The sequence below is a fragment of the Leopardus geoffroyi genome, chromosome X, assembly GCF_018350155.1.
Source record: "Leopardus geoffroyi isolate Oge1 chromosome X, O.geoffroyi_Oge1_pat1.0, whole genome shotgun sequence".
In the NCBI taxonomy this organism is placed as follows: Eukaryota; Metazoa; Chordata; class Mammalia; order Carnivora; family Felidae; genus Leopardus; species Leopardus geoffroyi.
This window is the reverse complement of record NC_059343.1, coordinates 84,016,584-84,160,762: the sequence shown is the minus strand read 5'-3', so window position 1 is coordinate 84,160,762 and position 144,179 is coordinate 84,016,584. Positions and strand designations below refer to the sequence as shown.

The 144,179-nt window shown below is 38.1% G+C and overlaps 1 protein-coding gene and 3 long non-coding RNA genes across 9 annotated transcripts in view; all 4 read right to left on the bottom strand.

Moving 5' to 3' along the window:
• Positions 1-29,124: 29,124 nt before the first annotated feature.
• LOC123594629 lies at positions 29,125-109,469 on the bottom strand. 3 transcript variants are annotated; one of them, XR_006710814.1, is made up of 7 exons: positions 108,971-109,469; positions 104,541-104,681; positions 77,546-77,684; positions 70,492-70,672; positions 51,360-51,499; positions 46,904-47,054; positions 29,125-29,171 (listed from the first exon to the last, which is right to left on the bottom strand). It is a non-coding gene; the product is annotated as an uncharacterized LOC123594629 (long non-coding RNA). The 3 variants fall into 3 exon arrangements; XR_006710813.1 differs by having other exon boundaries at positions 77,596-77,684; XR_006710815.1 differs by lacking the exon at positions 29,125-29,171 and adding an exon at positions 37,499-38,872 and having other exon boundaries at positions 77,596-77,684.
• A 3,445-nt stretch (positions 109,470-112,914) lies between these two features.
• Positions 112,915-121,491, bottom strand: LOC123594621. Its single transcript, XR_006710809.1, has 3 exons — positions 121,346-121,491; positions 115,028-115,142; positions 112,915-113,553 (listed from the first exon to the last, which is right to left on the bottom strand). It is a non-coding gene; the product is annotated as an uncharacterized LOC123594621 (long non-coding RNA).
• A 6,979-nt stretch (positions 121,492-128,470) lies between these two features.
• On the bottom strand, positions 128,471-130,042 carry BEX3 (brain expressed X-linked 3). Of its 2 annotated transcripts, none has more exons than XM_045471466.1 (3): positions 129,901-130,042; positions 129,429-129,513; positions 128,471-129,026 (listed from the first exon to the last, which is right to left on the bottom strand). In XM_045471466.1, the coding sequence occupies exon 3, from the start codon at positions 129,012-129,014 to the stop codon at positions 128,706-128,708; it is 309 nt and encodes a 102-aa protein (XP_045327422.1). In that variant the 5' UTR covers positions 129,015-129,026; positions 129,429-129,513; positions 129,901-130,042; the 3' UTR covers positions 128,471-128,705. The 2 variants fall into 2 exon arrangements, with proteins under 2 accessions (XP_045327422.1, XP_045327421.1); XM_045471465.1 differs by having other exon boundaries at positions 128,471-129,068; positions 129,901-130,041.
• Positions 130,043-139,299: 9,257 nt separating this feature from the next.
• The window catches only part of LOC123594498, a 13,311-nt gene continuing 8,431 nt past the window's right edge, over positions 139,300-144,179 (bottom strand). For 2 of the 3 annotated variants that reach the window (XR_006710758.1, XR_006710760.1), the window contains one exon: positions 142,889-142,936. This is a non-coding gene — a long non-coding RNA (uncharacterized LOC123594498). Of the gene's footprint in view, positions 139,987-142,888; positions 142,937-144,179 lie in introns of those variants that run through there. The other variant, XR_006710759.1, reaches the window with a different exon arrangement.

Here is a 144,179-nt window from a genome sequence, read left to right as displayed (position 1 = left end):
GAAGAGAGGCCCACGGAAGAGGGTAGGAAGGGCGGAGAGGCGGTGCGTGCTGCACGGACTGGTGGAAGGGAACCGGGCGGAGGGGCAGCCCACCGGCCAAGCAGAACCCCGAGTCTGGTTTGCAAAAGCGGAGGGGCCGGATGGAGTGTGTTCCGACAGTAAGCACGACTTAGCATCTGGGAGGTCATAAGTTAACAGCTCTGCTCGGAAAGCGGGAAGGCTGGAGGACAAAGGGAGGGAGAGCTGCTGAGCCCCAGGAAGACAGAGCTCAGTTTGTTGGGGAAAAAATGTGCTCACCAGCGCCATCTCCCTCACCCATCCCCCAGCCAAAATCCCAAAGGGAACCAGTTCCTGCCAGGGAACTTGCTTGCTCCACGTAAACACCCAACGCTGTGCTTCTGCAGAGCCAAACCTCAGGTAACGGCTCTGACTCCCTCCCGCTGCCACAGGGCCCCTCCTGAAGTGGATCACCTAAGGAGAAGCGAGCTAAGCCTGCCCCTCCTGCCCCCGTGCACCTTGTCTACCCACCCCAGCTAATACGCCAGATCCCCAGCACCACAAGCCTGGCAGTGTGCAAGTAGCCCAGATGGGCCACGCCACCCCACAGTGAATCCCGCCCCTAGGAGAGGGGAAAAGAAGGCACACACCAGTCGGACTGTGGCCCCATCGGTGGGCTGGGGGCAGACATCAGGTCTGACTGCGACTCCGCCCACCAACTCCATTTATACACCACAGCACAGGGGAAGTGCCCTGAAGGTCCGCACCACTCCAGGGACTATCCAAAATGACCAAACGGAAGAATTCCCCTCAAAAGAATCTCCTGGAAATAAGAAGAGCTAATGAACTGATCAAAAAGGATTTAAATAACATAACAGAAAGTGAATTTAGAATAATAGTCATAAAATTAATCGCCGGGCTTGAAAACAGTATAGAGGACAGCAGAGAATCTCTTGCTACAGCGATCAAGGGACTAAGGAACAGTCAGGAGGAGCTGAAAAAACGCTTTAAACGAAATGCAAAACAAAATGGAAATGACGACGGCTCGGATTGAAGAGGCAGAGGAGAGAATAGGAGAACTAGAAGATAAAGTTATGGAAGAATAGAAAGCTGAGAAAAAGAGAGATAAAAAAATCCAGGAGTATGAGGGGAAAATTAGAGAACTAAGTGGTACACAAAAAAGAAATAATATACGCATAATTGGTATCCCAGAGGAGGAAGAGAGAGGGAAAGGTGCTGAAGGGGTACTTGAAGAAATAATAGCTGAGAACTTCCCTGAACTGGGAAAGGAAAAAGGCATTGAAATCCAAGAGACACAGAGAACTCCCTTCAGACGTAACTTGACTCTATCTTCTACAAGACATATCATAGTGAAACTGGCAAAATACAAGGATAAAGAGAAAATTCTGAAAGCAGCGAGGGATAAATGTGCCCTATCATATGAAGGGAGACCTATAAGACTCGTGACTGATATCACTTCCGAAACTTGGCAGGCCAGAAAGGAATGGCAGGAGATCTTCAATATGATGAACAGAAAAAATATGCAGCCGAGAATCCTCTATCCAGCAAGTCTGTCATTTAGAATAGAAGGAGAGATAAAGCTCTTCCCAAACAAGCAAACCCTGAAGGAATTCGTCACCACTAAACCAGCCCTACAAGAGATCCTAAGGGGGATCCTGTGAGACAAAGTACCAGAGATCACTACAAGCATAAAACATACAGACATCACAATGACTCTAAACCCGTATCTTTCTATAATAACACTGAATGTAAATGGATTAAATGCGCCAACCAAAAGACATAGGGTATCAGAATGGATAAAAAACAAGACCCATCTATTTGCTGTCTACAAGAGACTCATTTTAGATCTGAGGACACCTTTAGATTGAGAGTGAGGGGATGGAGAAATATTTATCATGCTACTGGAAGCCAAAAGAAAACTGGAGTAGCCATACTTATATCAGACAAACTAGACTTTAAATTAAAGGCTGTAACAAGAGATGAAGAAGGGTATTATATAATAATTACAGGGTCTATCCACCAGGAAGAGCTAACAATTATAAATGTCTATGCGCCGAATACCGGAGCCCCCAAATATATAAAACAATTACTCATAAACATAAGCAATCTTATCTTATTGATAAGAATGTGGTAATTGCAGAGGACTTTAACACCCCACTTACAGAAATGGATAGATCATCAAGACACATGGTCAATAAAGAAACAAGGGCCCTGAATGAGACATTGGATCAGATGGACTTGACAGATATATTTAGAACTCTGCATCCCAAAGCAACAGAATATACTTTCTTCTCGAGTGCACATGGAACATTCTCCAAGATAGATCATATACTGGGTCACAAAACAGCCCTTCATAAGTTTACAAGAATTGAAATTATACCATGCATACTTTCAGACCACAATGCTATGAAGCTTGAAATCAACCACAGGAAAAAGTCTGGAAAACCTCCAAAAGCATGGAGGTTAAAGAAGACCCTACTAAAGAATGAGTGGGTCAACCAGGCAATTAGAAAAGAAATTTAAAATATATGGAAACAAACGAAAATGAAAATACAACAATCCAAATGCTTTGGGATGCAGTGAAGGCAGTCGTGAGAGGAAAATACATTGCAATCCAGGCCTATCTCAAGAAACAAGAAAAATCCCAAATACAAAATCTAACAGCACACCTAAAGGAAATAGAAGCAGAACAGCAAAGGCAGCCTAAACCAGCAGAAGAGAAATAATAAAGATCAGAGCAGAAGTAAACAATATAGAATCTAAAAAAACTGTAGAGCAGATCAACGAAACCAAGAGTTGTTTTTTTGAAAAAATAAACAAAATTGACAAACCTCTAGCCAGGCTTCTCAAAAAGAAAAGGGAGATGACCCAAATAGATGAAATCATGAATGGAAATGGAATTATTACAACCAATCCCTCAGAGATACAAACAATTATCAGGGAATACTACGAAAAATTATATACCAACAAATTGGACAACCTGGAAGAAATGGACAAATTCCTAAACACCGACACACTTCCAAAACTCAATCAGGAGGAAATAGAAAGCTTGAACAGACCCATAACCAGCGAAGAAATTGAATCGGTTATCAAAAATCTCCCAACAAATAAGAGTCCAGGACCAGATGGCTTCCCAGGGGAGTTCTACCAGACGTTTAAAGCAGAGATAATACCTATCCTTTTCAAGCTATTCCAAGAAATAGAAAGGGAAGGAAAACTTCCAGACTCATTCTAGGAAGCCAGTATTCCTTTGATTCCTAAACCAGACAGAGACCCAGCAAAAAAAGAGAACTACAGGCCAATATCCCTGATGAATATGGATGCAAAAATTCTCAATAAAATACTAGCAAGTCGAATTCAAAAGCATATAAAAAGAATGATTCACCATGATCAAGTGGGATTCATTCCTGGGATGCAGGGCTGGTTCAACATTCGCAAATCAATCAACGTGATACATCACATTAATAAAAGAAAAGAGAAGAACCATATGATCCTGTCATTCGATGCAGAAAAGGCCTTTGGCAAAATCCAGCACCCTTTCTTAATAAAAACCCTTGAGAAAGTCGGGATAGAAGGAACATACTTAAAGATCATAAAAGCCATTTATGAGAAGCCCAGAGCTAACATCATCTTCAATGGGGAAAAACTGAGAGCTTTTTCCCTGAGATCAGGAACGACAGGGATGCCCACTCTCACCACTGTTGTTTAACATAGTGCTGGAAGTTCTAGCATCAGCAATCAGACAACAAAAGGAAATCAAAGGCATCAAAATTGGCAAAGATGAAATCAAGCTTTCGCTTTTTGCAGATGACATGATATTATACATGGAAAATCTGACAGACTCCACCAAAAGTCTGCTAGAACTGATACATGAATTCAGCAAAGTTTCAGGATACAAAATCAATGTACAGAAATCAGTTGCATTCTTGTACACTAACAATGAAGCAACAGAAAGACAAATAAAGAAACTGATCCCATTCACAATTGCACCAAGAAGCATAAAATACCTAGGAATCAATCTAACCAAAGATGTAAAAGATCTATATGCTGAAAACTATAGAAAGCTTATGAAGGATATTGAAGAAGATATAAAGAAATGGAAAGACATTCCATGCTCATGGATTGGAAGAATAAATATTGTCAAAATGTCAATACTACCCAAAGCTATCTACACATTCAATGCAATCCGAACAAAAATTGCACCAGCATTCTTCTCGAAACTAGAACAAGCAATCCTAAAATTCATATGGAACCGCAAAAGGCCCCGAATAGCCAAAGGAATTTTGAAAAAGAAGACCAAAGCAGGAGGCATCACAATCCCAGACTTTAGCCTCTACTACAAAGCTGTCATCATCAAGACAGCATGGTATTGGCACAAAAACAGACACATAGACCAATGGAATAGAATAGAAACCCCAGAACTAGACCCACAAACGTATGGCCAACTCATCTTTGACAAAGCAGGAAAGAACATCCAATGGAAAAAAGACAGTCTCTTTAACAAATGCTGCTGGGAGAACTGGACAGCAACACGCCAAAGGTTGAAACTAGACCACTTTCTCACACCATTCACAAAAATAAACTCAAAATGGAGAAAGGACCTGAATGTGAGACAGGAAACCATGAAAACCCTAGAGGAGAAAGCAGGAAAAGACCTCTCTGACCTCAGCCTAGCAATTTCTTACTCGACACATCCCCAAAGGCAAGGGAATTAAAAGCAAAAATGAATTACTGGGACCTTATGAAGATAAAAAGCTTCTGCACAGCAAAGGAAACAACCAACAAAACTGAAACACAACCAATGGAATGGGAAAAGATATTTGCAAATGACATATCAGACAAAGGGTTAGTATCCAAAATCTATAAAGAGCTCACCAAACTCCACACCTGAAAAACAAATAACCCAGTGAAGAAATGGGCAGAAAACATGAATAGACACTTCTCTAAAGAAGACATCCGGATGGCCAACAGGCACATGAAAAGATGCTCAACGTCGCTCCTCATCAGGGAAATACAAATCAAAACCACACTCAGATATCATCTCACGCCAGTCAGAGTGGCCAAAATGAACAAATCAGGAGACTATAGATGCTGGAGAGGATGTGGAGAAACGGGAACCCTCTTGCACTGTTGGTGGGAATGCTAATTGGTGCAGCCACTCTGGAAAGCAGTGTGGAGGTTCCTCATAAAATTAAAAATAGACCTACCCTGTGACCCAGCAATAGCACTGCTAGGAATTTACCCAAGGTTTACAGGAGTACTGATGTATAGGGGCACTTGTACCCCAATGTTTATAGCAGCACTCTCAACAATAGCCAAATTGTGGAAAGAGCCTAAATGTCCATCAACTGATGAATGGGTAAAGAAATTGTGGTTTATATACACAATGGAGTACTACATGGCAATGAGAAAGCACGAAATATGGCCCTTTGTAGCAACGTGGATGGAACTGGAGAGTGTGATGCTAAGTGAAAGAAGCCATACAGAGAAAGACAGATACCATATATTTTCACTCTTATGTGGATCCTGAGAAACTTAACAGAAACCCATGGAGGAGGGGAAGGAAAAAAAAGAAAAAAAAAGAGGTTAGAGTGGGAGAGAACCAAAGCATAAGAGACTCTTAAAAACTGAGAACAAACTGCGGGTTGATGGGGGTGGGAGGGTGGTGAGGGTGGGTGATGGGTATTGAGGAGGGCACCTTTTGGGATGAGCACTGGGTGTTGTATGGAAACCAATTTGACAATAAATTTCATATATTAAAAAAAAATAAAAGAATAAAGAAGAGCTAATACATATTCTTCTCAAACTATTCTAAAAAATAGAAGAGGAAATAAAGATTCCAAATTCATTCCGTGAGGCCATCATTACCCTGACACTAAAAGCAGATAAAGACACTACAAAAATGGAGAACTACAGGTCAATATCTCTGATGAACATAGATGCAAAAATCATCAAGAAAATATTAGCAAACAGAATTCAATAATATATTTTAAAAGAACATTCACCACAATCAAGTGGGATTTATTCCTGGGATGCAAGAGTAATTCAGTATTTACAAATCAATCAGTGTGATACATAACATCAATAAGAGAAAGTATAAAAACTATGTGATCATTTCAATAGATGCAGAAAAAGCATTTGAGAAAGTAATGCATGCATTCATGATAAAATCCTCAACAAAGTAGATCTAGTGGGAACATACTATGGACCAATAAAGGCCATATGTGAGAAACCCACAGCAAACATCATACTTAATGGGGAAAACTAAGAGCTTTTCCTCTAAGATCAGGAACAAGACAAGGATGTCCAGTCTCACCACTTTTTAGTTCTTTTTTATTTTTATTTTTTTAATTTATTTTGAGAAATAGAGTGGGGGAGGGGCAGAGAGAGCAGAAGAGAATCCCAAGTAGGCTCAACACTGTCAGCACACAGTGTAATGCGGAGCTCAATCCCACAAACTGCAAGATCATGACCTGAGATGAAATCAAGAGTCAGATGCTCAATCAACTGAGCCACCCAGGGGCACCCACTCTCACCACTTTTATTCAATATCGGACTGGAATTCCTAGCCACAGAGATCAGGTAATCAAAGAAATAAAAGTCATACAAATTGGTAAGGAAGAAGTAAAATTTTCACTATTTGCAGATGACATGATACTATATATAGAAAACCCTAAAGACTCACCAAAAAACTACTAGAACTGATAAATGAGTTCAGTAACGTCATAGGGTACAAAATCAATATACAGAAATCTGTTACATTTGTATATACTAATGAATTTGAAGAAAAATAAATTAAGAAAATAATACCATTTAAAATTGCACTAAAAATAATAAAATTCCTAAAATAACCTTAAGCAAGAAGGTGAGAGTCCTATGCTATGAAAAGCATAAAACACTGATGAAATAAATTCAAGATAATACAAATGGAAAGATATTCCATGATCATGGGTTTGAAAAAAACATTGTGAAAATGTCCATACTACCAGAAGCAATGTACACAGTTAATGAAATATCTATCAAATTACCAACAGCATTTCTCATAGAACTAGAACAATCCTAAAATTTGTATGGAACCAAAAAAGACTCTTTTTTGGTCTTCAATCTTTTTCAAGATTGAAAAAGAAGAACAAAACTAGAGGTATCACAATCCCAGATTTCAAGATAAACTACAAAGCTGAAGTAATAATCAAAACAGTATGGTACTGGCAAGAAAAGAGACACATAGATCAATGGAACAGAATAGAGAGCCCAGAAATAAACCCAGGATTATATGGTCAAGTAATCTTTGATGAAGGATGCAATGGGAAAAAAAAATTCTTCAACAAATGGTATTGGGAAAACTGGACAGCTACATGCGAAATAATAAAACAGGACCACAGTCTTACACCATTCAAAAAATAAACTCAAAGCGGATTAAAGACCTAAATGTGAGACCTGAAACCATAAAAATCCTAGAAGAGATCACAGGCAGCTTTCTGTGACATCAGCTGTAGCAGCATTTTTCTAGATTTGTCTCCTGAGGCAAGGGAAACAAAAGCAAAATAAACTATTGGGGCTACATCAAAAAGCTTCTGCACAGCAAAGGAGACAATCAATAAAAAAGAAAAGGCAACCTATTGAATGGAAGAAGATATTCACAAATGATATAACTGATAAGGTGTTAATATCCAAAATATATAAAGAACTTCTACAACTCAACACTACAAACAAAACAAAACAAAACAAAAGAATCTAATTTAAATGGGCAGAGGACTTGAAAGGGCATTTTTCCAAAGAAGACATATAGATAGCCAACAGACACATGAAAAGATGTTCAGCATCACTAACCATCAGGAGAATGCAAATCAAAACCACAAACAGATATCATCTTACACCTGTCAGAATGGGTTGAATCAAAAATACAATAAATAACAAGTGTTGGCAAGGGTGTAGAGAAAAGGGAACGCTTGTGCCCTGTTGGTGAGAATGTAAATTGGTGCAGCCACGGTGGAAAATGGTATGGATATTGCTGAGAAAATTAAAAATACAAATACTTTATGATCTAGTAATTCTACTAGGGGTTATTTACCCAAAGAAAATGAAATCACTAATTCGAAAAGATATATGTCATTCTATGTTTACTTCAGCATCATTTACAATAGCCAAGGCATGGAAGCAACCCAAGGGTTAATCCATAGATGACTAGATAAGGAAGATGTGATACAGATAAAAATAGAATATTATTTAGCAATAAGAAACCAATGATATCTTTTGTGACAACATGGGTGGGCCTAGGTGGTATTATGCTAAGTGAAGTAAGTCAGAGAGAGAAAAATACCATCTGATTTTACTTATAAGTGGAATCTAAAAAAAAAATAAACAAAAAGTTAAAACAAAACCATAAATACAGAGAACAAACTGTTGCCAAAGGGGGACTGGAGGAAGGGCAAAATGGGTGAAGGGGAGCAGGAGACACAGACTTTTAGTTGTGGAATGAATAAGTCACAAGGATGAAAGGTACAGCATAGAGACTACAATGAATGATAGTATAACAGTGTTCTATGGTGACAAATAGCTACACTGTGGTGAGCATAGCATAATGTATACATTTGGGCCATCACCATGCTGTATACCTGAAACTAATATAATACTGTGTGTCAACTTTTTTTGATAAAATAATCAATACTCAGGAATCTCATAATCATTGAAATTAACATTGTGTACTTCCATTTTTTTCTTAATGAATGTATGCACATGTATTATATATGCATTACATATACAATTCATATAACTATTCTTATACCATATGTGCAGATTAGATCCTGTGTTTTTGTTGGTTTTGATTTTTCTTCTTTCTTAGCTTTTATCTAAAATACTAACAAGTAGATGAAGCCTCCTGATTAAGTGACAAGAATAAGATATGATTTAACTTTGCCTTTTAACAAACCCTTTACCAGCTAACCAATTCTTATTCTTTATCAATGCATCTGATTGGAAATGCCATACCTGTACCTTATGAAATAATGTTATATGTGTGGGTCTGTTCATGAACTTTCTATAGAACTCCCTTTATCTGTATGTCATCCTCTCTATCCACAATTTATAAAATTATAGGCTCATGGAACATTGTAATACCTGGCAATGTAGTCCTCACTCCTAAAGCTTATACTTTTTATGAGTGATATAAATACTATTATAATTAATATAGGTGATAAAAGATACCAAAGATTATAGGGAGCATAGCAATTAAATTGATTGTGCTAGATCATGCAACCTGCATGCTTCCCCGTGTCAAATCCTCATCCTTCTGACCCCAAAGCCCACACCCCTTGCCACTGTTTCTATTGTGAGTATTCTGTGCTAGGCTGAAGGCCAACAAAAAAAGGGGGGGAATCCATAAAGTTCTGTGGTCAGTTGAAGGTTCTGGCCACTGGGATATAGGTTTGAATACTACCATGTTATATATAGCTTACTCTTTATTATTCTTTGCTCTACTGAACTATTTCTTCTTCCTGAGGCTCAATAACAAATTTCTTCACCCATGTCAACCTACAAGGAAAGTAGGAGACAGAAACTATGTGGAATGAAGGGAATGATTAAATAGGACCAAACTTCACCTCTTGCTGATACATTTGTACATGCATTCTGTTTCAAATATTCTACTTTATGGGACAGAAATATTTTCTCTTAGAATCAGGAATCTCTGTTCTAACAATCTACCCTAAGGTATCCTGTAAAAAGAAAAGAAGTCATAAGCATAAAACCATTCCTAAGAGAACAAATCCTAACAGCAGACCAGAAATAAGATAGATGTCCAGCAATAAGGAACAGGTTGAATATTCTAAGGACATTTACATATTATATTACTACATACCTGCAAGAAGCAAGGAGGACTCCCTCCCTATATTACTATGGAGTTATCTCCAAGATATACTGTTCAGCTAAAAGCAAGGTACAGAAAAACGTGTAGCTGCTGTTGTCCAATACATAGGTACCAGACACACGTGGCTATTTATATTTATGTTAATTAAGTTTAGATGAAATTAAAAATTCAGTTCTTCAGTCCCACTCACCACATTTCAGGTGTTCCACAGCCACAGGTAGCTAGTGGCTATTGCATTGGACAATGAAGACTGACAAAACCAGAACAAAATCTTTAATCATTATGGGATGACTACAAAAGGTGTAACTTACATGTCATGGAAATTCTATAAAGGGAAGGAAGAAATAGAAGACATATTTGACACAACTGAGAATTTACCCAACTTAATGTCAGACAAAAACCACATACCCAAGAGGAGCAGAGAATACCAACCTGGATATATGTTCAAAAATTGTACGTTGGCACCTCATTTTCAAACTATGGAAAATCAAAGATAAAGTCCTTAAAGAAGCGGCGGGGGGGGGGTGTCCCTTACCTATAGAGGATCAAAGATAAGAATCATATCTGACTTCTCAAAAAACATGGAAGCAAGAAGATAATAGAATTAAATATTTAAATATTTAAAGTGTTAAGAGAAAAAATGCACCAACCTTGAATTCTATACCTGTCAAACTACCTTTTATAAGAGACAGAGATATAAAGATATTCTCAGACAAACAACAAAAGTGAGGAAATGTGTGGACAATTTGCATTGTAATAAGCTCTTTAGGGAATGAGTGAAAGTATTTTTTTCCTATTCTTTTAAAATCTAATTTATTGCCAAATTGGTTTCCATACAATACCCAGTGCTCATCCCAACAACGTTGCTGCAGATTGCCAAGTAGTATTCCATTGTATATATAAACCACATCTTTACCCATTCATCAGGATCAGATAACTGGAAAACTATGTTTTATATAATGGGCTTTCAAATGAAGGACACATTTTCTCTGATAGGCCTCATACTTTTTGCTTCACTGAAAATTATTCCTGGGCAACCCTTAACTATGTGTCTGCCAGCAACTGTCCTCTCTTCCTTCTCACATAGATATGTGACTCTCATACAGAAATGAGGTCTTTTTTTTTTTTCAAATGAGTATACATACACAGTACAGCACCATTGATTTTTCAATAATTTTGATATATTTTGAATACCAGATAAATACCTCACATTATTTAACCTGTCTTTCATGATCCTAAGGGCACTTGAGAACGTGGCAGTGTCTCACAGTCACTGATTGTCACTAGACAGTATTAACTGACATAGAAGTTTTGCTAAGTCTGTGCTGCTCTAAGTATTCACTCTGAAAAGGGTTTATTGAATACAGTTTTGACACATTTATTCTTATGTTATTCTGTAGGTTCAAAATGAACAACACAGGGAGCTTCACTTTGCTCATCTATAGTTGCTACATTTTCAGTAATGAAAATGCATTATTTGGGTAAAGGAGTTACAAAAACACTAATAAAAATTAAAGGTAAAAGACAGGGCATTTGGATCTCAAGAAAACAAGAGTTTACCATAGTTAAAAGTAAGGTTGACTGCACATAGAATTTATGAATAATTGATAATGCTTTTTCCATAAACTAAAATTTTTCTAAGTTCTGTATATTATTAAGCCCCCATTTTTCTGATTTTCATTACTAGAGTCACAAGAAGGAGAATTTAAACTATTTTTTTAAATAGCAATTTCAGGTAAGTTACTCTGCACATAGTCCTCATATTTTTTTTTTCTAGATTCAAACATAAAGGGAATCCCAGCTCAAACAATAACAATTGTTGATGCACACCCACCAAGTCATGCATCCTCCTTTTCATTCTGGGAGGCTCCATCTCACATGAAACCTAAAATGTTAAGCACTATTCTGAACCTAGGAATTCAATGAGGCGGGTGGATTTGTTTGGGAATAACAGAAAATTCCACAATTAAATTCTAACCACACCAAAAAAAGTTGAAAGCTACTGAACTAGTTCATTTTAGTGACTGATTTTATGAAGATAATGTATAACATTTTCTATGGGACATTGTATGGCTTGAGATTAGTACATTGTCAATCACATCTAACAGCTAATAGAGAAATTTAGGCAAATAAATATCGTGATGATGTTTCCACTTGGCAGGGACATAGTACTCAGACATTTGATCAAACACTATTCTGGATGTTTCTGTGAGAATGTTTTTCAATGATATGTACATTAAAATAGGTAGATTTTGGGTAAAGCAATTAGTCCTCCATAAGGTTGGTTGGCCACATCTAATCAAGTGAAGACATGCATAGAACAAGGAACCATTTCCTCTTAGTGAGAGGGAATTCTTCCAGGAGACTGCCTTTGACTTCACTACAACATCAGTACCTCAAGAAGACCACCAAGTGGCCTCTGCCATCAGATTTTGCCAAGGCTCCCCACTCTCATAAGTCAATTCCTTAAAATATTTGTCTATCCACATATCAACATCCTATTGGTTCTGTTCTTCTGGAGAACCCTGAATAACATAGGTGTTAAGTTTCAAGTATCTTTTCTCACTTAGAATAACTTGTGCTTTCACCAAAAAGAATCCCCTGCAATATTTGGCTACTGATAGTTCAGTAAAAACTGTAATAAAAATACAGCCATTGGGGCGCCTGGGTGGCGCAGTCGGTTAAGCGTCCGACTTCAGCCAGGTCACGATCTCGCGGTCCGTGAGTTCGAGCCCCGCGTCGGGCTCTGGGCTGATGGCCCAGAGCCTGGAGCCTGCTTCCGATTCTGTGTCTCCCTCTCTCTGACCCTCCCCCGTTCATGCTCTGTCTCTCTCTGTCTCAAAAATAAAAAAAAAAAAAAAAAAAAATACAGCCATTGACAATAGCAACAAAAAGTATGAACTATATACAGATAATATATGTAGCACATGTAGGTACACAGATGTGCAAGGCCTGTACTATTAACACTGCAAAACATTGCTGTGAGAAATTCTCACACATATATATGCCATATCTTTATTCATCCATCAGTCGATGGACATTTGGGCTCTTCCCATAATTTGGCTATTGTTGATAGCGCTGCTATAAACATTGGGTTGCATATGTCCCTTTGAAACAGCATACCTGTATCCCTTGGATAAATAAATACCTAGTAGTACAATTGCTGGGTCACAGGGTGGTTGTTGTTGTTTTTTTTTTTTTTTTTTTTTAATTTTTTGAGAAACCTCCATACTGTTTTCCAGAGTGGCTGCATCTGATCACATTCCCACCACCAGTGCAAAATGGTTCCTCTTTTTCTGCATCCTCGACAAATCTGTTGCTTCCTGAGTTGTTAATTTCAGCTATTCTGATAGGTGTGAGGTAGTATCTCATTGTAGTTTTGATTTGTATTTCCGTGATGATGAGTGACATTGAGAAGTTTTTCATGTGTCTGTTAGCCATCTGGATTTCGTCTTTGGAAAAGTGTCTATTCATGTATTCTGCCCATTTCTTAACTGGCTTGTTTGTTTTTTGGGAGTTGAGTTTGGGAGTTTTTGGGAGTTGAGTTTGGTTAAGTTATTTATAGATTTTGAATACTAACTCTTTATCTGATATGTCACTTGCAACTATCTTCTCCCATTCCATCAGTTGCACTTTAGTTCCGCTGATTGTTTCCATCGCTGTGTGGAAGCTTTTTTATATTTATGAGGTCCCAATAGTTCATTTTTGCTTTTATTTCCCTTGCCTCCAGAGACATTTCTAGGAAAAAGTTGCTGTGGCTGAGGTCAAAGAAGTTGCTGCCTGTTTTCTCCTGTAGGATTTTGATGTTTTCCTGTATTATATTTAGGTCTTTCATCCATTTTGAATTTATTTTTGTGTATGGTGTAAGAAAGTTGTCCAGTTTCATTCTTCTGCATATTGCTGTCCAGTTCTCCCAGCACCATTGGCTAAAGAGACTGTATTTTTCCATCGGATACTCTTTCCTGCTTTGTCAAAGATTAATTGCCCATACGTTTTTGGGTCCAATTCTGAGTTCTCTATTTTATTCCATTGGTCTATGTGTCTGTTTTTGTGCCAATATCATACTGTCTTGATGATTACAGCTTTGTAGTCCAGGTTAAAGTCTGAGATAGTGGTGCCCCAGCTTAGGTTTTCTTTTTCAACACTGTGGCTATTTAGGGCCTTTTGTGGTTCCATACAAATTTTAGAATTGTTTGTTCTAGCTTTGTGAGTAATGCTGGTGTTATTTTGAGAGGGATTGCTTTGAATGTATAGATTGGATACTATAGACATTTTAACAATTTTTGTCCTTCCAATCCATGAGCACGGAATGTTTTTCCCATTCTTTGTGTCTTATTCAGTTTCTTTCCTAAGCTTTCTATAGTTTTCAGCATACAGATCTTTTACCTCTTTGGTTAGGTTTATTCCTAGGTATCTTCTGGTTTCTCGTGCAATTGTAAATGGGATCAATTTCTTTATTTCTCTTTATGTTTCTTCATTATTGGTGTATAGAATTGCAACTGATTTCTGTACATTGATTTTATATCCTGTGATTTTGCTGAATTCATGTATTGGTTCTGTTTTAGTGGAGTCTTTTGATTTTTTCCACATTGAGTATCATGCTGTCTGTGAAGAGTGAAGGTTTTATGTTTTCCTTTATGTTTTCCTTTCCTTATGCTTTCTTTTCTTTTTGTTTTCTGATTGCTGATGCTAAGACTTCCAACACTATGTTGAACAACAGTGGTGAGAGTGGACATCCTTGTCATGTTCCTGACCTTAAGGGGAAAGCTCTCAGTTTTTCCCCATTGAGGATATTAGCTGTGTGTCTTTCATATATGGTCTTTATGATGTGTTGGTATGTTCCTTCTAACCCTACTTTTTTGAGGGTTTTTATCAAGAAAGGATGCTGTATTTTTTCAAATGCTTTTTCTGCATCTATTGAGGGAATCATGTGGTTCTTTTCCTTTTTTTAATTAATGTGATGTATCAAATTTGTTGATTTGCAGATACTGAATCAGTCCTCTAGCCCAGGAATAAATCCCACTTGATTGTGGTGAATAATTATTTAATGTATAGTTGGATTTGATTTGCTAGTATTTTGTTGAGAATTTTTGCATCCATGTTCATCAGGGAAATTGGTCTGTAATTCTCCTTTTTAGTGGGTATTTTGTCTGGTTTTGCAATCAAGGTAATGCTGGCATCCAAAATTGAGATTGGAAGTCTTCATTAAATTTCTATTTTTTGAAACAGCTTCAAAAAATGGGTATTAACTCTTCCTAAGCGTTTGGTAGAATTCCCCTGGGAAGTCATCCAGCCCTGGACTCTTGTTTGTTTGGTAGCTTTTTATGATTCAAATTATTTACTGGTTATTGGTCTGTTAAAATTTTCTACTTCTTTCTGTTTCAGTTTTGGTATTTTATGTTTCTAGGAATTTATCCTTTTCTTCCATATTGCCCAATTTATTGGCATATAATTACTCATAGTATTCTTTTATTATTGTTTGTATTTCTGCAGTGTTGGTTGTGATCTCTCCTCTGTCATTCGTGTTTTTATTTATTTGGGTCCTTTTTCATTTTGATAACTCTCACTAGGAGTTTATCAATTTTGTTAATTCTTTAAAACACTCAGCTCCCAGTTTCGTTGATCTATTGTGCTGTTGTTTTTTTTATATATATCTTTGATTTCTTCTCTAATCTTTATTATTTCTCTTCTTCTGCTGGTTTTTGGCTGTATTTCCTGTTCTTTTTCCACGGTCTTTAGGTGTAAGGTTAGGTTGTGTATTGGAGACATTCCTTCCTTTTTTAGGAAGGTATTGATAGCTATATACTTCACTCTTATGACCGCCTTCACTGCATTGCAAAAGTTTTGGACTGTCATATTTTCATTTTCCTTGGTTCCCAAGTAATCTTTAATTTCCTCTTTAATTCTTAGTTAGCTCATTCATTCTTTAGTAGGATGTTCTTTAATCTCCATGTATTTGTAGTCTTTCCAATTTTTTTCTCGTGGTTGTCATCAAGTTTCATAGCATTGCTGTCTGACATATGCATTGTATGATCTCAATCTTTTTGCACCTGTTGAGTGCTGATATAATCAATACTTTATCTATTCTGGAGAATGTTCCATGTATACTGGAGAACAATCTGTATTCTGCTGCTTTAGGATGAAATGTTCTGAATATATCTGTTAAGTCCATCTAGACCGCTGTGTCACTCAAAGCCATTGTTTCCTTGTTGATTTTCTGCTTAGATTATCTGTCTGTTGCTGTAAGTGTGGTGTTAAAGTCCTCTACTTTTATTGTATTATTATAAATGATATTCTTTATGCTTGATATTAATTGATTTATATATTTGGGTACTCTCATGTTGGGGGCATAAATATTTACAATTAGAGCTTCTTGATGGATAAACCCCTTAATTATGATATAACGCCTTTCTTCATCTTTTGTTACAGTCTTTGTTTTAAAATCTCATTTGTCTGACATATATGGCTACTCCGGCTTTCTTTTAATGTCCATTTGCATGATAGGTGGTTTTCCATCCCCTTACTTATAATTTGCAGGTGTCTTTAGGTCTAAAATGAGTGTCTTATAGGCAGCATATAGATGGGTCTTATTTTCTTATCCATTCTGATACCCTATGTCTTTTGATTGGAGCATTTAGTCCATTAACATTTGAAATGAGTACTGAAAGATATAAATTTGTGCCATTGTGTTGCCACTAGAGTTGGTGTTTCTGGTGATGTTCTCTGATCCTTCTTAATCTTTGTTGTTTTAGGTCAGTTTTGTTTTGTTTTGTTTCTACACTCAGAAAGTCCCCCTTAAAATTTCTACACTCAGAAAATTCCCCTTAAAATTTCTTGCAAGGCTGGTTTAATGGTCATGAACTCCTTTAGTTTTTGTTTGTATGGGGAAATCTTTATCTCTCCATCTATTCTGAATGACAGCCTTGGTGGATAAAGAACTTTTCTTGCATATTTTTCAATTCAGCATGTTGAATATGTCCTGCCACTCCTTTATGGCCTGCCAAGTTTCTGTGAACAGATCTGCTGTGAACCTGATCTTTCTTCCCTTGTAGGTTGGGACTTTTTTTTCCTTGCTGCTTTCATGATTCTTTCCTTGTCTGTGTATTTTTGTTTTTAAATTTGACTATGATATGCCTTGGTAATGGCTGGGTTCTGTTGAATCTAATGGGAGTTCTCTGTGCTTCTTGGCTTCTAATGGCTGTGTCCTTCCAAAGATTAGGGAAGTTTGCAGCTATAATTTGCTCACATAAACCTTCCCCTTTTTCTTTCTTTTCATCTTCTTGGACTTCTATGATACGAATGTTATTCATCTTTAATAAGCTGCTGAGTTCTTTAATTCTTGCATCATGATATTTTGCCTTTGTTTCCCTCTTCTTTCTGCTTCATTATTTTTCATAATTTTATCCTCTATATTACTGATTCACTGCTCTCTTTCATCCGTCTTTACTGTCATGGCATCTGTTCAGGATTGCATCTCAGTTACAGCACTCTTATTTTACATAATTAAAGTGACTCTCCGGTGTCTTTTTTTTCAACCCCAAATAATATTCTTATAATCATCGTTTTAAATTCTAGTTCAGACATCCTACTTATATCCATGTTGGCTGTCATTTCTTTCTGTTCTTTCTTTTGGGGTGAATTCCTCCATCTTGTCATTTTTCAAGGAAAAAAATTATAGAATAAAAAAATCAAATAAAAGAAGCAAGATCCTACGTAGGTTTCACTGTGCTACTTGAGAGAAACTGGAAGATGTCTCCCTGAAATTATAGAAATTGTTACATTAATCCTCACAGCAATTTCCCAGGTGTTCAAAATTGTTTAATGCTGATCTAGGTGTGTTTTAGGGACTAGACAATCTCACTGTTCTGTTACTACTTTGCCATCTTAACTCCCAGGAACGGGGCAACATATTTGAAAAAATACCACACCTAGGACACCTGGGTGGCTCAGTCAGTTAATCGTCCTACTCTTGATTTTAAATCAGGCAATTATCTCACAGTTTGTAGGATCAGGGCCTAAAATCAGTCTCTTTGCTGACAGTGCATAACCTGCTTGGGATTTTCTCTCTCTTTCTCTCTCTGCTCCTCCTCCACTCACAATCTTTCTATAAAAATAAATAAACTTAAGAAAATATACTACACCAAAATAGATATATACATGTTAAATAATCACATGAAAAGATGCATACTATCATTAGTCATTAAAGAAATGTAATCCCACTACACTCCTCTGAGAATAGCTAAAATAAAAACACTGACAATACCAAATCTGGTGGGGTTGTAGATAATGGAACTCTCATACACTCACTGTTGGTGGCAACATAAAATGGTGCAACCATTTTGGAAAAAGTTTGAGCACTTTCTTATAAGGTTAATTTTATAACTCTTCTGAGTATAAAGAATTCGAGAAAGAAACAATATGTCCAAGCAAAAACTTATACCTAAATGTTCATAGTAGCTTTATTTACAAGCTCCCCAAATTGGAAACAACCCAAATATCTATCACCAGGTGAATGGAAAAAATAAATTGTGGTATATCCACATAATGGAATATTAATCAATGATAAAAAAGGAAATATTCTTACATGTAACAAATGTATATATCTAGAAATAATTAGGTTGAACAAAAGAAGATGGACAAACAAGAACACATTGTAGGATTCCATTCACATAAAATTATAAGAAAACTTACTCATAGTGACAAAAGATCAGTGATTACCTAATAAGGAGGTAAGGTGACATAGACAGGTACATTAGAAAGAGGCAGATGGGGATATTATAAAGGGGTTGAAGAAGCTTTTTGAGGTGACTGATACATTCATTATCTTGATGGTAGTACTAAATTCATAGGTACATATATATATATACATATATGTATATGTACACATGCATATATAAACTTATTAAAGCATATATACTTTAAATATTTACAGTGTATTACATGTCAACCATATGGTATAAATTATTTGACATATATTTCTATATCCATAATTCTTTGATGGATTTAAATCAATTGTGTAAAACTTCACACAATTGTGTTCTATTAACAAACCCACACTACTTCCAATCAAACTGGTCCACACTACATATAACCAAAGTAGAAACATTCATTTGCAATGAAATTTATCCAAATTTTTGGAGAAAATTGATTCCCAATTCCTTCCGAAGTACTGAAATAATATTTATTAGGAAAATAAATCAACGATATTTAAGAGAACTGGATATTTTATGGAAACAGGTTGAATATCATTATACTAGAGCAAACTCTGGGGAAATAGGTTTTTTTTTTAATATTAAATTTCAAAAAGGCGTGGGAGGTATAGGCTCCCATTGATGGAATAAATGTCATGAGGATGAAAGAACATAGGGAATATGGTCCATGGTATTATAATAGGGTTGCATGGTGGCAGAAAGTAGCTATACTTGTGGTAAATATGGTATAACTTACAGACTTGTGGAAACCCTATGCTGTACATTTGAAACTAATGGAATATTGTTTGTTGACTACACCTCAATTAAAAATAAATTCTCATCACTGACATTTCAAACTAACATTTGGTAAATTATCTCGTTCTTTAAAAAACGTATCATATAATGGAAAAAACTGCACTGGGGAAGAATCTATGTTACAATGTCAAATTGCCAGGATGATCTAACAACTACACATGCACACTCATCTATGAGATATATGGAAATTGCTGATTATTATTTATACTGCAAGAACAATTTAGGTATATTTCTTGTAAATGAATATTAAAGACCAACTTCATTCACAATCTAGACAATTTATTGCTTTTCAGTACAAATAGGTATCTCTAAGATGGGGCATATGTTTTTCTTCGTATCTATGAACTCACTTGAGCCAGGATTCATATTCCACCAGGGATGTGAAATAGTGGTATCTCCTGAGGATTACTGTCATTGAATCTGGAATTCAGCAGCCATCAGGACACAGATCCTCAGAACCTCCTTCAGACACATGATATGAGCTCATCTACCAGCCTGAAGACCTTCACAGGCAGCGACAGATCCATGAATCACTATGCTTTCCTTACGCATATGTGCCTGGAACCATGCTAAGCACTCGGTTAGTAACAATGACAGTGGATACTATTGTGTCCTGGTTATAATGACATGTTACAATGGACTTCTCACAGGGATTTTTCTCCTCCTTACCTCTTTTATCCCTTGACAACAAGGAAAAGTTGTAAATAGCCTGAATTCATACAGACATTTATGATCCCACAGTAACCACAGGTTCATGGGCTTGCTCATGTGCATCACTGAATGTTCTGAGAGATCTTGTGGATGAAACATTCTCATCCTCATATTACTGAGGGGGAAGCTGGGGCTCAGAGTCGTTACCTGTCTTACCTCCTGCAAAGCTGCCTTTAGACAACAGCAGCTACAAGACACGCCCCTGGAGCAGGACCCATACTCACCAGGGCTGGGGGAGGGACCCCAATGGCTTTACCTATGAGACAGGTGGGGCACCAAACCGCAAATTAGGAAAGAGGTGACCTGGATCTGGATCCTTTGTCTCCTCAAACCCAGAATGGTTCAGCTCCCACCGCGGGGACGCACACCCTTAGGTGAGTTCCAAACACCTGAAAACGGGACCCTGCAATCCCCCCCAAGTCATCTGTGCCTCTGTGGATGGAACTCGAGAGTGTTATGCAAAGTGAAATAAGCCATACAGAGAAAGATACCGTATGTTTTCACTCTTATGTGGATCCTGAGAAACTTAACAGGAACCCATGGGGGAGGGGAAGGAAAAAAAAAAAGAGAGGTTAGAGTGGGAGAGAGCCAAAACATAAGAGACTCTTAAAAACTAAGAACAAACTGAGGGTTGATGGGGGGTGGGAGGGAGGGGAGGGCGGGTGATGGGTATTGAAGAGGGCATCTTTTGGGATGAGCACTGGGTGTTGTATGGAAACCAATTTGACAACATATTTCATATATTTAAAAAAAAAGTTGTCACAATCACCCTGTTAACCTCCGGTTTCTATGGCAACCGGGACGCTTAAGGTGGTCCTGTATCCTGGAAATGCCAGAGCATAGTCATCCACCCCCTGCCTTTCCCCTAAAAGCAAAACACCTTTGCTCTTTAGGCTACCCATGAGAAAGCATAGTTATTAGAGGTTCAAGACTCAAACCTGATAATTGATGGAATTCTGCTCTTGTTGATGGAACAATGTCCCAGTAGTCAGAAATTGTCTTTGCCTTAAAGAGACAGTATTAAGGGGATATAAACAGCATGAAGCTGCCTCGGAGCCTCCAACTAACCTAGTAGTCTAAACTTTAGCAAACATATTTAGCGCATGTGTGGTGATTAACCTTCCTTTGTGCATCTATAGATCATGCATTCTTTCCTAAAAAGAACAGAGCACTACTTCACATCAGGAAATAGGAACCCAACCCCCTTGCACAACTTCCTAGCACTGAGGATGCACCATTGAGTCTGCACATAATCAAGAAATGTTATGGGCCACAGGTTCCTGGGTGGCTCAGTTGGATAGGCCTCTGACTCTTGACATTGGCTCAGGTCATGCATGATCTCACCGTTTGTGGGTTCAAGACCCATATTGGGCTCTGCGCTGACAACATGGAACCTGCTTGGAATTCTCTCTCTCTTTCCCCCTCTCTCTCTGCTCCACCCCCCTCTTATGCTCTCTCTCTCTCAAAATAAATAAACATTAAAAAAAAAAAAAAAGAAATGTTATGGACCACTGTACTCCCCTTACTGATCAACTATTCTAAACTCCTTTAAAAATTATTGGGACAGACAGAAACTTCAGATTTGGACTTTGGACAAGAGTCTGCCTTTTCCCCAGGCAGCTAGCCTCCTGAATAAAGCTCATATCCTTTCCAATCAAAACTTGTCTCTTGAGTATTGGCTTTTCCAGTAATGGGTGGCAGAACTTGGGATTTTGTTACCAAGCACAAAGAGCCCCAGAGAGATATCCTAGGTTTCTTGGAGGTGAGCTAACCCTCCGAGGGTGAATATGTGACATCAAGACCATGTTAAGCAGTTAGCCATGTGTGGCAGAAAACAAAGATAATCATGTGACAAACATCTGGATATATACACATAAAATGTCATTTAAGACGTCTCAGAATTATTTCAGGGATGCAAGCCTAAACTATAGCCCTGGGTTCCAAGTATTTTTCAATATTCACAAATCAATCAACATACTACATCACATCAATAAGAGAAAGGATAAAAACCATATGATCATTTAAATAGATGCAGAAAAAGCATTTGACAAAGTACAACATCCATTCATGATAAAAACCTTTTGCAAAATAGGTCTGGGGGAACATACCTCAACACAATAAAAGCCTTATATGAAAAGCCCACAGCCATCATCATATTACATGGTAAAAAACTGAGAGCTTTTCCATAAGATCAGTAACAAGACAAGGATGTCTACTCTCACCACTTTTATTCAACATACTACTGTAAGTCCTAGCCACAGCAATTAGACAACATAAAAAAATAAAATACATCTAAATTCATAAAGAAAAAATAAAACTCTCACTATTTGCAGATTCCACATAGATAACCCTAAAGACTCCACCAAAAAACTACTAGAATTTATAAACAAATTCAGTGAAGTTGCAGGATACAAAATCAATGTACAGAAATCTGTTGTATCCTTATACACTAACAATGAACAGCAGAAATAAAAAAATTAAGAAACCAATGCCATTTACAATTGCACCAAAAATAATAAAATACATAGGAATAAGCCTAACCAAAAAGGTAAGAGACCTATACTCTGAAAACTATAAAACTCTGATAAAAGAAATTGAAGAGGACACAAACAAATGGAAAAACATTCCATGCTCATGGATTAGAAGAACAAATATTGTTAAAATGCCTATGCTACACAAAGCAATCCACACATTTAATGCAATTGTTATCAAAATGCCACCAGCATTTTTCACAGAACTAGAACAAATAATCCTAAAATCTGTATGGAACTGCAAAAGACCCCAAATAGCAAAAGCAACCTTGAAAAAGAAAACCAAAACTGGAGGCATCACAATTCCAGACCTCAAGTTATATTACAAAACCATTAAGTAATAAAATGGTATGCTACTAGAATAAAATAGACACATAGATCAACAGAATAAAATAGACAATCCCAGAATAAATCCATAACCATATGGTCAACCTTAAACAAAAGAGGAATGAATATACAATGGGAAAAATATGGTCTGTTCAACAAATAGTGTTGGGAAAACTGGACAACTACATGCAAAAGAATGAAAATGAGCCACTTTCTTACACCATACACAAAAATAAACTCAAATTGGATTAAAGACCTAAGTGTGAGACCTAAAACAATAAAAATCCTTGGAGAGAACACAGATAGTAATTTCCCTGGCATGGGCTCATGCCACATTTTTCTAGTTATATCTTCTGAGGCAAGGGAAATAAAAGTAAAAAATAAACAACTGGGACTACATCAAAATAAAAAGTTACCACACAGGGAAGGAAACAACCAACAAAACTAAAAGGCAACCTACTGAATGAGAGAAGATATTTGGAAATGATATATCTGATAATGGGTTAGTGTTTAAGTATATAAAAAACTGATACAACTCAACACCCAAAAAACAATCTAATTAAAAAATAGGCAGAATACATAAACAGACATTTCTCCAAAGAAGACATCCAGGTGGCCATCAGACATATGAAAAGATGGTCAACATCACTCATCATCAGGGAAAGGCAAATCAAAACTACAATGAGACATCACCTCACTCCTGTCAGAATGGCTAAAATCAGTAATACAAGAAATGACAAGTGTTGGGGAGGATGTGGACAGAAAGGAACACTCTTGCACTGCTAGTGGGAATGCAAACTGATGCAGCCACTATGGAAAGCAGTATGGAGGTTCCTCAATAAATTAAAAATAGAACGACCCTATGATCCAGTAATTGCACTACTATTTTTACCCAAAAAAACACAAAAGCACTAATTCAATGGGCTACATGCACCCTTAATGTTTATTGCATCATTATTTATAATACACAAACTTTGGAAAGAGCCCAAGTGTCGATCAATATATGAATGGATAAAGAAGATGTGGCATGTATATATAATACAATGGAATATTATTCAGTCAGAGAAAAATAATGAAATCTTGCCTTTTGCAATGATATGGATAGAGCTACAGAGTATAATGCTAAGCGAATTAAGTCAGTCAGAGACAGACAAATACCATATAATCTCACTTATATGTGGAATTTAAGAAACAAAACAAATAAACAAAGGAAAAAGAGAGAGAGAAACAACCCAAGAAACAGACTTTTAACTATAGACAACAAACTGATGGTGACCTGTTGGGGGATGGGTGAAATAGGTAATTGGGATTAAAGAGTAGAGTTATGATGAGAAAAATGAAAATAATATAATTTTTTATTTAAAGAAAATTGTTTAAACTTCTCTTTTTTCACTCGTATGATAGCCCCAGATATTTACTTGCAGCCCTTTATGTTTTTAATGTGACATATTTTTAAAAGTATAATTAGCATGTATATTGCTTGTTATATGACTTATCTTCCCATATCATTGACCATTTCTCTATTCATTAGTAGGTTCATTCCATACAAGGATATTAAGTAAGGTATTTAAAGATTAGTATAAAAGCACCAGTAGAACAAAACCACTACTATTCTAAATACTAAATAAAAAGACATGGGAAATGAAACACATTGTCTATTGTAATAGTTTATTATTTCATGAGTTTGTAAACAATGTGACAGAACTGAACACATATGATAAAACAAATTGATCAGGTCAGTAAGAGTAAATGTGCTTAACTCCCCTAGTAAAAGTGTTTCCAAATTGCCTATTATAGAAAAATCAAAAACTATACTTTTTTTCAGAAATATAACTAACATAAGGGCATTCAGCTAGGTTAAAAATTATATAATAAGGAAAGTTATACCAGGTAATTGCCAATAAGAAATGAGGGGTTATAATCTTACTATCAGAGACAGTTTAATTGAGATAAAAATGGATTTACAAAGACAAAAAAAAAGCAGTTTTTAAAGCTGAAGGCAAAAATTCACAAGGAATATGTGTGATATTAATACTTATACACCCAATCGCACACCAAAAATATTCACAGAACAAAACTACAGTAAGTTCAAGGGGAAAAAAAGAAGAAAATCACTAATAATAGATGATTCTAACACATTTCCCTTGATCCAAAAATGTTCAAGTAGAGACATATGTAGTTATTGTAAAGAAGACATAAAAAACAATCCCAAAAGTGATGTTATAAAGATATTCTGAATTGTAATTCTTAATAGACAAGACACTTATTTTTCAGGAGAATATGGAACATTCGTGACAATTGATTCTATCAGAAGCTGTTAAAAAAATCTTGAGCCCAAATGGAAATACAGATTAAAATTGCCAAATTTTATGAAGATAATGATAATGAAAACACAACATATCAGAATCTACCTAAAGCAACAATCAGAGGATATTTTGAAGCATTAAATATCTATACGAGGGGTGGGAAGTAGGCAAAATGGCTGAAGAGAGTCCAAAAGTACACATTTCCATTTGTAAAATAAATAATTCATAAGGATATAATGTTGAGAATAGTGACTAAAATCAATAATCCTGTGTTGCATATTGAAAGTTACTAAGAGAGTAGAGCTTAAAATTCTCATCACAAAACCAATTTTGTACCTATGTATGGTGACAGCTGTTAATTAGACATACTGTGGTGGCCATTTCACAAAATAAATATAGAATCATTATGGTGTCCACATGAAACCAACATACTATTAAATATCAATTATATCTCAATAAAGAAGAAAGAAATGGGTAGACGTGGTCAAAATTTATAAACTTCTAATTATAAGATAAATCAGTTCTGGAAATGTAACGTATAGCATGGTGACTATAGCTAACAATAGCGTATTGTGTATTTGAAAGTAGCTAAGAGAGTAGATCTTAAAAGTTCCTATCACAAGGAACAAAATAGTAACTATGTGAATTACTATGCTAATATTAGCAAAACTTTTGCTCTGTATATCAAATCATTATGTTGTGCTCCTTAAACTTTTACATTGTTACATGTCAATTATATCTTTTTTTTTTTTAATTTTTTTTCAATGTTTATTTATTTTTGGGACAGAGAGAGACAGAGCATGAACGGGGGAGGGGCAGAGAGAGAGGGAGACACAGAATCAGAAACAGGCTCCAGGCTCCGAGCCATCAGCCCAGAGCCTGACGCTGGGCTCGAACTCCCGGACCGCGAGATCGTGACCTGGCTGAAGTCGGACGCCTAACCGACTGCGCCACCCAGGCGCCCCATGTCAATTATATCTTAATAAAACTAGAAAAATAAATCAAAAAACATTTATAATTAGAAATGCAAATAAAGGAATTGAACATCCCATTAAAAAAGCATGATCAAATGAAGGAATTTAACATTCCATTAAACAAGCATGATAGTCACAAACTAAACTATAGTAAGGAGATGAAAATAATAAAGGTAAAAACAGAAATTATTGGATTAAGAAACAATATCCCTGTTAAATCTCCATTTATATAAAGAGCCCAGAGAGACCCCATTAATATGCAGTACCCAAGGAATCCCCCATTTCCATTCTGACCTCCAGAAAGCTCTATCTGGAGGGTTTGGTCACAGCCTCTCCCTCTGAGTTCCCTTCCTTGTGATATTCAAGCTGCAGTTCATGCTTTTTTCAAAAGCATGTCAACATACCACCATCATCAAACTTCTTTCCTAGGAAGTGTCAACAAGGCATGAAAACATAACAATAATCTCTCTCAAACAGAGGAATTGAACCTCTACAGAATGGTGCTAATTCTGTCTGAAAAACTTATAGGTATAAAAGAAGATTGTGAAATCACATACTCCAAGGCCAACACAAAAATCTGGTTGCAGTGGCCCACTTTGGCAGTCATTGGTGGGTTTGCAAAAGGCAGTGCAGGGCTGAACAGGGGGTAGGTTACTGGGAGAAAATGAGGCACACAGTGGGAGGGAGGTGAGAGAAGGTTTAAGTAGCCTATAAAAGGGTGGGGTAATGGAGGGTGAATGCCCTGTTCTCTAGTAGGGACTGTCTATACAATCCACACTGTACATTAGCTGACAGTGATGAGGGAAAAGATAAGTCAATGAACATAATGTAGTTTAAGGTCAACAAATAATGGATCTGCTTTAATATACATACGAATTTTCCAAGCAGAATTGGTACAAGAGTAAGCAAAGCTTTTCTTGATATTGTTTACCCTTTGCACAATGTCCTTTTCACTAAAAAAATTAACAAAATAAAAAATGGAGATAAATGTGATATCACCTGGAGGTTAAATCCAAGATGGCAGCTCTGAGAGTTTCAGACCAGTGGGCTCCACAAGAGGGAGAGAAGATGGAGGTTGGGAGCTTGACCTCATGGGATCAGCCAGCTTTCTGGATTTTCACTTAACTGGAGAAAATCTTTTGTATGCATCACTTTTCTAAGATATTAAAAAAACACATTTTCTGGGATATCTTAACCTGAGATTGGAAGTCCAGCGCGCCAGTCTCAAATGAAAGTGAAGGTATATCTATGATCACGTATTGGAGGTGGTAGAGCTGAAATGGACAGAGAAACACACACGCACACACGCACACACACACACACACACACATTAACACAACAAACACACATACACAGAGTAATCTCAGATTAAAAAAAAAAAGCAAATCAGGATGGTTTTATAGAGTCAAGTGTCTTTTCTTTCTTGATTACAGGAATCAATAGGAAAATTAGTATCAACCCTTGGTATAAAAACAGCACCCTACCACTTCCTTGGGACAGTTGATCCAGATGGAATTATTCCTGGTCATCCCTTAACTATGTGTCTGCCAATAATTGCCCTCTCTTATTCATAATAACTGGGAAATTGGTCATATAATTCAACTGAGAAGCCATATACAGTACAACACAACATTTTGCCAATGGATTTGATATATTCTGAACCCCAGATCATAAACTCACATGATTTAACCTGTCTTTGATGATCCCAAAGGCACCTGAGAATCTAGCGGTGTCTCAGAGTCACTGATTATTGCTAGACAATACTAGGAGATACAGCAGGTTTGGTAAGTCTATCCTGGATCTGGGTATTCACTCTGAAAATACTTTATTTGAATAAGACTTACAACATATTTGCTCTGCATGTCATTCTGCAAACACAAAATGAACAATACAGAGAGCTTCACTTTGTTCATCCATAGTTACTACATTTTTGATAATGAAAATGCATTATTTGTATAAATGAAGTTATAAAAACACTAACAAAAAATTAAAGGTAAAATTTAGGGTGTTTGTATCCAAAGAAAACAAGAGTTTACTGTGGTGAGAAATCAGCCAAACTGCCCATAATAGTGAGGAATAGTTAACATGTATAGCTCATGTATCCTCCTTTTTATTCTGAGAGGCTCCAGCTCACATGACAGCTACAGGGTTATGCAGTACTCCAAGTTTCTGACAAAGCTGATCCCTTTGGCCTTCAAAAAGTATAAGTCTGTAATTCCTTTCTGAATATGGCTTCAAAGTGGATGTCTTGGCCATGAGCTCCTCTTCAACATTATCTAGTGCCCACTGGTGATCCATAGATTCCCATTCCATCTTGAAAGCTTTGTTGGTGTCTGTGAACATGGCTATGGTGGCTCCACACTTCTGCTCCTGCAACATTCACTAACCATTCAGTCAGTGGCATTATCCTGGCCCAGAATCAGAGCAAATACTCTGAGGCCTGAAGACATTGAGGAAGTACCAGGATGAATAACTCACCTGGGATTCATCTAATGTGAATAAATTCTTTGCTGTAGCATAGGCTTAAAGACAGAAACAGTGGATCTTGTTTCTGATGAAGCCTGAAGTGACATGTTGATTCATTTACAAATAAGAAACATACAAAGCAGATGGGGTGTGTATGTGTGTGTGTGAGTGTGTGTGTGTGTGTAGAATATGGAATATTACTCAGCCATAAAAAATGAGATCTTATCATTGTGACAACATGGAGGGACCTAGGGGGTATAATGGTAATTGAAATATCTCAGACAGAAAGATGAATACCAGGGGCGCCTGGTTAAGCGTCCAACTTCGGCCCAGGTCATGACCTCGCAGTCCATGAGTTTGAGCCCCGCGTTGAGCTCCGTGCTGACGGCTTGGAGCCTGGAGCCTGCTTTGGGTTCTGAGTCTCCCTCTCTCTCTGCCTCTCCTGAGCTCATGCTCGCACTCTGTCTCTGTCAAAAATAAAGAAACTTAAACAAAATTAAAAAAAACAAAAGAAAGATGAATACCATATGATTTCAGTCACGTTTAGAATCTTAAAAATAAACAAAACAAAGGAACAAGCAAAAATCAGACTCAATATAGAGAAGAAACGGTGATTGCCAGAGGGGAAGTGGGTGGAGAAATGGGAAAAACAGATAAAAGGGATTAAGAGGAACAAGCTTCCAGTTATAAAAAAAAAAAATAGATCACAGAGATGGAAAACACAGCATAGGGAATATTGTCAATAATATTTCATTAATGTCATATGGTGGCTACACTTACCCTGGTGAACATTGAGTAATGCATAGAATTGTCAAATCAATATGTTGCACATATGAATGTAATATAACATTGTATGATAATTATATGTCAATTTAAAAATAAATAAATACATAAGAAAGAAAGAATCATAGAGAGGCTATCTGTAACATTACATTTCATCATGTCTGTGAGCATTGTGGGATGAGTCAGAGAAGAAGTAAGGTACTACATTCCTTTTAGATTTTTTTTGAAAAATCAACTTCCAGTTTGTTGAAGAAATATTTTCTGACTGGTTAAGTGGGAAAAATAATCACTGTACCTGTTATTTAGTTGTACTGCCAAAAGTACCTTCAAGTTTTAAACCCAGATACCTATGAATGAGGACTTGGAAAGAGGGTCTTTGAAGATGTAATCAGGTAAAGCAAAATGAGGTCATTAGTGCAGGCCTAATCCAATACAATTTATGGAATTATAAGGAACTGGAAATGCCATTGAAGACAAGAATATGTGGGCAGAACATGTGATGACAGAAGCAAAGTCTACAATGACATTGCTGCAAGCAAGGAACATCAGGGATTGATGGTCACCACCAGAAGCCAGGAAGAGGCACGGATTCTCCCTAGTGTACCAATGTGCAAGGCCCTACTGGCACCTCGATTTCAAACTTTTATCATCCAGAACTGTGAGAAACTCAATTTCTGTTTTGTTAAGCTACTAGCTTGTATATTTTATTGCACATGGAAACTAATAGAGAACCTTAGTTTTTGTTTCTTTTTTGGATTTGTTGCTTTGCTGTGATTAACAATAAGGCTCTATCTTATGACAGGAGCAGCAGTAGCAGTAGCATTTACTGGTTACATGCACTTACTAAGAAGCTACACAGCGTCAGTTCACATCTAAACTTTAAAACTTAGCAGTGCTATCAACAATAGCCAAATTATGGACAGGGCATAAATGTCCATAAGCTGATGAATGCATAAAGAAGACGTGGTTTTATATACAATGGAATTCAACTTGCTAATGAGAAAGAATGACATGATGCCATTTGCAGCAACACAGATAGAACTGGAAGGTATTATGCTAAGTGAAATAACTCAGCCATAGAAGGACATATATGTTTTCACTCATACGTGGAAGTTGAGAAACTTAGCAGAAGACCATGGAGGAAGGAGGGGTAAAAATAGTTACAGAGAGGGAGGGAGGCAAACCATAAGAGACCCTTAAATACAGAAAACAAACTGAGGGTTGATGAGGGGAAGGTAGGGGAGAGGGGAAAATGGGTGATGGGCATTGAGGAGGGCACTTGTTGGGATGAACACTGGGTGTTGTGTGTGACCAATGATTCACGGTAGTCTAACCCCGAAACCAGGAGTACACTGTACAGACTGTATGTTAGCCAACTTGACGATAAATTATATTATAAAAAAAGTAAAGCGAAAAAATAACTTGCCAGCCCTGCCTGTGCTGTACCTCAGTTCCAAGATTTTGAAAGTTGGCCAAAAAAAAAAAATAGTTGTTCCTCATAAATTGTTGTGAAGCTTAATGAGTAAGTATAGCTTTAGCACTAATGCCAGTTTTGGGCAAGGAAAAACCAACAATAAATGTAAATCATGCTATCATTAATACCACATCAGAATGGACAATTAAAGTTTTGACTGCCATTTTTATTATTGTGTGCATTTATGTTGTATGACATGGATTGACCTTCATAATATAACATTTATGATAAAAAATGTTTACAAGGCTGTAGGTAAGATATATGTATGTTCTTTTGCAGAACTTCTAACACGGTCACACCATTTTCTCACTTTACATGCTGTAGGAAGCACTCATATAATCAGCAGATACTATGTTCAGTCACTTTTTTATCATCTGTGTTCAGTCTTAGAGTTCCCAGGCTCCACCAACCCAAAACAGTGTTTCAGTGTTTCTTGACTATGAAACATCTTCCCTCTGGGAATAGTTTTCTGGCTTTCATTCACAATGTTACTCATCTAGGCCTAAATATCCAGACCCTAATCTGGACCATCCTGGTAAGATAAGGCAGTGATTGTAGGAAGTGCCATTTTCTGTGTCTAGACTAACACCCAAAACCTTAGATCGGTTTAGAGATGCCTCCTAATTTGAACTTGAGCTGATTACTATTAAAAGTGCTGTGCATGTAAATATTTTCCTTTCCTTTTACTATTTTGGTTGCACAAGTAAGATACTTTAAATTAATATTTTAATTCGCCTGTGTTGGTTGCTCTGGGCCCTGGGCTAAAGAAGTCTGTGACTAAACTTCCCCCTGAATCCTGCTGTTGAAGCATCCCCCGTTTAGAAGCTGTGGGCTGAGTCCTGGGCCATCTCAGGCACTTGCCTCCCATTCCCTCCTCTGTGGGTTCCCTGCTTGACTAACTGGGAGGTTAAACCCATGAACCTGATTATTTGAAGAGAACAGAAAGAATCATGTTGTGAAAGTACTTTTGTCTTATGACCTTCACTAAACCCTGGGGGGTGGAGACATCCTAGGACTGAGGAATGTAAGGTTTATAATTGTTCTTCTTTAGACATCTGTAGTGTCCCTGAAGCCACTCACTGGGACTGTTATGTCATAGATTCATAACTTAATGCTGTGGCTACTGTATTACCTAATTCCTTGCTTTAGGAATATTCTATATCTGACCACATTCTTATTGGCATGGATGGGAATATTTATTTTTTTCTTGTTATTTTTTGCTTCTAAACCCAAGTGCTTTTATTACAAATAAAAATGGAAAAGATAGGGGAGGAAAAAAATCATTAGAACCCTTAATGTCTATTACTTACAGATAAGCATTTTTCATTGCAAATTTTTTTTTAGAAATTTTACTATGTAAATGTAATTATATTTGATTACAGTAATGAGGAAATATCCTACTGACAGTTTTGTAAACGGCTTTTATGGTGAGGAAAACAGGCCCCATCTTCAGATGCTTGGGACTCGGCTAAGAATGTGGGTCCCCGTGAAGGGGGCTGAACTACCCTGGGCTGTTGGGAGACTAAGGGGTCCAGATTCAAGTCACTTCTTTCCTGTTGTGGGGCTCAATGACCCACCTATCTCATAAGTCAAACCATTGGCATCAGTCTGGCCACAATGAGCATGGGTCCTGCTTGAAGGGTGTCCTGGAGCTGCTTTCCTCTAAAGGCAGGGGTGCAGGAGTGAAGGCAAGTAAAAACTCTTGAGTCCCAGCCTCTCCCTCTGTAAAATGGGGGTGATAATGCTTCACAAACAGGATCACTAAGAACAGTCAGTGATACACATGAGCAAGCCCGTGGCCCTGTGGTTACTGCAGGATTGTGAATGTCTATATGAATTCAGGCCACTTCTTTTTCCTTTTCAACTTTGTTGTTAAGGTGTAGATGAGGACAGGAAGAGAAAAAGGCCCTGGTGGTCCCATGACATGTGGTCCTGGTGGTCCCAGGTCCATTATGACATGCAGCTGTTATAATCACTACTTAATTGTATCAATGTCATTGTCACTAACCTAGTGCCTGGCACATCAGGGAAATACAGTTACACCAGGAAAACGTAGTGATAGCTGGATTTATCGCCCCTTGTTCAGCCCTTCATGCTGATAGCCAAACTCATATCAGGTGCCTGATGGAGGCTGATTCTGAGGATCTGTGTCCTGATGGCTGCTGAAGCTTCTACTCCAGATTCAAGGGCAACAGTCCTCAGGAGAACCCAACCCTTCACATACCTGGTGGGATATGAATCCTAGCTCAAGTGAGTTCATAGATATGAATAAAAGTATGCTCTGGAACAGCTCCTTTGAGTTTCACTAACTAGCCTAAAAGTAGAGAAGCTACCTTGATCTCATCATGCGAAAAGAGGTTTAGCAGTTGGAATATCATTCCTCAGCAGCTACATGGTTTGTAGTAGCCCTTAAGGCTCATCTTAGAGAAGTCTGCCATTGTCTAAAAGCAATGAATGGCTTCCCCCTGCAAGAAATATTCAACAGGACTCTTTGAGTGTAAAGAAAAGACCAAAAGTGATGGTATGAAAGTAGGAATCACAAAGCAGTAAAAATAAATATTTTATAAAATAATTAGTTAAGGAAGTAACAAAATAAAAGGATGCAAAATATCACACCATATACCTAAAATGTGGGGAGGAAAGGATTAAGAGTGGGGTAAAGCTAAAATGACCATCAATTTAATATATACTTTATGTAGAAGAGGTTATATACAAACCTAATAGTGACCACAAATCAAAACCACTAGTATATATGCAAAGAATGAAAAGAAAGAAATCCAAATATATCACTAAAGAAAACCAGCAAACCCTGAAACAGAGAAAGAGAATGAAGGATCAGAGAAAGAAGAAACAACCACAACACAGGTGATCAAATGGCAATAAATATATATCTATCAATAATTACTTTGAATGTAAATGGAATAAATGCTCCAATAAAAAACATAAAGTGAAAGAATGGATAAAAAAAAAAGAAGACTTATCTATATGCTGCCTATAGGAGACTAATTTTAGACCTAGAGACAGCTAAATATTGAAATTTATCATGCAAATGGATGTCAAAAGAAATGCTGAATAGCAATACTTATATTAGACAAAAGAGATTTTAAAACAAAGACTATAACAAGAGACAAAGAAGGACATTGTATAATAAAAAAGAGGACAACCCAACAAGAGAATATAACAATTGTAAATATTTATGCATTGAACATGGAGCACCCAAATACATAAAACAGTTAATAATATGCATAAAGTAACTAATCCATAGTAATATAATAATAATAGGGGACTTTACATTCCAATTACAACAATGGACAAATCATCCAAACAGAATATCAAAAAGGAAACTATGGCTTTGAATGACACACTGGACCAGATGGATTTATTTAGAACATTCCATCCTAAAACAGCAGAATACACATTCTTTTCAAGTGCACAAGGAACATTCTCCAGAATAGATTACATATTAGGCCGCAAAACATGTCTCAACAATTTTAAAAAGATCCAAGTTATATAGGACATGGATCTTTTCTGCCACAATGCTATGAAACTAGAAATCAACCATATGAAAAAATCTGGAAAGAACACAAACACATGGAGGTTAAATAACATGCTACTAAACAATGAATGGGTCAAGCAGGAAATCAAAGAAGAAATCCAAAAGTACCTGGAAAAGAATGAAAATACAATAGTCCAAAACATTTAGGATGCAGCAAAAGTGGTTCTAAAAAGCTAGTTTATCACAATACTTTGCCCACCTCAAAAAGCAGGAAAAATATCAAATAAACAACCTAACTTTACACCTTAAGGAGCTAGAAAGAGAACAACAAAGCCCAAAAACAGCAGAAGGAAGGGAAGGAAATAATAAAGATTAGAGCATAAATAAATTATATAGAAACAAACAAACCAAACAGAACAGATCAATGAAATCAGGAGTTGGTTCTTTGAAAAGATCAACAACATTAATAAACCTCTAGTCAGACTCATTAAGAAACAAAGAGAAAGATCTCAAATAAATAAAATTACATGCAAAAGAGGATAAATAACAACCTAGACCATGGAAATACAAACAATTAAAACAGAATATTATAAAAACCTATATGCCAACAAACTGGACAACCTAGAGGAAATGGATAAATTCCTAGAAACATATAACCGACCAAAACTAAAGCAGGAAAAAATAGAAATTTGAATAGACAAATTACAGGCAGAGAGATTGAATCAATATTCAAAAACCTTCCAACGAACAAAAGTCCAGGACCAGAAAGCTTCAGAGGCAAATTCTAGCAAACATTCAAAGAAGAGTTAATACCTATTCTTCTCAAACTATTTCAAAAAAATAGAAAAGGAAGGCAAACTTCCAATTTCATTATATGAGGCCAGCATTACACTGATACCAAAACGAGATAAAGACACCACAAAGAAAGAGAACTACAGGCCAATATCTTTGATGTACATAGATGCAAAAATCCTCAATGAAATACTAGCAAACCAAAGTCAACAATATATTTTAAAAAATCATTCGCCACAATCAAGTGGGATTTATTCCTGGTATGTCAGGGTGGCTCAATATTCACAAATCAATCAACGTTATACATCACATGATTAAGAAAAAGGATGAAACCCATATGATCATTTCAATAGATGCAAAATACAACATTTGACAAAGCATGGACAAAGTACAACATCAACTCATTATAAAAGCCCTCAACAAAGTAGGTTTAGAGGAACGTACCTCAACATAAAAAAAGGCCATATATGAAAAACCCACAGCCATCATCACACTCAATGGGGAAAAACTGAGAGCTTTCCCCATAAGGTTAGGAGCAAGACAAGAATGTCCACTCTCACCATAAGAAACAAGTGTTGGAGAGGATGTGGGGAAAAAGGAACCCTCCTCCACTGTTGAGAATGCAAACTTATGCAGCTACTGCATAAAACAGTATGGAGTTTCCTCAAAAGGTTAAAAATAGGACTACTGTATGATCCAGTAATTGCATTTCTGAATATCTATCTACAAAATACAAAACACTAATTCAAAGTGATACATGCACCCCTATGTTTATAGAGGCATTATTTACAATAGCCAAATTATTGAAGCAGTCCAAATGTCCATTGATAGATGAATGGATAAAGAAGATGTGGTATATATACACAATGGAATATTATTCAGCCATAAAAAGAATGAAAACTTGCCATTTGCAAGGACATGGATGGAGCTAGTGAGTACAATGCTAAGTGAAATGTCAGACAGAGAAAGAAAAATACTATATTTTTTCACTCATATGTGGCATTTAAGAAACAAAACAAATGAGCAGAGAGAGAGAAACCAAGAAACTTAACTATAGACAACAAACTGATGTTTACCAGAGGGGAAGTGGGAGGGAAAATGGGTGAAATAGGTGATGGGGATTAAGGAGTACACTTGTTGTGATGAGCACTGGGTGACGTATGGAATTGTTGAATTATGATACACCTGAAACTAATATAACACTGTATGTTAATTAAATAAATTAAATAAAATTAAACTTTTAAAACAGGAATGACGTACTGATTATGTTTGAACCTTGAAAATGTTAAGCCAAGAGAAAGAAGCTGAATATTGAAAACATAGCATATTGTATGATTCCATTTATATGAAATGCCTAGAGAATTCCATCAATATTCCCAATATACCCAAGGAATTCCACCCTTTCCATCCAGACTTCTAGAAAGCTCAGTCTGAGGTGTTTAGGTCACAGCCCCTCCCTCCTACTTTCCTTCCTTGAGATGTTCAAGCTGCAGTTCAGACTTTTATCACAAGGTGGCACCAAAGCACCATTACCATCAAATATTTCCTTGGTGTCTGCAAGTAGTAATACTAAACACAATAATCTCCCCAAACTCCAGGCTTTGAACCTACACAATATGATTCTACTTCTGTCTGAAATAAACTGGTAGGTGTAAAATAAAATTATGAAAGCATATATTTCAGGGCCTGGCTACGTTGAAAAGCTTGATGGCAGTGATGTGATTTGCCCCACTGTGGCAGGTATTCCAGGGGTGGTGCAGTAAGAAGAGGGGGTAGGTGATGAAAGAGAATGGGGCATAAGATTGGGGTCTGGGCAGCCGTCTCTTGTGTCATTGACAGAGGATGAAAGACAGAGAGCGGGAAGAAGGTATGTGCAGCCTATATAAGGGTGGGGTAATAGAGGGTGAACATGCCATTCTCTGGTAAGGACCCTCTGTACAGTCCACACTGTACCTCAGCAGAAAGTGATGAAGAAAGAAGGAAATCAATGAACACCATGTAGTCTTGGGTCAACAGCAAATGGATCTGCTAATATATTTATGAATTTTCCTTGTAAAATTGGTATCACAGTATACAAACTCTTTCATATTTTTATAGTCTTTGCAAAATGTACTCTTCATTAAAAGAGAGCTACAGATATGGAAATAAGTGTGATGTTACTCAGTGTTGAGATCCAGGATGGCAACTCTGAGAGTCTCAGCAAAGGAGACTCTGCAAGGGGAGGGAGGATGGAGGTTGGGAGCTTAACTTCATGGAATCAGGCAGCTCTTTGGAATTTCACTCAACTCAAACAATCCCTCTGTATCTATCACTTTTCTGATACTAAAAAAACACCCACATTTTATGGGATATCTAATCCTGATATTGGAGGTCCAGCTCTGGTCTGAACTGACAGTAAGCTATAACTGTAAGCGTGTTTTGGAGGTGGTAGAGCTGTAGGGGACAAAGAAAGACACACAGTCAATTAAAAAAAAATTAAAACGAACACAGTATTGTTAAATTTGTAGAGTCAACAGTTGTTTGTTCTTGATTACAGCATTCAACAGGGAAATTACATTCACCTCTTGGTACATAAATGGCATCTGCCACTCCCTTGGGACAGTTGATCCAAAAGACATTATTCCTGGGAAAGCCTTAACTATATGTTTGCCAGTTTGCTCTCTCTCCCTTCTCACTTAGATATGGAAACTCTCTTACAAAAAATAAAGTCATATCTTCAACCAAGTAGATATATACAGTACAGCACCACTGACTTGTCAATGGATTTGATATATTCTGAACTCCAGATGAAGATCTTGCATTGTTGAATGTGTCTTTGATGATTCCCAAAGCACTTGAAATGTGGCATGTCTCAGGGTCACTGATTTTCACTGAACATTGTTAAACAATATAGCTTTACTAAGTCTGTGCTGGCTCGGGGTATTTACTCTGAAAAGAACTTATTTGAAAAAGGTTTTGACACATTTGCTCTGTATGTCATTCTGCAGGCTCAAAATGAACAACATAGGGAGCTTCAATTTGTTCATCCATAAGTGCTACGTTTTCAGCAATGAAATGCATCATTTGTCTAAAGAAAGGATTAAAAACACTAACAAAAAATTAAAGGTTAAATGCGTGCTTTGATCCCAAGGAAAGAAAAGAGTTTTTTGTGTTTAGAAGGCAGGCCGAAAGTACATAATAATTAGGTATAATTGGCAAGGCTTTTTCCACCAATGGAGTTTTTGCTAAGTTTTGTATATTTTCCCTAGCTTTGGGTTTCCCCTTTCTCTTATTTTCACTATTGGACTCACCAGTCTTCATCCATGAGCTCATCTTTGATATCATTTAGTACCCACTAGTGATGTGTCAGTTCTGAAACATCCTACTGTGTCTTGAAACCTGTGTTGGTGCCTGGGCATGGCCATGGTGGCTCCAGATATCTGTTCCTGCATCATTTGTGATTGGTCAGCAGCATTATCCTGACCCAGAATAAGAGTAAATGCTCTGAAACCCAAAGATACTGAGGAAGTAACAGGATGGAGAACTCACCCAGGGTGCCTCTAATGTAAGTGGTTGAATTCCTTCTTGTCACATAGTCTTAAAAGACAGTTTCTGGGGAAACAGTACCTTGCTTGCGACAAAGCCTGAAAATATCATATTGATCCATTTACCAATAAGATTCATAGTGAGTATATGTGGTATATACATAAAATGTAATATTACTCAGCCATAACAAAGGTGAGATCTTGCTATTTGTGAGAACATGAATGGACCTAAAGGGAATTATGTTAAGGGAAATAAGTCAGACAGAGAAAGATAAATACCACATGATTTCAATTATATGAATTATATGTCAAAACTAGAAGAACAAATGAACAAGCAAAGAAACAATAACAACAAAAAGTAGACTCTTAAGTACCAAGTATAAACTGGTGGTTGCCAGAGGGGGTGGGGTAGGTGAGAGGATAGGTGAAATACGTAAAAGGAATAAAGAGTTACCAACTTCCAGTTAAAAAATGAATAAGTCATGGAGAAGAAAAGAACAGCATAAAGAATATAATCAACAATGTTGTAATAATGTGGTATGGTGACTATATTCACCAGGGTGAGCATTGTGTCATGTATAGAATTGTCTAATCAATATGTTGTAAAACTGAAACTAATATAACATTCTATGTCAAATATACTTAAATAAAACAAATAAATAAAATTAATTAATAAAAGAATCATAAGAAGGACCTTTCCTACATTGTCTTTCATCATGTCTGTGAGCATAATGGGATGAGTCAGAGGAGAATAGGTACTCTTAGTTTTTTTTTTTTTTTTAATCCCATCCTCTGGTTATTGAAATAATATTTTCTGCCTAGTTAGATGGGAAAAATCATTGTACCTGCTATATGATTGTATTTGCTCACAAAAATTGCTGAGGTTCTAAAACTTATGAATAAGACCCTATTTGGAAATAGTGTCCTTGCAAATGCATCAGGTTAACGTGAGTTCATTCGGTCAGGCCCAATCCAACATGACTTATGGCATTATAAGAAGGTGAAAATGCCATTGAAGAACAAGAATGGGACACACAGGGAAAACATGCAATAACAGAGGTAGAGGTTGGAATATTATTGCCGCAAGCAATGAACATCAAGGACTAATGTTCACCACGAGAGGCCAGAAAGAGGCAAGGAGGATTGTCTCTAATGTCTCAATGTGCAAGACCCCACTGACACTGGATTTCAGACCTTCAGCTTCCAGAACTGCAAGAAAGTCAATTTCTGTTGTTTTAAGTCACCAGTCTGTATACTTTATTACAGAAGTCCATGTAAATTAATACAGTACCTTAGTTTTGTTTCTTTATTTCTGGATTTGTTGCCTTGGTGTGATTAAAATAAGGTGGTATCTTATGATATGAGCAGCAATATCATATACTGATAAGACGTATTTACTCAGGAGCCACACAGCCTGTTTTTGAATTTATGTCTTGAATCTTACCAGGCCTGCTCTTACTGTGCTTCAGTTCCTTGATATTTAAAGTCAGGCAACAATAGCTCCTCCTGATAGGTTGTAGTAAGAATTAATGAGTAAGTATAGGTTTAGCATTTACAGCAGTATTGGACAGAGGACAGCAACAATGAATATTAATCATATTACTAATATCATTTCAGAATGGACCATTAAAGTTTCAACTGCCAGTTTTATTATGTGCATTCACATTGTATGGCATTCATTGACTTTCATAATATAATATTTATCATAAAAATCAGTTTACAAAACTGTAGGTAGAATATTATCTCATTTCTTTTCTTAAATATAGTCATATTTGCATAGTAAAATCTCTGAAAAATATATATATGCAAATGGAAACAGTGCTTATCCCTGAGTAATAGACTTTTAAGGGTTTCCAATGACTTATTTTTCCTCATGTCCCGTATTTTACATTTTTATTTACAACAAAAGCACTTGGGTTTAGAAGCGAAAAAATAAGAGAAAAATAAATATCCTCAGCCATTCCCACTGGAGAGTGAGTCTGCATCAGATGTAGAAAATCTCTAAAGCAAGGGTATAGTGTAATAAGGTGTCATAAAATTAATTTTTGAATCTACCACATGACAGTCTTAATTAGGTGGCTTTAGGGACACAACAGATGCCTAGGGGAAAGGCAAGCATGTCTTTCAAATAAACCCTTACATTTCACAGTCCTATGATGTTTCCACTTCCCAGGATTTAGTGAAGGTCATGAGAGAAAATTACTATCAAAATGCTTCTTTCTGTTCTCTACAAATAAAAGTCCCTTGAACTAAAAGCAGGCTCATAGGCTTAAACTTCCAGTTAGCCAATCAGGGAACCCACAGGGGAGGGAAAGGGGGAGGGTGCATGATGGCCCAGCTTCCAGAGGGGAGATGCTTCAACATAGAGATTCAGGGAGAAGTCTGAACAAAAGCTCCTTTAGCCCAGGGTGCAAGTAAGCAAACACACATAGATTGAAACACCTCTGACGTACCCTCATTGTGTAACTAAAATAGTAAACATAAATTCAAATATTAATGTGCCCAGCAGTTGTAATACAAATCAGCTCAAAACCAAAATGGTATGCATCCCTAAACCAAACTAAGGATTTGGGCGTTAGTCTGGACACAGGAAAATTAACTCCCTACAATCACTGTCCAACCTCACCAGGATATTCCAGAGTAGCTCCACATGTACAGGCCTAGGTAAGTAACAGTGTGAATGAAAGCCAGAAAATTCGGCCTGAACAAATGAAGATGTTTCAGGTTCAGGAAACATTGAGACACAATTTGGGGCTAGCTGGAGCTTGAGAACTCTAAGTGTGAACACAGCTGATTTAAGTGAGTGAACATAGTATCTGCTCATTCTGTAAGTGTTCCCTACAGCATGTAAAGTGAGAAAATGGGTGTGTCCATGTTAGAAGCTCTGAAAGAGAACACGTGTCAAGGAGGCAGAAATGGAGATCACTTTTTTGAGATGTGAATTTGTTCTTTTTATATTTCTTCCTTCCTCCTTTTCGATTAAATAGCCAGGCATCTATAAATAACACTTGTAATAAAACAATGTAATATTTCATTCACTGAAGGAGAAATGATAAATATTTCAAGAGCAAAATCCCCAATTATTGGAACTGGTCACATCTGGGACATCATAGAAGAAGGCAAAGTGAGTGTCACTTCTGTATGTAGTGTTTACTTATGAATATTAGGGCAGAGAAGTCTGATATACTTTTTTTTTCTATAACTATCTTAAATCTGTAATATTTCAAAACAACCATGGTTTCAATTCTGATTTTGAAAAATCATCTATAGTAATTTAGAGAAAGTGAAAACTATAGCTAATTCCAGGTAAAAATAAATAAACTGCAACCCCACCACTCATTAATTTTTTTTAAGTATCATATTTGTGCATTTCCTTCCTTTATTAGTTTGCTAGGGCTTTCATAACAAAATTACACAGATTACTGGCTAACTTAAACCATAGAAATAAATGTTCTCAAAATTGTGAAAGCTAAAAGTCCAACGTCAAAGTGTCAGCAAATTTGTTTTCTTCTGAGGCTTTTCTTCTTGGCTTGTAGATGGTTGCCTATTCACTGTATCCTCACATAGATACCACTAAATCTGTCTTTCTGTCATCTATTTTCCTTTTTATAAAGACACCATTTATATTGGTATAGGGCCCACCCATAAAATTTCATTTTATCTTAATTTCCCTTTGAATGTCTTGTCTCCAAAAACTATCACATTTTACGGTACTGGGTGTTAGGATTTCAATGCATGAATTTTGTGTGGACACAATTCAGTCCATTACATACCCATAATATTTTCCATGTATGCAAATGTAATGCATATACATTACATGTATGTCTCATATATCTGAAGACTCAAAATTTGCTAAAGATTATGAAACCAGTAATTAAATGTGCCCAATTTTCTCCCACTCTAACCATTGGGATATGCAGTCTTTCTCTGTAAGGCCTGAGGCCAGCACAGCGGAAGTCACTACCCACAGACCTGTAGGTAAGGACCAGTCCAGTATTTGAGACTCATGTCTCCATTTTTCAGTCTGTTGTACAGCAGACCCATCTTCACACTCTGTTATTCTGTATGGTCTCCTTTCCGGCAGTCAATAGGAGACTGCTATTGCAATTTCAAAATGGAAATTAAAAAAGAAGACCAGAAATAAAATCAAATAGCTATAATATCTGATAAGAGGTTTATACCCAAAATATATATACAAATGCATGCAACTCAATAGCAAAAAGGAAAAAAACAAACAATGCAATCTACAAATGGACATTAGGTCTGAATAGGCAGTATTCCAAGGAGACATAGAGATGGTAAACAATACATAAAAATATCTCACATCACTAATCATCAGAGAAATGCAAAACAAAACCACAATGAGATTTATCTCTCCCATGTTTAGAATGGCTATCATGAAAACAAAAACAGATAACAAGTGTTGAAGAATGTGAGGAAAATGGCACCCTTGTGTCCTGTTACTAGAAATGGAAATTGGTGTAGCCACTATAAAATACCTTTATAGAAGTTCATCAAAAAACAAAACAAAAACAAAAACAAAAATAGAACTACCATATGATCCAGCAATTCTACTTCTGGGTACTTATCTGATGAAAACAAAAACACTAACTTGAAAAGATATATGCACCCTCCACGTTAATTGCAGCATTATTAACAATAGCCATGATATAGAAACAACCTAAGTGTCAATAGACGAGAATGGATTAAAAAAATGTGCTTTATATATACGCAAAAGAGTATTATTCAGCCATAAAAAAAAGAATAAAATCTTGCCATTTGTGGCAACATGGATGGACTTCCAGCCTAGTGTATTAAATGAGGTAAGTCAGGCAACCACAAATACCATATGACCTCAGGTACAGAATCTAAACAAACAAACTAAAAACCTGAGCATATAGATATAGAAGAGACATTGCTGGTTTCCTGAAGCCATGGCTGAGGGGTGGGCAAAATGGGTGAGGTGGGTCAAAGGGTACAAACTTCTATTCATACAATAAACAACCCATGAGGACGTCATGTATAGCATGGTGATATAATTAATAATATTTGTATTGCATATTTGAAAGTTGTCAAAATACTAGATCTAAAAAGTCCTCATCACACACACAAAAATCTGTAACTATGTAAGGTGATAAATGTTAACAACACTTACTGTGATGATCATTCCATGATATAGATACAAATAAATTATTATGTTGTGTACACACACACACACACACACACACACACCAGTAATGAGGGGGTGATTTGCTTCCTCATTACCCTAATCAGGTAACTCATCTACAAAGAAATGGCACTAAAGCTAATCCAATGTATAAATATGTGTACATTTCCTTTTCTGCTGTGTCAAAGCCCAATGAAATCTATGAGTTGCTTATGGTTAAGTCATCTCTTTTGTTGAGGGGAGAACACAGGAGACACCATACATATGTGTGTGGAAGTTTTACAGTATTATGTTTCAAATATGTCCTATTAGTTATTCATTTCTTCTCACAACAACTCTGTGAGGTAAGTATCAACCTACCCATTTTACAGATGACCTACCACAGGGTCCACAAATCTACATAGACACATCATTTTCAATTTCTATAGGTTACCTATTCTAATGAAAAGACATAATTTTTAGAAATGGAAACAAAAAGTTTTCTTCAAACCAGATTATTAAACAATAACTGCTATGTGATCCCAATGTTCCTTGAAAAATTCATATGTGTATTAAAATAATGAAAGAACATATACATACTTTCAGATCCTACTTATCTATATCTTCATATCATGCTTATTAAATGTGAATTAAATGTTTACTATGTGCCAGGCAAAGTCATTCCAGTTCCACATCTGCATCCACATCTTCCTTCTCTTAGCATCTAGACTGGATAACTAGAAACGTCTACAAGCAGCAAGATGGTTGTTAGTGCCCACCCCGTGGGGTGGTGGTGAGGTTTAACCTCAAAAAGACTCCATTCCAAGCAACATTCATCCAAGCTTGACCCTGAGTCCTGGAAACATGGCATCTAAACAGGAAACAATGTGATTGTAAGGGGAGAGGTTGTACTTGGGAAACTGAGCCAACTTGGAACCCATACCTCCATCCTCTTCAATAGCACTAAGAGGCTACAACTGTCTCCTGAGGAGAACTTACTGCCAGATAGAGAGTGAAGGACAAGGTAACACTTGTATGGTTTCAGTCTTTGTTTTTTCATGGGTACAAACTAGAGGTTTTACTTTCGCATTAGTGCAGGGACTGATGGTGTGGTAGATTTTGGAAATGATTTTGTCTCTATCTTATCCCCTCCTCTTCAGTTATGTGAGGGGACCTATGGCATGGCATGGAGTTTCTATTTCATTGAAGAGCTCATGTCCCACTTGTGGAAACCTGAATCCACATCCACAGGGGAAAGAGGAGAGACTGAATTTTCAAAGATAAGCAGAAGATCAACACCCTGATCTCAACATCAAATTCTCCTGACTTGGTGACATGGTTTTCACAGATTGCTCACAACATGGTCACATCTCTACTGTTCTTCTTATTCCTAACACCCCAAAATGATCCATCTCTTTCTCATCTCTCTCATTTCCACAGAAGTACATATAGTAAAATTCCTCTATAACTTGGTGGTATAGGAAACTTTTCCAACTATGACTAAAATTCCAGAAGCATTTAGAGAAAACAGTGATGCATTTAATTTTATTTAAAAATTGCATGGCAAAAGCAAAAAAAAAAAAAAAAACATAAGCACAGTAAAATGAAAAGTTACAAATTGGGGAAAATATTTACAACTTACATCACAAAGGTTGTATTCCTGATATATCAAGAATCATGAAAAAGTAAAGGGAACAACACCAGGGAAGAAAAAGGGGTGATGAATACAAACGGGTATTTTATCAGAAAAAAAAAGACTTTAAAACATGTAAAAATTGCACAACCTAACTCATGATAAGACATGCCAAGAAAAAAAAAAGTACTTCTTCTTAATCAGGTATTCTGTGAACAAATGGGAATTTCCATGCATCACTGGAGGAAATGTAAATTGGTAGAAACCCAGTGGATGGGATTTGATGGCTGTCTAGTAAAATCACATATCTGTTTCCTCTTGGAACCAGTAACCTCTCTTTTAAGAATCTATTCCAAAGAAGCAATGCAAAAAATAAAATAGCCAAAGTGTAAAGATACTCATTTACAGACAAATTCATAACAGCAGAAGACTAGAAAAAAGACAGCTGTCTACTAATAAGGGCCTAAATTAAGAAGCTATGACACATCTATGTCCTGGTGTACCATTCAGCTAGAAAACCAATGAAGACTTCACCTCTGTACTGCTATGGAGTGATATCCAGGATAATTGTTTGGGAAAAAAGCAAAGTGCAGAAAAATGTGTGGAGCTGCTGTCATCCAATAGCATACCATCTAGTCATACAGGGCTATTTAAATTTCAGTGAAATTAAACATTAGTTGCTCAGTGGTAGTAGCCATATTTTAGAACCTTAACACCCACGGTAGCTAGTGGCTACCATATTCAGCAGCATGGACACAGAATATTTTCATTTCTGCAGAAATGTCTATTTTACAACACTGGTGTAGAATATGCCACCTTTTACCTATGAACAGGGGATAAAACTAAAATACATATTGTATTTTATTATATTTTCTTAACTGGAGGGTTAAAACAAAAACTGAAAAAAATGATTACCTATAACATCACAGAGGAGCAGATCAGGGTTGACAAGGATGAGATGTATTTTCATAAAAATTATAATTCATATCTACAGGCTCCAACGCAAGAAACAGTGACCAAATAGCAATGAGCATTTTTAGTTTCCAGACTGAATCCTCTAAAAACATTTCCCTCTAGATGGAACCAGGATTTCTTGGAGAAATGCCTGATTGCAGAGCTGGATAGGGATTGTACCAAGTGAATCTGGACCAAACTCTCATACCAGAAAGCATGTCAAAGACATAAAAGCCAACCCAAAGGAAATCCCACAGGCCAAAGACAGGAAAATTTAAATATCAAAACTTTTAATGTCTGCAATAAGTTAATTACAATCTCAAATATATAAGCATTTAAAGCTCATTATGACACTATAAAAGAACAACAAAAAGCATAAAACCAACTCACTGTTTACCTTTGAAGTATTCTGGAAAAACAACACATTGTTTTGAAAAGTGGAAATACTGCAAAAGAAGTAAGCATTCATCCTTCCCTTCTATATGGACTATTCTTCAGTATAACCATGTAGTCGCTGAGGGGTACTTTGTTTCACAGAAGAATTCTACCTAATATAAGTGCAGATGAAATTAAAAAATTAAAACATTACTCTTTGTATATGTTAATGAAATGTAGATCTAGGCAACAATCTTTAAGAAGCTACAAAAAACCTGAGTTAAAAAGTGAATGGGAAATTTCATAATGGATGAATCAGGCTGACAAAATCTGAACCCAATGATAAATCTCAACAACACAGGAGGAGAGATAACCAGACATGACAAAGCTCCTGATTTAACACTACAGGAAGTACAACACCATATCTGAGGTACTCTTTCCTAAAAAACAAAATCTGAACAAGACTCTATATCTTACTACCAATTTAAAAGACCTAAGAGGGGCCAAAGGACCAGAATAAACAACACACTAGAGATACAATCACATCATTCAGAATGGAAAACCATGGGACAAAGATCCAGTTTGTGAATCTAGTCAATGGAACATGAAAGCAATAGGACATTTGAATGAAAAAAAAAAACAAAAAAACTTAAGAGTTCACAGAAAGTAACTTAAAACCATAATGAGATACCACCACAAGCCTAGAAGAACAAAGTGAACAAAGATAAAAAATAGTAAGTTGTCTAGTATGTAGTAACTGTGAGGATTATTGCATTTTGGTTGTTATAATTATTATCTTCTCATTTTTATTAAACAATACCCTCTTTATATGGATAAATGTGTACTAAAGCATAGTTTTCACTGTAAATATCAAAAATTTGACTGAGTAAATCCATATATGTAATTGGATTTTTAAAGTAATTTATGAATCTGATAGCATCCCATCTAACAAGTAAAGAGAGGCTCCAGACAGGGCTAGAGGAAGGAAAAAGATTTTAAAGGAGGACAAGGAAGTCTTTAACAGAAAATAGGATTATTTCAGGAGAGGTCACCTTCATTTTGGTACAAACAGGTTTAATAGGTGGATTACCTCTTCTTCCTTTGGGGGATCCAGAGGCCCATGTGATGGATTATTTTATTGGTTTAGACCAGAATCGTCCTGACTGGCGAGTCAAGATGAAATTTTGGGGGTGGTTAAAAATGTAATTAGGTTAGGTATTAAGCCCAAGTTTGGTGACTTGGCCTAGCATAAGTGACTCCATTTTGACCTGCAGTTTTCTTTTTGACACTACCGAAAGAGATATGGGTCTGGTCTAACATCACCCACCATGGGCTGCCACAGTTCAACAAATGTCTCTCCTTTGTAACTGAACTGGTCAGGAGTATGGACTCTGGAGACAGACTGGTTATAAACCATAGTCCTCTGCTTACAGATGATGTGAGTTTGATTACTTTTACTTCACGTTAGAGTCACTCAATTGCCTGACTTGCAAAATTGCAATTATACAATACTTACCGAAGAATAAAAAAGCTTAAAACAAAAATATATCCTCGTGTTTTGCTTTTTACAAGAACAAATAGTCATAAATCATATCATTTAAGAACTTCTACTGCACAGACATTGGGAAATCTAGCTTTCTCTGAACCCTGGGAGAGTGAAAGAAACTCTCTGTGCCTCAGTTTCCTCTTCTGTAAATGAGGAAACAATCTGCCCTTCCTCAAGAATTGTCATTGTAATGACTTAATACGCGAACACAATTAGAGTGAGACACACAGTAACAGTTCAATAAATGTTATAATTTTTATAAATATATGCAAGTACAGATTCTAACAGTTTTGGTAGCTTTATAAAAACTTTTCATGTGTTTTTAATGAAGGTCAATAAACTTAAAACTGAATCCTATCAACTGGTATATGTGTTTTAAATCACTAAATTTCACTATAACCACTATTGGGTGCCTAAATAATTATCATGATAACATCTAAAAAGGGCTTGTAGTAGCTGATCTCAGGAAACAGTACCATCATTTCTGCACAAATCTGAACAAATAGTCACAGGCTCATCAAGGATCCTGGATTATCTTTGTATACCCTCACCCACAGCCACTACAGGTCCCAAGTGTCCTACACCCAACATGCCCTGCCCACAGCCACCCTTGCCCCCTGCACACTGCAGCACCATTGGACCAAGCTACCCTCATCCCTCTGCTGGATAGCTGCAAGATTCTCTTAATGATAATCCCCACAGACATCTTGTCCCTGTCCAGAACATTCTCATCACAATAGGAGAGCCACCTTGTGACTCATATGTTGTTGAGCACATGAATCAGATTATGTCATTCTAATACTGTAACTCTCCATTCTCAGAATGACTCCAAATTCCTTACATGACCCAACCACTCTCAGAATGACTCCAAACTCCTTACATGGCCCAAATGATGTAGCTCCTTTCTGCCCTTTTACCTCATGTCCTACCACCCACACTTTGTCTGCCAGGCTCCATGCACTTGAGCTCGTTGTTTGCTCCTGAAACAGCTGGTGCCACACATATCACAAACCAAAAGGCCAGCCCCAGCCTGGTTTCCTCTTGTTTTTCAGGACTCAGCTCAAATATCACTTTCTGAGATAGTTTCATGAATCACCCCATCTATAATAATCCCTGTCCCATCATTTTTTTGAGGAAAATATTTTATTTTATTTTATTTATTTTATCTTATCGTATCTTATTTTACTTCACTTTATTTTATATTATTTTATTTTATTTTATTTTATTTTATTTTATTTTTAGAACGTAAAGTGTCTATTTTATTTTAGAGTTCAGTTCTAGACATGTAATCCATTATAAGTTTTAAAACATTATCCACTTTGGCTTATCATATTCAACAGTCATAAAAACACTCTTTAATTTTTAAATTTAGAACAATTTTGCCTCATGAAGAAGCATCCTGAATTTACAAGAGATAATACTATTCCACCCCATCCATCACGTAATCCCTCACTACAGCTTCTAATGTCAAAAATGCTACTTCCTCTAAACTCTTCCATAGATTTCTTTCTTTCTTTCTTTCTTTCTTTCTTTCTTTCTTTCTTAATATGAAATTTATTGCCAAATTGGTTTCCATGCAACACCCAGTGCTCATCCCAACAGGTGTCCTCCTCAATACCCATCACCCATCCTCCCCTCCCTCCCACCCCCCATCAGCCCTCAGTTTATTCTCAGTTTTTAAGAGTCTCTTATGGTTTGCCTCCCTCCATCTCTAACTTTTTTTCATTTTCTATTCAAAAAAAAATGTTTTTGAAACATTCTCTTTTTGAAACCGTTAATTCCAATATGAAATTGTCGTGCTTATTCATTTCCTTTCCTGCTTATTACCAGTTTTTTCAAGCTACATACAAAGCACTAGGGACACTCATTCACCTTGTTTGGTGTGTTGCATTCACAGCAGTGCCTGATATGGGGTTGAGGTGTGTCACCACAAAAAAAGATATGTTGAAATCTTAATACTCAGTACCTCAATGTAACCATATTTGAAGTATGGTTGTTGTAGGTATAATTAGTTGAGATGAGATCATACTGGAATATAGTCTGTCCCCAAATCAATCAATGTGATCAGAATCTTTATAAGAAGACAACCATATGAAGACAGAACAGGGATAATACCATGAAAGCAAAGTTTGGAGTCATACAACTGCAAGCCAAAATATGCAGTTTGCCAACAAACCACGAAAAGATATAAAGAGGCATGGGTAGAGTCCCCAAAAGGACGTTGAGGGAACCTGGCTCTGGGAACACCTTCATTACAGGCTTTAGCCCCCAGAAGTATGAAACTATAAATTTCTATAATTTAAGCCATCCAGTTTGTGGTACTTTGTTATGGTACCCTTAGGAAACTACTGTAGCCTCCCTCACATGAAACATTGAATAAGAATGACTGAAGAGAAAAAAACTGTTCCCTTTTAATACACTGGGAGCAGACACAGATACAAAAAGCTCTGTTGCAGGACAAATCTATACTAAAATAAGACATGAAAGGATTCAAAATTTTAAGAACACCTTGTTGCAATTCACAGTAGTGACTTTCTAACTTGGATAAATACCACAATATACAAAAGAAGCTATTTAAAATTTAGACACCTCCCAACCCACCTTACTCGTTTGGGTACAACAGACCTAGGGTGGACCTATTTACCTGCTCTTTTAACAATCACCTGTTCCAATTTTGATGGACAATACTTGGAAAACTCCTGACATAAACATCTGACGTTTGTGTATCATTAGTTTAATGCTGAGTTCTGTGATATGTGGGATGTCTCTGTTAATAGAATTACTCAAAAGGGCACCAGTTTTTCCCTTACAACTATGACCACATATTCCTTTCCTACATGGGTTCACACTTGAATAATACTCCTGGATGGCTGGGAACATTGAATATTGTTACCTTTGTACAGAAGACACTGCAGGAAGGGCAGTGACTTACCTAAAATGTCTCAGTGATGGGATCCTGTTCTCTTCACTCTTGCTCCAGGAAATTGTCAAGCACACTGAACATCATATTTGGTTTTTCTCTTTCAACTCTTCTTTCTGGGGTCAGAGTCCACACACTGCTTTGATGTTCAACTAGAAGGGACAGTCAGGGGATCAGATAGCACATGGAATAGAGAGGAAAGGGAGAGGAAGAGAGAGCACATGAAAGGCAAGGGAAATGGGACAGGATGTGGTTGCCAGTCCCTACTCAGGTCACTGGAAGCTTTGAAATGATGCTGTGCCTCTTCCCCAGCTCCATCCCCTAGACCCCTCCCTCACATAGCAGTGACCCTGAAGCTCTCACATCATGGAAATGTTGGCCCATTCCTGCTTGCTGCTCTCTGTCCAAGTATTCTTTCTAGTAGTCATATTATGATGTTCATATCCAAAGCATCACTTCAACAGAATGAAATAAGCATTGCTAAACTTTTTGTCTTTAAATCCTCAGAGGATTGCTCTGAGGTGAAATATTACTTTCTTATTTTAGGGGCGTCTGGGTGGCTCAGTCAGTTGAGTGTTTGACTTCAGTTCAGGTCATGATATCGCAGTTTGTGAGTTCAAGCCCGGCGTCAGGTTCTATGCTGACAGCTAAGAGCCTGGAGCCTGCTTGGGGATCTGTGTCTCCCTCCTTTCTGCCCCTCACCTGCTTGCTTGCTCTCTCTCTCTCTCTCTCTCTCTCTCAAAAATAAATAAAACTTCAAAAATTTTAAAAATAAATTAAACAATAAAAATTAATTTAAAAATAAAGTTTATTTGTTTTTTTAACATTTTTTATTTGTTTTGAGTGAGAGAGAGAGAGAGCACAAGCGGGAGAGAGACAGTGAGAGGGAGAAAGAGAGAGAATCCCAAGTAGGCTCTACACTGTCAGTACAGAGCCCAATGCAGGGCTCAAACCCACAAACCATGAGATCATGACCTGAACCATAATCAAGAGTTGGACACTTAACCAACTGAGCCACCCAGGCACCCCTAAAAACATTATAGTAAAACCTTGGTTTGTGAGCATAATTTGTTCTGGAAACATGTTTATAATCCAAAGCATTTGTATATCAAAGTGAATTCCCCCATAAGAAATAATGGAAACTCTGATAATTCATTACAAAACCCAAAAATATTCACATAAAAATTATTACAAGACTGTAACATAATACAAAATAATAAATAAAATAGAAAATATAAAGAAAAATAAACAAATTAACCTGCACTTACCTTTGAAAACCTTCGTGGCTGGTGTGAGGGAGACAAGAGAGGAGGGTCATTGTGTAGGACAATTTTCACTATCACTAATGAAATCACTGCTATCTCTTGGCTCAATAGAATCTTTTTATTCATGGGGGCCATTGTATACACTCATACAGATGTTGACTACAGTACAGTATTGATAAACTCTTGTCATATACTGGATTTAATGTAACTGGCAATAAGGCAGCAGAGGTAAAGGTCTATACATACAGGCAGCCTAACCTAGAATGAAGCAAAGCATTCCTAAGCTTACTCTTGTGTGGAAAACAAAAGGACTGTCCATGGGTGCTTTGAAGTGACAAAAAATACACTAGTACCATTTGTGGGCACCTTCCAACATTCTGAAAACTCACTGATTTCTGCCAAACACCGCAGCCTGAGCCTGAGCATCCGAGCATGGGAGACGATCACCCACAATCCTGCAGACAGAGAGAGAAAGAGAGAGAGAGAACCATTGGCTCAGTTGTGATCATGTGACATTTGGCTTCAAATACTACTCATATTGCAAGACATCACTCATTTATCAAGTTAAAATTTATTAGAAATGTTTGCACATCTTGTGGAACACTCACAGAACAAGTTACTAGCAATCCAAGGTTTTAGTGTACTTTCTACAGATTGGGAGATAATCAGACTCACACAGCAAAGCTCATGTTCAGAGAATTCACAGGAGGCAGCAAGTGGACACAGAAGCCAATTTGAACGGGCTAACACTGCCCAATTCTGTGACAGTGTGACAATCAAAATACATAATTATAATGTCAAAGGGTAACTATTTGAGTAAAATACAAAAATATGATTCATACTAATAAAATAAATACATGACTAAATAGGTCAATGATAGGGGAAAAGGGAAAAGCTCTAACTAAATTTTGAATGTCAATTTCTAAATCTACAAGGAATTACAACATTATAAAAGTGACAGTTAACAAATATCATAGTGATGAGTGCTTTAAGCAAAATCATAAATGCATTTCAGTCTGTACAAAACCCAACAGCAGTTACTGGATCACCATGGTAACCAAGCTGGCCAAAGAGACTAGGAAAAAACAAACAGCAACCAACCTGACTTGACTCCTAACATGTGCTAGGAACTGAGGAAGATTGACATAACCCACAGTAATTCGTCTCACACATTCCTCACAATAAATATTCCTCACAGCTTCAAAAATACACACACACACACACACACACACACTCATACATGATCTCTCCCTGTTTTTTACCACCCAAGAAACCAGGAATTCCTCAAGGTGAAACCCCAAGAAACTCCATAATTCAATTTGAACCACACAAATAAAGTTGAAAAACACTAAACTGTTTTATTTTAGTGAGTGATTTTCTGATGAACTGTAGTTTTTTTCTAGGGGACATTTTACTCCCTAGGTTCAGTACATTGCTAATCACATCTCAAATCTAATATGGAAATCTAGGCAAGTTAATAATTGTGATGATAGATTGTATGTATCAATTTGGTGGAGCCACAGTGCCCAGATTTTGATCAAACATTATTCTGGATATTTCTGTGAAAGTGTTTTGAATAATTTTTACATTTAAGGGGTAGAATTTGAATAAGGCAGTTAGCTGCCCATTAAGTGAGTGGGCCTCATCTAGTCAGGTGAAGGACTGAATAGGACAAAAGGCTGATCTTCCCTGAGCCAGAAGGAGTTTTGCTAGAAAATTCCCCTTGACTTCATTAAAACATCAGTACCTCGGGGAAGATGGCGGCGTAGGAGGACGCTGGGCTCACCGCCCTTCCTGCTGATCACTTAGATTCCACCTACACCTGCCTAAATACCCCAGAAAACCGCCAGAGGATTAGCAGAACGGAGTCGCCGGAGCCAAGCGCAGACGAGAGGCCCACGGAAGAGGGTAGGAAGGGCGGCGAGGCGGTGCGCGCTCCACGGACTGGCGGGAGGGAGCCGGGGCGGAGGGGCGGCTCGCCGGCCAAGCAGAGCTCCCGAGTCTGGCTGGCAAAAGCGGAGGGGCCTGACGGACTGTGTTCCGACAGCAAGCGCGACTTAGCCTCTGGGAGGTCATAAGTTAACAGCTCTGCTCAGAAAGCAGGAAGGCTGGAGGACAAAGGGAGGGAGAGCTGCTGAGCCCCCTGACGACAGAGCACAGTTTGGTGGGGAACAAAGGCGCTCGCCAGCGCCATCTCCCCCGCCCATCCCCCAGCCAAATCCCAAAGAGAACCAGTTCCTGCCAGGGAACTTCCTCGCTCCGCACAAACACCCAACTCTGTGCTTCTGCGGAGGAGCCAAACCTCCAGCAGCGGATCTGACTCCCTCCCGCTACCACAGGGCCCCTCCCGAAGTGGATCACCTAAGGAGAAGCGAGCTAAGCCTGCCCCTCCTGCCCCTGTGCACCTTGCCTACCCACCCCAGCTAATACGCCAGATCCCTAGCATCACAAGCCTGGCAGTGTGCAAGTAGCCCAGACGGGCCACGCCACCCCACAGTGAATCCCGCCCCTAGGAGAGGGGAAGAGAAGGCACACACCAGTCTGACTGTGGCCCCAGCGGTGGGCTGGGGGCAGATATCAGGTCTGACTGCGACTCCGCCCACCAACTCCAGTTATATACCACAGCACAGGGGAAGTGCCCTGCAGGTCCTCACCATGCCAGGGACTATCCAAAATGACCAAGCAGAAGAATTCCCCTCAGAAGAATCTCCAGGAAATAACAACAGCTAATGAGCTGATCAAAAAGGATTTAAATAATATAACAGAAAGTGAATTTAGAATAATAGTCATAAAATTAATCGTTGGGCTTGAAAACAGTGTAGAGGACAGCAGAGAATCTCTTGCTACAGAGATCAAGGGACTAAGGAACAGTCACGAGGAGCTGAAAAACGCTTTAAATGAAATGCAAAACAAAATGGAAACCACCATGGCTCGGATTGAAGAGGCAGAGGAGAGAATAGGTGAACTAGAAGATAAAGTTATGGAAAAAGAGGGAGCTGAGAAAAAGAGAGATAAAAAAATCCAGGAGTATGAGGGGAAAATTAGAGAACTAAGTGATACGCTAAAAAGAAATAATATACGCATAATTGGTATCCCAGAGGAGGAAGAGAGAGGGAAAGGTGCTGAAGGGGTACTTGAAGAAATAATAGCTGAGAACTTCCCTGAACTGGGGAAGGAAAAAGGCATTGAAATCCAAGAGGCACAGAGAACTCCCTTCAGACGGAACTTGAATCGATCTTCTGCACGACATATCATAGTGAAACTGGCAAAATACAAGGATAAAGAGAAAATTCTGAAAGCAGCAAGGGGTAAACGTGCCCTCACATATAAGGGGAGACCTATAAGACTAGTGACTGATCTCTCTTTTGAAACTTGGCAGGCCAGAAAGAATTGGCACGAGATTTTCAGTGTGCTAGACAGAAAAAATATGCAGCCGAGAATCCTTTAACCAGCAAGTCTGTCATTTAGAATAGAAGGAGAGATAAAGGTCTTCCCAAACAAACAAAAACTGAAGGAATTTGTCACCACTAAACCAGCCCTACAAGAGATCCTAAAGGGGACCCTGTGAGAAAAAGTACCAGAGACAACACTACAAACATAAAACATACAGACATCACAATGACTCTAATCCCGTATCTTTCTATAATAACACTGAATGTAAATGGATTAAATGCGCCAACCAAAAGACATAGGGTATCAGAATGGATAAAAAAACAAGACCCATCTATTTGCTGTCTACAAGAGACTCATTTTAGACCTGAGGACACCTTTAGATTGAGAGTGAGGGGATGGAGAACTATTTATCATGCTACTGGAAGCCAAAAGAAAGCTGGAGTAGCCATACTTATATCAGACAAACTAGACTTTAAATTAAAGGCTGTAACAAGAGATGAAGAAGGACATTATATAATAGTTACAGGGTCTATTCATCAGGAAGAGCTACCAATTTTAAATGTCTATGCGCCAAACACCGGAGCCCCCAAATATATAAAACAACTACTCATAAACATAAGCAACCTTATTGATAAGAATGTGGTAATTGCAGGGGACTTTAACACCCCACTTACAGAAATGGATAGATCATCTAGACACACGGTCAATAAAAAACAAGGGCCCTGAATGAGACATTGGATCAGATGGACTTGACAGATATATTTAGAACTCTGCATCCCAAAGCAACAGAATATACTTTCTTCTCGAGTGCACATGGAACATTCTCCAAGATAGATCATATACTGGGTCACAAAGCAGCCCTTCATGAGTTTACAAGAATGGAAATTATACCATGCATACTTTCAGACCACAATGCTATGAAGCTTGAAATCAACCACAGAAAAAAGTCTGGAAAACCTCCAAAAGCATGGAGGTTAAAGAACACCCTACTAACGAATGAGTGGGTCAACCAGGCAATTAGGGAAGAAATTTAAAATATATGGAAACAAACGAAAATGAAATTACAACAATCCAAACGCTTTGGGACGCAGCAAAGGCAGTCCTGAGAGGAAAATACATTGCAATCCAGGCCTATCTCAAGAAACAAGAAAAATCCCAAATACAAAATCTAACAGCACACCTAAAGGAAATAGAAGCTGAGCAGCAAAGACACCCCAAACCCAGCAGAAGAAGAGAAATAATAAAAATCAGAGCAGAAATAAACAATATAGAGTCTAAAAAAACTGTAGAGCAGATCAACGAAACCAAGAGTTGGTGTTTTGAAAAAATAAACAAAATTGACAAACCTCTAGCCAGGCTTCTCAAAAAGAAAAGGGAGATGACCCAAATAGAGAAAATCATGAATGAAAATGGAATGATTACAACCAATCCCTCAGAGATACAAACAATTATCAGGGAATACTATGAAAAATTATATGCCAACAAATTGGACAACCTGGAAGAAATGGACAAATTCCTGAACACCCACACTCTTCCAAAACTCAATCAGGAGGAAATAGAAAGCTTGAACAGACCCATAACCAGCGAAGAAATTGAATCGGTTATCAAAAATCTCCCAACAAATAAGAGTCCAGGACCAGATGGCTTCCCAGGGGAGTTCTACCAGACGTTTAAAGCAGAGATAATACCTATCCTTCTCAAGCCATTCCAAGAAATAGAAAGGGAAAGAAAACTTCCAGACTCATTCTATGAAGCCAGTATTACTTTGATCCCTAAACCAGACAGAGACCCAGTAAAAAAAGAGAACTACTGGCCAATATCCCTGATGAATATGGATGCAAAAATTCTCAATAAGATACTAGCAAGTCGAATTCAACGGCATATAAAAAGAATTATTCACCATGATCAAGTGGGATTCATTCCTGGGATGCAGGGCTGGTTCAACATTCGCAAATCAATCAACGTGATACATCACATTAACAAAAAAAAAGAGAAGAACCATATGATCCTGTCAATCGATGCAGAAAAGGCCTTCGACAAAATCCAGCACCCTTTCTTAATAAAAACCCTTGAGAAAGTCGGGATAGAAGGAACATACTTAAAGATCATAAAAGCCATTTATGAAAAGCCCACAGCTAACATCATCCTCAACGGGGAAAAACTGAGAGCTTTTTCCCTGAGATCAGGAACACGACAGGGATGCCCACTCTCACCGCTGTTGTTTAATATAGTGCTGGAAGTTCTAGCATCAGCAATCAGACAACAAAAGGAAATCAAAGGCATCAAAATTGGCAAAGATGAAATCAAGCTTTCGCTTTTTGCAGATGACATGATATTATACATGGAAAATCTGATAGACTCCACCAAAAGTCTGCTAGAATTGATACATGAATTCAGCAAAGTTGCAGGATACAAAATCAATGTACAGAAATCAGTTGCATTCTTATACACTAACAATGAAGCAACAGAAAGACAAATAAAGAAACTGATCCCATTCACAATTGCACCAAGAAGCATAAAATACCTAGGAATAAATCTAACCAAAGATGTAAAGGATCTGTATGCTGAAAACTATAGAAAGCTTATGAAGGAAATTGAAGAAGATTTAAAGAAATGGAAAGACATTCCCTGCTCATGGATTGGAAAAATAAATATTGTCAAAATGCCAATACTACCCAAAGCTATCTACACATTCAATGCAATCCCAATCAAAATTGCACCAGCATTCTTCTCGAAACTAGAACAAGCAATCCTAAAATTCATATGGAACCACAAAAGGCCCCGAATAGCCAAAGGAATTTTGAAGAAGAAGACCAAAGCAGGAGGCATCACAATCCCAGACTTTAGCCTCTACTACAAAGCTGTCATCATCAAGACAGCATGGTATTGGCACAAAAACAGACACATAGACCAATGGAATAGAATAGAAACCCCAGAACTAGACCCACAAACGTATGGCCAATTCATCTTTGACAAAGCAGGAAAGAACATCCAATGGAAAAAAGACAGCCTCTTTAACAAATGGTGCTGGGAGAACTGGACAGCAACATGCAGAAGGTTGAAACTAGACCACTTTCTCACACCATTCACAAAAATAAACTCAAAATGGATAAAGGACCTGAATGGGAGACAGGAAACCATCAAAACCTTAGAGGAGAAAGCAGGAAAAGACCTCTCTGACCTCAGCCGTAGCAATCTCTTACTCGACACATCCCCAAAGGCAAGGGAATTAAAAGCAAAAGTGAATTACTGGGACCTTATGAAGATGAAAAGCTTCTGCACAGCAAAGGAAACAACCAACAAAACTAAAAGGCAACCAACGGAATGGGAAAAGATATTTGCAAATGACATATCGGACAAAGGGCTAGTATCCAAAATCTATAAAGAGCTCACCAAACTCCACACCCGAAAAACAAATAACCCAGTGAAGAAATGGGCAGAAAACATGAATAGACACTTCTCTAAAGAAGACATCCGGATGGCCAACAGGCACATGAAAAGATGTTCAGCGTCGCTCCTTATCAGGGAAATACAAATCAAAACCACACTCAGGTATCACCTCACGCCAGTCAGAGTGGCCAAAATGAACAAATCAGGAGACTATAGATGCTGGCGAGGATGTGGAGAAACGGGAACCCTCTTGCACTGTTGGTGGGAATGCAAATTGGTGCAGCCGCTCTGGAAAGCAGTGTGGAGGTTCCTCAGAAAATTAAAAATAGACCTACCCTATGACCCAGCAATAGCACTGCTAGGAATTTATCCAAGGGATACAGGAGTACTGATGCATAGGGGCACTTGTACCCCAATGTTCATAGCAGCACTCTCAACAATAGCCAAATTATGGAAAGAGCCTAAATGTCCATCAACTGATGAATGGATAAAGAAATTGTGGTTTATATACACAATGGAGTACTACGTGGCAATGAGAAAGAATGAAATATGGTCCTTTGTAGCAACGTGGATGGAACTGGAGAGTGTGATGCTAAGTGAAATAAGCCGTACAGAGAAAGACAGATACCATATGGTTTCACTCTTATGTGGATCCTGAGAAACTTGGCAGGAACCCATGGGGGAGGGGGAGGAAAAAAGAAAAAAAAAAAAAAGGAAAAAAGAGGTTAGAGTGGGAGAGAGCCAAAGCATGGGAGACTGTTAAAAACTGAGAAGAAACTTAGGGTTGATGGGGGTTGGGAGGGAGGAGAGTGTGGGTGATGGGTATTGAGGAGGGCACCTTTTGGGATGAGCACTGGGTGTTGTATGGAAACCAATTTGACAATAAATTTCATATAATAAAAAAAAAAACATCAGTACCTCATGTTTCTCTAGTAGACTCCTTTCAGATTCCAACTGTAACTCTTTCCTGCTGAAACTTCCTTTATAAAAACTTTCCCTTTTGTGTATCTCCTAAGACCACCTTCCCATTTCTTTGATGGGTTTGTGTATCTCCTAAGACCACCTTTCTATTTCTTTGATGGGATGCTTCCATAATAATGAATCATGTTAAAAATCCAACTAGATCTTTACAGTTTACACAGCTTATTGAGTTTTTGTTATTTCACTCCCTGATTGTTTCTGGGTTGTTAGTTATAGCTGGAAAAATTTCCTTCACCACTGGTTTGAGGAATTTCACTCGGTGTACTTCTGTAGACAGGAGAAAGAGGTGAGTTATACTGGTGTGTCAGGCATAAGTGGAACAGTTGTGGAGGTGACTATGTTGTAACCAAACCCATGTCTGTATACCTAAAGCACAGGAAAGCCAATCACTGAGACATCAGGTATGCAGCAGGGAAGAGTTTATTTGAGAGGCAGACAAATGAGGAGATGGGAAGATAAGCCTCAAGTCAGCCTCCCCAAAGGGATGAGAATCAGTATTTTATAATCACAGGAGTTGAGATTTCATATATATTGATGGGAAGGATGAGGAAAAATGACTATTCATGAGGAAAGATGGAGCATGTGCATTAAGCAAACATATATGTAACATATATCCAATTTTCACTTCTTAATGGAGACAACATCAAAATGAGGCAAATTTCAGACCCTGGCATCAGAAGGTTATCTTAGGACAAGATGAAGGAGCTGTGGACATGCTTTGAGAGCCAGTATAAACTTGATAGTGTCTTGGCCTTTTTATCTCTGGTAAAGAATTCAGTCCTGCTTGTTCCTAGGCTGGAGCCATATCAGTTGACATTGAGTCCAGGCTTCTGTAGACACAGCTAATGCATTTGTTAGTGGAGTCTAAGAAGACACAATAGCTGATTATAGAGAAATGGTTCCCTGATACACAAGCTTTAAATTTTCTGCGAGTTTCAGCCTCATTAACCCTATGAAACATGGTTTCAACTCCCCCCGAGTTAAGATAATTCCACAATCTTGAAGAATTGAGATGATGACTACTCTTGCTACTTACTTATCTCCTTGGGTGAGGTAGGTTTTGAATAAAGAGTGGTTTTTGTGAATCTTAGCTGCAAGCAAAATTCCTTCAATTACTAACATGCCTACATGCAGGGCTAAACAGAAATTTCTAACCTATAGGTCACAGCAGCAAGGGAAATAGAAGGAATAGGAAGTCAGACATGTTAAGTTTCTCTTTGTTATATTGTGAGAGACATATGAAAACTGTGTCACCAAGTCAGGAGATTTAGATGTTGATATCAGGGCTCCAGTCTTATGCTCCAGTCTTTGAGAACTCTATCTCTCCTCTTCCTCCTGTGGATCTGGTCCCACAACTAGGAGACAAGGTCTTAAATGAAGCGGAAACTCCATGTCACCTCAGATGGACCCTCCCCCCAGAGGGCTGAATGGGAGGGGCCACCATCCTAGGGATAAAGCAGACACAAACTCATTTCTGAAATCTACCACACAACCTGGCCATGGACTAAAGAGAAAGTAAAACCTCTAGTTTGCACCCATGAGAGATCTAGGACTGAAACCACACAAGTGTTTGCACTCATGAGAGGTCTAGGACTGAAACCACACAAGTGTTACCTCATCCTTCACTCTCCATCTGGGTGTGAGTCTCTATAGGAGAAGACTGTAGCCTCTCAATTCCAGTTTCCCAGGTACTACCTCCCTCCTCAACCAAATTATTTCCTGTTGAGATACTGGGTTTCCAAGACACAGTGTCAAGCTTTGATAAAACTTGCTTGGAATGGAGTCCATTTGAGGTCAAACCTCACCACACCATGGGATGGGCACTAACATCCACCGTGCTGCCTATGGAAATTTCCAGTTATCCAGTCTCACTATCAAGACAGGGAAGATATGGATATAGATATAGAATTGGACTGACAGTGACTTACAGCAGACATCTAATTCACATTTAATAAACATGAGATAAAGATGTAGGTATATGTAAGGCATAAACTATGTTTTATACGTATTTTTTTTTCCAGAGATACTGACTACCTACTGGAAAGGAGGAAGGAAGAAACATAAGGAAAACATATCCACATTCACATCTCAACAGATGATCTGTCATTTATGTCTCCTTGCCATGTGTACTCTCTTTCAGAGCTTCTGACATGGACATGCCCATTTTCTCACTTTACATGCTTTAGGAGCACTAACAGAATCAGCAGATGTGATACTGTTTTCAGTCATGTTATTAATCAGCTATGTTATGTCTTACAGTTAGTTCCCAGGCTCCAGTCATAATAAATTATTGTCAGGTACCTCCTGAACATGAAACATCTTCCTTTCCCCCAGGCCTAATTTTCTGGCTTTCATTCACACTGTTATTCATCTGGACCTATACCTCCAGAACCTAATCTGAGCCAAACTGGTGAAAGATGACAGTAATTACAGGGAGTTCATTTTCCAGTGTCCAGACTAACACTCAAATCCCTAGGATGGGTAAGGCATACATCTGGTTTTAAACTTGAACTTCTTTGTATGGTATGTGCTGGGCATATATATATATATTTTTTTTCCTTTCCTTTTACTATTTTAGTTGCACAAGGAAGGTGCTTCAAACCTGTTTTAATTCCCATGTGTTGGTTGCCCTGGGCCCTGGGCTGAGGGAGCCTGTGACTGAAGTTCCCCTTGAATCCCACTGTTGAAGCATCTGCCCTCTGGAAGCTCTGGGGCTAAGCTCTGGGCAGTGTCCTGCAGTCTCCCTCTTTGCCTCCCTTGCGGGTTCCCTGTTTGGCTAACTGGAAGGTTAAACCCATGAGACTGCTTTTGGTTCAAAGGGCTTTATTTGGAAAGAAGAGAAAAGTGTTTTCCTCTCATGACCTTCACTAATTCCTGGGAAGTAGAGATACCAGAGGTTTTCTTAATGTAATATTTATTTGTGGGACTTGCTTTCACTTTCCCTGAGTATCTGTATTGACCCTGAGCCACCCAAGTAGGGTTGTCATGAGTAGATTCTAACATTAATATTGTAACCACCTTATTACCTTATACCCTTTCTTTAGGGATATTCTGCATCTGATGCAGACTCACTATCCTACAGGAATGGTGGAGGATATTTATTTTTTCTTGTTCTTTTTTCACTTCTAAACCCATGTACTTTTGTTGTAAAGAGAAATGGAAAATACAGGGCAGGAAAAAAATCATTGGAAACCCTTAAAAGTCTTTTACTCAGGGTTAAGCACTGTTTCCATTTGCATATTTTTTTTCAGAAATTTTACTTTGAAAATGTAACTATATTTAAGAAAAGAAATGATAAAATCTACTTTCAGCTTTGTAAGCTGTTTTTTATGATAAATATTATATTGTGAAAGTCGATGCAAGCCATATAATATAAATGCACATAATACAAATGGCAGTTGAAAATTAATGGTCCATTCTGTCATGATATTAATAGTAACATGATTAATATTTATTGTTTCCCAATACTGTTTTTTTAGAGACAGAGAGCTGAGGAGAGGGGCAGAGGGAGGCAGAGAGAGAGAGAGAGAGAAAGAGAGAGAGAGAGAGAGAGAGAGAATCTCAAGGAGGCTCCATGCTGAGCAACTAGGATCATGACCCAAGCCAAAATCAAGAGTCAGACACTTAACGTACTGAGCCACCCAAGCACCCAGCACCCAATACTGATGTGAGGGCTAAATCTATCCTTACTCATTAATCCTCACCACAACTTATGAGAAGGAACAGTTTCAATATCAGGAAACTGAGGCACAGCAAGGACAGGGTTAGGACATTTCAAGGCTTATATTTGAACACAAAGTGTGGCTCCTGTGTAAAATCATCTAACCAGCACGTGCTACTGCTGCTCACGTCATAAGATACCACCTTATTGTTAATCACACCAATGCAACAAATCTAAGAGAAAGAAACAAAACTAAAGTACTATATTAGTTTCCATGGACTGTTATAATAAAATACACAAACTAGTAGCTTTACATAACAGAAATTGAGTTTCTCATAGTTTTGGATTCTGAAAGTCTGAAATCAAGGTGTCATTAGGGCCTTGTACCTTAAGACACTAGGAAGAATCCTCCTTGTTCTTCCTGGCCTCTGGTGTTGACCATCAGTCCTTGGTGTTCACTGCTTGCAGCAACATTAGTCTCTGCCTCTGTCAATCACATGTTCTCCCTTAGTGTCCTTGCCTTCAGTGGCATTTTCACCTTCTTATAATGCCATAAATTATATAGATTAGGAGCCACTCTAACGACCTAATCTTAATTTGATTGTTTGCAAAGACCCTATTTCTGAATAAAGCCCCATTCATAGGTACCTGGAGTTAGAACCTCAACATGCTTTCAGAGAACATTACAATCAAATAATAGGCTCAATATTTTTTACAATTAACAATACAGAAAATATTACTTCAACAACATGAGAATGGATTATTTTAAAAAAAAGTAAAATGAAGGACTCATCCCAGTATCCTCATAGACACAATGAACCAAATGCCCTCCCTATGATTCTTATTGGTTAATGGATCAGCATTATATTTTCAGGCTCTATCACAAGGCAAAATCTCTTTTTCACTGACCCATCATTTTAAATCTAGACTACAGCAATGAATCAAGCTATTTTCATTAGATGCATTCTGGATTAGTTCTGCATCCTGGTATTTCCCCAATGTATTTGGGCTTCAGAGCATTTACTCTGATTTTGGGCCAAGATGCTGCTGCTGGCCAATCACATATGACTCAGGAGCAGAAAACTAGAGCCACCAAGAACATACCCACAGACAACAACAAAGCTTTCAAGAAAGAGTAGGAACCTATAGAACTGGCACATCACCAGCAGGCACTAGATAATGTTGAAGAGGAGCTCATGACCAAAGACCTCCACTTTGAAGGCATGTTCAAAAAGGAATCATAGACCTCTATTTTTGAAGAAAAGGAGTGATTAGTTATATTAGAAACTTGGAGAAATACTTTACCTTGTAATTTTCATGTAAACTGGAGCCTCTCAGAATAAAGAGGAGGATGCATGAGCTGGTGGCTGTATGGCAAAGATCCTTCTTGTCTGAGCTGAGATCTCTTTCATACTTGAAACCAGAGGAAATATAAGGAGTGTGTGCTGGGAAATAGCTGTTACTTGGAATAGTGTTACTTGGAAATAGCTGTTTTTGAGATGTTTTAAATTTTCCTCCTAGCGATGGTAGTAATGAAAATCAGAGAAAAGGGGAAAACTTAAGCTACTGAAAATATACAAACTTGGCAAAAAGTCTGTGGAAAAGGCATTGTCAATTATACCTAATTATTATGTGCAGTCAGCCTGACTTCTGCCAGAGGAAACTCTTGTTTTCTTGGGATCCAATACCCTGTATTTTACTTTTAATTTTTGGTTAGGGTTTTATAGCTTTCTTTACTCAAATAATGCATTTTCATTACCAAAAATGTAAACCCTAGATGAGCAAATTTAAACTCCTGTGTTTTTTTTATTTTAAGCCTACAAAATGACATACAGAGCAAATGTTCAAAACCTTATTCAAATAAACTGTGTTCAAAGTAAATACCCAGAGCCAGCATAAAATTAGCAAACCCTTTCCATGGCTTAATAACTCTTCAGTGAAAATTGGTGACACTGAGACCCTGCTGGATTCTAAACTTCCCTTTGGATCATAAAAGACAAGGTTAAATAATGTGAGATCTTGATCTGGGGTTCATGATATATCAAATCCATTGACAAATCCGTGGTGCTCTACTGTATATGGCTATTGAATTGAAGAAAATACATTTACCAGGAATTCTTGATAAGAGAGAGTTTACATGTCTATTCAAGGGACAGAGGAAAATTTCTGGCAGACACATAGGTAAGTGTTGGCCAGGAATAATTCTATCTGGATCAACTGTCTCAAGGAAATGGCAGGGTACCACTTATGTACCAAGATGTGAATGTGATTTACCTGTTGAATGCTGTAATCAAGAACAAACAACTGTTTACTCCACAAATTAAACCATTCAATTTCCTCTTAAAAAATTGAATTGTAGGGTGCCTGGGTGGCTCAGTTCATTAAGGATCCAACTCTTGATATTGGCCCAGTTCGTGATCTCATAGTTGTGAGGTGGAGTCCAGAGTTGGTCTGAGCATGGAGGCTGCTTGGGATTCTTTTTCTCCCTCTCTCTCTGCCTCTCCCCTACTCACATGCTTTATCTCTCAAAATAAATAAATAAACTTAAAAAATGAATTTATTCTGTGTGTGTATGTTTCTATATCCCCTCTAGCTCTATCACCTCCATATACTCTCACAGTTGTGGCTTTCCTTTCTACTCAGACTGGAGATGGATCTCCAATCTCAGGTACGGATATTCCAGAAAATCTATTTTTTTTATATCCTAGAAAAGCGAAGGATACAGATAGAGTGTTCCAGGTAGGTGAAAATCCAGAAATATGGCTGATCCCATGAAGTCAAGCTCCCAACCTCCATCCTCCCTCCCCTTTGGGGAGCCCCCTGGTCTCACTCTCAGAGCTGTCATCCTGGATATGACTTCCAAAGACATCACATTTATTTTTATTAATTAAAATGAGTACAGGGGCGCCTGGGTGGCGCAGTCGGTTAAGCGTCCGACTTCAGCCAGGTCACGATCTCGCGGTCCGTGAGTTCGAGCCCCGCGTCAGGCTCTGGGCTGATGGCTCAGAGCCTGGAGCCTGTTTCCGATTCTGTGTCTCCCTCTATCTCTGCCCCTCCCCCGTTAGTGCTCTGTCTCTCTCTGTCCCAAAAATAAATAAACGTTGAAAAAAAATTAAAATGAGTACATTTTACATACAGTAAAAAATATGAAATGGTTGTGTTTACTATGATTTCAATTCTACTTATAAAATTCACATGTATATTAAAGCAAATCCATTCACTGCAGACCCCAAACTTCAACTTGTTCATTGATCTGTCTCTTCCACATCACTATCTGCTGATGTACAGTGTGGACTGTACAGAAGGTCCCTACTAGAGAACAAGGTGCTTACCCTCCATTGCTCCATTGTTGCGCAGGCTGCCCAGATCTTCTCCCACCTGGTTTGTCATCCTTTTTCCATAACACAGGGCACTGCTGCCCACTCCTCATTCTGATGCTTATTCTCTGTCAGTCACAGCCCTTCTGTTCTGACTTGTACTGAGCTTGCACACAGGCCAGACTGCCAATGTGTGCTAGTGTCACCTGGTGTTTTATCGTCTGCAGACACAATACTACATATTTTCACAATCTTATTTTATACCTATCAATTTCATCAGACAGGATTAGAACCATTCTTTATATGTTCAAAGCCAGGGTGTTCCAGAGATTTTTTTTTTTTTTTTTTTCTCTTTGCAGACCATTCTCAGTAGAGAACTTTGATGATGCTGGTAAGTTGGTGTCATCTAGTGACAAAAACCTGAATTGCAGCTTGAACGTTATGGGTCAGGAAAGTGGGTGGGGCTGTTACCCAAATCCACCAGAAAGAGCTTTCAGCAAGTCAGAATGTAAAGAACGGAATGGCTTGGGTACAGCATGTTGATGGGTTCTCTCTGGACACTTCATGTAAAAGAAACCATATAACATGTGGTCTTTTACATATTAGACTTCTTTCACTAGGCTTAACATTTTCAAGGTTCATCCATATTGTGGTATGTATTCATTCCTACATTATTCCTTTTAATTGCCAAATATTATATGACAATTTATATTATATGACAATTTATCCATGTATTAACTGATGGACATTTGAGTTGTTTCCACTTTTGACTTTATGAATGATGCTATGTACATTCATGTACAACTTTTTATGTTGACATATGTTGGTATTTCTCCTGGCTGTGTACCTAGGAGTGGAATATCTGGGTCACATGGTAACTCTATGGTGAACATTTTGAGGAAGTACCAGATTGTTTTCATGACCTGATGGTGTTGAAGAGTGCAGGCATACTCTGTTATTTTTATGATTAGTCTGTGGAATAAATTTTGGGAAAGAAAGCCTTTCCCCGATGGTCAGGAACAAGACAAAGATGTCCACTCTCACCATTACTATTTGACATAGGACTGGAAGTCTTAGCCTCAAAAATCAGACAACAAAAAAAGATAAAAGGCATCCAAATTGGAAAGGAAGAAGTTAAGCTTCCACTATTTGTAAATGACACAATATGTAGAAAACCCAAAAGACTCAAGCAAAAAATTTCCTAGCACTAATACATGAATTCAGCAAAGTCACAGAATTCAAAATCAATATGCAGAAATCTGTTGCAATTACAAAATAACCAAGCAGCAAAGAAATCAAGTAATCAATCCCATTTGCAATTGCATCAAAAACAATAAGATATCTAGGAATAAACCTAACCAAAGATGTAAAAGACCTGTACTCTGAAAACTATAGAACACTTATGAAAGAAATGTTATGAAAGAAACACTTATGAAAGAAATATATATAATGGAATATTACTCAGCCATCAAAAAGCATGAAATCTTGCCATTTGCAATGATGTGGATGGAGCTAGAGTGTACTTTGTATTCACTCATATGTGGAATTTAAGAAACAGATGATAACATGGGAAGGGGAAAAAAGAGAAAGGGAAACAAACCATGAGAAATTCTTACAGTTAGAGAACAAACTGAGGGCTCATGGAGGGAGTGAGGTGGGGTATGGGCTAGATGAGTGATGGGCACTTAGGAGGGCATTTGTTATGATGAGCAATGGGTGATATATGTATGTGATGAATTACTGAATTCTAATCCTAAAACCAGTATTGTGCTGTATGTTAACTAACTGGAATTTAGATAAAAATTTGAAAAAAAAAAGGGCTTTACTTCAAGCAGTGGACTTTGAGGTATTATGATTTCCCTTTCCATGTCATCTACTTTTAATTGTAATAAACACCCATTGCTCTTGCAATTACACAAAATATTGAAACGGCTGAAAAACATAAGTATTTTCTGCCCCAACCACAGGTAAGCCATTCACTTTAGAATCAGAATATCCCTCGGTCCGAGGAAGGGAGACAAGATACTGGAGGAGGATTTTCCACGGTATAAGACAATACCATTTTCCAAATTCCAAGCCACACTAATGATCAATATTTTAAATGTTTTCCTAGTTAACTGAAAAAAAACAAAACAAAACATAGGACCTTAATTAGTTTTCTTTTGCTGTGCCCTGTCAACAGTAAGTTTGAGGGTCTTATAAAATGAAAAGCAGCAGTGGACACTGGCTAAATGTAGGTGCTTAGCAGCCCCAAAAAATCTGTTGAAATCTTAATTTTGTGACTTTCTAGCCCTGACTTCACTGTGCCTCAGTTCCCTGCTGTGTAAATTTGAGCAACAACAGCTCCTCGTCATAGGTTGAAATGAGTAGGTATGGATTTAGCACTTACGACAGTGTGGAGCATGGGGAAATCAGCAATAATATTAACTTTTCTTATCATTATTATCATACCAGACCATTAGTGTTTCTACTACCATTTTTATTATATGGGCTTATATTAAATGGCATGGATTGACCTTCATAGTATGTTTGTTGTAAAAAAGTTTACAAAGTTGTAAGTAGGATATCATTTCATTGCTATTAAATATACATGGCTATATTTTCATGGTAAATTTATGAAAATTACAAATTTATTCAACTGTTAGTACCTATCCATAAGTAATAGACTTTTAAACATTTGTAATGAGTTTTATTTTGTTTTCATGCATTTTCTGTTTTTATCTACAATGAAAGTGCCTTGGATTTGAAACTTAAAAAAAGTAATCAGAAAACTTAAATATCCCCAGCCTTTCCTATAGGAAATGGGCTCAGTGTTAGAATGGGGACATCCCTAAATCAAAGAAATTAGATAATAGGATGGTTCCAGAACTAATTTATGAATCTACCACATGACAGTCTTAACTGAGCAGCTACAGGGACATACAAATGCCTAGGGGAAGGACAAGCATATCTCTCAAATAAACCTTATATTCTGTAGTGCTATGATTTCTCTACTTCCTAGGATTTAGTGAAGGTTATGAGACAAAAGTATTTTCACAATATGCTTTTTTCTGTTCTCTCCAAATAAATGTACCTTGACCTTTAACTGAAAGCAGACTTATGGGTTTAACCTCCCAGTTAGCCAAGCAGAGACCCACCTGAGAGAGAAAGGTAAAAGCTGCATGAGGTTGCCCAGCACTCAGCCCACAGCAGCCAGAGGGGAAAATGCTTCAACGCTTGGATTCAGGGAGAACTTCAGTCACAGGCTCCTTCAGACCAGGGCCCAGGGTAATCAACACACGTGGATTAAAACAACTTTGAAGTATTTTCCTTGTACAACTAAAATAGTAAAAGGAAAGGAAAATATACATGTGCAGAGTACTTATAATACAAATCAGCTAACAATAACATGGATGGACCTTGAAGGCATTATCCTAAATTAAATAAGACAGAAAAAGACAAATACTGTATGATTTCATTTATATACAGAATCTAAACAAATAAACAAAATAAAACCTACAGAAAAAGAGATCAGATTTTTGGTTACCAAGGATGGAGGCTACGGGGAGGGGGAACTGGATAAAATTACAAACTTCCAGTTATAAGATAGGGAAGTAGTGGTGACAGATGGTAGCTATACTTCTGGTCAGTACAGCATAATATATACAATTTTGAATCACTATGTTCTATACCTGAAACTAATGTTACATTGTATATCACCTATACACAAATTAAAAAAAAATAGATTAAGTGGGGCATCTGGGGTGGCTTAGTCTGTTAAGCATCAGACTCTTGACCTCGGCTCAGGTCATGATCTCACCGTTCATGGGTTTGAGCCCCACACGGAGCTGTGTGTTGATGGTGTGGAGTCTGCTTGGGATTCTGTCTCTCCTTCTCTCTGCCCCTCCCCTGTTTGTGTGCTCTCACTCTCTTGCTCTCTCTCTCTCACTCTATTTTTCTCTGTCAAAATAAATAAACTTACAAAAACTAAAAGTAGATAAGTAGTAGGGATGTAATGTACAAAATGATGACTATAGTTAACGTTGTACGGTATATTTGAAAGTTGTTAATAGAATAGATCCTAAAACTTTTCATCACAATGAAAAAACTTTTCTTTTTTTGTGTGTCTTTTTGAGATGATAGATCTTAACTAAAATTATTGTAACTGTTTCACAATATATATAAATCAATCATTATGCTGTATTACCCTTAAACCTATACAGTACTGTATGTCAATTGTATATCAATAAAACTAGAACAAAAATTTAAAAAGAAAAAAAGTATAAAAAATCAGCTCAACTTCAAAATGGAATGCATGCCTAAACCAACCTAGGGATTTGGATGTTAGTCTGGACACAGGACAACAAAATCTCTGCAATCACTGTCATCTTCACCAGGATGGCCCATATTAGCACATAAAAATCGATCATGAACTTATAGTTTATTCTAAAAATGCAAAGGTGTTTCAATATCAAGAAACTTATTGAATATAACCTAGTGTATTCACACAGCCAAGGAAACAATTACATGACACATTCATATGCAGGAAGGTATTTAATAGCATCAACACTCATGTTTTTAAAAAACTCAATAAAATTGGATTTGGTAGGTAATTTCTTAATGTGAAAATATGTGTACATGCCTCAGACAAAAAACTAGCATTCTACTAAATGGAGAAACACTAAAGGCATTCCTACTAAAGCCCAAGAAACTAAAAACAAATAATAATAATGATCTTGAAATCAAAGAAAGAATGCATTACTTACAGGATGTATATGGTATGAAGGACAGCATATTTCTTGCAAAAATTGTGAAGCCCAGAAGGAAATGGCACATTTTTCAAGTGCTGAAATAAAGGAACTGTCAACCTCAAATTCTATCTCCAATTGAATTATCCTTGAAAAATTAATAGCAGTAAAAAAGACATTCTTTTTTTGGCAATTAACAATTTTATTTTATTTTATTTTATTTATTTATATTTTAATTTTTTTTAATTTACATCCAAATTAGTTAGCATATAGTGCAACAATGATTTCAGGAGTAGATTCCTTAATGCCCTTTACCCATTTAGCTTATCCCCCCTCCTAAACAACCCTTCCAGTAACCTTTTGTTTGTTCTTCATATTTATGAGTCTCTTATGTTTTGTCCCCCCTCCCTGTTTTTATATTATTTTTGTTTCCCTTCCATTATGTTCATCTCTTTTGTTTCTTAAAGTCCTCATATGAGTGAAGTCATACGATATTTGTCTTTCTCTAGTTTCACTTAGCATAATACCCTCCAGTTCCATCCACATTGTTGCAAATGGCAAGATTTCATTCTTTTCGATTGCCAAGTAATACTCCATTGTATGTATATACCACATCTTCTTTATCCATACATCCATCGATGGACATTTGGGCTCTTTCCATACTTTGGCTATTGTTGATAATGCTGCTATAAACATTGGGGTGCATGTGTCCCTTTGAAACAGCACACCTGTATCCCTTGGATAAATTCCTAGTAGTGCAATTGCTGGGTTGTAGGGTAGTTCTATTTTTAGCTTTTTGAGGAACCTCCATACTGTTTTCCAGAGTGGCTGCACCAGCTTGCATTCCCACCAGCAATGCAAAAGAGATCCTCTTTCTTTGCATCCTCACCAACGTCTATTGTTGCCTGAGTTGTTAATGTTAGCCATTCTGACAGGTGTGAGGTGGTATCTCATGGTGGAACAGCAGTAAAAAAGACATTCTTAAATGAAGTAAAACTAAAATAATTTGTCACCATCAGATACACCCTAAAGAATGGGTAAAAGAAACAGAAAGGCATCGATATAAGAAGAAATCTAGAAAAATATGGAAGGACAAAAAACAACAGAAAGCACAAAGTATGGTTAAATATTTTCCTTTTCCTCTTGACATTTCCAAATTTTGTTTGCTGGTTGAAAAAAAAGTATAACACTATTTGATGTGGTTCTAAATATATGTAGAAGAAATACTGAAGACTATACCACTATAAATGGTAGGTGGCAACAGGATTTTATTGACCACACCAATGGAAAGTGCTGAGCATGCAGGTATTTACCAATAGGTTTGGGGCACCTATTATTCATGAATGTATAAATCAATGAATGAATGGCAGATATACTGAGATAAGGGTACACATTTCCCCCATATTTTAAATAGATGGTTAAGAACTAAATATCACTTCTTAAGGTATTTGGCTACTTTGGCCTCAGTGATCTTTTCTCTTTCCTTACTTAAAAGTATCTTTATTGGAATGCAATGCTTCCCAGATGTTCCAAATTGTGCAAATGTACCTATCTTATTTCATCAGATCCATTCCTTGGTTATTAGATACTTCTGCTGTAAGGTAAAAGGACTCAAGACAGACTAGGAATCATCCTTTGTATCTTTGTTAATCTCAACCTTTGGTAAGTTGGCAGAAATATGAATTTAGAGATAAATGAAAGGAGCATTGTGGGTCCACATAATAAAACACTGAAACTACCCAAAAAGAATAAAGTGATAGAGCCAATTATGTATGTGGCAACATGTGCAGATAACATGATTAAAATCCAGAAACAAACCATCACATACCAGGTGAAATCCTGTGCAGAGATTCTACTGAACACAATTAAAAAGATCAGGTAGTGTGAACACATTTGAAAAGGTCAGATAGTATGGACAATAGTAAAATGCACATTTGAGTAAAGTATGCAGAGCTATGTGTCTACCACAACACAGTGACCCAACAATAAGTGGGTGTTTGGTCAAAAAATCCATTCCAGTTGTGGTCATGGTGCCACATTTAACCCTGCAGAAATAAGTGTGCAAAGTGTCTTTCACATGTAAAAGACAGTGAAGGTAAATGCTAAATTTTGCCTAAACTTGTCCAGTGTTGTGCTCTGATATAACCCACTGAACTCATGAAAGGAGTTGAGGCAACAAAAGAGGAGAAAAGTCTCACTGAGTGATCTCTGGTAGGATGCAGAGATGAAACAAATGAAAGCATGGAGAGAGAGCTAACAGGTGGAGAAAATGTTCTGGTTAAGAATGCGACTGCAGGGGGCACCTGGGTGGCTCAGTCGAGTGTCTGATACTTGATTTCAGCTCAGGTCATGATCCCAGGGTCGTGGGATGGAGCCAGCATTGGGCTCTGCACTGAACGTGGAGCCAGTTTGAGATTCTCTCTCTCTCCACCCCTCCGCCCCCCATCCCTCTCACCTGCTGGAAGTCTCTCAAAAAAAAAAAAAAAAAAAGAATGACACTGAAGAAGCAGGCAGAAACTTGCTGACAAGATGGGATTCTATAGAACGTGGGGTCAGTGAGAATATTATTTCCAGACACCGTAGGGATCCATTAACAGTAAATCCTTCCCCTTGATATCTACTTCTGCTTTAATGAAGGTTTAGGGAGCTAAACATCAACTCAGCTTTACTACTGTCAGTGATCCTGCTTCTTTCCTGTCCCCACGGACTAGTGAGACATGTACTTTACTTCTTACCAACAGTTGTGTCATTTCAGTGTGTAAGGGGGCTATGTAGCATCCCATTGAAGTAAATGTGTCCTTTTAAGATCTCTAATCGATACCAAACCAGAATGGCCTCAGCCCCCTGGAGTATCCAATCAGTTACCTCTGAGGCCTGTCTGCTCACCTGGGAGCCCCCACACTTCACCAGTTACTCTGGACTCCTTGTCACTTCTCTCCTATTCATAATCCACAAGTTCTGATCACTGTGCCAGGCCCACCTCCTCTTTGAAGAGTCTCTGACTACTCCAGTGAGCCATTCCTTCTCTTTATACATTAAGAAGATTCTACAAGGTTCACTATAACTTCTAAAGGACGAGGACCCTGTGAAACCATTACCATGACCTCTGTAGCCCCTGGGCCACTGAAGGTATAAAGAGTGATGGATGCTCAGTGAACACCTGCATCATGGTGCAGGTCACAGCAGAGGAAGGAACTCACCCTGGGATGGCTCCAGTACTGAGACCCAGGAAGAGCTCCTGACTCTCACTGCAGTATCGCTCCTTGCCAACCCCCAACCACCTCTTCCTAGAGCTTCCAATAGGTCCCAGACTCAAGATTACATGCAATTCTGATGTGAGTAAAGAGGGCGTCAACAGAAAAGAAACACACAATTGTTCCCATATGAGGGGTGAGGAATTTTCCCTCAGCCCAGCTCCTTTACACTGCATATCACAGAGATGGCACCAAATTTCCCATAAAATATGTGTTTGTGTGTGTGTGTGTGTTTCCTTTCTTACATCCCCAAATGCTCACTAAAATATAGTAATTTTATTGAAACTAAGAAACAACTTCCCTGTTAAAGATCAGAAGAGCTGGATTGGGAAGGCTGCAAACATTGGCATTATGCATGATGTACCAAATACTGCACTGGAATCTTGAAGAGCTTTTCTTCTTGAATTCCTCACAATACTCCCTGAGTGTAAGGACCAGGAGGGACATATGCAACATGTAATTTTAATAAACAGGTATAAAGTTAGATTATATACATATGCAATAATTAATATATAGTAAATACATTACATATTATAATATTCATGTTAAATTACATAACATATATCATCATATATATTTATTAATTGTATATAGTTATTGCATAATATTCTATATTATAAGTAATTATGTATAATAAATATATAGAATATTAGATATATTTAATATATAATATATTATGTAAAATATATATGACATATTATGTATATATTAAAGACGTCAGCAAGCTGGAAAATAGCTGTGTGTTTATATAGTTAAAATGTGTAAAACAATATTTTATTTTGTTCAGGGAAGCTAAGAGAATATATATTAAAAGTTCTCATCACAAGAAAAAAAATTTGTACTTATGTGTGGTGATCAATGCTAACTAGACTTATTGTAGTGATCATTTTGTAATATATACAGGTATTGAATTATTATTTTGTATACCTGAAACTAATATAATGTTATATATCAACTATATCTCAATAGAAAAAAAAGAGAGAGAATAAAAAACAATACAAATCCCCAACAAATACTTAGAAACACACCACAAATAAATAAATAAGATGAAAAAAGAATCATCTTTAATCAGTCAGACAAGTCAAAAATATAATGTAGGGGGTGCCTGGCTGGCTCAGTTGGTAGAGCATGTGACTCTTGATCTTAGGGTTGTGAGTTCAAGCCCCACGTTGGGACTAGAGCTTATCTTTAAAAAACAATAAAAATGAAGGCAGTCAAAAAAAGAAAAATATAAAAAATAATATAGAATATGGGTCTCATTATGCAAAGAATGTATCAACATAGGTTTATAGATATCTGTGTGTGGTTAAAATTAGTGTATTAGATATAGAGAAAAAGAATCTGAGAATAGTTTTGAATAAACTATCAGTGACTATCTTTGTATTATGTGGGTGGAGAAGGTGGAGACAGAAAGGACATACAGAATAATTTTAATTTCTAATGCAAATTTTGATATTGCTTGATGTATCTTAAACAACAAAACCATTAACTGGTGATGTGACAAATACCGAAAGGTGGGGGTGTGCCTAAGGGCCATTGCCAAACAATCTTAAGCAAAACAAAGGAGTACTGACTGAATCTGAAACAGAGAAAGATATTCCCACACAAGGCAAAAACCCAGCACAGGCTATGTGCACTCTTTATCTCTTGATAGATATGTGTTCCAGGCCCAAGGCCCACTCTTATGTGACTGAGTGGGGTTAAAAGACTGTGCACATAAGAATTCCTTTATCAACAGCAAAGAATACAGCAGAATCACAACTAGTGTGTAGAAAATTCCCGAAAGCTTTGCCTATACAATAAAATCCATACACAAGCCTCACTCTCTCCCATTACCTCATCCTTTTCCAAGTTCCCTAGAAGAGGCTTTTACACCTGCAACTCTGACTCTGATCGCTAGGTGGCATCTTTCTCCATTTTCTACACGTTATTTTTACCAATGAAAAAGCATAATTTTTTATAATCAGACATAAAATATTTCCTCAAAGGAGATTATTAAACAGTAAGCACTTAGTGATCACAACTCTCTTTTGAAAATTCATGTTTATAAAAAATATTGAGAGAACATATACATAATTTCCTATTCTGCTTATTCCTACATCTACATCTCATTAATTTATTAATGTGTATTGGGTGTTTACTTTGTGCCAGGCACTGTCAGTTCAATTCAATATCTGTATCATACACTTTGTCTCCCTTGATCTCCATACCTGCATAAGTGGAAAGGTCCACAGGCAGCAAAATGGATGTTAATGCTCACCCTATGAGGTGTTGAGGCTTGACCTCAAATGGACTCCATTTCAAGCAAGTTTAGTCCAATTTTCATCCTGAGTCCCAGAAATTCAGCATCTAAACAGAAAATCACAGTGTTTAGAGGTCAGAATTTTAACCCTAGAAGACGGTTGCACCTTGTAACTGACACCTTTTTTGCATATTGCGAACAGGCTCCTACTTCCTTCTCCAAGGTCTCACTCACAGAAAGTAAAGAAAAACGTCAATCTTGTTTCTCCTCATAAAACTACCTATAGATTTTGTTTTCTCCTCTAGCCTTTTGTTAGGTGAGTATGATTTATTTCTGAACTGGATTTTTTGCCTGCCTTATCACTAAAGGGAAGATCTTCCATTTAGTATTCTCAGATAAACATGAAGTTTCTGCTTCATGTTAAGGCCTCCTCTGTCAGTTGGAGGGGCCTGGACCTAGAACCATAGGAGACATAAAAGGATAGAGCAAGAGTATCAAAGACAAGGAGGACTAAGACCCTTGTCCAAACATCTAATTTTCCTGATTTGTGAAATAGTTTTCATAGATTTCTCACATCATATTCACCTTCCCTCAGAGTTCATCTTAGATACTCTGTGAGGAAACAGGATTCTGATGCATTGCTAGAGATAATGTAAAATCTCTGTGGTGGGGATTTGATGCTATCTAGTAAAATTACACAGGTATTTATTCTTGGAACCAGAAATCATTCTTCTAAGAATCTACCCCAAAGAAAAAAATGCAAAAAGACAAAAAAGCATAAGCATAAAACCATCCCTTGAAGAACAATTCATAGTAGCATAAGACTAGACACATGACAGATGTCAATCAATAAGGGATTGGTTGAATAATCTAAGGTAAACCTACATCCTAGAGTACTATACAGCTATAAAAACCAGTGGGTGCTCCCTTTCTATACTACTATGAAGTGATCTCCAGGATACACTGTTCGGTGAAAAACAAGGTGTAGAAAAGTATGTAAAGTATTCAAAGTTGCTCCTGCCCAATACAGAAACCACTAGCCACACATGGCATTTAAACTTAATAAACCATATTTAAATAACACTATAAACTCAGTTCCTCACTAACATTCACTGTGTTAATATTGAGCAACAGAGATACAGAAAATTTTCATTTCCACAGCAATTTCTATTGGACTGCACTGTTGTAGAATAAGCCACATTTTACCTATGAACAGGGGTAAAAACTAACATACATGTTAAATTTGCTTATATTTTTAAAAACTGAAAGGATAGGGGTGCCTGCGTGGTTTAGTCGATTAAGTGTCCTACTTTGGCTCAGGTCATGATTTCACGGTTTGTGAGCTCGAGCCCTGCATCAGGCTCTGTGTTGACAGCTCAGAGCCTGGAGCCTGCTTCAGATCCTGTGTCTCCCTCTCTCTCTGCCCCTCCCCCACTCCCACTCTGTCTCTGTCTCTCAAAAATAAATAAAATGATAAAAAATTTTTAAAAAGAAGTTCGAAGTTACTACTCCATTCTTAAAAGTTAAAAAGCTGAATGAACTGAAAAAAATCAAGAACTCTTCTTAGATCCATAAGAGATATGAGATACTAACTACCAACCTAGAATTCTGTACCCTGTAAAATTATCCTTCAAAAACTGAATAAAGACTTCCTCAGAAATAGAAAATGAAGGAATTTGTTGCCAGTAGATGTGTCTTGCATTAAGTGTTAGAAGTTCTTTAGAGACAGGGAAAATGCTATAGGTAGAAAACTCAGATCTACGTAAAAAAGGAAGAGCATTAAAGGAATAAGTGAAGGTAAAATAAAAACTTTTCTTTCTTTATTCTTAATTGACCTAACAAGTTTATTCAAATTAATGATAGCAATACTGTCTTTGATTATCTATATGCTTATGTGTAAGTAAAATGAATGCCAGCAATGAGACTAGGATATGAGGGAGGAATTAGGATTATTTGGTTATTATTAACTACTTACATTACTCATGAAGCTGTATAATGTTATTGGAATGTAGATTTGGATTAAATATAAATATAGGGATTGTAGATTTGGATTAAATATAAATATTGCAACTTCTAGAACAACCACTAAGCAAAGTTTTTTTGCTGTTTTTTTTTTTCTTAATGTAATGGAAAGGGGTGCCTAGTTGGCTCAGTCAGTAGACTTGCAACTCTTGATCTCGGGCTTTTGAGTTTGAGCCCCACATTGGGTGTAAAAGTTACTTTAAAAATATAAAATCTTAAAAAAATTATAATTGATATACTCCAAGAAAGAAGAGAAAATGGAGTCATATAAAATTCTCAATTAAAACTACAAAATGCAGAGGCACCTGGGTGGTTCACTTGGTTGAGCATCTGACTTCAGCTCAGCTCATGATCTCACAGTTGTGAGTTTGAACTCCGCATTGGTCTCTGTGCTGACAGCTCAGAGCCTAGGGCCTGCTTCAGATTCTGTCTCCCTCTCTCTACCTTTCCCATGCTCATGCTCTGTCTCTCTCTCTCTCTCAAAACTAAACTATAAAAAATAAAAAAAAAATAAAATTAAAAAATACAGAAAAAGGATAGGAGAAAAACAGAAGTAGAGAACAAGGGCAATAAACAGAAAGCAGTGCCAACTATACTAGATATTAATCTAACTATATCAATAATCACTAAATGTATCAATTAAAAGACAGAGATTATCAAATCAGACCAAAAAGTAAGACCCAACAATATGATATCTACAAGAAACCCTCTTTATGTATAATGACATAATATGATACCTACAAGAAACCCTGTTTAAGTATAATGACACATATAGATTAAAAGTAAATGGATGGACACCCCATGTTCATTGAAGAATTATTTACAAAAGCCAAAATATCAAAGCAACCTAAGTGTCCACTGATAGATGAATGGATAAAGAAGATTTGCTATATATGTGTTTGCATGTGTGTATGTGTGTAATGAAATATTACTTAGACATAAAAAAGAATGAAACCTTGCCACTTATGACAACATGAATGGACACAGAAATTATTACGCTAAGTGAAATAGGTCAGTCAGAAAAAGACAAATACCATATGATTTCACTTACAGTTGGAATCCAAAAAATAAAACAAACATAAAGATAGAAATAGACTCATAAACATGGAGAACAAACTGGTAGTTGCCACATAGGAGGAGAGTGGGGGGATGGGCAAAGTAGGTGAAAGGGATAAAGAGGTACAAACTTCCAGTTATAAAATAAGCAAGTCATGGGGATGAAAAGTACAGCATAGAGAATATACTCGATAATATTGCAATAATTCTATATGGAGACAGATGATAACTACACTTATTGTGGTGAGCATTTTGTAATGTATATAACTGACAAATCACTATGTCGTACACCTGAAACTAATATAATATTGTGTGTCAACTATACTTAAATAAAAAAAAAATTGAAAAAGTAAATGGATGGAGAAAGACATACCATACTAACACTAATCAAAAGAAAGCAGGAATGGCTATATTAATATTAAACATAGTACACATCAAAGTAGAGGAAGTTATTAGGAATAAAAAAAGGGCATCATATAATGATAAAGGGATCAGTTCACCAAGAAGACATAATGATTCTTAACATGTATGTGCCTAACAACATAGTGTCACAACATATAAAGCAGAGGTGCCTGGGTGGCTCAGTCGGTTGAGTGTCTGACTCTTGACTTTGGCTCAGGTCATGATCTCACAGTTCATGAGTTCAAGCCCTACACTGGGCTTGGCGCTGCCAGTGCAGAGCCTGCTTGGGATTCTCTGTCTCTTCCCCTCTCTCAACTCCTCCCCTGCTCACTCTCTCTCAAAATAAATAAGTAAACTTACAAATATTTTTTAAAAGTATATAAAGGAAAAACTGGGGCGCCTGGGTGGCGCAGTCGGTTAAGCGTCCGACTTCAGCCAGGTCACGATCTCGTGGTCCGTGAGTTCGAGCCCCGCGTCGGGCTCTGGGCTGATGGCTCAGAGCCTGGAGCCTGTTTCCGATTCTGTGTCTCCCTCTCTCTCTGTCCCTCCCCCGTTCATGCTCTGTCTCTCTCTGTCCCAAAAATAAATAAACGTTGAAAAAAAATTTTAAAAATAAAGGAAAAACTGATAAAACCGCAAAACTTTGAGAAATATATAAATCTATTATAGTTGGACATTTCAACAGCCCTCTATCAAAAATTGGCATATCTAGCAAGCAAAAAAATTAGTAAAACAAGTTTAACTCAACAGCACCATCAATCAATTGGATATAATGGACATCTATAGACTACTTCATCTAACAACAGCAGGGTACACAGTCTTCTTAAACTCACATGTAACATTCACCAAGACAGATCACATTCTGGGCCATAAAACATGCTGAACAAATTTTAAAAGAGAGAAATCATGCAATGTCTGCTCTCAGACCACAATGGGATTGAAGAGAAATCGATAAAGAAAGATAGCTGGAAAATACCACAATACTTGGAGGTTAAACGACACATCTATAAATAAAGTATGAGTCAAAAAAGAAATCTCAAGAGAATTTTTTTTTATTTTTTAACGTTTATTTATTATTGAGAGACAGAGAGACACAGAGCATGAGCAGTGGAGGGGCAGAGAGAGAGAGACAGAATCTGAAGCAGGCTACAGGCTCTGAGCTGTCAGCACAGAGCCCGACACGGGGCTCGAACTCACGAACTGCGTTATCATGACCTGAGCCGAAGTTGGTCGCTTAACCAACTGAGCCACCCAGGTGCTCCGAAAGACATTTTTAAATATTTAAAAACTAAACAAACATTACAACTTACCAGGATTTGTAGGATGCAATGAAATCAGTGCTTAGAAAGAAATATATAGCAGTTAATGAATATATTAGAAAGAAGAAAGATCCAAAATCAATAATATAAGCTTCTGCCTTAGAAAATTAGAAAAAAATAAGGGCACCTGGGTCGCTCAGTCAGTTGAGAACCCGACACTTGGTTTCAGCTCCGGTCACGATCCCAGGGTTGTGGGATTGAGCCCCATGTCAAACTCAGCACTGAGTGTGGAGCCTGCTTAGGATTCTCAATCTCTCTCTCTCTCTCTCTCTCTCTCTCTCTCTCTCTCCCTCTCTCGCTCTGTCCCTCTCACCTGCTTGTGTAATCTCTCTAAAAAAATAGAAAAAAGAAGAACAAATTAAATCCAAAGTGAAAGAAAAGAAATAATAAAGTTTAGAGCAGAAATCCATGAAATTAAAACCAAGAAATCAATACAGAAAATCGATGAAACAAAAAGCTGGTTCTTTGAGAAGACCCCTCACAAAAAATAACTTTAGGTGGATGATAAGCATAAATGAAAAGGTGACACAGGAAAAAATCAAGATGACCTTGGATATAACTGTTTAGATACAACACCAAAAGCATGATCCATGAAAGAAATAATTGATAAGCTGATTTCATTAAAATAAAAATCTTCTGCTCTAAGAAAAACAGCATCAAGAGAATGAAAAGACAAGACACGGACTGGGGAAAAAAATATTTGTAGAAGACATATCTAATAAAGAACTATTATCAAAAATACAAAAGGAACTCTTAAAATTTAACAATAAGAAAACAAGCAACCCAATTAAAAAATGTGCCAAAGACCTTAACAGACACCTCACCAAAGAAGATATACAGATGTAAAGTAGGCATATGAAAAAATGCTCTATGAGTTTAGTTTAAAATGGCAGAGTAGCAAGGGGGTCCTATGCTTGCCTCATCCCTTCAACTCAGCCAGATAAATATCAAATCATTCTGAACAACCAAGAAATTGATCTGAGGACTGAGAGAACAAACTACACAACTAGAGGGAGACAAGAGGTCCCACATCCTGGAAGGAAGGAGGTGCAGAGATGTGATTTGGGGGAGAAAAGGATCATTGGTGCTGCGGAGGGGAGAAGGCCCTAATCACAGAGAAATATGAGAAAGAGAGAGAGAGCAGCACACAGGGGATCGCACAAGAAAAACACTTCCCCAAAACCATTGGGAAAATAAGAGGGGATGATTATCTTGAGTTTTTACAACCAGTGGAGCTCGAAAACTGGAGTTCTAGATGTCTGCACCATGGTTGGTATGGAGCCTAGTGGATGCAGCAGTGCTTCTGTGGAGAACGAGGGCAGAGGACCAGAAGAAGAGTGTGCAATCTGAGGATACCCTGGGATGCACTGGAATAGAAAGTTTTTTATTATTGTAGAGCCTCTGAGAGAGGTAGCATTACCTCTCAGGGGACAAAAGATTCAACAGGCACTATCGCTGCCTCATTTCTTAGCAGAGGGGTAAAGACACCTGCTGAGGGCACCTAACATGGTTGCCAGCTTTTGCTACACTCTACTCTGAACTCGAAGCTCCTGAACCTTAGTGTGACTGCCCTTCTGAACAAATGGCACCCGTCCCAATGAAGCAAAACCCTCCCCCAGAAGACCAGCTTGGGTCCACGGCCCATCAGTCCTTAAAGTTTGGATTTTTGAAACTCAGCTGCATGTCTAAGATAAAAAACAAGAACACTGCACCACCAGGGAGGCATATGGCCTGGACACAGACAAGGTGAAGGTATGGATCTGTGGGATGTCTGGGACACACAAATGGAGATTGTTCACTATTCTGTGAGGGTTTCTGGGAAGAAGTGGTGTGAACTCCCCTCTCTGGGGATGAAGGAGATGGCTGGCACCATTATTTTTCTCCCCCTCTCCCCCACCCATCACCACGGACTGACTTCAGTGAGCAGAACACCACAAACACTGAAGGCCTCACCACCTACACCAAGCCCTGCCCCCACCCCCCGTGCTCTGCAGGTGCTTCTTTACTAGTACAAGTGTGCCCGAGAACTACAGTGGTAGCAGGCTCCTCCCCAAGAAGACCAGCACAAACACCTGCACACACCAAACCTACTGACCATAGAGTGCTATCAAGCTTCACCTCTAGTGGAAATAGGATCTGGTCTCTTTTAACAAGCAGACCAGAGCACATCTAGTTAAAACTCTCTTCTCTCTGGACAAGGTGAAAACACTCCCCACTGTAGACAAGGAGAAACTCTGAAGGGGATTAACCTCAGGGAAAGAGCAGCCAAAACACACAAGCAGAGTGCATACAACATACAGCAGAAACACTTCCTGAAGCACCAGATCCTAGATAGTATAAGACCACGTCTTCATAAAGTCACTACTGTCAGGAGCAGTAAACATAGCAAGATTTCCTAACACACAGAAGACAGAGACATGACAAAATTCCAAGATGGAAAAATTAATCCCAAAAGAAAGAACGAGAAAAGATCACAGCCAGGGATCTAATTGAAACAAATATAAGTAATATGCCTGATCCAGAATTTAAAACAACAATCATAAGGATACTGTCCAGGCTTGAGAAAACCACAGAAGTCAGCAGGAAGTCCTTTACCACCAAGACAAAAGACCTAAAAACTAGCCAGGTTGAAATAAAAAATGGTATAACCACCATGTGAAACCAGTTGTATGTAATGACCACAAGGATGGAAAAAGCAGAAAAGCACATAAGTGATATATATATAGAAGATAAAATGATGGAAAATAGTGAAGCTGAAAAGGAGAGAGAAAGAAACATATTGGATCATAACGTAGACTTAAGGAACTCAGTTATTCCATAAGGTGTAATAGCATTTATATCATAGGAGTCCCAGAATAAGAAGAGAGGGTAAAGGGGGAAGAAGGTTTATTTCAGCAAATTATACCTGAAAACTTCCCTAATTGGGGTAAGGAACCAGATAACCAAATGCAGGAGGCACAGAGACCACACATCAAAATCAACAAAAGTCAGGCAACCAAGACACATTGTAGTAAAATTTTCCAAATACAGAGATAAGGAAAAAGTGTTAAAAGCAGCAAGTGAAAAGAAATCCTTCACTTACAAGGGAAGACAAAGTGGAAAGAAATCCTTGACTTACAAGGGAAGACAAATCAGGTTAGCAGAATCCACAGAAACTTAGTAACCAAGAAAGGAATGGCAAGATATATTCAACATGCTGAATGGGAAAAATATGTAGCCAAGAATACTTCAAACCAGCAAGGCTGTCATTCAGATTAGAAGAAAAGAGAGTTTCCCAGACAAACAAACTAAAGGAACTCATGACCATTAAACCAACCTTGCAAGAAGTATTAAAGGGGACTCTGAGTAGAAAGGAGAGACCAAAAGTGACAAAAACTAGAAAGAAACAGCGAAAATCTCCAGAAATAACAACTTAACAGGTAATACAATGGAATTAAATTCATATCTATTAATAATCACTTTGACTGTAAAATGGATTAAATGCTCCAATCAAAAGGCATAGGATATCAAGATGGATAAAAAAAAGAACTTTCTATATGTTGCCTACAAAAAAGATTCATTTTAGACATAAAGACACATGCAGATTGAAAGTGAGGGGATGAAGAACCATTTACCATGCTAAAGGACATCAAAAGTAAGCCAGAATAGCCATAATTACATCAAACTAGAATTTAAACTAAAGACTGTAACAAAAGATGAAGAAGGGAACTATATCATAATGAAGGAGTCTATCCATCAAGAAGATCTAACAGTTGTAAACATTTATGCCCACAACTTGAAGCACACAAATATATAAAACAATTAATAACAAAGATAAAGAAACCCATTGTGAACAATACAGTAATAGTAGTGGACTTTTATCCCCACTTTCAGCAATGGACAGATCATCTAAGCAGAAAATCAACAAGGAAACAATGGGTTTCAATGACACGCTGGCCCAGATGGACTTACCAGATATATTCAGAACATTTCATCATACAGCAACAGAATACACATTCTTTATGAGTGCACATGGGACATTCTCCAGAATATATCAGATACTGGTCAAAACTCAGGCCTCAACAAACGCAAAAAGATTGAGATCATACCATGCATAATTTCCAACTACAATGCTATGAAACTAGAATGCAACCACAAGAAAAAAAATTGCAAACACCACGAATATATGAAGGTGAGAGACATCTTACTAAAGAAAGAAAGGATTGACCAGGAAATCAAAGATAAAATTAAAATTACATGGAAATATGGGGGCCTGGGTGGCTCAGTCGGTTAAGGGTCAAACTCTTAATTTCAGCTCAGGTCATGATCTCACAGTTTGTGGGTTCGAGCACCACATTGAGCTCTGCACTGGCAGCACAGCGTCTGCTTGGGATTCTCTGTCTCCCTGTCTCTTTCCCTCCCCTGCTCTTGTTCTCACTCTATCTCTCATAAATAAATAAATAAATAAATAAATAAATAAATAAATAAACATTAAAAAAAAATACATGAAGCTTTCCCCCTAAGGTCAGGAACAAGTCAGGGATGTCCACTCTCACCACTGTTACTCAACATAGTATTGGAAGTCTTAGCTTCTGCAATCAGACAACACAAAGAAATAAAAGGCATCCAAATCAGCCAGGAGGAGATCAAACTTTCACTCTTTGCAGATGACATGATACTCTATATGGAAAACCCAAAGCCTCCACCAAAAAACTGCTAGAACTTATCCATGAATTCAGCAGTCACAGAATATAAAATCAATGCACAGAAATCTGTTGCATTCCTATACACCAACAATGAAGCAACAGAAAGAGAAATCAAGGAATTGATCCCATTTATAATTGCACCAAAACCCATAAAATATCTAGGAATAAATCTAACCAAAGAAGTGAAACGTCTATCCACTGAAATCCATAGAAAGCTTATGAAAGAAATTAAAGAAGACACACAAAAAATGGAAAAAGATTCCATGCTCCTGTATAGGAAGAACAAATATTGATAAAATGTCAATACTACCCAAAGCAATCTACATATTCAATGCAATCCTTATCAAAATAACACCAGCATTCTTCACAGAGCCAGAACAAAGATTCCTAAAATTTGTATGGAACCAGAAAAGACCCCGAATAGCCAAATCAATCTTGAAAAAGAAAACCAAAGCAGGAGGCATCACAATTCCAGACTTCAAGCTACACTACAAAGCTGTAGGCATCAAGACAGTATGGTACTGGCACAAGAACAGACACTGAGATCAAAGTAACAGAATAGAGAACCCAGAAATGGACTCACAAACGTATGGCCAACTAATTTTTGACAAAGCAGGAAAGAATATCCAGTGGAATAAAGACAGTCTCTTCAGCAAGTGGTGCTGGGAAAACTGGACAGCGGCATGCAGAAGAATGAACCTGGACCACTTTCTTACACCATACACAAAAATAAACTCAAAATGGATGAGTGAAAGACCTCAGTGTAAGACAGGAAGCCATAAAAATCCTCGAGGAGAAAGCAGACAAAAACCTCTTTGATCTTGCCCACAGCAACTTCTAACACAACACGTCTCTGGAGGCAAGGGGAATAAAGAAAAAATGAACTACTGGGACCTCATCAAAATGAAAACTTCTGCACAGCAAAGGAAACAATCAGCAAAACTAAAAGGCAACCAACAGAATGGTAGAACGTAGTTGCAAACGAGATATCAGATAAAGGGTTAGTATCCAAAACTATAAAGAACTTATCAAACTCAACAATCAAAAATCATCATCATCACCATCATCATCATCATCCAGTGAAGAAATGGGCAAAAGACATGAATAGACACTTCTCCAAAGAAGACACCCAGATGGCCAATCGACATGAAAAAATGCACATCACTCATCGTCAGGGAAATACAAATGAAAACCAGAATGAGATACCACCTTACACCTGTCAGAATGGCTAACATTAACAACTCAGGCAACAACAGATGTTGCCAAGAATGTGGAGAAAGAGGATCTCTTTTGCATTGTTGGTGGGAAAGCACACTGGTGCAGCCACTCTGGAAAACAGTATGGAGGTTCCTCAAAAAACTAAAAATAGAACTACCCTATCACCCAGCAATTGCACTACTAGGTATTTATCCAAGGGATACAGGTATGCTGTTTCGAAGGGACACATGCACCCCAATGTTTATAGCAGCACTATCAACAATAGCCACAGTATGGAAAGAGCCCAAATGTCCATCAATGGATGAATGGATAAAGAAAATGTGGTACATATATACAATGGAGTATTACTCAGCAATCAAAAAGAATGAAATCTTGCCATTTGCAACAATGTGGATGGAACCAGAGGGTATCATGCTAAGTGAAATTAGTCAGAGAAAGACAAATATCGTATGACTTCACTCATATGAGGACTTTAAGAGACAAAGCAGATGAACATAAGGGAAGGGAAGCAAAAATAACATAAAAGAGGGAGGGGAATGAAGCACAAGAGACTCACAAATATGGAGAACAAAACAGAGGGTTACTGGAGGGGTTCTGGGAGGGGGGGATGGGCTAAATGCATAGGGGGCATTAGGGAATCTACTCCTGAAATCATTGTTGCACTATATGCTAACTAATTTGGATGTAAATTTTTAAAAAGACACTAAAAAATACATGAAGCAAATGAAAATATGGCAGTCTAAAATCTTTGGGATGCCACAAAACACTCACAGGAGGGAAGTATATACAATACAGCCCTACTTTAAGAAGCAAGAAAAATTTCAAATACATGTGGGAGATGCAGGAGAGAAGCATCAAAGGAAAATACTTCAAAAGGGAAGGGCTGGAGAAGGTTCAAGGCCTTAGGACATGTTTGCACAGCTGAACAGCTGGGCTGAGGCTCATAAGGACTGCCTAGAGACATTAACATTGTCCAAGGCCAGATCCTCCTTCACACCCTGACCCTTCCTAGTGTTATAGAAACAAATTAACTCAAAATTCAACCTTGAAAAGCTAAACTATTAGATTGATTAACACACTTGCTTAGCTGAATTTATACACGTAGTCTTTAGCAATTATCCTACCAAAAAGAAGCTTCATTCTGGAGTCAGGGCCTCATTTGGACTCGAGTATGAGGACCTTCACTTACTGCACTTTGTTTGCAGACTCATCTTATGCAACTCCCGCCATACTCCCTGCAACAAATACACAATCTAAATTTACACCTAACAGAGCTAGAAAAAAGATAACAAATGAAGCCTAAAGCCATCATAAGGGAAATAATAAAGATTAGAGCAGAAAGGAACCTGGGTGGCTCAATTAAGCATCTGACTTCATTTTGGCTAAGGTCATAATCTTGCAGTCCGTGGTAATAAATCTTGTGTCAGGCTCCTCACTGAAAGCACGGAGCCTGCTTGAGACTCTCTCTACCCCTCCCCTGTGCATACTCTCTCTCTCAAAACCAATAAATAAACTTAAAAAAAGGTTAGAGCAGTAATAAACGACACAGAAACAGAAAACAAACAAATAAACAAAAAACTCAGTAGAAGAGAACAATGAAACAAGGAGCTGCTTCTTTAAAAGAATTAATAAAATTGATAAACCCTTAGCCAGACTTATCAAAAAGAAAAGGGAAAGGACCCTAATAAATAAAGTCACAAATAAAAGAGGAGAGATCACAGCCAACACCACAGAAATACAAACAATTATAAGAGAATATTGTGAAATAACACGTGCCAAAAAATTGGGCAATCCGGAAGAAATGCATAAATTCCTAGAAATGTATAAACTACCAAAACTGAAACAGGAAGAAATAGAAAATTTTTACAGATTCATAACCACCAAAGAAATTGAATCAGTAATCAAAAATCTCCCAACACACAAACTTCCAGGGCCAGAAGGCTTCCCAAAAAAATTCTACCAAACATTTGAAGAAGAGTTCATAACTATACTTCTCAAATTGTGTCAAAAACGAGGAATGGAAAGAAAACTTCCAAACTCATTCTACAAGGGCAGCATTACTTTGGTTCCAAAACTAGACAAAGACACCACTAAAAAGGAGAATTACAGGCCAATATCCCTGATGAACATGGATGCAAAAATTCTCAACAAGATACTAGTAAATCTATTTTCAACAGTATATTAAAAAAATTATTCACCATGATCAAGTGGGATTTATTCCTGGGCTGCAGAGCTCGTTCTATTTTCACAAATCAACGTAATGCACCATGTTAATAAAAGAAAGTGTAAGAACCATATGATCTTGTCAATAGATGCAGAAAAAGCATGTGACAAAATACAGGATCCATTCTTGATAAAAACCCTCCACACAAAAAAGTTAAAAAATAAAAAAAAATTTAAAAAAACTTTCCACAAAGTAAAGATAGATGGGACATACCTCAACATCATAAAGGACATATAAGAAAGACCCACAGTTAATATCATCCTCAATGGAGAACAACTGAGAGCTTTTTGCCTAAGGTCAGGAACAGGACAGGGATGTCCACTCTCACTACTGTTGTTAAACATAGTACTGGAAGTCCTAGCCTCAGCAATCAGACAACAAAAGAAATAAAAAGCATCCAAAATGGCAAAGAAGAGGTAAAACTTTCACTATTCATAGATGCCGTGATTTTTTATGTAGAAAACCCACAAGACTCCACCATAATATTGCTAGAACTAATACATAAATTCAGTAAAGTCTCAGGTTACAAAATCAACATACAGAAATCTGTTGCAATTCTATATGACAACAAAGAAGCAGCAGAAAGAGAAATCAAGGAACCAATCCCATTTACAATTGCACCAAAAAACATAAGATACATAGGAATAAACCTAACCAAAGAGGTAAAAACCTATACTCTGAAAACTATAGAACACTTATGAAAGAAATTGAAGGGGACACAAAGAAATGGAAATACATTCCATACTCGTGAATTGGAAGAACAGACATTGTTAAAATGTCTATACTATCCAAAGCAATCTACACATTTAATGTAATCCCCATCAAAATACCACCAGCATTTTTTACAGAGCTAGAAGAAACAGTGCTAAAGTCTGTATGGAACCACAAAAGACCTCGAATAGCCAAAGCAATCTTGAAAAAGGAAACCAAAGCTGGAGGCATCACAATTTTGGACCTCAAGCTATGTTACAAAGCTGCAGTCATCAAGACAGTATGGTACTGGCACAACAACAGACACAAGGATCAATGGAACAGAATAGAAAACCCAGAAATGGACCCACAATTTATATGGTCAACGCATCTTCAAGAAAGCTGAAAGAACATCCAATGGAAAAAAGACAGTCTCTTCAACAAATGGTGCTGAGAAAACTGAACAGCAACATGCAGAAGAATGAAACTGGACCACCTTTTTACCCTATACACAAAACTAAATTTTAAATGGATGAAAGACCTAAATGTGAGACAGGAAACCATAAAAATCCTAGAGGAGAACATAGGCAGCAACCTCTTTGACCTCAGCCATACCAACTACTTACTAGATACATCTCTGGAGGCAAGGGAAACAAAAGCAAAAATAAACTATTGGGATTTCAAGATAAAAATCTCCACAGGGAAGGAAACAATCAACAAAACTAAAAGGCATTCTACAGAATGGGAGAAGATATTTGCAAATAACATATCTGATAAAGGGTTAGTATCTAAAATCTATAAAGAACTTCTCAAACTCAACACCCAAACAACAAATAAGCCAATTAAGAAATGGGAGGAAGAGGAGTCTAGGGAAGATGGAGGCGAAGGAGGATGCTGGGCTCACTGCGTCCTGCTGATCACTAGGATTCCACCCACACCTGCCTAAACAACCCAGAAAACCGCCAGAAGACTAGCAGAACGGATTCTCTGGAGCCAAGCATAGATGAGAGGCCCACAGAAGAAGGTTGGAAGGGCGAACAGGCGGTGCATGCTACACGGACTGGTGGGAGGGAGCCAGGGCGGAGGGGCAGCCTGCCTGCAAAGCAGAGCCCCCAAGTCTGGCTTGCAAAAGCAGAGGGGCCAGACAGAGTGTGTTCTGACAGCAAGCGGGACTTAACATCTGGAAGATATAAGTTAACAGCTCTGCTCAGAGAGCGGGAAGGCTGGAGGACAACGGGAGGGAGAGTTGTTGAGCCCTGGACAACAGAGTTCAGCTTGGCGGGGAACAAAGGCGCTTGCCAGCGCCATCTCCCTCGCCCATCCCCCAGGAAAAATCCCAAAGGGAACCAGTTCCTGCCAAGGAACTTGCTTGCACCGAACAAACACCCAATGCTGTGCTTCTGAGGATCCATTCCTCCAGCAGCGGGTCTGACTCCCTCCCGGTGCCACAGGGCCCCTCCCAAAGCAGATCACCAAAGGAAAAGTGACCTGAGCCTGCCCCTCCCACCCCTGTGCACCTCACGGATCCACCCTTTTATGGAAAAATAGGAAGCTGAGAAAAAGATTAAAAAAGCCAGGAGTATGAGGAGAGAATTAGAGAACTGAGTGATGCAATCAAACGGAACACTATCCCTATCATAGGAATTCCAGAAGAAGAAGAAGAAGGGAGAGAGAGAAAGGGGCTGAAGGTGTAATTGAAGAAATAATAGCTGAGAACTTCCCTGAACTGGGGAAGGAAAAAGGCATTGAAATCCAAGAGGCACAGAGAACTCCATTCAGAAGTAACTTGAATCAATCTTCTGCACAACAAATCATAGTGAAACTGGCAAAATACAAGGATAAAGAGAAAATTCTGAAAGCAGCTAGGGATAAACGTGCTCTAACTTATAAAGGGAGACCAATAAGACCCGTGATGAATCTCTCTACTGAAACGTGGCAGGCCAGAAAGGAATGGCAGGAAATCTTCAATGTGATGAACAGAAAAAATATGCAGCCGAGAAACCTTTCTCCAGCAAGTCTGTCATTTAGAATAAAAGGAGAGATAAAGGTCTTCCCAAACAAACAAAAACTGAAGGAATTCGTCACCACTAAACCAGCTCTACAAGAGAACCTAAGGGGGATCCTGTGGGACAAAGTACCAGAGACATCGCTACAAGCATGAAACCTAAAGACATCACAATGACTCTAAACCCATATCTTTCTATAATAACACTGAATGTAAATGGACTAAATGCTCCAACCAAAAGACATAGGGTATCAGAATGGATAAAAAAAAATAAGACCCATCTATTTGCTGTTTACAAAAGACTCATTTTAGATGTGAGGACACCTTCAGATTGAAAGTGAAGGGATGGAGAACTATTTATCATGCTCCTGGAAGTCAAAAGAAAGCTGGACTGGCCATACTTATATCAGACAAACTAGACTTTAAATTAAAGGCTGTAACAAGAGATGAAGAAGGGCATTATATAACCATTTACAGGGTCTATCCATCAGGAAGAGCTAACAATTATAAATGTCTATGCACCGAACATGGGAGCCCCCAAATATATAAAAAAAATTAGTCACAAACATAAGCAACCTTATTGATAAGAATGTGGTAATTGCAGGAGACTTTAATACTCCACTTACAACAATGGATAGATCATCTAGACACATGGTCAATAAAGAAACAAGGGCCCTGAATGATACATTGGATCAGATGGACTTGACGGATACATTTAGAACTCTGCATCCCAAAGCAACAGAATATACTTTCTTCTCGAGGGCACATGGAACATTCTCCAAGATAGATCACATACTGGGTCACAAAACAGCCTTTCATAAGTATACAAGAATTGAGATAAAAACATGCATACTTTCAGACCACAAGGCTATGAAGCTTGAAATCAACCACAGGAAAAAGTCTGGAAAACCTCCAAAAACATGGAAGTTAAAGAACACCCCACTAAAGAATGAATGGGTCAACCAGGCAATTAGAGAAGAAATTTAAAAATATATGGAAACAAAGGAAAATTAAAATACAACAATCCAAATGCTTTGGGATACAGCGAAGGCAGTCCTGAGAGGAAAATACATTGCAATTCAGGCCTATCTCAAGTAACAAGAAAAATCCCAAATACAAAATCTAACAGCACACCTAAAGGAAATAGAAGCAGAACCGCAAAGACACCTTAAACCAGCAGAAGAAGAAAATAATAAACATCAGAACAGAAATAAACAATATAGAATCTAAAAAAAAAAACTGTAGAGCAGATCAATGAAACCAAGAGTTGTTTTTTTTTATTTTTATTTTTTATAATATATGAAATTTATTGTCCAAATTGGTTTCCATAAAACACCCAGTGCTCATCCCAAAAGGTGCCCTCCTCAATACCCATCACCCACCCTCTCCTCCCTCCCACCCCCCATCAACCCTCAGTTTGTTCTCAGTTTTTAACAGTCTCTTATGCTTTGGTGGACCCTGAGATACGTAACAGGAACCTATGGGGGAGGGGGAGGAAAAAAGGAAAAAAAAAAAAAAAAAAAAGAGGTTAGAGTGGGAAAGAGTTGTTTTTTTTGAAAAAAGAAACAAAATTGATAAACCTCTAGCCAGGCTTCTCAAAAAGAAAAGGGAGATGACCCAAATAGATAAAATCATGAATGAAAATGGAAGTATTACAACCAATCCCTCAGAAAGACAACCAATTATCAGGGAATACTATGAAAAATTATATTCCAACATTGGACAACCTGGAAGAAATAGACAAATTCCTAAACACCCAAACACTTCCAAAAGTCAAACAGAAGGGAATAGAAAGCTTGAACAGACCCATAACCAGCGAAGAAATTGAATCGGTTATCAAAAATCTCCCAACGAATAAGAGTCCAGGACCAGATGGCTTCCCAGGGAAGTTCTACCAGACATTTAAAGCAGAGATAATACCTATCCTTCTCAAGCTATTCCAAAAAATAGAAAGGGAAGGAAAACTTCCAGACTCATTCTAGGAAGCCAGTATTCCTTTGATTCCTAAACCAGACAGAGACCCAGTAAAAAAAGAGAATTACAGGCCAATGTCCCTGATGAATATGGACGCAAAAATTCTCAATAAGGAACTCGCAAATCGAATTCAACAGCATATAAAAAGAATTATTCACCATGATCAAGTGGGATTCATTCCTGGGATGCAGGGCTGGTTCAACATTCGCAAATCAATCAACGCGATACATCACATTAATAAAAGAAAAGATAAGAACCATATGATCCTGTCAATCGATACAGAAAAAGCATTTGACAAAATTTGACAAAATTCAGCATGCTTTCTTAATAAAAACCCTGGAGAAAGTCAGGAAAGAAGGAATATACTAACGCCATTATAAATGTCATTTATGAAACGCCCACAGCTAACATCATCCTCAACGGGGAAAAACTGAGAGCTTTTTCCCTGAGATCAGGAACACGACAGGGATGCCCACTCTCACCGCTGTTGTTTAATATAGTGCTGGAAGTTCTAGCATCAGCAATCAGACAACAAAAGGAAATCAAAGGCATCAAAATTAGCAGTGATGAAGTCAAGCTTTCACTTTTTGCAGATAACATGATATTATACATGGAAAATCCGATAGACTCTACCAGAAGTCTGCTAGAACTGATACATGAATTTAGCAAAGTTGCAGGATACAAAATCAATGTACAGAAATCAGTTGCATTCTTATACACTAATAATGAAGCAACAAAAAGACAAATAAAGAAACTGATCCCGTTCACAATTGCACCAAGAAGCATAAAATACCTAGGAATAAATCTAACCAAAGATGTAAAAGATCTGTATGCTGAAAACTATAGAAAGCTTATGAAGGAAATTGACGAAGATATAAAGAAATGGAAAAACATTCCGTGCTCATGGGTTGGAAGAATACATTTTGTTAAAATGTCAATACTACCTAAAGCTGTCTACACATTCAATGCAATCCCAATCAAAATTGCACCAGCATTCTTCTCGAAGCTAGAACAAGCCATCCTAAAATTTGTATGGAACCACAAAAGGCCCTGAATAGCCAAAGTAATTTTGAAGAGAAGACCAAAGCAGGAGGCATTACAATCCGAGACTATAGCCTCTACTACAAAGCTGTCATCATCAAGACAGCATGGTATTGGCACAAAAACAGACATGTAGACCAATGGAAGAGAATAGAAACCCCAGAACTAGACCCACAAAAGTATGGCCAACTAATCTTTGACAAAGCAGGAAAGAATATCCAATGGAAAAAAGACAGTCTCTTTAACAAATGGTGCTGCGAGAACTGGAAAGCAACATGCAGAAGATTGAAACTAGACTGCTTTCTCACACCATTCACAAAAATAAACTGAAAATGGATAAAGGACCTGACTATGAGATAGGAAACCATCAAAACCCTAGAGGAGAAAGCAGGAAAAGACCTCTCTGACCTCAGCCGCAGCAATTTCTTACTTGACGCATCCCCAAAGGCAAGGGAATTAAAAGCAAAAATGAACTATTGGGACCTCATGAAGATAAAAAGCTTCTACACAGCAAAGGAAACAATCAACAAAACTAAAAGGCAAACAATGGAATGGGAAAAGATATTTGCAAATGACATATTGGACAAAGGGCAAGTATCCAAAATCTGTAAAGAGCTCACCAAACTCCACACCCGAAAAACAAATAACCCAGTGAAGAAATGGGCAGAAAACATGAATAGACACTTCTCTAAAGAAGACATCTGGATGGCCAACAGGTACATGAAAAGATGCTCAACGTCGCTCCTCATCAGCGAGATACAAATCAAAACCACACTCAGATATCACCTCACGCCAGTCAGAGTGGCCAAAATGAACAAATCGGGAGGCTATAGATGCTGGAGAGGATGTGGAGAAACAGGAACCCTCTTGCACTGTTGGTGGGAATGCAAATTGGTGCAGCCACTCTGGAAAACAGTATGGAGGTTCCTCAAAAAATTAAAAATAGACCTACCCTATGACCCAGCAATAGCACTGCTAGGAATTTACCCAAGGGATACAGGAGTGGTGATGCATAGGGGCACTTGTACCCCAATGTTGATAGCAGCACTCTCAACAATAGCCAAATTCTGGAAAGAGCCTAAATGTCCATCAACTAATGAATGGATAAAGAAATTGTGGTTTATATACACAATGGAGTACTACGTGGCAATGAGAAAGAATGAAATATGGTCCTTTGTAGCAACGTGGATGGAACTGGAGAGTGTGATGCTAAGTGAAATAAGCCATACAGAGTAAGACAGATACCATATGTTTTCGCTCTGATGTGGATCCTGAGAAACTTAACAGAAACCCATGGGGGAGGAGACGGAAAAAAAAAAAAAAAAAAAAAAAAAAAAAAAGAGGTTAGAGTGGGAGAGAGCCAAAGCATAAGAGACTGTTAAAAACTGAGAACAAACTGAGGGTTGATGGGGGGTGGGAGGGAGGGGAAGGTGGGTGATGGGTATTGAAGAGGGCACCTTTTTGGATGAGCACTGGGTGTTGTATGGAAACCAATTTGACAATAAATTTCATATATTAAAAAAAATGGGAAGAAGACATTAATAGACAATTTTTCAAAGAAGACATACAGATGGCTAACAGACCCATGGGGGAAAAAAAGCTCAATATCACTCATCATCAGGGAAATACAAATTAAAACCATGATGATGAGATATCACCTCACACCTGTCAGTATGAGTAAAATTAAGAACACAGGAAACAACAGATATTGGGGAAGATGTGGAGAAGGGAGAGCCCTCTTACACTGTTTATGGGAGTGCAAACTGGTGCAACCCCTCTGGAAAACAGTATACTGTTTCCTCAAATAGTTAAAAATAAAACTATCCTATGACCCAGCAATTACACCACTGCGTATTTCCCATAAGATACAAAAATACTGACCAAAGGGGCATGTGGACCCCGATATTTATAGCAGCAGTATCACCATTAGCCAAATTACAGAAATATCCCAGATGCCCATCAACTGATGAATGGATTAAGAAGATATGATAGACGTATATACACATACATATAAATACCAATATATAATGGGGTATTACTCAGCCATGAAAAAGAATGAAATCTTGCCATTTGCAAAGAAGTGGATGGAGCTTGAGTGTGTTATGCTAAGCAAAATAAGTCAGTCAGAGAAAGACAAATATCATATGTGGATTTTAAGAACCAAATAGATGAACATAGGGGAAAGAAAAAAAAGAGTGGGAAGCAAATCATAACAGACTCGGTTTTCTTTTTTTAACTATTTATTTATTTTTGAGAGAGCTCCAGTGACAGAGAGGCGGAAAGAGAGGGGTAAATATGATCCAAACTGGGCTCTGCACTGACAGCAGGGAGCCCAATGTAGGGCTCAAACTTGCGAACCATGAGATCATGACCTGAGCTGAAGTTGGACGCTCAACTGACTGAGCCAGCAGGCGCCCCAAGAGACTCTTAAGTATAGAGAAAAAACTGAGGGGATATGGGCAGGGGGATGGGCTAAATGGGTGAGGGGTATTAAGGAGGGCACTTGTGATGAGCACTATGTCTTATATGTAAGTGTTGAATCACTAAACTATACTCCTGAAACTAATATTATACTATATGTTAACCAACTAGAATTTAAAATGAAACTTGAAACATTAAAAAAAAGATGCTCCACATCATATGTCACCAAAGAAATGCAAACTAAAACAAGAAACCACTACACACCTATTAGAATGACCAAAATCCAGAACACTGACAACACCAAATGATGTCATGAATGTAGCACATAAGAATTCTCATTCATTGGTAATGGGAATACAAAATAGTACAGTCACTTTTGTAGACAGTTTGGCAGTTTCTTACAAAACTAAACATCCTCTTACCATGTGATCCAACAATCATGCTCCCCACTGTGTACTCAAAGGAGTTGAAAAGTTTTGTACTTACAAAAACCTGCACACAAATGTTTACAGCAGCTTTATTCATAATGGCCAAAACCTGAAATAATCCAAGATGTCCTTACAAAATAATGGATAAATAAACTGTGGTACATAAAGACAATGGAATATTTTCAGTGATAACAAGCAATGAAGAATCAAGGCATGAAAACACGGAAGAACCTTAAATACATGTTATTAGGTGTAAGAAGTGAATCTGAAAAAGCTACACACTATATGATTCCAACCATATGACATTTTGAAATAGGCAAAACTATGGTGACAGTAAAAGATCAGTGGTTGCCAGGGATTAGAGTGGGAAAAGCGATGAATTCATGAAACACAGAGGATTTTTAGGGCAGTGAAAGTACAGAGTACTTTCTGTGTAGATACAGATAGATACATATCATTATACACTTTCCAAACCCATAAAATGCACAACACCAAGAATGAACCATATAGTAAACTGTGGACTTTGGTGATAATGACGTGTTAAAATAGCTTCACCAATGATAACAAATGTACTACTTTGATAATGAGAGAGGCTATGTGTGTGCAGGGCAAGGCATATATGGGAAATCTCTATACTTTCCACTCAGTTTTGCTATGTGCCTAAAACTGCTCTATAAAATAACATCTATTTTAAAATAATATCTTAAAATATATATAATAAGTATTTACAGGCTGCATGCATTAAAATGGTCAAGAAACAATGGCTAACCAAGTGGCAATGAGCACCTCTAGTACCCTGATTGAACCCTCTAAAATCATTTCCCACTAAAAGGAACCAGGCTTCCTTGGAAAAATGGCTGATTCCAGGTCTGCGGTAGGAGTTGTATCAGATGAATTATGCCAAACTATATTACCAGAAAGCATGTTAAATAAGTCTCAGAAGCCAGTGTTATCTGGGTGGCTCAGTCAGTTAAGTGTCTAACTCTTAATTTTGGCTCAGGTCATGATCTCACAGTCATGAGATTAAGCTGTAAGATTGGAGCTGTATGCTGAGCATGGAGCCTGCTTGAGATTCTCTCTCTCCCTCTGTGCCTTTCCCCCACTCGTGCACTCTCTCTCTCTCAAAAATAAAAAAAAAAAAAAAGAAAAAAAAGAAAAGAAAGGAAAAGACTCAAAAGTCAATCTGAAGGAACCTCCACTGGCCAAACATAGAACATTTTGAAGATCAAAATGATTCATGACCATAATGGATTAAAACATATCAAATATAAAGATCTATGAGTTCATGATGACACTGTAACCAAAATGCAAAACAAAATAAAATGAACTCACTGCTCACCTTTGGAGGATTCTAGTGAAACAAATAATTATTTTGAAAAGTGGAAATAGGTGCGCCTGGGTGGCTCAGTCAGTTGAGCGTCTGACTTTGGCTCAGGTCATGTTCTCACTGTCCCTGAGTTCGAGCCTCACATCGGGCTCTGTGCTGACAGCTCAGAGCCTGGAGCATGCTTTGTATTCTGTGTCTCCCTCTCTCTCCTCCCCTGCCCCATTCATACTCTGTCTCTCTCTCTCTGTCAAAAATAAATAAACATTAAAAATAATAAAAAAAAGAAAAGTGGAAATACTGCAAAGGAATTACACATTCATCCTTCTCTTTATGTGCAAACCAAGCTCAGCACAACCTAAAGGTTAATTAGGTTAGGGTTTTTTTTTTCAATAAAAAAATTTTAGCTAATGAATGCAGAAGAAATCAGAATTAGAACACTATTTTATAGTCTTTAATGAAATGCAGACCCAGGCAACAATCTTCAAAAATTGTATAAACCATAAGGTGAAAAGCACATGGGTAATTTTATACTCAATGGATTAGGTTAAGAATACTCAAATTAAGTGATCAATCTTAGTGTCACAACAGGAGACAACTAGACAAAATCAGCTTCATGGTGTAATACTATAGAACTAAACAACACCACATCTAAGGTACTCTTGCAAAAAACCTGAATCTTAACAAGCCTCTAAACCTAATTATCAACTTAAAGTCAATAGAAAGGGGGCACCTAGATGGCTTAGTCGGTTAGGCATCCAACTCTTGATTTTGGCTTGGGTCATAATCTCAGGGTCGTGAGATTGAGCCCAACATTGAATTATGAGCTGGGTGTGGAGTCTGTTTTAGATTCTCTCTCTCCCTCTCCCTCTGCCCCTCTGCTGCTTGTGCTCTCTAAAAAAATAATAAATAAATAAACAAATAAGTAAGTTAGTAAATAAAGGCATAAATAAATAAAGGCAATGGGAGGAGCCAGAGGAATATAACAAATAACACAATAAGGATATAATTAGCAAAACCCAAAATTTAAACTCCACAGGACAAATGATCCAGTTTTTTCAGCAAATAAATTAGAAGGTTAAGAAAATGGACCTTCTTTAGATTAAAAAAATTAAATATTTTAGAGACAGTTAAAGAAAAATTAAAACAGAGAAATTAAAGTTAAAATCAAAATGACATAACACTACATGCCCACCAGAATAACAAAATGAAAAAGGTGGAATATACCAAGTATCGTTGAAAATTTGGAAAAAGTGGAACTCTCACATACTGCTGGTAGGAACATAGACTGGAACAACCCCTTGAAAAACTGCTTGGCACTGTCTGATGTACTCAACATATGCATACTCTATGACTTAGAAGTGCCACTCTTTGGTATATGTCCAAGAGAAATGAAAATATATATCCATCAAAAAATATGTAGAAGAACATTCATAGTACCATTACTCAAAATAAGTCAAAATGTAAAAATACATAAATTCCCAAAACAGATACATATATTGTAAAATACCCACATAATGTACTACTTGCTATACAACCAATGAAAATGATAATGTAAATATACTTTATGTTGACTGAAAGAAGCCAGACACAGAAAAGTACATGCTGCATGTATGATTCCAGGAATTTTTCTTCTAACCTCCCAATAGAGATTAGGGAAGGAGAGGATAATCAATACTCTATTTCTTTTTATTTGAAGAGACTCAGTGTCTTTGTATATTACTTGCAGGTTAACTTTAAAGAGAACATATCCTGTGAGCTCTTAAAGTGATTCACTACGTATAAGAACAAGGCTAGTGCTATATTTGATGTACAGAAAACTGAGTACCAGTCAAGAGACATACTTGGATCCATAGGCGAACCTAACCCACTAACTCTAGGTGACCCTGGGTAAAATACCACACCTCCTCTGGCCTCACCTATCAAGAGTGGTCACATCAGCCCTGCCTCCCATCCAACAAAGCCTAGAACACAGAGCAATGTGATTGCCATCTGAAAAGCACTTTGGGTTCATAAGAGGGAAAAAAAATTACCATGAAAGTCCAAGGAATTATTTTAACAGAATTTGTCTAATTCATATTAATTTTCATGATTATTCTCTTTTTTATAATTATCACCTTTGACGAAGATTCTCTCCTGGACAAAACTCTAGGCATACTCCTCTTAGCACTCTTCTTGACTACACCTCAACCCTGGACAATTAAGTCTTGATCTAAACACTACCATAGTTTCTAACAGCTGAAGGCTGCATCTCTAAGATGAGCCTAAACCCCTTTAAAGTGATCGCCTGAGAAAACGCAAGGCTTCCAGAACAATTTACTGTTTGTTCCAGCTAGCACCTGAAGATACGGCCCCTGCCTCCAGCCTCTGTGGGAGAATAGAAATCTAACTTGAATAAAGGCCAGTTAACAGACTCAGATGGGTTTCACCTGGATAAAACCTACTTCATTATTTTTGTAATTTTTCACTTCCTTGAATCTACTTAACTCCTACTCACTCCTCTCCCTATTCCCTCATGTTCCCTTTAAACTTCTCAGTCACCTCTAGGGGCGCCTGGGTGGCGCAGTCGGTTAAGCGTCCGGCTTCAGCCAGGTCACGATCTCGCAGTCCGTGAGTTCGAGCCCCGCGTCAGGCTCTGGGCTGATGGCTCAGAGCCTGGAACCTGTTTCCGATTCTGTGTCTCCCTCTCTCTCTGCCCCTCCCCCGTTCATGCTCTGTCTCTCTCTGTCCCAAAAATAAATAAATAAATAAAAAATAAACTTCTCAGTCACCTCTAGACAAATTGAAGTTGAGATGAGTTCATACTGGACTCTTCCCTGTCGCAAAAGTATATTGCTGATTAAAATCTGTCCTTACCACTTTAACCAGGGTCTAGCTTTGTTCATCTTTGACACATTTTTTTTGTCTATAATTACTATCTTTTCGTTTTTCTTAAATAAATACCATTTGGTACACTGCAAATGCCTACTGAAACATAGTTTCCACCCAAAGAGATACAGATGGTCCTGACCTAACATCACCCATAGTAGGCTGACATAGTGCAACAAATGTCTTTTTCTTCCTACCTAAGGGTACTGGTTAGGAATGTGGCTTCTGGAGACAGACCAGGTCCAAATCCTAGTTCTGTATGAGTCTGAATTCTTTTTCTTCACCTTACAGTCACTCAATTGCCTCATGTAGAAAATTGGGGTTGTGCGTTACTATAGAAGACACAGCAGCTTTAAATAAACATTGCTTTGAATTTTGGTCTTTACAAGAATAAATAGTCCACAATCCTATTATTTAAAAAAATTCTGCAAAGACTTTGGGATACCTAGCTCTCTGTGATCTTAGGAGATTAAAAAACCTGTGCCTCAGTTTCCTCTTCTGTAAAATGGAAAATACAATCACCCCTATGTCATGGGTTATTGTTTTGAGAATTGAGTTAATACACTATTAGAACACTGCTGGGTGCACAGTAACAGCTCAAAAATGCTAGCTACTTTAAATAAATACTTACAATATGATATTTATATAGTTTTATAGTCTGCATGTGTGTTTAATAAAGTGTAATAGTTTTACAACTAAATCCTATTCATTAAATGATCCATTTTGTAAATCGCTTTTACCATAACCACTTTTGCTTACCTAATTATCATGAGAATGTCTCAAAAGTGCATGGAACAACCGATCTCAGGAAACACCACCACCGTGTATGCACTTGGCTGAACAAAAGCCAAGTGCTCATCCTTCATTCAGACTTATCCTCATGTACCCCCACGCACAGCCACCTCAGGCCCCACCTGTCCTATCACCAACACATCCTGTCCAAGGCTATCCCTTGTCATTTGCACACTGTGGCAGTACTGGGTCAATCCACCCTCATCCCTCCCCTGGACTTCTGCAAGACTACATTTGGAGAAATCCTGACCTAAGCATCTGATGTTTGTGTACCATTAATTTTATGTTTCCCATTCAGAGTTCAATGATATCTGTGGTGTCTCTGTTAATGTAATTACTCAAAAGCACACTGGTCCTTCCCTCACACATATGACCACAGATTGCTTTCCCACATGGGATCACACTTAAATTTCATAATACTCCCAGGTGGTTGGGAGAATTGGGTACTGTTATCCTGTTGTATAGAAAAGGCTGGTGGAAGCATAGTGACTTACCTAAAGTGTCCCAATGATGGGACCCTGATCTCTTCATTCTTGCTCTAGGAACCAGTCTAGCACACTCTACATCACACTTTGTTCTTCTCTATCGGTTCCTGTTTTCAGGGCTCAGAATTCACATGCCTGTCTGTTGTTCCACTAGAAAGGAAGAGTCAGGGGTTCAGACATCACATGGAATAGAACAGAAAGTGAAAGGAAGGGAAAACACATGAAACACAACAGCAGTTAGTGAGCTTGTGCTTGCCTGTCCCCACCCAGTTCACAGGAAGCTGTGCAATGACGCTGTGCCTCTTCTCTACCTCCATCCCACAGCCTCCTCACACACACAGCAGTGACACTGAAGCTCTCACATCATGTGAATGGGGGCTCATCCCTGCTTGCTGTTCCATGTCCAAATATTCTCTCTGGTAGTCCTGCTATCATGTTCATGTCAGAGGTAACATATTGACAGAGTGAAGAAGGCAAAATTGGAATGGAGAATTAGCACCCACTGAGAGCCTACTAGATGCCACACACCGGAGGTTGTTATTTTCAGACTTTTTCTCTTCAATTCCTCAAAATGATTATCTGAGGTGATTTCCCTTCTATAGATTAGAAGATAGCCTCAGGAGACAAAGTAAATATTGAAAGAATTCTAAGCAGTTGTCAAATAGACATAGAAGTCAACTTGAAGGGGCTTCCATTGGCCAATTCTGAGACATTTAAGCATAAAAATAAATAATTGTAGCATCAAATGGTAACTCTTTCTGCAAAATAGAAATCTATTATTCATACTGATGTAAATTTTAAAAACATATAAAACAGGGAGAAGAGAAATCTCTACCTTCAGTCAAATTTCAATGGATAACACAGGAAGGAATGAGGAAATCAGAAAAGCAACACTTGACAACCATGTTACTAATAAGCAATTTGGGCTAGAATTATAAAACAATGCTCAATCTGCACCAAATCCCACAGCAGTCACAGAGTCACCATGGTAACCATGCTGGCCAACTAAAGCTGGAGAAAAAACAACCACTGTGATTTACTTCCTATTATATGCTAGGAAGTGAACAGGACTGACACAACCACAGTAAAGTAATTAACCTGAAGTATTCTTCACAATAAAGATTCCTGGCAGCTTCAGCAACATACACATACATACAAACATACATACTCATATATGTACATGCTCTCTCCTTCCCCTGTCTCACCATTCAAGTACCCAGAATTCATCAATTCAAGGGACAAAAAAGAAAAACCCCACAATTTAACTGGTTCAATTCTAACCACACATAACTACTTCATTTTAGTGACTGATTTTTCTGGAGATGACCTGTAGAGTTGTCTCTGTGACATTTTTCTCCCTAGTTTCAGTACATTGCCAATGATGTCAAAAAGCTGATATAGAAACAGTCAAATGCATGTTATCCATCAGGTAACTTTTTCATCCTAGAGTGGTCTGTGCTTTCAACCAAAAAGATCCTGTAACAGTTATTATTAAATATTTGGCTGCTGACAGCTTAGTGAAAATAAAATAATTGGGAATAATATTTATAAAACAATGTATTTTACAATAACATCAAAAAGTATGAAATAGTTATGGATCATCTGTCCACATATGTGCAAAGCTTGTTCACTGAACACTACAAAATATTGCTTAGAAAAATTAAAGACCTAAATGAATGGAGAGACAACTATCTTCACAGGTTGGAAGATTCAGTATTATTTCAATGTTACTTCTCCTTAAATACATCCATATATTCAATGCAATCCAAATAAAAATATAGCAAATATTTTTAAAGAAATTGGCAGGCCAATTCTGAAGTTTATATGGAAATTCAGAGGATCTAGACCATGATAAACAACTGAAAAAGAAATCAAGTTGGAGGATGAACACTCTCAGATTTTAAGACTCATTTAAAACATATAGTAATCAAGCAGTATGGTATTAGAATCAAGGTAGACAAGTAGATTGAAGAAAAAGATTAAAGAGTCCAGAAACAGACCCACACATATATGGACAACTGATTTTTGAAAAGTGGGCAAAAACAATTTAGTGAAGAAATGGGAGTCTTATCAACAAATGGTACTAGGACAAGTGCATATCATATACACAAATATAAATTGTTACCCATGTATCACACTATATACAAAAGTCCACTCAAAATGGATCACAGACTTAAGTATATAACCTAAAGCTATCAATCTTTTAGAAGAAACATAGGAAAAAGTCGTTGTGACCTTGGATTAGGTGAAGATTTCATACAGGAGATACCAAAACTATAATCTGTAAGTGAAATAATATATAAATTGGACTTCCTACAAGTCAAAAACTGCTCTTCCTAAGACACTGTTAAAATAATTAAAAAACAAGGCGCTTATTGGCAGAATATACATGCAAATTACATATCTGACAAAGGACCTGTATCTAGAATATAGAAAATCTATAAAGTCAATTAGAAAAAAAAATGACACTACAATAAAAAAATGGAGGAAAATTTTGAATAGACACTTCATCAAAGATGTAGAAATGGCAAAAAAAAAACACATGAAAATATGCTCAACATCATTAGGGAATTGTAAATTAAAACTATAATTTCGTACCACTACATCCCCATGAGAATGGCTATAATTAAAAAGATTGACCATACCATTCATTAGCAGGGTTGTAGAGGACACTCCCATACACTGCTGGTGACAAGGGAAAAATGGTACAACCAGTTTGGTAGTTTCTTAACAATGTTAGTCTTACATGTACTATATGATCCAGCCATTGCACTCTTAAGTATATACTCTGGGGAAATACTAGAGAAAGAAAGCATATATCCATGCAAAAAGTTATACACAAATGTTCATTGGAGGTTTAATTAAAAAAAAAAACAAATTTCAAACAAATTGTAACATATCCATATACTGGGATGCTACTCATCAATTAAAAAAGTATAAACTATTTAGTCGCCTGGGTGGCTCAGTCAGTTAAGAGCCTGACTTCAGCTCAGGTCATGATCTCATGGTTCATGAGTTTGAGCCTCCCATCCCAATCCCTCCTTGGGATTCTTTCTCTCTGCCCCTACCCACCACCTCAAAATAAATAAACTTAAAAAAAGAGAATGAATTATTGATACATGCAAAAAAAAAAAAAAAAAAGGTAAATCTAAATAAATAGGCTCAGTGAACGAAGCCAGACCAAAACCAAAAAAGCAAAAAAACCCTTTATGATTCCATTTAAATAAAATTCTAGGACATGAAAACTAATCTACAGTGAGAGAAGATAAGTGCTTGCCTGGATACATAGTGGGCAGGGGGTGGGGTGGAGGCCAGGTAACAAAGAACTGAAACTGTTATATACTGGGAAAGTAAACATAACTATATTTAAGAGTACCTGGTTATTATAGGATATAAGGCTCAGTATAATAAGTATATAATAATAAAACACAGAAGTATTTTTTAAAATATAAATTCTTATAACTGACATGTTTAATATTTGTAAAATTTCTGGTTTCCTAAAATGTTTCATTATAAAATGGATAAAAACACAGCAGCCAGGGAACTATATTACATTCTCAAATTACTAGGAATACTTTAACCAAATGCATTTTTCAACACACATCTGTGAGAAATATGAGAATCACTGAATAATATTTACCCAGGGAGAACAACTTAGGTAAATTTATTCCAAATGCATGTTAAAGATCACATTCCCTCCTTAAGCTGGATAATTCAGTGCTTTCAGACAAAACACTTCCCTAAAATGAGCCTCAGGGGCTACTACAAACCATATAGCTACTGAAGGAATGACATTCCACCTGGTAAACCTCTTCTCTCAAGATGAGATTAACGCAGCTTCTCTACTTTTAGTCTAGTTTGTGAACTTCATAGGAGCTATTCTAAAACATGCTTTTGTTCAGATCAATAAAGTCATTGATCCAGGCCTCATATTCCACCAGGAATGCAAGGTTTTGGGCTCTCCTGAGGACTGCTGCCCTTGAACCTGGAGTAGAAACTTCAGTAGCCATCAGGACTCAGATACTCAAAACCTGCCTTCTTCAGGCACCTGATATGAGCTGGGCCGCTGGTATGAAGAGCTCCACAGGAAAAGACAGATCCAGCTATCACAATCCCTTACTGGTGTGACTATGTGGCCAGTACCAAGCCAGGCACTAGGTTACTGACAATGACATACAACCAGGTGGTGGTCATAGTAACCACATGTTTTAATGGGCTTCTCACCAGAGCCTTTTTTTCTCCTCTTTATCTCCTAACAACAAAATTGGAAAGGGATAAGAAATGGCCTGAATTCATGCAGGCATTTATGACCCCGCAATAACCACAGGGCTATGGGTTTGCTCAGTCCAATTGCTGACTGTTCTCAACAATCCTGAGTGAAGCATTCTCATATCCACTGTACAGAGGGGGGAAGCTGGTGCACAGAGAGGTTAAGTTACCTGTCTTAACCTCCCGCATCCTTGTCTTTAGAGGAAAGCAGCTCCAGGACACCACAGCAGGAACACTTACACTCACTGGAGCTGGGAGGGACCACAATGGCTTTACATACAAGACAGCCGGGGCACCGAGCCCCAAAGCGGGAAAAGCTGGATCTGGATTCTTCTGTCTCCTCACACTCCAAGGCGGTTCAGCCCCCTCAGCGGGACCCCACACTCTCAGCTGAGTCCCAAACTTCTGAGGTCGAGACCCGCTCTCCAAACCAGGGCTTATTAAAAATTCGTCACGGTCGCCCTATGACGTCAGGTTTCTACGGCAACTGCGAAGCATAGGCTTTTTTAGTCTATACTAGAAATGCTTCTGCAAGACTCACGCACCCCTTGGAATCTCGCTGAACGCAAAATACCTTTGCTCTTCAGGCCACCACAGGAGAAATCATAGTAATTAGAGGCTCTAGACTGAAACTAGGACAGTTGTTGGAACTTGGCCTAGGTTGATGGAACAAAGAATTCCCCTGCTGTGAGGATTTTTGTTTGCTTTAAAGAGACAGTAGGGGAGTATTATCAGTACATTCAGCCCCAGGGAAGTGTCCTAGCGTTCTTGAAGATGAGCTAGCACTGAGAGGGTGGACATGTAAAATTCCACACCATGCTAAGCAGTTAACCATCTGTAGTGGAAAACTAAAAGATCATCTATAATCATGTGACTGAATGATCTAGATACATACACGAAATGCCATTTCAGCAATTTGAAATTATTTCAAGGAAGCAGGCCTAGAATATTATAGTAATTTAGTAGGCAGAAACTTAGTTGAACAGTACATTTGTTTGTACTTGAGGATTCTGATCATTCATTCCTGATAATTTCTTCCATATGGAGCAGCATCAATACGTAACCAAAATACTTCTATCTTCTCTATATACCAGGCCTTGTCCCTTCAAACCTTTGGTGGTAAATTGCTCTTATGAAGCAAATTTTCTGCTCTTCCCTCAGGAGTGGGTCCTACAATTATCCCACAGCTCTTCTCCCCTTTCTGTGACTTGCTAGCTCTCAGCTATTTCTATGGTCTTGATCCAAAATGCTTGAGCTTTTAAGCCCCCACCCACCCACCATACATCCCTGCTCCACATCTGAACTGTAAAACAACTAAAAATATGAAAAAAAATAATGAGGAGAACAATATATCAACTTTCTTATAAAAGTTGTATTAGAGAAAGGGCTTAGAATATCCAGGAAAGGCCTTTACTATTAATAAACCCCAGAGTTGGACACAGTTATCCACTCAGCAGTGCTGCATTGACACAATAGCAAAGGCCAAGGGCTGTAATGCTTATCTATCTGCTGTCTTGTCAAAGATCCCTGTCCACATGTATCCAAAAGAAGTTCCCTTTCAATAGACATTTTTATCTCTCAGGATTCTGTGGGTTAACTGGGCTCCACTGGGTATCTTTCTGCTCTATTTGGTATCTCCCACCTGGGGCTGCAGTCATCTGGAAGCTCCACTTAGCTGGAACATCCAAGAGAGCTCGCTCAACATGGATGATGATCCATGTGGCATCTGCTGGGGAGTTGGCTGAGGCTATTGACTGGAGCATCTTGGTTCTACCCCACAGAGCCCCCCATATGTAACATTGCCAAACTAAATTTAACTCATATATATTTGAATTTCAGATAAACAGCAAAAACTTTCTAGTGTAAATACATCTTATGCAATATTATTTTGTTTGTCTGAAATTCAAATTCACCTGGGCATCCTGTATGTTTATTTACTAAATCTGACAACTCTAGGGGACAAGCCTGTGAATCTGTAACAACCATCTGAGAAGACTCTTCCAATGGTGAAAGTCTGGGAAACACAAATAGATTGAAAATAGAGATAAGATCATAATACCTGGTATTGTGGAATGAAAGGACAACAGATATTCACATATACCGTTGGTGCTAAATAGGGTATCTGTTTTCTGAGACCTGTATTATTATAACTTAATCATTTGAATGGCCTTTGATAGAAGCCCTATTTCCACCAACAAGGAAATTTCAGGTGAGGGTTTAGAAAAGGATCCCGAAGTTGATTCTGACCTGCATTCAGGTTAACATGGATATATCCATGCATATATGCATGGATATATGCTAAGGGAGCAATTCAAGGAGCTGTATGAGTTTCCTGCTCTGGGGAGGAAAGACAGCTATAATTTATGGATCAGATGGTTGAGCTGAGCCCAAGTCCAATGTTCTTCACTTAGTGGCTGGATTTAATCCTCATGACAACCCTGGTAGTGAGGTATCACTATCCTCTCTTCATGAATATATATTAGTACAAAGCACGTGCTCCTGAACACAGACACAGACAGAAAAGAGGTTTCTCCCCACACCCACTGGCAGAGCCAGGGATGGACCTGGGCATTCTGGGCACCTTTAGTTGCTGGTGGCAGAGCTTTAGCAAAGGAATCAGGACACATACTGCTGAGGTGATTAATCACTGTTCTTTTTTACCCTCCCTGCACCAGGGAGACAGGCTTGGTGCTTCGTCCTCTTACCTCAGGGGAGGTTTGTGCCAGGGTGGGAAGTAAAAGATGTCTGAAGTCCATGTTTCTTCCATGCTTTGTGAAAAGTTAAACTTGTGGAAAGGATTGGGCTTCTTGTACCTAGTAGGGAGAGGAGGGCATCTGAGGACCCAAGGGTAAGAGGATGGAAGATTTTACTTAGGGGTTAGATCAGAGGTCAATACATTATTCCAGGAGGAACCGGAGTGCTGTTCCATATCAATGCTTGAGATGGCTCCATGGATGGTCCATCAAGGCTGCATCCAGCTATAAGACAGATTTTCCTGTTTCAATTGAAGGCTGGATGGCACAGGGTCTGGACGACTGAAGATACAGAACCAGCTAGGGCAATGCACAGCTCAGCCCTGAGCAGTGTGGATAGATGAGTAATGATGTAGGGGCCTCACCAACTGCATCAGGAGGATAGATAGCATAAGTGAGACTCCTTTGTCAAAGAGCATGAGCATCTAATATTTTTTAGTACTATCTGGCTTAACTTTGAAATTTCTTTACTAATGTGTATCTCAACCCACAACAAGATGAGAACACTAATCTTTCCAGATCTGTGCAAACAATGAGTTTCATGGCATTTTTAATATTTGCTAATCGGATACCTTGTTAGAATGTTGATGACAATTTTTCTCTATTTCTCTATAAGTGGTACATTTCACCTGTCCATTTCTAAATGTTCAGCTTTATGTTAACTTTATGCTTCAGAATATATACTGAAATAATTATTAAGTTTCAAAAGAAAACTTGGTCATTGGCTTTGTATTTGTTCTGCACACTGCTTCCATACACTGCTGGGGAGGACACATTGTTACAACCTCTTTACAGAGACATTTGGCAATATCTATGACAAAAGGAGATAAGGTGAGGCACCTGGGTGGCTCAGTCAGTTAAGCGTCTGACTCATGATTTCAGCTCAGATCATGATCTCATGGCTCATGATATCAAGCCCCATGTTCAGCTCTGTTGCAGTGCAGAGCCTGCTTGGGATCCTCTCTCTCCTTCTCTCTTTACCCCTCCCTCAATTTTGCACTCTTTCTCTCTCTCTCTCTCTCAAAATAAATAAACATTTTTTTTAAAAAAGAAAAAGTCATGAGGTCCTGTCAGTTGCTACACTCTTAAGTCTGTACTACAGAGTCCTGGGCACAAGTGCAAGTATGCTCATAGCAGCATGCCTAAAAATATGACCAGTCCCAAGGTCACTTCATTAGAGAAATCTTAGAAAAACTATTTTCAGAGAGAAAATTTTCAATAAGAAGTATATAAATGTATTACTTACATAATTAGAACTAAAAATACATAAAGCAGCCATGTGTTTTGTTTAGGGATGTATTCACATCCCTAGATAGTGGGTCTCTCTAGGGGTAACACATTCAGAGTAACACAGAGGCATCTACTTTCTGTAATGTTTTACTTCATAACTTTGGTTATATACATGTTTGCCTATTGTAGTATTTACTATAACTTTTTAAAAGTCTGAAATATAACATATTTTACATGAATAAATTCTAAGGGCTTTATTTCTAATTAGCAAGTAACCCATAATCCATTTAGAAATGTAGAAAGTACATCGAAATGCTAGTGTGAATATATTCATAACCTTCAACCCCACCATGCACTATAAAAACTGTTATCATGGTAATGCATTTTCTCTAGTTACCATCTACACCCAAACTTCATGGCTGAAAGCTATACCCATGTATTAGCTCATAAGCCTGTAGGTCAGAAGTCTAGCACAGCATGATCATGTTCTCTCCTCAGGAGTTCACAAGGCTGGAATCAAGGTGTCCATGTAGGTTGGATTGAGGTCTTTGGAGATTCTGGGGCAAATCTGCTTCCAAGATTATTCTTGTTCCTCATGAGTGTTGGACTACAGTCCCAATTTCCTTGATGGCTGTCAGCTAGGGGTGCTCTCAGATTCTAGAGGTGCTCTCTGATCCTACTCTAATTTCTTACCACGTGGACTCATCCATCTTTGACCCAGCAATAGTGAAGTTAATTTTTCTTGTGCCTTGAGTCTCTCACTTCCTCTTCTGTAAACAGTCAAGGAAAATTCCATGATTTTAAATAACTTGTTTGATTAGGTGAGGCCCACGTAGATACTATCCATTTTATCATATAACATAATTACAGAAGTGATATCTCTTCATATTCATTGGTTCCACCTACACTCAAAGGGGGAGAGAATTATCCAAGGATGAAGATCATTGGAGATTGTCTTAGAATTCTGCCTAGCACATGTAGTTTCAGACCAAAAACAAAACAAAACAAAACAAAAAAATCTCTCAACCTTCAACTAATGATATCCACGTTTAAACTGAATTTTCTGACCCAAATCTCAGGCCACTGTTATAGAGCATCATTGTGTTAGGGCTGAGGTCAGCACAAGGGGAGTGATTTATCCAACGTTCTATAGTCGGGGATGTGTCTTTGTCCTGATTCCAGTTTTCCATCTGGTATCCATGTTATTTTGTTGTGTACTGTCTCTTCTGCCTGAGGATCAATGGGAACTTCCTCCAGTATCAAACTAGATGACAAACTAAAGGGACAGGAAAGCATATGCTTTAACAGGAAATGGTGTAGTGATATTTTTCTCTCTCCCCAACTTCCACTGGAAACTCATCCCATAAACTCAGAACTGACATCAAAGCAAATACATTATGGGGACATATTTCAGCTCTTGCTACTACCTTTCCAGATGCTCTCTATGCCAATAATGTTCTTTGATTAGGCCAACATCATCTCCTCTCTGGGAGGAAGGAGGAAGGTGGGCCAAGAATAATATGTGTTGAAGTCCTACTACAGCTCATATGTATTTGACAGGTTTTCTCGTTTGTTCCTCAAGACAGCATTGTGAGAAAGATATCATGGGTTCCACATCACAGATAACCAAGTTCAGACTCATAGAGTCTAAGTTACCTCTCCAGATAAATAACAGGATTGGATGAGGTTCTATCCCTTGCCCTCCCACAATATAACTAGCAGCTTCCCATTTAGAAAATATTAGATTTACACTTCCCCAGTATTGTGCCCTCATGTGTATGTACTCAACAACCTCTCTTGTTGAGGAAGCTGAGGGTGATTAAATTCTGCTCTTTAGGGTAATAAGTATAGCTATGGGGTCACAAGGATTAGCTGGTCCCTGATGTCCCTCCCAGGGCCACTGATCCCACTCCATTGACATCAGGCTTGGCCATGTGACTGGATGTGGCCACTGAAATATAAGAGGAAATTGAATATGCCCCTTCCAAGAAGAAGTGTTAAGAACCACTGAAGGGCTCCACCAGTACTTTTTTTCCCTCTGCCTCAGAAATGCCACAGATTATTTACAAGGTTAGTTTAATTCACCTCATTTTCCAGTAACACTGGAATGTGAGAATTTAAATAACAGGAATGCTTGGGAATGGAAATTAAATAGCTTATACACAAATTTGGCCTTCTGGATGACCAATTCAAATCTCATGCTTTAAAACTGAGTCAGTAGTCAAGAGAAAGTACACATCTTACCCAACATCATGCAGAAAACAGTCAGTTGGGGACAAACAGTTCCTTCCTTTTGCTCCATTGCATTCTTCAGAGGACCCATCATCATTCTTTGTGCTTCTCTGGGAATTTGTCTTTACTGAGTGACAAGATGAATGCAGATACCCAGTTAGTGGGCACCCCTGATGTTAACTCTCCAAAAGGACCCCGAAGAGGTCAGTAAAGTTACATTGATTTTATTAAAATGAGATAACAAGTTTTCCCCTATCCCACCTCCACCAAACAATTCTACAACACAGAGGTGGCATTGACTCTTACACACAATGTGGGTCTGTGTGAATTTAATTTCCTTCATCACATTTTCAGAAGCTTTTTAGGGTACATTTATGCTGTTTAGGATTATGTAGTTTAGGTTAAAGTCATGTCAGAAGCAGAAGCTAAGAAGTGGGGTTGGAAAGGAAACTAACACTTCAATGTCCTGTTACTTGTTAGATATTGTGTTAGGAATGTTACATGCTGTTTCTCTAACTCCTTACAGCTGTTCTAAAGGTGTAAGGTGTCAGTATTCCTGTTATAGCTCATTCCTCCTCTAGCACATGCTCTACTAAGGGTCATAGGGGTTAAATACATTTTGCAAGGTCATATGCCTGGTAACAGGCAGCATGGTTATTCTAATCCAGGGTTGTTGGACTCCAAAGTTGGGTCCTACCATAAATCTATACATATAGGATGGGTAGTGACATTTACTTTACTCTAGGACAGGTTTTCTCAAACTCAGCACTACTGACATTGTGGCTCTTTGTTATGAAAATTATTCTATGCATTGTGGGGTGTTTAGCCACTACCCACAAGATTTTAGTAGTACTCCCAGTTGTGACTACCAAAAATGTCTCCAGACATTTCTACATGTCTCCTGATGTGGGAAGCAAAATCACCACCATTTGAAAACCACTGCTCTAGATATACATTTCTGACAGGCAGTTGAATACATAGGTCTGGAGTCTAGGAGAAAGTTCTCAGATGAACATATGTTTTGTGGGCTTCTGGCACCTGGCATGCAATAGATGTCCCATAAATATTTTTTAAATAAATGCAATTGGCTTATAGAATTTAGAGCCATCAATTCTTTTTCCATCTTTTTATCAGTTCTACAAACTGAAGTAGAGTCATTCTTATAAACTTTATCAAAATCTGCATTTTCAACACAACTTATTAATGCTTAGGTTTTGCTTCCCTTCATAAAAGGAATACATTTGTTTTTTGTTGTTGCTGTTTAAGTTTTATTTATTTTTTTAATATGAAATTTATTGTCAAATTGGTTTCCATACAACACCCAGTGCTCATCCCAACAGGTGCCCTCCTCAATACCCATCACCCACCCACCCCTCTCTCCCACCCCCCCCATCAACCCTCAGTTTGTTCTCAGTTTTTAAGAGTCTCTTATGTTTTGACTCCCTCCATCTATAACCTATTTTTTTTCCTTCCCCTCCCCCATGGTCTTCTGTTAAGTTTCTCAGGATCCACATAAGAGTGAAAACATATGGTATCTGTCTTTCTCTGTATGACTTATTTCACTTAGCATAACACTCTCCATTTCCATCCATGTTGCTACAAAAGGCCATATTTCATTCTTTCTCATTGCCACGTGTATTCCATTGTGTATATAAACCACAATTTCTTTATCCATTCATCAGTTGATGGACATTTAGGCTGTTAAGGAATACATTTGAAATGGTAGAACATGTTGACACTGATTACACTACCACCAGGTATAGCCAGAACCAGAGTAGTTTCAACATCAAGATGGCTGAATAAAAAGAGTGAAGGTCCATTGTAGCTTGCATTTCTATGCCAGATACCATACTAAGTACTTCAATGACATTGACATATTTGATTTTAACAAGAGCCCTTTAAGGTTTTTACCATCATTTATGTACCAGAAATTCAAGGTTCGGAGAGGTTAAGAAAGCTGTCAAGTGTTACAAGGCTAGTAGGTAGCAGAGGCAGAACCCTACCCAGGACTGTGTGGTATCAAAGTCCACTGGTACTCACCATGAAGGTATCCTACTATGTAACAACAAATATCTCTAGAGCCCACACAAAGCCTGGAACTCAGTGAATTTTTGTTTAACTGAATTATAGTGATTGAAAGAAGAATACTAGTGAGCCTGAAGCATGACACTTAAAATTATTCCTTGGACTTACATGGAAATGTATTTCCCTTCTAGAAACTCAGTGTTTTTCTGGATGGAGATGGCTTTATTCTATGGCCAAAATACATCCAGTGTAGCTGGGTGGGAGAAAAGGCCTCTGACAGGAAAGGCCACATAGAGTGAGGTCACTAATATAAGGTCATCCCAGAGTAATCAAATGCAGTCTGCCACCAGGACCCAAGAAGATCTGACTGGTACTGCAGGGTCCTGTCCAAAATACACAGAAATAGCTTTTTTGTTTGCTTATTGTTTTTTTTTTAAATGTTTATTTATTTTTGAGAGAGAGGTAGAGAGCAAGCAGGGGGAGGGGCAGAGAGAGGAAGATAGAGTCCCAAGCAGACTCTGCACCATCAGCACAGAGCATGACACAGGGCTCAAACTCACAAACCAGGAGACCATGACCTAAGCTGAAACCAAGAGTTCAATGCTTAACCAACTGAGCCACCAGGCGCCCCCATAGAAATAACTTTTGATACTATGTAGTACCTCATCTTTCAAGTATTCAATGGACAAGTGCTCCTCTGAAGCTATCTACAGGGAAAAGGAAGGGAACATGACCACGTGGAACAAGAAAAAACAGGGTGATTATTTTCTTCCTTTTCCCCAGTTCCTCCAGGGGAATAAAGTAGAAAACAGTGGGTTTTCCAGGGTTCCCTCTCTTTGTCCCCTTTCCTACCCTTTTGCCCCCATGCTTTGAGATAATAGAGATATGTAAACAACAGTCAGGAATATGGGGTGCCCTGAGAGGGTCACAGAAAGATGGGAGGTGCCTGACAACCAGAATGCTAAATCAGGAAACACAAGCTCTCAGTCCCCATCTGTTTCCATTTGCTGGGTCATCACTCTACCACATAGCAATGAAGTGCACACATGACACAAATATCTATTTTCAAGAGAGGCTAAGAGGGGTGAGGAGACTGATCCTTGAGAGGTAAACATCACAGAGTTACTATTTTGAGTCTGGCATCGGGAACCCTGGAGATCTGTCTTTCTTGCTCCAGTGTCCTGTCTAAGACAGTATTAGGCTTTGATCTTGCCCATTCAGGAGCTCAAAGGAAACACTCTTATTTAAAACAAGAGGGTAAGATAAGGGACTAAGAAAACACTGGGATGGAGTGGGTGGTGACTTCATTTCCTTACCCTAAATTCCATATATGGTGTACATGACTCAATTGAATGAAAATGTTGTAATTGTCTTATTCCCTTCCCCCAACCCCATCAGAGCACTCATTCTACCACATAGAAATGACATGGACTCACAGTCAAAATAAAAACATGCATGTATTTTTCTTCTTTTCTCCATATTCTCCACATTATGCTGCCCCTCAAATGTATTCACACCTGTAGTTCACAGTCTCCTGTCTCCTCCACTGCCAGTGGTGTAAATCTCTGCCAGATTCCTGATTCTCAGCAGATCCACCCTCAGAAAATATGAGTCTCTCTTCCTTTTCCCTTCCAATGTACCAGTCAGCTTCTGTCTTCACTGGCCCACTAAGTCTGGAAGGAAAAGTGGCCAAGGCCCCAAGTCAAAAAGTGACTGCACCATCCCCACTGGACCACAGGAAGACATTGGGTGCTTCCTGATGAGCATTGTTCTGAATCTGGTGAGACAATCCAGAAGAGCAGGGAGGTGGAAGAATCCACCTTTGGGAGAAGGCTGTTACTGGGAAAGAAGTGGAAATCACAAGTTCTGTTCAGTCCAGCAGTTTGAGACATGGAAATAGTTAGTCATAGAGTAAGGTGATTCGTGGGGTAGATTGTTTTTTTTTCTAAAAGAATTAATTTAAGGCCTTTAAGATCCTAAAAGAATTAATTTAAGGACTCCTGGAAAAGTGAGGGGAGTTGTCCTTATTGAGGGATGGGCAAAGGGCTTCTGAGAAATTACTCCCTGCTCCCTATGAATAGTTGGGGAAGAGGATGGAAAGAGGGCCCTTGGATGAAGTCTCTCCTGGAAAATCCTGGGGCAAGAGGAACCCCCACACACATCTGGCCAGCATAATCTGCCCAAATCGAGTGTAAGAATTTATGGTAAAAGCCCATAATGAGATACACATGTGGTAAAAGCAGTGGCTGGACACTTTTTTTAATACTTATTTGTTTTTGAGAGAGCATGAGCAGAGGAGGGATAGAGAGAAAGGGACAGAGGATCTGAAGCAGGCTCTACGCGGACAGCAGCAAGCCTGATGTGGGGCTTGAACTCACAAACTGCCAGGTCATGACCTGAGCTGAAGCTGAATGCTCAAACCAACTGAGCCACCCCAGTGGCTAGACACTTTTGATGAAAGCTGCAGTACTTCTCTTCCCTCCTGATGTGCTGGCAGAAAAGAATCACAACTCATTTCTCATTGCAAAATTAGGGACATTGGGGTACCTGGGTGGCTCAGTTGGTTAAGCATTTGATTTAGGCTCAGGTCATGATCTCACGGTTCCTGAGTTTGAGGCCCTCTCCCCCTTTGGTCTCTGTGCTGACAGCTCAGAGCCTGGATCCTGCTTCGGATTCTGTGTCTCCCCCTCTCGCTGCCCCTCCCCCATTCACGCTCTGTCTCTCTCTCTCAAAAATAATAAATAAAAATCATCCAGTAAACAAATATCCTAGGAAAACTAATAGTATCTCCTCCACCCAAGACTTAACTGTAAGCCCAGACTCTGAGACTAGGCCTGAATGCTAGGGTAATAATGGAGGTTTCAGAGTGAACACTATAAGCAGGTAATGAGCTGCCACACTGCCAGGCCAACAGACATTGAACTCCTCTAGTTAGACTCTCTTTAAACCTCTGGCCCAAGTCACCCATCACTGTGAATTTAGACTGAGTGAAAGGAGACAACAACCTGGAGGGCTTGTGGCTGTGGGGAGGCTCCTCTTCCAACACAAAATGATGAACTCTCTGATGTTGGCAAAGTGAAGAGAGCACTCTCTTTGAAAGACCCGTCCATCACAATGGGTGGTTGGTCAGATATGATTCCCTATCACTGTTTCATGTTGCAACTAATTCTCTCTTCTGCTCCTCATCACATTAGCATCACGCATGGTCTTTCATATTTGGAAACAACTTTGGACAACTTAATTCAAGGAGATGCAGCCTCTCTAAGATGAAAGATTCTCAAACTCAGTTGTTATCTCCAGCTCTCAGAAGAAAAGAACAAAGAACATGCTACAAGGGAGAAGATTATATATTTCATTACAGTCACCTTTTGGTATTCTGGCTTTGCTCATAGAACCATGAATCTCCATGCCATTTTACATAAGAGCAGAAAACATAAAGGTACAGCAAATTTCTTTGTCTCTGCCTCTGCGTATTTTTGTCATGATCTTCCTAAAAGTTTCTCATTTTGTACAGGTTTTGTAAGTAACTTTTATAGTAAAAAGTAAGTAATAAAGTAAAATTATTTATACTGTGTGACAAAGATTGTGTTAAATGCTCTTCTTGCATCATCTAATCCTCACCACAAACCTATGAGGTAGGTACCACTTTTATGCCTACTTTACCAAAGTGTAAATGGAGGCTGCAGGGGTTTGTTCACAACACCAGCTAATTTTAAGTGGCAAGGCTGGGACTCATACCCAGGCCATATAACCCCCAGACACAAACTGCAATCCTTAGGATATTCCCTAGTGGACAGAGAATGTGACAGTCTTCTTTAGTCCTGGGTGTACAACTTGGGGACATGGGATGATTTCTCTGGTTGCCTCTACTTTCCCTTAGCTTAACATGAACTCCTTTGGGGCTATAGCCTGGTGCAGTCAACACGCCTCTTAGCATTTCATAAGTAGCCTCATAACACTTACAGATAAGACTATACTCAATGGTAAAAGACTGAATGCTGTCTGTCTCTCTAAGATAGGGAGCAAGACAATGTCTGCTCTCTTAACTCTTATTCAACATAGTGTTGGAAGGTCTAGCCATTGCAGGAAGGCAAGAACATGAAATGAAAGGCATACAAATTGGAAAAGAAGAAATAGAGGAAGAAAGAAAACTGTCCCTATTTGCAGATGAGATGATTGCCTATGTAGAAAATCCCCAAAACCTACATTTTGTTATCTTTTAAATAACTCCCACAGGAACTTGCAAAGGAATGTGCCCCAAAGAACATCTTATAAAACTAATAAAATAAAACATCATTTGCTAACATGTAAAGGATTCCTCTGCTGTATATGTTTCTCCAATAGATATTCAAGTTTGTCTTAAGAGGAAAATAAATCTGGGTTCCTGGGTGACACAGTCGGTTAAGCGTCTGAGGTTAAGCATCTGAGTCTTGATTTCCGCTCAGGTCATGATCTCACATTCTCGTGAGGTCGAGCCCCGCATTGAACGTGGGATTCTCATTCTCTCCCTCTCTCTCTGTCTTCCTCCACCTGAATATAAATAAGTACATTTAAAAAAAAAAGTTTAAATATATAAAGAGGAAAATAAATCCAGTCATTATTTTTAAAACAAGTTAGGAGACATTATTTACCACATAATACCTATTCATTTTGAAAATGTGTATGGATCAAAAACATTGAAGGGAATCCACTTGTCTTTTTCTTTCCCATAAAATATGCATTCATACAGCAAATGCCTATCTTCTCCCATTACTGAGAGGTGTGTTAATTTTCTACTGGATAGCTTTTCTCTGTGTTTTTACTTCTTCTTCAGAGTTTCTGCTCCCTCCTAATTTCAACTTTTTCATAAAAGATGGATTTACTATGATGACCTCTCAAGTCCTTAATATCAGAGACTACATTTTTTTTTCCTTTGCTTCTTTCCTTTTTGGTTTCCAACATCAATTGCCTGATTTTGTCTATTATGCTCAGTTTTATTTAGTTTGAGAGAAAATATTTCCTTTTAGGAGAAACAATGGGTTTGGGATTTGCCACTACTAAAATATCTAGAAAAAACATAATTTTTAAATTATATTTCAGAACATAGGTAACTGTCTCCAGTTGTTCCAATGAAAATTTTAATGGATTTATTACTTGTTTTGTTAAGAGGCTGAGAGCACTGATTCTAGAGCCCAAGAGTTTTGGCTATCTCCAGGTTTTGCAACTTACTAAATGTACAATCAGGGAATTTGCTTCATCTCCATGTGCCTTAATTCCCTCCTATATAAAGTGGGGACATTAGTGGTATAGCCCTCACAGGTTCTTTGGGGGAATAAAGTGGTTAGCACCTATAAACAGCTTAGAACACTCTGGAATATGGTGCACACTAAAAATATGTTATGAGTATTGTTATTATTACCATTATTTTCTGCATATTCTGCATTAACATGATGACATATATATTCAGAATTGTTTTAGTGGCAATAAGATGGAAGTGTAAAAAATTTAAAATAACAGACATCGAAGTAAATAACAAAAAAATCGTTTTAAATCACACAATCATTTTCAAAATCTATCAGTGATGAATTCTTTTATGTCTTTTCTATTTGTATATGCACATTCCCATATATATTTATACACCTTTACTTACTTGATCAGATTACAACATCTGTAACATACACCGTTCTGCTCCTGACCAGGATAGAGTAACAGAGACTAGAATTACCTTCCGATCTGAAATAACTAAAAAGCTGAATAAAAATCTATGAACCAACTATTCTGAAGTCAGTGGACACTGAGCAACAAGATCTATGATCCCTGAGAGACTGGGAAGAAATGAGGTTATTCTTATGATTGCTCCAGCCTACTTCCTAGAGAAAGTTTTCAGGCCACAGTGCAAGGAGTGAGAATCCAGGGAGAGCCCAGGGGTATTCCATAGATTAGGAGAAGAAATTAGGACCTAGGGAGGCCAAGGCAGCTAGAGTTTTCAGGTAAGAGTACCAAAAAAAAAAAAGAGCTCACAGAGAAAGAATTTTGATGACCTGAAGAGGGTCCTCTTTGAATAATTATCTGAATAGTCTATGGCCATACCACCCAGAGCACACCTGATCTCATATGAATAATTATCTGAGTACTGAGTACTGATCATTAAATGCTTGTGAGGAAACTACCCCAAACCAAGAAAAGAACACCACAAAAGGATTAAAGGGAACAATTTAAGTTTACACATGTTTAGGAATAATAGCTAGAGTTGAAGACCTCATAATTCATGGGATATCAGAAAGAGTACTCAGGAGGATTTTTCCTCATTAGTGGAGTACAATTAACCCTAAACTAAACACTACTATGGTCCAGCCTTACAAAGATTAAAATCAAGAACCTAAAATATCAAACTGTTTACATGTAACTTAACTGTGTCCCAGAATAAAAACCAATATATTTACAGGGATCCCAAAATATCTAGCACTCAAAAGTTAAAATTAACAATGTGTGGCATCCAAACAACAATTATGAAGCCTGCAAAGAAGCAGGAAAATCTAACCCATCATGAGGAGAAAAATTAATCAAAAATGACCAAGATATGAAAAAGATGGTAGAATTAGAGAAGGACATTAAAACAAACAGTATAACTGCATTGCATACATTCAAGAAGCTGAAGGAAAGACTGAACACGTTTAGTAGAGACATGGAATATAAAAAATTTGAGATATCCAAATTGAACACCTAGAGATAACAATTACAATGTCTGAAATGAAATACATGTTAGACAGGGTTAATGGCATATTAGACATTACAGAAGAAAAGAGTAGTGAACATGAAGACATAGCAATAGAAATAATTCAAAATGAAATACACAGGGGAAAAAAGACTGAAAAAATGAAGAGAGGATTACCAAGTTGTTGGACAACAATATTAATGATTACTTTAAATGGAAATGGTCTAAGCCCTCTAATCACATGACAGAAATCATCAGAATAGATAAAAATCAAGACTCAGCCCCTAATATCTGAATATTATGGAGAAAAGAGGACTGGCTGCACACAAAACCACAAACAAACACTGGAAAAAAGGCCTCTTTGCTAAAAATATAAACATAACATAGTCCAAGAATCACCAAAATAGTACCTACATAAACTAGTGCTCTAAATCAGGTAGAAGGTCTTCATGCAAACCTCTGTAGTAGACAAACTGGAACACTGGCACATTTAGGTGTCTGGAGAAATCTGTAGTGATGTGGCAAGTGGGGCGGGGGGGTTGGTTCACCACAGTAGAGGAATGAAGTTGGCTTGTGGCATAGTTTGTATGCCACTTCCAACAACTGAGGGGAATCTGAAGGCCTTTTATCCTGCATGTGCTGATGAACATAAACAATTAAAACACAGCTTACATGTTCTTTACCTCTTTTAGTTCTCACAGCAGCCCTGGAAATTATCTCCATTTTACCAATGAATAGAGTAAAATGAACTGAGGCATTGTCATGATAATAGCTACTAAGTTTATATTACTAGCTAAATAATTCCAAAGTAATTTGAAATTTATTGTTTGTTTTTTCAACAAGTTTTCATAAAGTTCTTCACTGTCTTTGACACATTTAGTTTGTTTCCTCTTTTAAAAATCAAACTTTAATATAAAAGGAAATTAAGTAATACTTATGAAATTAGGAGAAATACATAAAAAATCTAAAATTAATTTATACTCATGTGAGCTCAGTAAAGGAAACAGGGTGTTGAAAATAAGATTAAAATTTTTCTTAAGGGGGAGGCTGAGTGGCCCAGCCAGTTGAGCATCTGACTCTTGATTTTGGCTCAGGTCATGATCTCACAGTTGTGAGATTAACCCCTGCGTGGGGGCTCCACACTGGGCATGGAGACTGCTTGAGAATCTCTCTCCCTTTGCCTCTGCTTCTCCCCCACTCATACTCCTTCCCTCTAAATTTTTTTCTTAACACATTTTTTCTTCTGTTCCAAAGCAACAACAAATGCCACTTTAGCATGCATAATTTACAATTAAACACAATAACGTTCTTTTCATTTGTGCGAAAATGATGATTTTTAATTGTCATATATCTGAGGATTTCTCTCTTCATATGAAATTCACTAAATAAAAAATATTTTCTGTCAGCTTCTAAGAGTAAATCTCTAAACAGGAAATAATTGAATTGATAGGGATGCCTATACATATTTGCTTATGTAGATTTATATCACTTAGAAAGCATTACAACTGATCACACATGAGATAGCAACTACATTACATGCAATCTGCTTGAAAATTTTAAAATGGAGTATTTCTAATCAAAATCAGCATGTTTATTACATGATATATGTGATGTCAGGAAAGGTGACAGAAAACAGACATGGTATTTTGTCCATTTCATTCATGCAATCTAGTCCTTTTTCTACTTATGAGACTTTTAAGTTTCATAAACAAATAATTCTGTTCAGTTTTATTAAATGTATTCACTTAATGGTCCCAATCTGCCAACTGAGAATTGACCTTAGAAAACATGAAGACTGGGGCGCCTGGGTGGCGCAGTCGGTTAGGCGTCCGACTTCAGCCAGGTCACGATCTCGCGGTCCGGGAGTTCGAGCCCAGCGTCAGGCTCTGGGCTGATGGCTCAGAGCCTGGATCCTGTTTCCGATTCTGTGTCTCCCTCTCTCTCTGCCCCTCCCCCGTTCATGCTCTGTCTCTCTCTGTCCCAAAAATGAATAAACGTTGAAAGAAAAAATTTAAAAAAAAAATAAAAAAAAAATAAAAAAAGAAAACATGAAGACTTATTTTCACAGTTTTAAAAAACAGAAGCTAATTGAAAGTTGTTCAAATGTGATCCAATTAGTTTTGATGAGAGAAGATTAAAAAAATAAACATAACAAACTAAATGTGTTTCATTGGAGGGTTTTGAAAAAGGAAGTATTCCTCCTAAGAAGCTGAGCCTGGCTTTATCATGACTAAATATAATAGTAAAAAAAAAAAAAAAAATACAAGTATTTTCTTTGGACAATTAACTTATGGTTTTGTTTATATTCTTCCTTATATTTTCTGCATAACCCAAATATGTGTAATAACCTTGTATTACAAAAATAATTATGGAAGTATTACACTTTTAAATGTTCCACACAGAAACTTTTAAAATGTGAGGGTGTAAAGGAATAAACCACCCACAAGGGCACCTGGGTGGCTCAGTTGGTTAGGCATCCAACTTTGGCTCAGGTCAGGATCTACCGGTTTGTGAGTTCAGCCCACGTCCAGCTCTGTGCTAACAGCTCAGAGCCTGGAGCCTGCTTCAGATTCTGTGTCTCCTCCTCTCTTCGCCCCTCCCATGCTCATGCTCTGTCTCTGTCTCTCAATAATAAATAAATGGTAAAAAGATAAATAAATAAATAAATAAATAAGTAAATCACCCACAAAGACCCACTAATTGTTGCTACATATTATTTTAGGTAAATTACAGTTGTTAAGAAATTTAATATTAATAATTAACAAAAGCATAAATGATTATGTTATTGAATATTTACTGTACCAGGTACTGTACTAGAAACTGAAATCCAGGGTGATTAAAACAAAATCATTGGTGTAAAAGGGTACAGGCTTGCATAGAAATGATAATGCCTAACTTATTTAATAATTATTACATAATTATTAATAATAGATTCATGATAATGCATTAGCTTTATAAGATATTTGGAAAGATAAAAAGCAGTATTGGTTTATAAATATATATTGATGCTTTAATGCAATCTAATTTTAGAAATACTATATTTTGGAAAGGCATATTTATTGTATTATCAAATAAGCAAGGTAATTGAGATGATACTGTAAAATGGTGTAATTACCATTATGCCTATGTTGTCATAACTCAGATGCATCAGAATCACCTCAGGAACTGTCACAACAGTAGTTCCTGATCAGGTGATTCAAGAGAAGATAAGGGGAAGGGGGTTAAAAGTGGGAAGAGTATACAAGTGTCATCATTTTTAACATTTTCCCTAGGTAATTATGATGCAAATAAGGGATCTGTGTTTACATAAGCACTGATACATTCCAGGTCTAAAAAAAAAATTAGATTTTGGGTTAGAGACTCGCCATGTTCCTTTGGAAATTAAAATACTTTCCAAATAAACAGTGACTTGCCTTAGGACATTTAATTAAGGACAGGAACAATATTAAGCTGGGTTCGTAACTCCATTATAGTTAATTAACCAATGAAAATGATTACTAATTGAATATCTACTATGTCAGGCACTACACTAGAAACTAAGCTCCAAGATGATAAAGACAAAATTAGTCACAAGAAGGGCATACACTCACGTAAAAATTATGCCAAATATTTAATATAGTTTTTAAGAATTTACAAAGCAATTTCATTTTTCCAGGGTGGAAGGGATATAAACGGAAGTGTGTTTTAGGTTTAAAATGTGTCCCCCTAATGTGATTTAGAGGTTTTCCGGGTAAGTCTGTTCAACTGGTTGAGTTGGCCTTCCCAGGCTCTCTTTTGAGAAAATCCCTACGAAGGGTAGAAACACAGGCAAAACAAAGCTTTTGATCTGTTTTGGAGGTTTGAAGCAGTGCAATTCTGGACACACTGTGGTGAGACATCTAGATATGTCTCCTGAGGTAGGCCCTAGTTTATTCATGTCTGAGTCCTTGGAAGAAGATCATGAAAATAATACCAAAAAGGGCTATTTTGTTAAGAACCAACAAAAGACCATGAACCATTGAATCGTACTCACTTGGATAAATATAACTTTAAAGTGGGGAGAAAGACATTCTTCAGACTTTTATAGGAGTCAAGAGGGCAGGGATTAGCAGCACACTGGGGACTGGAGAGAAATCAGTGGGATTCTGTTACCTTGAGGACACACATCAGCAACAGAAACAGAATCAGGACCCAGCAGGAAGGAAAGTATACCCAACAGGAATGGCAGTGATCAAGGGAGCAGTATTGCAAATATCAGAGGAATGACAAGGTGGAAGCCACCTATTTTTGCCCTCTGGACTTGTGAGCATAGGTGAACACTCCCTTTAGTCCTTCCCAAGTACCAGATCGAGTTCCATAGGAGCAGCCCAAGTTTCACACCTCATCTATTCCACTCAAAAGCCCTGTAAGCCAAGCATTATTCCCCATTCCACAGAAGAGAAAACTGACTCTTTAAAGGAATACATCTGTAATAAAGAGAGGCTTTATACTTCCAGGTAAAACCGGAAAATACTTAAGAGTTTACTTTAAGGTTTGTTGAACCAGTATTACATACCTGTACTACATTCAGACTCATTGAAAAACTGTTTTCACTTCTAAAACTCCAGGTAATAAAAGGAAAAAAGTCACATATTACCCAACTACAGAGAAATGTGACCCAATTAACACCATGGGACATCTGATTTCTGTTTTTTTGTATGGGGGGGTCATATAATATATACATATGCTTTTAAATGAGACAATAATGAATGTATAGATTGCTTTTTAATTGCTTTATTACTTTATACTTTTCCATGCAAATGCGTGACTCTACTGTTGACAGAAACTTAGACTGGGTGCCAAGGCAATTTCCAATTGGAATCTGGTAACACAGAACCCACCTGACACATTACGTAAGGTTCACAGCAAACGGATCAGTAAAGGTGTTATCAGGAAAATGCAAGAAGAAAACAGTGTGAATCACAGTATTAATCTCATGGAAAATGGCAGGAGTCAAGGCATAAGGCAAAATTCATCATGATGGTCATGGTGATTAGAGAGCTCCCCCATCAGGATACGCAGACAATTCCTCAACTGCAGCTCCCTAAGTTTTCTCCTGATTTCTCTCATCTCCTCCATGAACATTTCCATATCATCTCCATCTCCACCCATCCCATCATTGACCTGCCTATTGGGTATGGCCCATCGAAAATTAGGAGCAAGTCGGCGAGCCTGTCCCCGTCTATTATTTCCTGCAGGTTGGTGGCCTTCGCCCCCTCCCAAAGGGCGGTCTTCCTCTCCATTCTGCATGGGCTGCTCCATTTCTTGGTTTTCCTGGTGGATATTTGCCATGAGATTTTTTTCCTGGTTGTTTTTCTTTGAACACAAGTAAAACAAAGGCAAGGAGAGAGACTGAATGCTTGGTGTACTGACCAGCAGGATTCAGAGCTCTGATAGCAAAGGTGTTTTTTGTTTTGTTTTGGTTTTGTTTTTGTTAATTTCCCCCACCTTAGGAGCTTCAGACGTCCTCTAGGGGGCCTCCAATTCGAGCCTCTCCCTCCAGCTCTCTCCTTTCTCCCTCCCTCCCCTAAAGCCCACCATTTTTCCTTTCCCAGGATTCTTTCCCCGAGCTCCGCAGGCACCGAAATGGAGGACAGGGGACAGGGATGGGGGAATTGGGAGGGGATCTCAAACTGGGCTCTGCACCCGCCCCCCACGCTGTCCCCCCGCACCGACCTGGGCCTATCCTTGCAGTCTCCTCTTTCACCCGATTCTCGCCGTGCGTGCGCCGCCGCGACACTTGACACCTAGACCCTCAGACCTGCAGAGGGCCGGGGTGGAGGGATCCTGGACTGTGGCGAAGCATTTGGCGCGACCAGCCACCACCTGGTCCCTTCAGGGTCCCGGACCGCCTGGCCACCCCCCATCCGCATCTCCAGCCCCAACCCCTAGCCTCCCCCAGCCCGCCTCAGAGGTTCACCATTTTCCTGTACGAACTCGGAGGTGATTTCCCATCACTCTTAGTGGCTTGGCTGCCCTCCCGGCCGCTCCAGCACCCCCACCCCAGGGGGCCACTACTGATGTTCCCAAGAATGCTGGGTGTGGAGAAACCTGGCCGGGACCCGCTGCGGTGATCCTTTACGCCTCCCTGAGGGGTAGGCCTGCTGTTGTCGCCCTGGCGTTAGCGCGCGGGCCCTGGAGCCCTCACCTGCTCCGCTTTCCTTGGGCCCAGTGCCAGCCAGTCCGGCGCAGGGCAGCGGGGAGCTGGTACCCAGGTGGGAGTGACGACTGCACCGAAGTCTGCGTCGCTCTGCAGCTCCAGGTCACGTGAGGGCCCCGCGTCACCTAGGAGCTACCCCCCCCCCCCCAACTCCGGCGGCTAGTGCGGCGGGAGTGCCCGCCCCCACCCCTCGCCGAGTGCACACGCACACGCAATCCGCTCCTTCTGCTTCTGCGCAGAGCCCCAGCGCGCACCTTCCTGTCGCTCAGCTTGGTCCTCTCCAATCTGAAGACCCACTAGTGCCTCATCTTCCAGCGGTTGGAGTCAACCATTCTCAGGTTACCCTGGCGGGTCTGCAACACTCTCGCCCTTCCCACTCCCGACTTGGCCAGGGTTTATGCCCTTTTGGCCTGTTCCCTTCCCCTCACTGACCACGCCCCCACTTCCCCCACCTGCATCTCAGCAGTTGCAACTCCACTGGGGGCCATCGCGCCCCCTGAATTCACACCTTTCCAGGAAATTTAGAAAGTGGGCTGGGGTGGGGAGGGAGCAAGGGACTTGTCAGAAAGAGAGGCAAAGAGTGAATTCGTCGGGAGAATTTCTCTTTATTTCCATTTGTAAAAAGTCAGCATACCACAAAAAATTAAAAATTGTAAGATTTCAGTTTTGGAAAAAAGAATGCTTCATCGTGCAGAATGAAAAAGCCCCATTCATTATATTCACCTGTATCACACAAAATATTTTATCTGCGTTCCATACAACATTAACATCCGCTTTGAGACATACTACCTCGTTTCAAATTTTTACTTTGAAAAAAGTGGCATCAGTTGGTATTTTCAAAACGATCTGTAAATATTTAGGGAGAAGTCCAGTTGTCAGATATTGGTCATTTAATGTAAATTTGTGACGTTTTTGATACCATAGTCTTTGGAGAAAAGAAGCCTTTTAACTCCTTTCTTTTCTTTACAAACTTTCCAAACCATCCCTACAAATATCTCCTTAGAATAATCAGTAGTATACAATATGCAGAAACTACTTCCAAAGCCATCTGCCTTTTGATGTAAGTGTTTCAAAAAATATTAGAAATAAACAGAGGGTATGTGAAGCAACTAAACTTTAGACTGAAACTCACCTTGAGTGTAAATGTTCCTTTCTCTACCTTGAAGTAACTAAATAAATTTTATCACAGTTAGAAAGCAGATATCTTTAGGAAAGCTGCATTTATTATAAAAAATATTTAGCAGGTGTTAGTTGTGATAAAGGAACCAAAAGTTATGTGCATTGAGGCAAGACAGGTCAGACAAGTGCTTACTGCCTCTGGTTTTGGTTCCAAACTCCTATGTAATCTCCTAGCCTGCTAAGCTAGTTGGGATATTGAATAAAGGAAGAGTATATGCCTAGTGCATACATAGTTTGAGGTTTTAGAGATATATACAATTACACATATGTACTTTTGGAGATATTTTTATATATAGCTTGTTGAAAAACAAAATTCAACCAAGTACATTTGAAGATTTAATTGGTTTTATTAAATAATTAAGAAGCATCTCAGCTAGCAAACAGAGCGGGGCTCCAATAGGCTACAGGAAAAGAAAGGTTTTTGAGGGCAGGATGGGGAAGTCCTAAACAGAAAAGAGGATTATTTTACTTGAAGCCACCTTCATTTGGAGACAAAAGGATCTTAGTACGTGGATTACCTGATTTTACTTTGGGAGGATGAAGAGGGTCCATGTGATGGATTACCTTATTGGTACTCACCAGAAAATTCCTGACAGACTGGTTAAAGGTTACATTCCTAGGGAGTCAAAACTGCAGTTAGGTTAAGTATTAATTCTTGGTTTACTGACTTGGGGCCTTAATCTAAGTGATGCCATTTGTGGCTTGTGGTTTTCTTTTTAACAAGTTCCAAAAGCTTAAATTACATAATCACACCCAAAAATGTCTTTTAAAGGAATGATAGTGATTCCTGGATTCTGTTTAACAGTTCATAACTCTTCATACAGATAGGTCTATTAACGACATTGGCTGAATTGATGCTGATTGAAAACATGAGCTGTGTGGTAAATCATATCTGCTACTTACTTGAAGTGTGACTTTTGATCAATTACTTATTAAGGTCTCTGTGCTTCCTCTGTGAAACAGGGATTGTTGGAAGTAAATCAAGTACTTACACAGAGCCTAATAAATCTTCAATAAAACTTGGCTTTTTTTTTTTTACCATTATTAGATAGTTTCTAACAAGATTTGAAGAGTAGGCAGAGCATAATTCTTTCCTTAGCTAAATCCACTTGTTTTTAAAATCCACGAGGGCCCAAAACATGTCTTGCTTTATTCTACTTTGCATACGCAATGGCTTATAGGGTTCCTTGTACAAAGTAGGTGATTAGTGAATATTTGCTGACTGAATGCATCCACTACTGAGGCTAAGTAGTTGTTTTTCATTCAGGGGACTGTATTTAGAGCAATACAAAAAAGCTTTTATGAAAATTAGGAATTACCTAGAATGAATTCCTTGAAATAACTATTGACAATAAAGTTTAAAAAGAGGATTTTTATTTATCTCAGTGACTAAATGCTGTGCTGTTGTCTTTTTGATCCATCTTGAATGCCTTTTGTTTGAAACTACCAAATTTTCTTAGATGAAAATATACATTTATGTATTTTTCCAGATCAGATATTAAGCTACATGGGAGATTGGTTATAATGAAGTGATTTTTTTTAAACAATGCTTTTTTTTAAGTTTATTTATTTATTTTGGTGGGGAGGGATACGAAGGGAGGGAGAGAGAGAGAATCCCAAGCAGTGGCAGTGCAGAGCCTGATGCAGGGCTCGAACTCCTAAACCATGAGATCATGACCTGAGCCAAAATCAAGAGTCAGACGCTTAACCCTTAACCGACTGAGCCACCCAGCGCCCCATAATGAACTGATGTTTTAAAGATAGGTGAAAAATGTCCTGGAAATGATGTTATCTTTACTAACATGTTGGAGGTGTTGATTGAGATCTTTTCTTGTCCTTGGAATTGTCTTAGAATTTGGAGATAGCTAACAGCCTGCTGAGAACAAAATTTAAAATTTCCCAAGGCTGAGTTAGAAGGACACAAGAGTCTTAGTTAGAGACTCATGTGCCCTCAAGGACAGAGGGAGAATGAACTAGTTTTATCGCTCTTACCCTGAAATAATAGAAAGGTAGTATTGTGCTGGGAAAGAGGAGACTGGGTTCACATTTTGAGAAGTGCAATGTTTGTAGAAAGAACCTATCCCCTCTCCTTATCTCCTGTGATTATGGTAGATGGTAAGGGAATGGAATCCCAAAAGAATTGCACATAAAGTTTAGGGATATCTACAAGATGGTAAGGTTTATTTCTCATTCCTCTGCTTTACCACTGGGATTTTGAGCTACCTACAAGCTACAAGGATACTGGAAATAACATTTTGGAAAGATGATGTGGTGGTATTGCCAGGTAGAAAAAGAGCTAGGATTGACCCCCTACCTAACTTCTCAATTCTGGAGAGGCATGAGAAATAAATCCTATCATGCCTACAGGCTCTGGGATTGGAACTAGGGAGGGGAATTATTTAGATAAAGGCTTACCATAAACTGTTACAGAGTAGGGCAAAGAGACCTATGAATCACAGTAATGCCTTTCCAGGGTCATCAGCTAGGAGTCACATGCAAGGTGTGTCCCAGTCTTCCAAGGTGCCAACAAAACCTAAGGAAGCTGCTTGGGTGTGAGTCCTCATCATAAGGCTCTATAGAAATTAAACTTGAGGGGCACCGGGGTGACTCGGTCACTTAATTGTCAGACTCTTGATTTCAGCTCAGGTCATGATCTCACAGTTAGTGAGTTCAAGCCCCAGTTCATTGTGCTGACAGTGCAGAGCCTGTTTGGGATTCTGTCTCTCTCCCTCTCTCTACCCATCCCTCACTGCTTGTGCACCTGTGTACTCTCTCTCTCTCTCTCTCTCTCTCTCTCTCAAAATAAACAAACTTAAGAAAAAAACCTTGAACCTCAGTGATGATTAATCATATAGGGATAGCAGTCTTACTAACTAGGTAGCCAGATAAAGAGTTGTCTTTGTATCCCCATCCTTCAAACTCAACTCATCTGAGTAAACACAAGGAAGGAGGGAGGGTGGTGATGGTTAATTTTATGTGTCATGACTAAGCCACAGGATGTCCATATACCTGGTTAAACATTATTTCTGGGCATGTCTGTGAGGGTGTTTCTGGAAGAGGTTTGTAATTGAACTGGTGAACTGAGTAAGGCAGGTGGCCCTCCCCAATGTGGGTGAGGACCAGCCAATCCACTGAGAGCCTGAATAGAACAGAAAGGAAGAGGAAGATTGAATTTGTTCTCTATCTGAATGCTTGAGCTGTGACACTGATCTTCTGCCCTTGGTATTCCTGGTTCTGAGGACTTCTAATTCAGACTGGTATCTACACCTCAGCTCTCCAGATCTCAGGCCTTTGAACTACACTATTGGCTTTCCTGGCTCTCCAGGTTACAGACAGCACACTGTGGGACTTCACAGCCTCCATAATCGTTGGAGTCAAGAACTTGTAATCAATCAATCAATCTCTATATCTACAGATATAACTGTAGATAGATATAGAAGATAGATAGATATAGATATAGATATATATATATATATATATATATATATATATATATATATATATCCTACAGGGATGAGAAGGATTCTGAATTAAAACTGAGATTGGTATTTTAAAATACTTAGAGCCAAATTTAAAAAAAAAATTTAATGTTTGTTTATTTTTGAGACAGCAAGAGACAGAGTGCGAGTGGGGGAGGGGAAGAGAGAGAGGGATACAGAATCTGAAGCAGGCTCCAGGCTCTGAGCTGTCAGCAGAGAACCTGACACAGGGCTGGAACTCACAAAGAATGAGATCGTGACATAAACCGAAGTTGGACGCTTAACCAACCGAGCCACCCACACACCCCAAATTTTTAACAGTCCAACTGAGACTATTTTAGTAAGTAAAAGTGACTAAGAAGTTGGGGAACAGGATTAAGATGTAGTTAAAGAAGCCCATTGCCCAGTAGAAAGAGGGGAGGGGCTTGACAGAAAGAGCACGATTGAGACAGCTATTGGGGGGGAACAAACCTTGTTGTGTGATTTTGCCTTAAACAGTTTTCCTTTAATCAAATTGTGGAGATATTGGATTAGTATCCCATCAGAGAAAACTCTTTGCTGAAATATTTTTGCATGTTGCCATGATACAGCTCACATGTATTTGGCTGGAAATGCACCCAGTTGGATTGTAGTTAGTATCCTATTGTTCTCTCCTGGGTGAATTCCACACTTGGGAGATGGTAGTCTGAGACCTGGTGGACTCTGTGGGTATGGGTATCTCTGTTCCAGCCTAGAATAGTTCTATATTCCTGATGCTTCATTGCTGCAATCTTATTGTAGTTCTCTCATTTTCTCTAAATTTAAGCACTTATTGGGGCACCTGGATGGCTCAGTGGGTTAATCGTCCTACTTTGGTTCAGGTCATGATCTCGTGATTTGTGAGTTTGAGTCCTGCATCAGTCTCTGTGCTGACAGCTCAGAGCCTGGAGCCTGCTTCAGATTCTCTTCCCCTCCCAGCTCATGCTCTGTCTTTCTCTCTCTCTCTCTCTCAAAAATAAACATTAAAAAAAATTTTTTAATAAATAAATTTAAGCACTTATTAAATTGAAACTAAGTATTAAATATATGGGAAATTATGCCTACTCTATCTCTAACATCTCTATAAGTTATGGCCAGTATAACTTTGATGCCAATAACTTTGAAGAATTGAGAATGGACCTGATGAAATTTTAAGGGTGCTACTGTAAGAATTTGGAACATTTGATAGGTAATGCATTCCATTCAAGAGATCTAATCTGAAATAATAAAGCTTTAAGGCTGAGATGTCTGAATGTGAAAGCAACAAATATACAGAACATCATTATCTATTAGACAGCTGAGTTATATTATTCTTTTTATTTCAGAGACTGCAGATGATATCTTGAAACACCAAAGACCCATGGCCACTCACTCCTCTTGTTTAAGACTCTGGTGGAAAATAAGTTATGGCCCAAATAGTTTCCTAAACTGATTAATTGAACTGGACTATGTGTGGGCCAGGAGAATTCCCTTGACCCTTCTAGTTTCAGACTTCAGCTAGCATCATTCCTACTTTCCCCTAGACTTGTGGATGAACTTAGAGGAGTATCAGGAAACTTATACATCAATGTTCATGAGGTGAATTTACCTTGCCTTACTGTTGATAGTCCTATGTAAATTCTGCTCATGATACAATTTTAGCACCTAGCAAGGTCATAGTGCCCAGTAGACGCTTTTGGTTCAGGGGTTGTAACTCATATGGTCACAGGTAAGTGAAGCCAGCTGAGCAGGAATCTGGTTAAACTGGAGAAAAAAAAATTCTTTTTTTTTCCCATGAGATACGAGAAATACAAAAATTTACATGAATTCCCACCCCTCCCCCCACCAAATGAACCGCTAAGTTAAAACTCTGCATTTGTTTTATCACCTTTTCTCACACTTGCCCAATTCCATTTGGCTGACTTGAATAACACATTGGCTTCTTTACTATTGTGTGCTTGTGGCTATCATGTGCAGCATGACACATATCTCTTCCAATTTGCTATTGATAGGTAACAACTTCCCCAACATTCACTGGTGTAAACTATAACTGATGTTTATGCTCACAGACACTGTGAGTCAGAAGTTCAGAAAATACATATCAGGGACTACTCTGCTTTAGGACGTCTGTGGCCTCAACTAGGATGGCTTGGCTGAGGGTAACTTGAAAGGCTGTAGATGACTCAAACAGCTGGATCCTGGAACAGACTGAGATGGCTTAAGGACAGGTTCAAGTGGGACTGTCAACCAAAGTTTCCACATACAGCCTATCCAACATGGCCATCTCAGGGCTTTTAAAGCAAATCTTCCCTGTAAACAAGGTGGAAGCTATATGGCCTTTTATGACCTAAACTTGGAAGTCACATAGGATCAAATTCTGTACTCCACTGGTCAAAACAATCATAAATCCTCTTGTCAGATTCAAGAGGAGGGACTATAGATTACAACTTTTGATAGGAGGGATGCCAAATAATCTGTAGCCATGTTCTAAAACCATCACATACCTTACTGATATGTGGCTCTTACAATCCCTTTCTTACCCTCCAGCTAGACAAGGCAGTCAATGTGTTAAGTGACACTTGTTTGATTACAATTGTTAAGTACAAAATAAGTTTTGTGTAGGACCTAAAATGGAATTTCCACACCTTGTTCCACCCATATTTTTCCTGTCTTAAGGATTTCTAAGAAATTAATTTTTACAAGAAAAAAAGTTTACGATGTTTGTCCACAATTATTCACCTGTGTACCAATTAGGTACTGATGTACAATGTCATCAGAAAGGATTGGAAATAGAATGAAATAAACTGTAAGGCCAAAATAATGGATTAGCAGACTTATAGAACATTGGATTTTATAGTCATGTCTTCTATGCCTTTGCCCAATTTTGGAATTACAGAGTATGATTTACAGTATCACTAGCAGTCCTAAGCTTTCACAAATTATGTATTGTCAAAACTGTAACAACTTTAGAATTATTTTCATCCAAGAGCCTATTTTAGAAATTGGGAAACTGAGATACAGAAAAATTAAGAGGCTTGCCTCGGTTTACCAAAGAAAATAGTGGCAGAACTAGAAATAGAGCCACCTATGATTTCTTTGTTAATACTATTTGTTTCTACACACACACACACACACGCACACACACACAAAATCACATACACACATATCACATATCTTACAGGTTTATACCTAATGTATATAAAATCAAAGGAAATACACTAATATTTTATTTATAATTGCTTTTGGCTTTTGTGGTGATGGGTGATAAGCCAAAGTCCTAAATATTCTAATTTATGATTATCCACATTTTCCAAATATTCTATAATAAATCAGGTAGATATGAGAATAAGCAAGAAATTCTTTTTAAAGACTAGTAAAACTGGTAATTTTTATGTGTTGGTAGTTGATTTTTTATATATCTCTAATTAAAGAGTAAACTCTCTCTTTATCACACATATGCAGGCACACCTCTTCTTACCCTCCCTTTCTCCTCCCTCCTTTATACCCGTACCCTAGCTCCTGAGTCAGGGGCTACACTTCCCATCATGAATCTGACACTCAGGAATTAGTAGCATGACAGTATCTTTCTTGTACTATATTTTATACTTAGAAACCTATGCCTAGCGACTTGGTGCCTCTACTCCTCCCTCATCCCCAACCATTTAGTTGTCCTCATCTTTGAGATTAAAGGTGTATTTCTGATGCTGGTCATCAGGTGTTGATTACTCCTATCTTCTAATTTATCTTCAAGGAAAATGTAACCTTTTTATGAGTAGAATAAAATATCATTAATTATTTTTCTTTTAAATTTAGGTTTAGAAATAACCTGTATAGAATTATCCTAGTTTTCTCAAATATACATAGTGGTGAAAATAAACAGTACTTCTATAAATGTTGATATATGCCAGGCATTGTTGTGTGTGTGTGTATATATATATATATATATATTCATTATTTTATTCTCCCCCAAATCCTATGAGGTAGGTGCTAATACTATCCTCCATTTTATAAATAAGGGAATTTCAGGACAGCAAGGCTAAACAACAGATAAAGAAATAATAAGGAAGGAATTCAAATTCATATAGCCTATTTCCTAAATCCATGCTGTTAACCTCTACTCAGTTTCATTTACTAATAAATCCCAAATCTATATCTCATTCATTCTTTTATCTGTCTATTGTTTGAGACTTTTTCTATGCTAGACACTGCCTGCCCATTTCATGTCTCAATCTCAGTACCATATTTAGGAGTACTGATTCCCGGGACTTAGCACTTTCCACGTAAGAAAAATATAAGAACAAGGGGCATCTGGGTGGCTTCCCACGGTTGAGCATCCTATTCTTGATTTTGGCTCAGGTCATGATCTCGCAGTTCTGGGAGTTCAAGCACCACTTCAGGCTCCATGCTGACAGTGTGGAGACTGCTTGGGATTCTCTCTCTCTCTCCCTTTCTGTCCCTTCCCTGCTTGCGCACACAAGCACTCTTTTTCTCTCTCAAAATAAATAAACTTTTAAAAGTAAAACTTTAAAAATATAAGAACTATACTTTCAGTTCAACCATCATTTTAAAAATATTTATTTATTTATTTATTTATTTTGAGAAAGAGTGAGATAGAGAGTGAGCAAGGGAGGGGCAGAGAGAGATCGAGACAGAGAATCCCAAGCAGGCTCTGCACTGCCATCGTGGGGCTGGACACAGGGCTCAAACTCACCAACCATGAGATCATGACCTGAGCCAAGATAAAGAGTTGGACAATTAACCAACTGAGCCGCCCAGGCACCCCAGTGCAACCATAATTTATTGAGCATCTACTATGTGCTAGGCAAGGCCCTGGAGATATAAAAGAGAACACAGTAGATATAGCCTTTATATTCTTTTGGAGTTCATGATTTAATGGGAGGAAGCCAGAGGAAAAGTGTAGTAAGTACTGAAGGGGCAGTTGGAACCCTGAGTATGAGGACTTAATCCAGTTCCCAGGGAAGTTTTCCAGGAAGAAGCAATGTGTAGAAGGTCAGTTTCTGGCATGACAGCATGAAGAGCTCTGGTGACCTACTCTCCAGTGAAACTGGTGAAAATTATAAAAAGGGGATATTCTAGAGTGTTCACTGTGAGAATCTCCAGGTGAGTGCAGTTGAGAGGGGAGTGCTCTCTCCTTCCAACCAGCCCTCACTGATGGAATGGGGGTTGTCCCGTGGGTGTGACACGATTGAGAATACAGGTGCCCTATTTGCTTTTGGCTTGGCTCAAGGTATGGTTTCACACTATGAAAAGTAAGCCTCAGGCTGCTGAGAGAACCTCAGGCTGCTGTTTCCTTTCTATCTCCACTGAGACATTAGCTCCTAAAGCAGAAGTGTCATTCTGAAAGAAGAATGCCATTGTCCTCACTCCCAGATCCAGAGTCCAGGTGCAGAGATTTTGCCTGGGAAGAGAAAAAAATCATAAGGCTTATAGGTTCTAACATTTTCCTGATGAAACTTAATTTTGAACAGAGCATGGAGAGATTCAAGCCACGAGTGCTCTAAAAACAGTGATGGTTATGGCGGAGGCATTTGGGGAGTGATTAATATATTCGATGAAGATACCAGTTAACTGTGGCCTGGCTATATTGTTTTAAAGAGCCACAGAAGGACATGGTTGGGAAGAGTATTCCTCCTTGGATTGGAACAAATATCAAACACTGACCTTTGGAACTCTTCCTTCAAAGGAACCCAATTTGATTCAATTAGTCTACAGAGCAATTGATGCCCAAAGGCATTATTGAAACTGGAAATTAGATGAGCCTAACATCTGCGTATGGTCAGGGCTGCGGCCTTCACAAGTGCTTCTCAGTTGCCTACCCCACCTTTACTTAGGTGAGACAGGATGGATAGAGGGGATTGGATTTGGATATTTCCCTTCCTCCATGTCAGCTGGGCTCTGATAAAATTCTAGTAGGTTAGAATTCTAGTAGGTTAGGCTTGGTGAAACAGTTTCTCTTGAGGGAAAGCCTTCTTACAAAGACTAGAATGCTCCACATGTTTTAAAAACAGCTACCTTTTGGAGCTCCAGGGTGGCTTAGTCGGTTAAGCATCCGACTTCAGCTCATGTCATGATCTCGTGGTTCATGAGTGCAAGCCCCACATCAAGCTCTGTGCTGACAGCTCAGGGCCTGAAGCCTGCTTTGGATTCTATGTCTTCCTCTCTCGGCCCCTTGCCTGCTCACACTCTTTCTCTGTCTCTCTCAAAATAAATAAATATCAAAAATTAAAAAAAAAATTAAAAAAAAAACAGCTACTTTTCCTCTCCCTTTGTCAGAAGCACAAGAGGATATTCTAGAGTCTTCACTGTGAGAACCTCCCAGGGCTTCTGGAGGTAAAACTCATAAAAGTGTGGAAGCACCCCCTAAGACTAAGCCTCTCTGGACATGTCCACATTGAACTTCTGGCAATTTGTTGATTTTAGTTTAGGTTTTCCTACCTCAGTACTGGTTTCCTGAAGAAGTTTCTGTTCATGGATTTTGTGCCAACAAACTATAATTCTCTGTATTTGCCTGTCTGTGTCTCCTTTTTTGGAGCAATGATTTGCTCAGTGACCTCAGTTCTCTAATGGATCTAAGAAGAGTAGTTGTTTTTCAGTTTGTTCAGTGTTTACTGGTTGTTAGGATGGAGCGACGGCTTCCAAGTTCTTGGAATTTGTTCCGATTTGTTTCCAATGCCAGAACAAAAGCCAGAAGCAAGAGGGACATTTTATAATGATAAGACTCAATCCAAAAGGAATATATAACAATTATAAGCAACAAAATACATGAGAAAAAAGTGACAAAAATGAAGGGAAAATAGACAATTCAACAATAATAGTTGGGAGACTTTAATACCCCACTTTTGATAATAAATAGACCAAATGGGAAGAAGATCAACCAGGAAATAAAAGACTTAAGAACACCATGTACTAACTAGACCTAATAGATATGTTGAATATCCCACTCAACAACAGCATAATGCACATTCTTTTATTTTTTTTTTTTTAAATTTTTTTTTCAACGTTTTTTTTTTTATTTATTTTTGGGACAGAGAGAGACAGATCATGAACGGGGGAGGGGCAGAGAGAGAGGGAGACACAGAATCGGAAACAGGCTCCAAGCTCTGAGCCATCAGCCCAGAGCCCGACGCGGGGCTCGAACTCACGGACTGCGAGATCGTGACCTGGCTGAAGTCGGACGCCCAACCGACTGCGCCACCCAGGCGCCCCAATGCACATTCTTTTAAATACACATGGAACATTATTCATGGTAGACCATGTGATAGGCCATAAAACAAACCTCAAATAAATTTAACGGTTAGGAATGATACAAGATATGTTCTTTGACCATAATTGAATAATATTTCATATCAATAACAGAAAAAAAATAGGAAACTCATGGATATCTCGACATTAAGCAAAACATTCTTAAATGGCCAGTGCATCAAACAACAAATCAAAAAGGAAATCAGAAAATACTTTGAAATGAATGAAAATGAGACACAACATACAGCATATCAAAGCTTATGGAATGGAACTTTGGTATCATAATATACAATATTCCAAACTTCTGGGATGGAGCTTAGAGGGAAATATATAGTTTTAAATGTCTATATTAAAAAAGAAGAAAGGTCTCAAATCAAAATCCTAACTTTCCACCTTAAGACACTGTGGGGAAAAAAGAGCAAACTAAACATAAAGCAAGTAGAAAGTGGGATAATAATAAGTAGAGCATGAATTAATGAGATGGAGAATGGAACAAGTAGAGAAAACTAGTGAAACCAAAACTGGTTCTTTGAAAAGATCAATAATATTGACAAACTTCAGCTAGACTGATGGAGGTAGGGGTGAGGAGAGAGAGAGGAGAGAGAGAGAGAACTCAATTTACTAGAATCAGAAATTTAAAAAAAGGTCATGACTACTGACCTTATCGATATGAAAAAGGATCATAAAGGAATAATATAAAATACTGTATTCCATTATATTAGATAACTTAGGTGAAATGGACAAATTACCAGAAATACACAAACTGCCAAAACTATCTCAAGAAAAAATAGATAATCTGAAGAAATTTATAGCAAGTGAAGAGATTGAATAAGTAATAATAATAATAATAAAACTACCTACAAAGAAAATGTAGGCCTACATGTCTTCACTACTGAATTCTACCAAACATTTAAAGAAGAATCTTTTGGGGCACCTGGGTGGCTCAGACGGTTAAGCATCCGACTTCAGCTCAGGTCATGATCTCACACTCCATGAGTTTGAGCCCCATGTCAGGCTCTGTGCTGACAGCTCAGAGCCTGGAGCCTGCTTTGGATTCTGTGTCTCTCTCTCTCTCTTCCCCTCCCCTGCTCATTCTCTGTCTCTCTCTGTCTCAAAAATAAAAATAAAAACATTTAAAAAAATAAAGAAGAATCTTTCACAGACTCTTCCAAAAAATAGAAAATGAAAGAATACAGCTCTCATTTTATGAGATCAGTATTACACTAATACCAGACAAAACCAGACAAAGACATGACAAGAAAAACTATCGACCAGAATCTCTTATAGAAATGGATGCAAAAATCCCCCAAAGAAATATGAGGAAAACAATCCTGGTAACGTAAAAAAGCAATTACACATCACGACTACATGGGATTTATCCCAGAATGCAAGGTTGGTTTAACATCCCTAAATCAGGAACCTCCTCAACATGATAAAGGGCATCCATTACCAAAAACCCCAGCTGGCATCAGACTTCGTGCTGAATATACTGGATGCCTTACCCGTAGGATCAGAAACAAGACAAAGATGTGTGTTCTCACCATTTCTATTTAACATTGCACTGAACGTTTTAGCCAGGGCAATTAGTCAAGAAAAACAAATGAAAAGCATCCAGATTGAAAAATAAGAAGTAGAACTATATTTACAGATGACATGATCTTGTACATAGAAAGTTTTATGGGATCCACTGATAAACTAATAGAACAAGTAACTTCAGCATGGTTGTAGGATGCAAGTCAATATACTAAACTCAGTTACGTTTCTATACACTTGCAATGAACAATCTGAAAAGGAAATTAAGACAACAATTCTATGTATACTAGCATCAAAAGAATAAAATACTTAGAAATAAATTTAATAAGGAAAGTCCAAAATTTATATTTTGAATACTACAAAACATTATTGAAAGAAATTAAAGAAGACGGGGTGCCTCGTTGGCTCAGTCAGAAGAGCATGCAACTCGATCTCGTGGGTCATGAGTTCGAGCCCCATGTTGGATGTAGAGATTACCAAAAAATGAATCTATAAAATTTGGGGCACCTGGCTGGCTCTGTTGGTAGAACATGTGACTCTTGATCTCACAGACATGAGTTCAAGCCCACACTAGTCATAGAGTTTACTTAAGAAAAAAAAAAAAGATGCAATTAAATGGAAAAAGGTATCCCATGTTCATGAATTCAAAATGTTTTTAAAAAAATTTTAATGTTTATTTTTGAGAGATAGACACAGTGCACGAGTGGGGGAGGGGCAGAGAGTGAGGAAGACACAGAATCTGAAGCAGGCTCCAGGCTCTGGACTGTCAACACAGAGCCTGATGCGGGGCTCAAACTCACAAACTGCAAGATCATG

What these genes read in the sequence shown, in the direction of transcription:
- BEX3 (XM_045471465.1), bottom strand. Translation starts at nt 129,044, where the DNA reads ATGGCAAATATCCACCAGGAAAACCAAGAAATGGAGCAGCCCATGCAG.